Consider the following 131124-nt stretch of genomic DNA (forward strand, 5'->3'; position numbering starts at 1 on the left):
TGAAGATGGTGATGTGTCGCCTTTATCGTCCAGAAGGATAAGGAACCCATAAAATGGGCAGCACCTATGAAGGGAAGCTTGTCACTTGGATGATGATTACCGTCCCCTCGGAGCTTTAGTACTGTACTCGGCGCCGAATAACACAGAAGGTATGGGCTAGGCCGAACTACACATGACAGATGAAATTAAACCCCGCAAACTGGCCCTGGACCCTTGTTGGACAAGAACGCACCTCACTTTCGACTCTCCTTTGCGTCTGACTGCAACATCACTTAAATTCTTATGACAAAGCAGCAGATTTCCCCGATCATTGAGAGTGAACAACATCATGCGACCACATGGCTTTGTCGAAATGTGGCTTGCAGATGAACAATATTACACCTGTGCGTTTCAAGCGCCGGGACGTTCGCTCAATTCGATCAATCAAAATCGATACCACCCAGCTGAGGGGGTGGAGGAGCGTGGAGAACACCCAATTCATCGTTCGTCCGAACCACAATTCGCGCATGCAGCTACGCCGCCAGTGTCCTCCGTGCGTTTCTCATGAATTCGGATTCCTTTGAAATGGATTCACCATCGTTATCCATATCTGTTCAACAGGGCTTTTCTTCCTCCGTATTTTATCACTGAACGCCCTGCCGTGAGGCTCCTCCTTCGATTGCCTCCCTTCGTCATCGCAGCATCGAAACTCAGCCGTGAACTCGTCGTGCGTTAAGCTAACATGGCGTGGAATAAAGCTATCGGAATTGATCTTGGGACCACCTACTCTTGCGTTGGTGTCTGGCACAATGATCGTGTTGAAATCATTCCCAATGACCGTCCGTTGGGCATTCCCTTCAGAGTTGGGTCCACTAACGATCGTGATCTTTCAAACAGAGGGTGACCGTACGACACCATCCTGTGTCGCTTTCACTGGAAGCAGGCGTCTGATCGGTGATGCTGCTAAAAACCAAACATTCATGAACCCAAATAACACGTAAATCTTGCCTATGTGCTTTATACACTTTGTCCTAACTTGTGCTTTATTCTTGAGAGTTTCCAATGCCAAACGTTTGATTGGGCGGAAATTCGACGATCCTGGAGTTCAGTCTGATCTCAATGGATTCCCCTTCAAAGTCACAGACAAAGGCAACAAGCCCATCATTCAAGTCTCTTTTCGTGGGGAGCAGAAGGAATTTGTAAGTAGCGATCTTCATGTTCCTTGAGATACTTTGTTTCCAATCATCCAGAACTTGGGCTGACACATTGCTTTCTTAGACCCCCGAGGAAATTTCGTCCATGGTCCTCACCAAGATGAAAGAGGTTGCCGAAGCCTATCTTGGTCAGACCATTACCAACGCTGTTATCACTGTCCCCACCTTCTTCAACTACTCGCAGCGACAGGCCACAAAGGGTGCTGGTACTATTGCGGGTTTGAAGGTCCTTCGGATCATCCACGAACCTACCGCTGCTGCTATCGCCTACCACCTCCGCGATCCCCACGTGGTCCGGGATGGATATAATGTCCTCATTTTCGATCTTGGAGGCGGCACTGTCAGTGTGTCGCTTTTAACCATAGACGAGGGTACTACCTTCGAAGTCAAGGCAGTCGCTGGTGATCCTCACTTGGGCGGTGAAGATTTCGATAATAGTCTCGTCGGCCACTTTGTTCAGGAGTTCAAGCGCAAGCACAAGAAAGACCTCTCGACGAATGCCCTTGCTCTTCGACGACTACGCACGGCATGCGAACGCGCCAAGCGTACCCTTTCTTCTGCTGCTCGGGCTTCAATTGAAATTGACTCGCTCTACGGGGATATCGACTTCTATACTACCATAACCCGTGCTCGCTTCGAGGAACTCTGCCAAGGTCTCTTCCGTCGCACCCTCGAACCTGTCCATAGAGTTCTTCGTGATTCCCGTATCCATAAGTCCAACGTTCATGAGATTGTCTTGGCCGGTGGCTCCACTCGTATCCCTCGTATCATCAAGCTCGTCTCGGACTTCTTCGATGGCAAGGAGCCCAACAAGTTGATCAACCGTGACGAGGCCGTCGCCGTTGGTGCCGCTGTCCAGGCCGCTATCCTGTCCGGGGATACCTCGGAAAAGACTAAGGATTTTCTCCTCCTTGATGTTGCTCCTCTTTCCCTTGGTGTCGATACCTTGGAGGAGGCTCCGGATTCTCTCCCTGACGGTGCTCCTCTTTCCCTTGGCATCGAGACCGCCGGCGTCTTCACTCCCCTTATTAAGCGTAACACGACCGTGCCCACCAAGCGGTCCGAGATTTTCTCCACGTATTCCGACAATCAGCCCGGCGTATTGATCAAGGTGTACGAGGGTGAATGTCCACGCACCAAGGACAACAACCTTCTTGGAAAGTTCGAACTTTCTGGTATCCCCCCTGCACCACGTGGCGTTCCTCAGATCGAGGTCACATTCGATGTTGATGCGAATGGTATCTTGATTGTCTCGGCTACCGATAAGCGGACCGGTAAGTCGAATCGTATCACGATTACCAACGATAAAGGACATCTATCGAAAGAGGAAATCGACCGCATGGTATCTGAGGCTGAGAAGTACAAGCAAGAAGATGAAGATGAAGCCGCCCGCAGCTCAGCTAAAAACGGTCTTGAATCGTACGCTTACAATTTGCGCAATTCGATCCAAGATGAGAAGCTCGCCGACAAGTTCGGTGCTGCGGATAAGGAGAAACTTGGGAAGGCGATCAAGGAGGCGATCTCGTGGTTGGATGTTTCGCAGGAGGCCAGCACGGAGGAGTACGAGGAGAGGCAGAAGGAGCTTGAGCAGATTGCGAATCCGATCATGCGGAAGTTGTACAGTGGTGCTGGCGGCTTCTTTGGTGCTGGCGGCTTCCTAGGTGGTGCTCCAGGCGGTTTCCCTGGGCCTGGAGCCGATGATGGTCCGAGCGTTGAGGAAGTTGATTGACAGCATACTCACCTGGCTGCTTTCGTTCCTCGCATCACGAATATTCCCTATCCTCGTTGCAAACATCCATTTCTCATTCCCCCTCCCACACATCACAATAACCCCTTCATACCTGATGCTCCTTATTATACAATTGTTGGGAGAGAAAGAAAAACAATTATTTAGATTCTGGTTTATGAAGATCCCCACGTTGCGCGAAGTGAGGTGTCGGCTGGAATGAAGCGCAACAAGAAGCCCCTCCAGGCCGGGCGAAGCGCTGCTACTGAACAATGCACAATGCTGGTGTTTGCTGCTGGGCGCTGATGGCCTCCGTGCGTTCGCTTCTCATGAATTCGGATTCCACCACGGATTCCACATGCACCATGCACTTATTTCTTTGAAACGGATTCACCATCATCACTATATATGTTCAACAGGGTATCTCTCTGATCGTTGAATGCCCTGCCGTGAGGCTCTTCGTTCGATCACCTTATCACCGCAGCATCAAAACTCAACTGCCGTGAAGTCGTCATGCGTTAAGCTAACATGGTGTCGACAAAAGCTATCGGAATTGATCTTGGGGCCCGGCGTGGAAATTATTCCCAATGGTCGTCTGTTGAGAATTTCCTTCGGTTGGGTCCACTAACGATCATCATCTTTCGAACAGAGAGTAACCGTACAACACCATCCTGTGTCGCTTTCGTTGAAAACAAGCGTTTGATTGGCGATGTTGCTAAAAACCGAGCATTCATGAACTTGCACAATACGGAAGTTTTGCCAAGATGCTTCATACATCTTGCCTTAACCTGTGCTTTACCCTTTAGAGTTTCTAATGCTGATCGCCTGATTGGGCGGAAATTCAACGGCCCTGGAGTTCAGTCCGATCTCGAAGGGCTCCCCTTCAGAATCATAGACAGAGGCAACAAGCCCATCATTCGGGTCTCTTCCTGTGGGGAGCAGAATGATTTTGTAAGTGGCGATGTTTATATGCCTTGACACACCTCGTCCCCAATCGTCCTGAGCTAAAGCCGACACATTGCCTCTTTAAGACTCCCGAAGAAATTTCATCCATGGTCCTCATCAAGATGGAAACTACTGATGCCTATCTTGGTCAAACTATTACGAATGCTGTTATTACCGTCCCCGCCTCAACTGCTCGCAAAGACAGGCCACGAAAGATGCTGGTGTCATTGCGGGTTTGAACGTCCGTATCATCAGCGAACCCGGTGCTGCCACCGCTTATGTTCTTGAGAGTAAGGCTCGGAGGGAGCGTAACGTCCTTATTTTCGATCTTGGTGGAGGTTCTTGACCATTTAAGGGACTATCTTCGTCGTCAAGGCCACTGCCGGCAATTCTCACTTGGGTGGTACAACTGTCTCGTCAACCGCTTCGTCCAGGAGTTCAAGCGAACGACCTTTCGACGAATGCCCGTGCTCTTCGACGATTACGTACCGCGTGCGAACGCACCAAAGGTACCCTTTCTTCTGCCTCTCAGGCTTCGAGTCGAGCCATGAGGGTAGCACCCTCGAACTCGTCGAGAAGGTTCTTTGTGATTCCAAAACTGACAAGTCCAAGGTCCATGAGATCGTCTTGGCCGGTGGCTCCACCCGTATCCCTCGCATCAACAAACTCGTCTCGAACTTCTTCAATGAAAAGCCCACCAAGTCGATCAACCCTGACGAGGCCGTCGCTCGTGGTGCTACCGTCCAGGCAGTTATCCTTTCTGGCGATGCCTCGGAGACCTTCTTGATGTCGCTCCTCTATCTATCGGTATCGAGAATCGATGGTGTCTTCAAGTCCTCTCATCAACCACCGTGCCGATGAAGCGATTTGAGATTGTCTCTGTCGATTCCGACAACCACTCTAGTGTGTTGATCCAGGTGAGAGCGCACCCGCCAAGGACAACAATCTCCTCGGCAAGTTCGAGCTTTCTGGTATCCAACGTGGGATTGGGGTCATATTCGATATGGCATCTTGAACGTTTCGACCACTGTGACCGTATCACAAATACTAACGACAAGTCGGAGGAGGAAATCGAGCGCAAGGCCGTTGCGGCCAAGAACGATCTCAAGTTGTGCACTTAAAATTTGCTTCACATGGTTCAAGACCTTCATAAGGCGATTCAGGAGGCGATCTCGTGGTTGGATACTTCTCATGAGGTTGGAAAGGAGGAATATGAGGAGACCTTGAGTGAGCTGCGGATTGGATGCTGCGGAAGCCGTACAGAGGGCCGGATGGTCCTGACGAATCTTGTGGTAGACAGGGTGCCGATGTTGGTCTCGATGTCAGCTATCGACTCTCAACGCAGACCTGCAAATGACAGGAGAATGCACAGACGGCGAGGGCCTGAACCTAAAGCTCAGCAATCCCCTTTCTCGATGCCTAACATAAGTCCTTTGGAGTACCTGGATGGGAAAATTTTAGATCAAATTTGAAGCGAATTTACCATGAGGCTGCTTGGGTTACTTTTTCGTTTGGATGAACTAAATCCCTTCTCAATTCGCTGCCATACTGAGTCCCGGACTCGTCTCTCCATATATCTTATCTCCTTCTGCTGCCCTCCATGCACTGAGGCTAAATTTTCCGTTGCCCTTGATCCAGCTACGTACTGAAGGCCAACAGCTTAGCCGGAAAAGGCAAGAGGAAGGCAGCTCCCGAGTGTTCGTTTGCATTGGGCTCTTCTCAAAGTTTGTGTCATTGCTCCAGGTGGAAGAAATAGGTCAAAGTGACGATTCTGGTTGTAGATACAGCATTCCTTTATCCAAAATCAAACCAGGGCCTAGAGATGTACTCCGCTTACGCACACGCACAATGCGCTGCACCTACGCCCTGCATCTTGGACACCTCCCTCCAGAATCGGGATGTGTCCGCACCTGGCTCATCAAGGTTGCAGGGATATCGAACAAAACAAAAAGGCGTATTCAGAGTATCATACCGTCGCAATCGTGGCCCCAAAACCCGCGAAGAGATCAGAAACGCCATTTGCAGTCATCCCCAACCCTGCGCTCCATATCCATCACAAATCCACCCCATGAATCCAGGGCTCAACACTGGACCGGGCATTCAATCTGTCCAGTGTGGGGTCGTGCCAGTGATGCCGCCGCCAAGCGCTTGGTGGAATGGAGACATCCCTCCTCACCCAATCACCAGTATGCCATCCCCCCTAGGATATGCCGGGGATTATGGGTGGCCAGGGTGGCCACCCAACGCTGTCGGATGCGTGCAAAGCCATCACAAATCTGTGAGTTTCTCGATTCTGTACATGGATCTATTCATTGATAAGCAACTCTGTCGGTCAGGATGGTGATGATATCATGGCCGTCCACGGTCGACGATCAAACATATATGGCGCCATTGGCACGCCTGTCCCAAAGAGAGGGTGAACAATGGGCGCATTCTGCCATCAACCGCCGAGGGAACAATTTACACATCCATAGCCGAGAGGAGTTACCGCAGGTTATCAACCACTCCAAGTGCTGCTCTCCTAGGGACTGTCTGGCTGTTTGCTTGCTCAAGTTCTCCTCCAGGTATTTGTTATGTTGCGAGGCTCTTGTTCGAGGTGGTTGATTTCCTCAGTTCGAGCTGTACGTTTGAGAAAGTCCCGCGTTCCTGTTTATCGTAGCGTCAAAAACCGCACCCCTTTCTCCAATATATGCTCGTATCTGTAAACCTGGCTCACAGATCACTGTCAGGAGTTTGGATGAAGCATCGCGCGCGTGTCGGTGAAGACCATGTTATTTCATTCTGCTCTTCCCATCATAACGGTTGGTGGGCAAAAATCACTCACTGAGCGCCGCATCTGCGGGTACCGGCCACCTTCAATATTGGCGATCGACTCTACATCAGTGGTCCCTTCAGCGAAGAAAATGAATCATGCGAGTCCATGGGTGAATATCGCAACCCTTATCTGCAGCCCCGAAGATTGCAATCTAAGCTCACCGCGCACGCAAACAGATGCTGCAGCTCGTCTAGCTTGAGGGTTATTGTGAGATGTTCTGCTTAGTTTCGTGAGCGATGGATCTCGAAACTCGGAGGCTAGATGACACCACAGTTCTGGCGCTTTATCAAGCCTCCGCACAAGGCTGAAAGTCCAATTCAATCATATCCATTTGTCCGTCAGTTCCCGAACTCATTGTAACACTGATGCGCTCGTATCCGATACATCTTATCTGGTCGCATGGATTTACGATGTTCTTCGCTTCTTACATATACTGCGCTCATGCTGCTCATATTATATGCAGGGCTGCGCGACAAACGTGCTCTCCACTGATGATTGATCTCATTTCGTTAACTTGAAGCGCATGCTTTTGGTATTCTTATAGAGGCTGGTATCCTGCCTAGCTTTTGGTCTTCCCGCCTAGTTTAAGGTCCAGTTCCTCGTGAACGTGATTTGATCGCAGTTGCTACTGAGCGCTTCGTACAGGAACGTTTGAGAACCCTCGTAAGGACATCAAAGTTGGATCCTCCCTTGCGTTATGGCGGAGGTTTATTTAAAACCTAATTGACGAAGCTGGCCATCGCATCGTCAATCCCCAACAACTCAGAAATCCAACGGGAATGCGTTGCTTCTTTTGCAATAATCTGTGCTGGCAAGTCTTTGAGTCCAAACCCTGGAGCTTCGGGAACGCCGAGGGTTCCGTTGTTGGCCTGTGCCATGAAGCACTGGTGTCCACAGCGATATATAGACACGACTGTCTACAAGCTCATCGCTGCGGAGTTGCCTAGGGGATCAAATACGTCAGAAGAAACAACTGGCGGATCGATGAATTACAGTGGGTTGAACCCAGCGAGGCTTTTGGAGATCCTCTCCAGCGCAGATGCCTCATTGACTGCAGTGGTCCAACTCCCGGTACCGGCATTTAATTTTCCAAATAGCTGGTCAATGCGAGCTGAAGATTGTATATGAGCCATGTGGTCAGCACTTGACAGTTCGCCCCATTAGCTGGTTCCCGCCGCACTCAAGCAGTGGTTTATGCAAGGAGTCGTCAGATTGACTATCGGTTGAATCAGTGTTTTAGGAGCATGGTATTTTTGTCCTCACCCTGTGATCATATCCAAGCCGTGGGCTGAAGTCTTCCTGTTTCCAGAGCCTTCCAGAGAAAAAGAGTAAGCCCTATTCCAATTCTCCCGCGTGGTGGGACTATTCGGTGCGACAGCCGCAACGCGGACAGAGCCTTAGGTGAAGGGAAAATCGACAGAACCTCACGACGGGGCGAGGAACGACAACATGAATCAGGTCAGCGGTTCATTGAATTATTACCGATCACCTTCCCGCTATTCCTGCAAATTTCGTCAGGCGATTTTCATTTGGAAATGGCAGAACATGGCTGCATGTCGGATTTCCCGATAAATTTGGGCTGTCACAATCCTCCAGGCCTCCGACGTTCAATGAATCAATCGCGTTTTAAGACTGCACTGAACGCGCCCCACATTGGTTATTGTTAACACAGATGTTAGTATAATCCACCTCTTTCGCGAAGCCCTTTATTTTACATTGCCCATGTCATATCCGTAACGGTAGTCACCTATCCTTCCACACCCCCGCCAAATCAACTCTATCACACACCCATGCGCCAGTAATCCCTTGAGCGGAGGAATTGTCTTATGCGAACATATTCGTGGATATCGCGGCGCCATCAATCAACCCTTATCTGCGATCCCAAACAAAGAAATACTGCAACTTGTCCAGTTTGAGGGTTATGGTGAGATACCTCTGCTTAGTCGCTTAGTTCCATAGCATTCACTCTCAAACGTTGGAGCTCGAGAGATGAGACTACGCATGATTCTAAAGCTTCGAGTTAAAGGTCGACGATTATGACGAACGTTAATACACTCCTGCGCACCATTGGCTCTCTGCACGAAGTGAGAAAGGTATTATTACGAAGTCATAGGGGCTGGGTTCCTGCCTATGAGAAAGGTTAAAATGATCATATCAATTCATCCGAAGCAATTGCAACGTTGACCTTCTCTTGTCCGGTCGCACGGACCCACGATGTCTCTCGCTTCAAGTCTGCCTTATATACTCCACCTACTCCGCTTGCGTAGCAGGATTGCGCGACAGGCGTACTAAGTGATGATTCATCTTATTTCGTTGATTTCGATGCTTCCGATCGATCTCGCTCGCCTAGTCCCGCGCGCAGTCCCTCGTGGACTTTATTTGATCAATGAGCTGTGAAGAGCCTTTGATTGCTGCCTTGTTGCTGCTGAGCGCTCCCTACAATGGATCCGCAAGTCGCAGGATCGATTTGGACCCCTATGATAAGGCCTTCTCCTGTGTTACGACGGAGGCCTGTTCAAACCCTAACCCAGTTGTTGGACATCGCGTTCGACGTGTAGCCACGAATAACTTCTTAGCTGAACAACAAAGGGTTCAACTGTGAATAGCCTTGTTCCCGCTACTCCGTTGCGCGTCCTTTACACACAGACACCATTCAGAGTCGAGCTTTGTTCGACGGTCTGAACCCCGCACCATGTCATCTGAAGTTGTATGGCATTCCTCATACATCCTATCCTTGCGAGCGACCAGTCCACTCACTGTCTTGAATTGCATCACATCCCAGAACGTGAGTAGTGAGTACTTCGGTAGTCATTGTGTGCGTGTGTGTGCAGTGCGACAAGAACATTGGAACAGTTGAGGTCATAGGAAAATTAACAATGAGGTCGAACAAAATATGTAGATATTAACATGAACATTCCAATGGGAGCGATGGAGTGCTGTGCATGCCGGGATGCGTGCATGCGTGCGGTTCGACACTGACAGAAGAAGGTTCATGGAAAGACGGAAGCCAAAAAACAAAAAAAAAACAAAAAAACAAAAAAACAGAGCAAAACAAACAAAAACCACAGCACCTCGGGGTTTCCATGTAGTCCCATCCAGAAAGCCGCATCCATCGCTCTCTCTTGTTCACTGGAGTGAGCAGGTCCAAGACGCTGTCCGCAACTCTCGATTGGAGATGTGACGTTCCGCGTGACAATCAAGCGACCGAACGGTACATTGAAGGACTACCATGGTACTAACCAAGCGGTACCCGGCTTAACTTCGCAGATCGGACGGGATGCGGTGCTTCACGAGTCCCATGGCCGTGGATGTCCGACGATACATTCTTAAGCCCCATGATGAGTTTTCCAGTTCTTTCCGACCCTGCTCTCCTTGTTGCAGCAGTAGAGCACTATCAAAATGACCATCATAAGCAATCAGTATTTGATCTCGGCTCCAGATCCAGACACACACGTGACTCCCCTTACCACCAACTGGCCGCACAAAACCACTTTGGGCAATAACTTGCACTGCTTCGCCTGCATATCCTGTCACCTTACCGCCACAGCTGTACGTACACCATCAATTCGCCTCGGGAATAGCATGCCGATGCCGACGTCGAGACAAAAAAGTGGAGTCCTTTCTGCATCATATCTCAGGCTTCGATTGTCTTGAAATGTTCTACCTCACGGTTCGCCCCTTCCCGATCTAGCCATCTGCCAGTGTCCTAGTGACATTCAGCTACTATCGATAACCCTTGATCGCTGGTGCTCCTAGTCACTTGTCAATTTTCACTCCCACCCTATCATTCAACCCAGGGCCCCAAGCTTCGTGGCCTTTCTCTTTTTTGTCTGCCACTTCCGCTTCTTCTCTCCCCTCCATCGCCAATGGCGCTTTCAGCTACGGAATTTTTGAACATCCTTTAACGATCAACGACACACGTTTAAAGCTTGTACGACATATTGTCAATGACAACTGTTATTTCAGCCACCTGATGCTTGCAGTATTATCTGAGAATTGGTACTTACATCTTGCTGCGTAATTTCAAAGCCATATCATGCAACCCACAACCGGAACTCCTCCTTTTGCATGTGTTACGGACACTCTTTCCCCAACCTGGACATGAACTGATGTGACAGATGCCCAATCGCTCTAACCTTTACTAGTGTTTTTGCCATGCGTGGATGGTAAAGCGCTTATACACATTAACAAGTGGCTTCGCGTCACAGACGGTGCTGCAAGACAAAAGGGGGGACTACAAAGGCGAACAACATGAGGTTTCGGACCTTTGTGCGGCCCAGGTCCTTCTGCCACCCGCCACGTCGGGTTGCCACGTCAACAACAACAACCTTCCAATTGCAAATGGCTTACTTCTCCTGGAACAATCATGATCATAACCATGCTTCATGGAACCTATCACACCAAGGTCATACCGGCCAAATTTCATATTCCAGTGATTCTTCGCAGATGGAAGATAGTCACCAAAAAATCCGCGAGGAAGGGTGGCGTTTGGGGGTCTTGGACGTCCTTTGGGCACGCCTTTCCTGCGTAATAGACTGACGGGTGACCTCTCACCGTATCATGAGCGAAAGTTTTGCCGAGTCTTCGTGCAAGTGAAAGAAAACTCAGTCCGGCCCTCAGATCGATGCGTGGCCATATGTCCCTTTTCCCTGGATGGCGCAACTGTAAAGATGCGATGCCGAATGGAGTTTCGATACTGAGCTAGGATGTGCTGACGATCCTGGCCATTTGAGGCCATATATGACTTTCTCGCAAAGATCTTCCAGCAAAAATGTCCCTCCTGTGCTTAGAACCTAACCGTTGGAAAAAGTAGGAAAGTTAGATCTGAGAGAGGTCGATCCCCATATTTAAAATGGGTTTTTTTTTACGCAACTCCAATTTTCCCCGTGAGGGTTTCTATAATGCTGCAATTGTATCGCGCACAGGATCAGCCCAGATTCTGAACCGCGGGTGTTGCCCAGTATGTATTGTACAGCACGATGCTCCAGAGAAACGAAGTGAAAATACCTCATTCGAACACGGAAGAAACGGCGAACCATTGCCTTATCGTGGTCTTTGGTAATTAGTTCCCCGTCCGATACACCATCTGGTCGTTCAATAGTATTCGTATTAACTCCCCCTGGGTATCTGACTTCCTGGTATGTTCCTGCCCAATCAAAATCTAACAGATGGATAGCCAGTGTCTCGGGATCAACGAGGGTGCTCACCTCTCGAGTATCGCCATGGACGGTGTTATTGTCGTGCAACGTCTGAACGATATTTCGCATCTTAGATTTCACGAGTTCCCGCTTACCGCCCGAGAGCGCAACGCCAGAAAGTGGACGATATGGTGAAAAATCTATGACGACCATGAACCAACTTCCAGGAAGCGAAGCCACCTGTCGAAGCCGGGGCGCATGTCCCAGGTCGGCAAGTAATCGATGAGCCTCATTCGGATAGCGTCTCGCAAACTTGGTGCACAAGGTCTACCGTTTGTTTGCTGTTTCCTCGACTCGTGATCGATAGGTCAAGTCAATATCCCGATCCGTCTTAGCTTGTTGGGTAGGGAAATGTACGATCTATTTCCAGGACCAGGGAGCGAGGGAGCGACTCGTAGTACCTCTCAATCCACTCGACAGCTTTCTTGAAAGCATTCAGGCTAGACGCAATAGCACTCCTGCTAGCTTCGTCTGTCCAGTGGAACGTTAAATCATGCATGGGAGTCAAGGGTTCCACATTTATGTTCTTTCCCGTCTACAAACAACCATAAAAGCCAAGTGTAATGACCCTAACCCACTTCATTAATGTTTTGAAAATTTACAGATGGTCAACATACCTAAATCAATCATGAGAATACATGAGAAGCGGGACTGGCGGACCTCTCCAAGCGCATTATGTAGGAATTGTGCGTAACAACCGACAGCTTCGAAGAGGGCGGAGCCAGAACCAGGATCATTTTCGCATTCTCCAATAGTAGGCGGCATGATGACTTTACAGTTTTGAACTCAGTATGATGGACGGTTCCTGGCTCCATGGGAATCTCGTGGTCATCCAAAACCTTTTAAATTGCCGACCTACGAGAGGTTTGATCATCATACCATTCGCATGCAGCTGTAGTGAGCTCTTGAAGAAGCCCTTGCGCCGATGCTGTTGGCGACGCCGCACAATCATCCTTGAATTGTCTCGGTGGGGAACGGTGTAATGGTCGAATGGCCGGTTGCGGTTTTGAACCTGCTGGGCTTGGAAAGAGCGGATGGGGCCACCCTCAAGATCTTTTTGAGACGTTCTGGCTCCTCATCCCGGGGAGGGGGCCTCCGCCGTTTGGGCAAGGCTACAGCCAAATTGGGGTGATTAAACATCTGAGCCGAAGCAACGAAGCTATACCACTCACTATGCTCTACTTTGACTACCACATGAACCTGGTCCCTAAAGCCTTCTCCAAAAACGTCGCCTATTTCTTCTTCTTCATCAAGAGGATCCTTTCCGTTGATGCTAGCCATTACTCTATCAATAAGCTGCCCCTCGCCTCTTTTCGTCAAATTTTCCGGCTTATTTGGATGAGTGCAGTGGATCATCAGACAGAAGGGGCTTACTGCCTCACCTTGTACAAGAGAAGCTCGGTGGGATCGAAATTGTCATGTAGCCGTGGGTGCTTTTCGTAAATCTGATCGCGAATTTGCATGTCAAACTTAACATCATGGAGATGTAGACCAATTGGTCCGATGAGGCCGTAGTCGGGACAGGAGACGAAGTATGTTAGATATTCCGGGGAATTCGACATGGCATGGCGGTTGGCATGGCGGTCGCCCGTGACGGAAGCAAGTTGAATTCAAACTTCGCGGACCTTGGCGCGCACCATAAACTCCAAGGATCAAAGCGCAGTTATTCAATCCCAAAATTTAAGCGCGTAACTTTGCATTATTTACATATTTAATGCGCTTCGCATCGCTTGAAATTTTGCGTGTCACACAGTGTGTGTGGGGGGGGGGGACACAGGGACAACGATAAGAGAAATGATTGGCGAGACAAAGTTCCCATGTAAACGGCAATTCCCAAACCACAACCGGAGACGGTCCAGTGACGGTCTTCACAAGGACGAAGACAGAATAGGCAGTGTCACTTTTGTCCATAATTCTCGGGGCGGAGTTGAGACATACATTGCTCAAGGAACCCATAACCGACATTAGCGCCCCGCGCTTCGATGCCCAACGGTCCCCTCCTCGCTCCTCGCTCCTGACCCCAATAAGCACATACTTACGGAATAAATGTTATACGTGAAAAAGAGGCGGTAATATGATGGTCTTTTTGATATGTAAGGATGTGCGAAGGAAATTGAGTTGATATGTAGCAGCGGGGCGGCAAAGAGCGACCAAAGCGGTTCATTTGATGGAACAGAAGCGATGTAGACCCATCGATGCTTCTAGAATACGTAAACCAGCGTCGAAGATTGAACATACAACTATTTACAAGCAAATTTTCCAGAAATAGGTGGCATGTTCAACCCACAATTTATGAGCGAATAAGGTGAGGAAGCGCCCCAAATACACAAGTTCAAGCGCTTAGTTACGAATAAAGAAGTAAGAAGAACCTTGTAGACATTTATGGAACAATCGGGAATGTCCGATATAGAATTGCCTGGAAAGCGATGGAACTTCATCATCGCCTACATAAAGGCGTAAAGATTGGAGTCTCGTTCCCAGTGAACTTTTTCTCTCTGGAAAATCCTCTCCCCCACCAATTAGCATATAACATCAAAACTCACCGTACGCCAAGCTAAAAACGATGTCTACTGCTAAAGCTGTCGGTATCGATCTTGGGACGACTTACTCTTGCGTGGGTGTCTGGCAGAATGATCGGGTTGAAATCATCGCCAACGATCGTAAGTGGGGATTTTTTTTTCTTCACTCTGAGGTCGGGGATCGCTAACGATCATTGATTTTCTCCTTTGGATGATAGAGGGCAACCGCACGACACCATCCTATGTCGCTTTCACAGAAACCGAACGTCTGATCGGTGATGCCGCTAAGAACCAGGTGGCTATGAATCCACACAACACGTAAGTCTTGTGCGCTATACTTGATAAATCATATCCTCACTGATTCTCCATTCATCAGTGTGTTCGATGCCAAGCGTTTGATTGGGCGAAAGTTCGATGAACCTGAAGTCCAGTCTGATATCAAACATTTCCCCTTCAAAGTTGCTAACAAGGGCGGTAAGCCCACAATACAAGTCGAGTACCGTGGTGAACAGAAGGACTTTGTAAGTGACGATCTTCCTTGACGCGGTTTTGTGCAAGCCTGACACATTGCCATTTCTAGACTCCCGAAGAAATTTCCTCCATGGTCCTCATCAAGATGAAGGAGACTGCTGAGGCCTATCTTGGTCAAACCATCACCAATGCTGTTGTCACTGTCCCCGCATACTTCAACGACTCGCAACGACAGGCTACGAAGGATGCTGGTGTTATTGCCGGTTTGAACGTTCTTCGTATCATCAACGAGCCCACCGCTGCTGCTATCGCTTACGGTCTCGACAAGAAGGTTCAGGGCGAGCGCAACGTCCTTATTTTCGATCTTGGGGGCGGTACTTTTGATGTGTCGCTTTTGACCATTGAAGAGGGTATCTTCGAAGTCAAGGCCACCGCCGGTGATACTCACTTGGGTGGTGAAGATTTCGACAACCGTCTCGTTAACCACTTTGTTCAGGAGTTCAAGCGCAAGCACAAGAAAGACCTTTCGTCCAATGCTCGTGCCCTTCGACGATTACGTACAGCATGCGAGCGTGCCAAGCGTACTCTTTCTTCCGCTGCTCAGACTTCGATCGAAATTGACTCCCTCTATGAGGGTATCGACTTCTACACTGCCATCACTCGCGCTCGTTTCGAAGAACTTTGCCAAGACCTCTTCCGCAGCACGCTCGACCCAGTCGAGAAGGTTCTTCGCGATTCCAAGATCGACAAGTCGAACGTCCACGAGATTGTCTTGGTTGGCGGGTCGACTCGTATTCCTCGTATCATGAAGCTCGTCTCGGACTTCTTCAACGGCAAGGAGCCCAACAAGTCGATCAACCCTGACGAGGCTGTCGCCTATGGTGCCGCCGTCCAGGCTGCTATCTTGTCCGGGGATACCTCGGAAAAGACTCAGGATCTTCTCCTCCTTGATGTTGCCCCTCTTTCCCTTGGTATCGAGACCGCCGGTGGTGTCTTCACTCCTCTCATTAAGCGTAACACGACCGTGCCCACCAAGCGGTCCGAGATTTTCTCCACATATTCCGACAACCAGCCCGGCGTATTGATTCAGGTGTACGAGGGTGAGCGTGCACGCACCAAGGACAACAACCTTCTCGGCAAGTTTGAACTTTCTGGTATCCCCCCTGCACCACGTGGCGTTCCTCAGATCGAGGTCACATTCGATGTTGATGCGAATGGTATCTTGAACGTCTCGGCTGCCGATAAGACGACCGGCAAGTCGAATCGTATCACGATTACCAACGATAAAGGTCGTCTATCGAAAGAGGAAATCGACCGCATGGTATCTGAGGCTGAGAAGTACAAGCAAGAAGATGAAGATGCTGCTGCCCGTATTTCAGCTAAAAACGGTCTTGAGTCGTACGCTTACAATTTGCGCAACTCGATTCAAGATGAGAAGCTCGCCGACAAGTTCGAAGCTGCGGATAAGGAGAAACTTGAGAAGGCGATCAAGGAGGCGATCTCGTGGCTGGATGTTTCGCAGGAGGCCAGCAAGGAGGAGTACGAGGAGAGGCAGAAGGAACTTGAGCAGATTGCGAATCCCATCATGCAGAAGTTGTACGGTGGTGCTGGCGGGCCTGGTGGGCCAGGCGGCTTCCCTGGTGCCGGTGGCTTCCCTGGTGCGGGCGGCTTCCCTGGCGCTGGCTTCCCGGGTGGTGCTCCTGGTGGTTTCCCTGGTGGCCAGGGAGCCGATGATGGTCCGAGCGTTGAGGAAGTCGATTGACAGCATCCTCACCTTTTCCTCCTGCCGCTTTCGTTCCTCGCATCACGAACATTCCCTATCCTCGTTGCAGACGTGCATTTCTCATTCCCCTCCCCCCCACACACATCACAATAACCCCATCATTCTGTAACGCATCTAATGCTCATGTCGGCTCCCTTTTTTTTCTCCTGTTTGCTTCCACCGCTGTATTATGCAATTGTTGGGAGAGAAAGAAAAAATATTATTTAGATTCTGGCTTATGACCATGCCCACGTTGTGAGAACGTCCGCGAAGTGAGGTGTCGGTTGGAATGAAGCGCAACAGAAAGTAATATTTGCGGCTCCGTCGGGAACTCCGAAAAGCCTATCCTCATTCATTCTGCATATAGGACACGTGGTGGGAACTACTGAATTAAGGGGACCCTAAAATAATATTCCCCAAAATATTATTTTGTTTGCGACTCAGAAATCACACCATATCTATGGTCACACTCATAAGGCCGATACCCCTACTGCTCTGCTCTCTCCTTCCTCCCCCCTTCACTCCTTCTAGACTCGCGCTAGAACATACTAATTAGATAAAACTCCCTCTGGGGCCATGTCTCTTATCGTATCGACAGCATTCACCCGCCGCGTCGTCACTCCTACTCCACTCTCACTCTCTACTACCACTCTTCCTTCTACACCCATTCGGACGTTCGCTACGGGTGGTAGAGTCCAGCAGCAGGCTGGTGCTGTGGGTAGTAGCAGTATGGGATCCAATAGGAATGCTGCTGGTAGCAGTACCAGTACTACACTTGGGGGGTCGTATGGTAGTGGACCATTGTATGAGCGTAGAAGAGCTTTGATGACGAATGGTGTCGTTAAGAAGGTTGATGGGAGTGGTGGTGGTGGTGGTGGTGAGGTCAGTTCGATTAGGAGACCTTTGAGGATGATCATGTTTGGGAAGCCTGGGTCTGGTGAGTGCGAGAATCACTTATGTGTGGAAATGTGTCATTACTACTCGTGAATACTGACATTGATTGCATGTTGCAATGTTGCATAACTTGGCTTCCGCCCCCCGGTTGATTTTGTTACAGGTAAAGGAACGTTATCGAGTAAACTTGTAGAGAAATACGACATAGAGCCCATCTCGACGGGTGACCTTCTTCGAGCGGAAGTTCGAGCTCGGACGGAGATCGGGTTGCGAGCAGAGAGTATAATGGCTTCTGGTGGGATATTAGACGATGAGCTCGTACTTCAACTTGTATCGAACAAGCTTGGTGAACTTAGGGAACGTGGTGTACAGGTATGTCTAAACAATTTGTTATTATTTTCTTTGTCTGTCCTCTCCCGCTTCGTGTCTCTCTTCGTCCCTTCATATGTCCCTCATCTTCCGTCTTCCCCATATCCCCATTATGACGACGGATGACTACATCCAACTGCCCCCCCCCGATCCCTGACTCGATTTGTTTCCTATTCCGATGCTCTCCGACATCACGTGCAACCCGCATTCTTCCGCCTTCTCACTTCCTAGAACCCCAGATGGTGGGGCTACGTTCTCATGCTCCATTCCTTATGGATCTTCGTTTCCATCCTAGTCGACTTCCTTCGCGACATCACGCACGTTACTAAAACAACTTCCCATCACTTCTTTTGCATGGGAATGGTGTTAGAATTGGATATTAGATGGATTCCCGAGGACGTTGGGACAAGGTCGTTTGCTCGATCCGTTATTGCGGAAACTTTCGAGTCCTCTCAGTCTTATCATCAATTTGGACGTTCCGGATGAGGAGATTTTGAACCGGATAGCGGGTACGTCGGAATGTCCATTCGTCGTGGGGGGGGGGGGGAATTGTAGATCATTAATTGTTCCACTTAAGACCGATGGACACATGCAAAAAGTGGACGGGTGTATAACCTTGGGTACAATAAACCGAAGGTACCGGGGAGAGATGACGTTACGGGAGAACCATTAACAAAACGACCAGACGACAACCCTGTACGTCTAAAATCCATCCTCCTTGTCATTTTATTTTGATTCTGAAACCCACGATACGACATGTCCAGGAAGTAGCCTCCAAACGACTGAAAACGTTCTACGAAACGACATCCCCGTTACTGCATTACTATGCTACTCAATCTATTTCACCCAATACCGGAATCCCTACTTCGCCCAATGACTCGTTACAGCCTCAGATGTATTTGATGAGCATTCAAGGAAGGAGTTCAGATGAAATGTGGCCTAAGATTGAGGAATTTGTGAGGAGGTTGTTTGGCGTTAGAGGGAGGGGGATAGATGCAGCGATGGGAGGCACGCTTGGGGTTGGTGGGAAAGGAACTGCGAGAGGATTGGCGAACGTTGCAGCTCGTGATGGGAGTCAGCTCTGATCGATGGTTCCCGACTTGAATTTAATGAGTGAAGGTTTGTGTTCGCATCAACGGTGGGAGGTGTTTTAGGCATTGCCTGCATGCTTTCTGCGCTGATGGCTTGCTGCCGTGCTGGTTTTGGTGAATCGTCGGTTTTGGAAAGGGAAGGAATGAAAGGAAGTCATGATCTTTTGTTAGTTCTCATTCTTTTTTCAATTCGATTATTTGAAAATGATCTTGTTCATTACTTGAGAAATAAGTAATGAACAGCTGGCGCCTGCAGACACAACATGACGTGATTCCTTAATTTTCCATAATATTTGTAGGCCGGGCGTAGATGCTCGGCACAGCCAGTGCATGCGATCAATTGGCAGTGCTTTGACTCGATATTCGGGACGGCTCGATATGCACATTGAATAAAAAAAAGCTTCATATGCATTTCGTGCTCGATCGTGTCGATCGAGAACCAGGGTGTGTGTCCGGTAGCCTGGGAAGACAGCGCCAATAGTGGTATATCACCAGTTCGACCGTTGACCAACGTTATATAGCGCATCATCTATAGGCTTTCACGAGTTCTACTAGTACGTAGCAATTTGCGAATAGGAATAGGATGCTTGAGAGCCAGAGAGGGAGGAAAACGTCTTGTCCGAGGAATTCGAGGCGGTAGGCTATTGAGAGCCATAGAGCCTGAAAAGCGGGAGAGGTTTAGTGTAAGCTGTATGAGTCAAGGGAAGTCAGAGAGGAACGGAAAAAAGAACCTGGGCGGAGATCCATATTGCTAAGAGAGCTGTTGCGCGCAGTTTGGATAATTTCACTCGGGGTAGGATTATTGGCAAGAACCACATGTACCACATGAAATACTGGAGTAGAGATATGATAGGACGTTAAGGCAATCTCGGTTAGAACGAACGGAAGGCATTAATTTGCTTACTTGAGATGTGCACACTCGATTGAAATGGACGAAACAAACGGTTTGGATGAACCATGCCAAGGCGATATCTTTCCCCCCGAAGAGAAAACCTGATCCAATAGACAATACCATTTGGGGGATGAAGCTAAGGAGAGCGTTGCGAGGCGACAAGTAGTGAGCCATAGATGATGATCTGGGTTGGCTGTAGGTGAGGTACGTTGGATAGAAGTAGAGGGAGAAGTTGTGTCTGTGATCTTTTCGAGTGAGGTGATAGAGATAGGAATGCTCGAGAAAGGGTTGGCCCCAACTAAATTCGTCGCCTCTTAATTTTGGGTTGAGTGTTCGGAGAAAGTAATCAATATTGCTCACATAAGATACATAAAGATATTCAAGATAGCGAAAGAACCAAAACTGATCAATGTGAATCGTGCCTGTGCTAACAGAGTCCATGTATCAAAGATCGAGAGTAGAGCTCTCGTTCCGTCCTCCTTGGAGGATTTTGCTTGTTCCGCGTTGCCAAGTTTGGTTTTCGCTCTGGTGTGTATAAATGCCAGTAAACTTGCGCCATAAATAAAAGGGTATATCTTGAAATGAACTGCAAGCCCAAGTGAAATTGCAGCGGCGTCCAGTCTGCCGCTTTTGGCTAACGCAAGAGTCGAGATGACAAAAAGTCCAAGGACCGATTCTGCGGAACCTCGAGTCGAAATGTTGGCTGGCATGGGATTGAGAAGCCAGAGTGCGGCTATCCACCACACTTTATCCCTCATGGATGTGCCATTTGTAGGAAGGCAGTAGAGTATGTATCCGATGAGGATATCACAGGCCGCGAAAAGCACTTTTCCAAATGTATGATGGATGACTTCGTTCGGTATCATGAGGATGGCTAGAAGAGGTGTGTAGCGGTATGTCTCCCGATTGTAAGGGCTAGGTTGCTGAGTGGTAAGGAATCGGAGCAACAAACGCAAAATGGCTCACCGACTCTCCAATGAAGTTTCTCAATTGGGTGCTTTTCGTCAACCACCCTTTGGCTGAACCGTGCACATGGCCACTGCCCCTAGCCCCTGGAGTTACTATGAACCTCGCTGCATCGGAGAACACTCGATAGTCGACGTCGGTATACTTGAGAGCAGCATGACTGTCATGATACATCCCATAGACGATTAGGACCGCACGGAGAAGGACTCCGAGGAAGACGACATGCTTGAAGGTAACATGCTCGAGACGCATTGACAGGGGGGGCACCAAACAGGGGCACAGAAAAATCAAACGTGCAAAAATATTGCCGACGAACGGGTGTGGGAAACACTTGTGTGATCAAGTCACGCTTGCACAGCAATTCCCAGGACAACGACGGCAACGATGAGTGCCAAAGGGAAACAGCGCGCAGAGAGCAAGGTCGGAGATGGTCGATTATACGAGTATGACCAAGACCATGGAGATCCCTCAGAATCTACATCGCTTCTTGCGCCTTCATCCACTACTGTCGTGAACGAGTACGGCACGGGTTCGGCGTCAGGCAACAACAACTCTCGGTCATACTCTGGGCGTCGTCGAACCTGGGTTAGAGCACTTGTCTGGTTCCTATCGTTTCTGTCCCTCTCTCTTTTCTTTTTCATAATAATCGTTCTTTTCTTATTCTCCTCCTTTGACCGGGCTCCGGCTGCCCGGCGAGCCCCTGCAGAACTCCTCGCGCACGGTATACGTTGGGAGACCTCTTCTGTATCTTTGGACAACGTAACGGGAGGCGATGTGGATATTACTGTCCATGGGGTGCTAGGCTTCGACACGGACTGGATCCTTGGAGTGGACACCGATGCCAGTGTCTTGGCCCCTCTTAGACGCTCTTTGACTCGTTGGGCGATCGGTCATATCGGAGACCTGAAAGTTGCCCCCACCACTGCTTCCTTGTACGGTCGCCTAGGCAAAGTCGATGTGCTTATTGCGAACGTATCCACAAGAGAGGAGGCGACCATTTCAGTTGTACCTACCAAACGAGGTGGGATTGTTCATATGCAAGATGTTCATATCCCCTTGCGAATACGATCGCCGAACAATTCCATGTCGGTCCTGAAGTGGAGTAACCGTACTTGGACAGAAGGAAAGGCGAACATTCGCGTCTACCTACCTGAGGCTACGGTTTCGGCTGCAAGGTCCGCCTGGTGGCTACCGAACTTTAGCAGGAAGGAGCACGACATCAATGCTTCGGCAAAGTTCAAGCGTAAGTCTGGTTCCGTGTGACTATGAGTTCCCCACTCACTCACAAGTACGAACAACAGTGCCGCAGACTCCCGATGGTTTTCCTAGCCCTGGAGAACCGTTCGCTCTGTCCAAAGTCTTCACTCTTGTGAACTACTCAATGGGGATATTGAACAGCAAACATGGGGCCCACGAAATCGGTTTTTCTGCTCTCGCTAGCCTCTTGCTACCTCTAACACAGTCAACGTTGTTGAAGCTCAATTTGCCTTCGGATCTCCCCCAATTTCGCTTTCAAGTCTCGCTAATTAATGGTGAGGGAGGAGTAAATCGCACTGTTCCCTTCGTTCTCCTCTCCACATCGCCCGAGTTGGACAATGGCACTTCCGATTCAGAGCTCGCATCTGTCAATTTTCCCGTCAAGGGTTCGTTGTTACCCTTACTTCCATCCACTGTTCCACCGCTTTCACGACTTGTATCCAACTATCTATCTGCGCAATCATCTATCATAATCCTATCATCTGCTCCACTTGCCAAAGGCAAATCATTAATATCTCTCCCTCCCACCCCCATCACCATCCCTGGACCATCAAAGCGACCAAAGATTTTGAAAAACATAACCGTGAAGAACATGCACCTTTCTCCGTCCAAGTCGGGTGACACGCTCGTCGCTTCTGGGACGCTCTTCGCGACATATGGCCTACCGACGGCAATGCAGGACCTCACTCCTTTAATAGACATCCGGAAGGTTTGGCCCGACACGCTTATTTTCAACGGGGAAGTGCCACCTGACACCTTTCGAGACGATAATGAAGGCTCTGGAAGGATAATGACGCCCGGGGAAAACCCTCTGCCGGATCCGTTACCTGAACGGGCATTTGCGCGTATCCTGCCAGAGGACTGGATACCAGCGCACGAAGTGCCCCCAGAGAACGCGGCTGACATTTTGAACAGGAACGAAGCATCTTCGAAATGGATGGATATGCAAGGCGGAGTCGTCACGGGCGTCGTAACAGCCGAGATCGTGGATGTCCCGCTGCAGATTTTGCCTGGTCGAGACGCCGAGTTCCAAGCTTTCGTTCGGAAGGTTAGTCATCTTGTGTCGACTTAGCACAAGCCCCTGCCTGGTATGCTCAAGACGCATTGCAATCAATCCCTTAGATCATGTTGTCCCGAGGTGCGGGGGTCCCGGCCGGCGTGAAGGGAACTGCTGCCATTGGGATCCGTGTTGAAGGGCTGACATTACCACGTTCTGCCTTCTCGCGACCAGACGAAGATGACGACCAGCAGGACATTGAACTCGAGGGTTTGACATTCGAAGGCAACGTTACTGTCGGGAAGAAGAACTCATGGCGCTGAGGGAAGAGTGCGTGAATAGTTTCGTTTTTGGTATAATTCCTGTAGTATGATTTGTATCATCATGATAGCAGCAGCCATGTAGTAACCCCGCGACAAATTTACTCACCATAAATGTACTCATGTTATGGAGGGGGTGGCTGGGAAATAAGATACACCCACTCAAGGTGAAATGCTGCCATTTCAAACACAGCTGAGGTACTTATGTATCCAGACACGGAGTTCTAGAACGAGTCAATCTCCAATGACCTCTATGTAACGTGTTCCTTGTAATCCTACTTGTGAACCGATAATATCCCTACCGGATTTATCTGAATTACAGCCACACGCCGCGAGACACTCATCCGTCCGCTGTCCATTCCCCCTTCCTGTAACTTGTCTTTTATGTAATTCAGTCTTCTCAATCTAGATGCGCGCATCAGTTTTCGAGAATACCTGTTGGCTTGTGAGAAACAGAGGGCCAAGGCTACGCCAGTACATTCATCATGCACTGCTGGAAAATCCCCATGTTGGTGCATGTCGGTCTCTGTACGGTGGACTCTAATTCCTGGTGAGGGTGACGTTAATTAGGAGAGGCTATGTCCCTCATGCATTATCTTGCACTTATAAATGACGTGAAAGCCAGGCCACCCTACACATGGCCTTTATTATATATTCAGTGGCAGATGCATGTGTTTGCTGATCCAGCAGTAAGGAGGCGCCTGGTAACTTTTATACGCTGACGAATCATATATGTATATAGTTTGTCCCTAAGTCACCCCACTTTCTAGGTGCGCGAATATGTTCATACCAGATGGAGCTGCAGCCACAGGATGAAGGCCAGGTTGAGAACAAACTACACTATCTAACGGTGTGCCCCAGAGTGGCGGACACAACCTTTATGCACACATGTTTCGAACTCCGTGCAACGTCACAGGACTGGCATTCCCCCAATTAACAGCCCTTCTTGCGTCAGAAATCCCACCGTGACCAGTGTTCAGGATGCAGAACTAGCATGACCTCGAGCAGTCGTCCACTTTGTCACGTCTGGAGGATGTTTGGGTTCTCCAAGATGTAGTTCCATATATATAGTACAGCACTTTACATAGATCAGATAGCCAGGGTTCTCATGAAATGTGCTTATAAGGGGCAAGTGACGTTTGAATAAGGATCGCCGTGCATCTTCACCGTACGTTGAATGTTTGTACGGTCAAAAATGGGCTGGACACTAGTTTTGGAGAAGTAACGCCTAGGCCAGTGTGGGAGACCGCGTAATGAATTTCAACGTCGAGTGCGCGCGAATTGCTGTCGCTTTTACGACAGTGGAACGATCCGGAGACTATCGAGCCTAAAAGGTGATGATGCTTGGTGGGATATCACAGGTTGACGAAAGATGCATTCATTACCTTCTATGACCTTGAAAGGTGATTTGAGCAGAAAGATTGTTTGTTTCCAATGAGTCGGGAAACTATTGGGACCAGTTGAGAAGGAAACCACGGTGGGCATCTTTTTCGCACTAGTGGACCGCCGCCGAAGGGGCAATGGTTTAGTCGCATCCGAGGTGGACCTCGCTTTGGAGGGTCCAACCTGAAGATATTCAGCGGTGGGCACGAGGGTACCACTGGGCTCCACCAGAGTGACCTCTGCATCCGGAGGGACATCCGATCCATCTGGCATAAACCAGCTGTCAAAGTACAGGATGAATGAGCGCACCACGCCATCCTTTGTGGCGGTTAGCTTGAAGGAAGAAGTAAAATCTAGTTCCCTTGGGACAATTCTCTGCAAATGAAGATCCTGTAGAGCCGATCAAGATATCAATACGCATTGTCCCTGATGGAATGTTCATACCTTGATCACCACTAAATCACTCATGATCGCGTCTGGTTTGACATCCTCAATGAGCGCGTCAGCGTATGCCTCCTCGGCCATGGATGTCATCTTGAAACCTGCCATTCGTCATAAATTTGCCGCTAATAGAATTACTTTCGGCTCACCATATACGTCCTCCCAGAATGTTATCCTGTCTTTCACAATATCGGAGGAATCACCTAATGCCATTATCATTTGACATTGACTTGGAGCCATCACTCCGCCTATTGGATCGTCCTCCGAAGGTTTGCAAAGGAAGCGGTCACGCGCCACAAGCACGGAGTCAAGCATGGACTCATATAGCAGTGCATAACCCATCCATTCTGAGACAATGACATCGATTTTGACGGAGGGATCACTGTAAGGAGGCGGCAGTAGGATATCCTCCACTTTCCCTTGAATAACACTAGAGGCTCCATCAAAACCCGAAGCACAGACGTGACTTGTTCACATACGTGATAACGTCCTCCAGATCATTGTCCTTGACAATTTGACGTGCTTTAACCGCGATGCTACTTGCATCCACTGCGAAGACATGCTTTGCGCCTGCACGGGCCACAAACAGGGATAAGATACCGGTTCCTGCGGAATGAGGTTAAGGACCATTGGCCGCAAAGACAATTCGACAACAATCACCGCAGCCAACATCCATTACTAGCTTATCATGAAATAGCTGTGGGTTTGAGAGGATGAACTTCGCATAAGACGATGTGCGAACATGATCCTGCAACATTGTGGCGTGTATCTCTGAGAGGCATGAGTGAGGGTGATGCCCAGCCCGGCGAAGGACGATAGCAAACCTTGGTAGCTGTAGCTGTCGAAGTAGTGGGAGTCATCGTCCCTTATAGGCCGCCCCTCTACAAGTTCCAACGCTGAGGGTTTCATGGATGAACCGGGCCTGATGTCACCCTTAGATCCTACCAATTCTTGAACAAGTGATTGCAAATATGCGGTTTTTGATTGTTCCTCTCGAAGTTGAGTCCCTAAAGCCTCTACTTGGCTTTCGGTAGAGATATCAACACTGCCCCCCGTATTGCTGTTTGCGCTCCGCCGTGGATCCAGCTTCTGCGAGTCGTCGTCAGACCAGTCCCCGGTATCCAACTCTAAATGCGCAGAAGAAATGAGAGAGTGCGATTCCGTGAAATAAAATCGAAATTACGCAATAAAGGATCATTCTCGATGACAGGCTGAAGATATGAGGCTTCTGAGAAGAAATCTTCGTTTCCGTGCAGATTATCAAGATCCGACGGTTTCACTTTCTATAGGGAGTATAAATAAGGGATAAGAACAGTACCCCCCGTTGGCTGCACGCGTGAACTAACGTTTCTACGGATATAGTTAATTAATCGGATTCGGCGATACAGATCAAGGTCTGCAGTTGGCATCAGACCACTGGAATCAAAAGCTTCATTAAGGAGCTACTAACGAAGTTCAGCACTGACAGATTCGATGTTAAACCCATGCTTTTCGGTGTCATACTTGACAGCTTCAATGGCAGATCCCAGCTGAATGGGTTCAAAGAGTGAAAAACAAAGGGGGGATTCTTCGTTCCAGCCCTCGAAGTTATCATCAGAATTTTCCACAGTGCCATCGCTACTGCTATCTGAGTAACCTTTGTCCTTATCTTCGACGATTGTGGTTGAGGACGGTAATTCAAGCCTGACTTCCATAGCGCAAGAAATCGAGGTCACGAGTTGTCTGCAAAAATTGTGGGAAATTTAAACATCTCTTTCAGCATGTCTCTTGCCAATGCTCGTCTGTGGACTTCGATAACGACATCTTCCCTTATTCACGCAGTAAGATTTGTCTCCACCTCGCCATGCAGTAGGCATGCATCTCCTGCCCAGCAAGAGTCCTCAACCATCTCCCCTGCGATCTGGTCTCCACAATCTCGCAGGACTGGCCTCATTGCGCGGAAGCGGGGGATGGCTGCATTATATGACGACTATGGCGCGCGCATCCCCGTCACTGTTCTACAAGTGAGAGCTACCCACCAGTTCCGTTCCTTCGCTCCCTTTATCTATGTTGTTTTGCTAGGTGGACAACTGTCAAGTCACTGGGAACATCAAAATGCTTTGGCCGCACAAGGAGCCATACTACGGTGTTCAAGTCGCTGCAACAAACAAAGATAGAAGAAAGGTAACCCATGGAATGAAGGGCCACTTTAAAAAGGCTGGCGTGCCGCCGAAAGCTATCGTGGCCGAGTTTCGCGTTTCTCAGGATGCACTGGTCCCAATCGGTGAGCAATAGTAGGGACTGCACCATACCTGTGTGGGGGTTGAGCTGCAAATTAGGTACCACCCTTTCATCTATACACTTCGTTCCCGGACAATTCGTTGACGTCGCAGGGAAATCGTAAGTCTGTCATCTCATCGTGGACCTCGTTCGTGAACGTCAGAGTTAGGACTGGGAAAGGTTTTGCTGGTGTAATGAAGAGATGGGGATTTGGTGGTCAACCAGCCAGTCACGGAACTTCCCTTACTCACCGTTCCGCAGGAGGCACAGGCGCCCATCAGGTGAGTCGCCTCCCCTCTCTGTAGATTCCATATATTCTCTAAGTTACCTTCTCTCAGGATCCTGGTCGCGTATGGCCGGGAAAGAAGATGGCAGGTCGCATGGGAGGGAAGCGTGTCACTGTTTTGAACCTTCCAGTTGTTCGTGTGGACAGCACCCTCAATCTTATTTACGTCAAAGGTTGTATTCCTGGTGTTAATGGGGCTCATGTGTTTGTGACGGATGCGAAGCGCAAAGTGCAAGCTGCGGCACAACGGAAATTGCAGAAAGGGATGGGTATCGAGAATTGCTTGCCTCCTGGTGTTGATTCTCTGCCTCTCCCAGCAGGCACAAAAGAGATGGCCGAAACACTACCAAAGATAATAACCGCTCCTACGAGGGGACGGAATCCCTTTTCACCCATAGATTAATGATATAATTCTCCCAATTTTCATAAACACAAGAGTGTAGCTGGAGGTGTCGCCTGTAAGCAATTGCAACTACATGTACTTCAAGAACCCTCGGGTTGCTTCATTCACGTTCCGTCCAAACGTTGGGATGATACTCTTCCGCCCGCAACGCTTCCGCGGCGGCAAATTGTTCTGCATCGGTCCCGTTAAGTTGGTCCTCGTGTAATTCGGCTGTCGGAAGGGAGTCATCCTGCTTTCTTGCTTGGAGGAAGTCGGGAAGGCCCGTAGTGCGAGGTGCGTGTCCTCCCCAGTCTTTCTTCATGCCGGTCCAGCCCCCGTTCTCGTGCACGTAATCCATGAACGAGCGCCATAATGGGTCTAAGGACAGTACGACAGGGTCGCCGACTACGATCAGGAGCGCCTGCGCCCGAGTGACGGCCACTGATTGTGATGGCGAGAATGATCACTAATGGCTTTCTGTTACCTTGTGCCCGAACTCACCGTTGAACCGTGCTTGATTAGCTACGAATCCAAGCGATGCTCGCATGTCCTCCTTAACATAATTTGTGTTGCTTCGAACACAAGAGATAATGATCGCCCGCCGTTCCTAAGACGATGAGCACAAGGTCATTGGTTGGTGACTTGCCCGGGAGGGAATGTCGGGAAAGTTTGAGTCAAGATTGCCCTCACCTGTCCCTGGAAGCCCTCTACACTATCAACCCTCAACTTGCCGGTGCGGTTGCCTTTGAGCAAGGGTGAATTAATTATGGTTCGAATTTTCTGGCATTGCGCCTTGTATGGGGAGATAACTCCAATATAATCATCGCCTGAATCATAACTGAAATGAGCGACACGGACAATCATATTCCTTGGAAAGGCTTACTTCTCATCTGCTTCTCCAGCCTCAATTTCTTCACCCACCCGACAACGACGGACACCTCAGTCGGATTGAACCACGAAGGGGATCTTCCTTCACGCTTGTCTTCACCTACAGCACGATCAGCATTTTGGTGGAGAGAATACTAGCCTTTACTCGCCTTTTACAGCATGGAAGATAATCGGGAAGCCACTTTTGGGTAACTCTGACCATTGGGACAGGCATTGAGTCACTAACGGATCCCCGCATGCTTCGAGCTTCTTTCCATAAAATTGATCGCTTGGAAATTTAAGGATGGCAGGATGACTGCGATAGTTTTGTGAAAGGGTAACGATGCTATGGAAGATTCATGTGATTTTGGTTGCTGTAAAGCCGAAGGAAAAAAAAACATACGTGCGGCCGGTATATTCCTCAACATCGTACGGAGGCATCGCAATCAACCGTTCAAACAAACTCCGTTCCAAGCCAAACCTGCGACCGAGGAAAGACCTCACGATGGGTCCGAGCTGCAGGGGGTCACCCGAAAGGATAACCCGCGTATGTGATCCAGCGAGTGTTCGCAATGGCACCATCACTTCAGGTTCAAAGCCTTGGGCAGCTTCGTCAACGAATATCCACTCGAAGTGATCCTTTGTCATTCCAACAGCGTATAATCGTGAAGCAGAGATACAAGTCGAGACAATCACGCGAAACTTTTTGAGTTCCTCTAATGGGGGTACCTCGAATCTTCCTGCATTCATCTTCGAATATTCTTGGATATCGGTTCGAACCTCAAGGATGGGGCGTGCAAGCGCATTCAAACGGAACATAACCGATTTCTTGAGATGTTTTTTTAGCCGGGTAACAATTAAATCGGCAGCAGGGTTGCTTGGAGCGCAAACAAGTATCCTGGAATCCGGGCGCAACTGAAGACACTGGAGGACGCTTTCCACCACAGCAATTGTCTTTCCCGTCCCTGGCCTAATAGAGGATTTCTTGGATGAGTGGTACTTCAAAACAGATGAGGCAAGATGCGCACGGCCCATGGATCAATAAGGGTATGCTATCTCTTGGTGCATACATAACCATCAGAACTGCCCTCTGTTGAGCTAGATTGTTCTGGATGTCGCGATTGAACCACCCGGGTGATGGGAGTTCGGGAACATGCCCATAAACGTGATTGATCGCAGGATATATCAAACGGGTATCATGCACTTGAATACTCATGGCTTGATGCATGCGGCGAAGGGAAGATCTGTTGAGCTTGAAATGGACTTCGTATTGCATCCCCTCGATATGCTGCCGCCCAAAATTCTCGTGAAATTTGAGATGCACGCGCTCACGCTCCACCTCCTCCACTCTTCCTTGAAACCATGGGCCGGAAGGGTGGTTCATCTTGCGAACCTCGATCAGATCGCCAAGAATGATGGACGGGCGTTTTTCCAAAAGTCCAGGAACGATGACCCTAGCATCGCTATTAATAAATCCCTTCATGTAGCTGGTAACTTACATGTACTTGTCGCCGCGTGACTCCAAGAATTGTGAGTCCATATCGTAACGAGTAATATCGAGCCTGCGGAAAGAACGTGATATCCAGTGCCTCAGCAAGCGGGGAGAAAGGACTCACTGTAGAACTACCTCCTCAACATGAAGCAAAGATGACCAGAGTTGCGGGTACGTCGTCACATCTAATCCCCTAACTATGTCTAGATCTGGAATCACCTCTGCGGACTCCGAGCCCAATTCCAAGTCCGATGCCTCAAGCTCGAATTGTCCGACTGGCAGGAAGTCATTACGGAACGCATGACGTAACAACAACGGATTCCTTTCCATCCGGAGAAGATGTCGAAGGGCAGGAGGGACAGAAAATTGCTTAAGAGAGACTTCGGGTTTTGGCCCCTTGGGCTTTTCCTCAGGCGCAGGCATGATTACGGATCGCAGTTCTTCTGGATCCCGCACTGGTGGGGGTTTGTATTTCTCCTTCGGCGCCAGCGATTCCAGCTCTTCACGATTCCCTACCTGGGCCACGACGTCCTTTACAACATGGAATTGGACGCCGTCATCATTGATGAATTCCAGGATCGCGCGATCTTCGAATTTGCCAACAACACCATGCGAGTTGAACTGAAGTAAGAAACCATGGGACTCCCCATAATGTATCACCCCTCTCCAAGTCTCCGGCTTGAAGCTTTATTGCAATCCGAAGGTATGTATTAGTTTTCACACCAACGCCGCGCAATGCTCAACCTACTGGGTTTCCTTGGAGAAAATATGCTTCCCACTCGCGGAGTCCATCCGAAAGTCCAGAAGTCTAACGCTTCCGGGAACCGTAAGACGGAGGTGGATGGCAATGTCAGTTGTCTTCTTGGGCTCGATAATCCCATAGTCGATGGTGACATCAAAGTTGCGAGGAGCTTCCACTTCCAGCTTCTGCCTGAGAGTATAGAACTCTTCTGCACGCTGATGCGGCCTCCCCACAGAGTGTGTCTCCCAATTATCCGAGGAGATTTCCCTGTCGCACTTGATACAATATTTGGTTTTATCAGGGGTAACTGGGACTTCTTTTGCGGGAAGGACGACATTTGGTCGCATCTCGCACTCATCAAGGTGGTCCTCTGATCTGCAGTGTTGTTGGTAGACACGCTTTGTCCCATCTCCCTCGCAGTAACGCGTATCGCAGACTTTGCAAATGCCACCTTGGCCTATTCCGAGGGTATAGCATTTCGCCACATGCCCGGGACTAGCGAAGTGGACCTAAAGTTACTCTTGGAGTCCAAGATCACCTTGCATACGAAGCAGAGCTTTAGAAAATGATCAAAGTGACAAGCGCCTGTCTGAGAACGAGAGCATTTGCCCTCTCGTCGAAGCTGAACGCAGGCTTGGGGCATGGTGCGTACAAACGGGAAGAAAGTTCAGACATCTCCGTGGAGCGACCTCGTGCCTTTGCGCAGATTTTCAAATGGCAACATCTGAGTGACCGGGCCAACAAACTTGTGTCTGTACACATTTAGCTCAATTCTTTTCGGGAACTTCCACCCCAGGCGCTGGTCGAAAACCGGTGTTAGACTTATATATCCAGTGCTCTGCCATGGCGAATCGTCAATTTTACTGCGCAGGGTAGGATCCATTATGAACGAGTGAACCAAGTGGCAAACCATGGCCGGAAACAGAAGAATACAGTACACGGTTACATCAATCGGAATCTATCTCAATGATTTCCGGTTCAGCACGTCGTTTTCCGCTAAGAGTTTGTCCTGACCCTGGGCCATTGGACTTCTTTTGCGATGTCGAAGATGCCGATCTGCTGCTTTGGTGAGCGCTTGAACTTGAAGGTGCGGCGCGAGGGGCACGCCCAGAAAGCGTGTTACCAGACCCAGAGAACGAAGGTTGCTGTGCCGCAAATCAATGAATGGATAAGCAACAACAAAATACTGATTGATGTACCCACATCCGGAGAACTAGGTGCTCGTGCTGGCCCTGTGGCGGATTCACCATTTGTGCCGTCATCGGTCGGGTAAGGCACGACAGGGAATCCAAAAAAGAGCTTCCCGCGCGGCAAGCGTAAAGGTGCTGGCACGTTCTTGTTCTGGTCGACTACATCGTTCGAGGCGAAACGAGGCTTACTATTGTCAATCTGTGAGTTTGTGAAAGCAAGCGAATATACAATAAACGCACTCAGTCCTGTATATCTTACTGTCAGGATCAACATCCTCAATCTTCCGGGCACTCTTCCCTTTCCCTTTCGTCTTTCTCCCATTAAGCGTCTGCCCTGCGCCCTTGAAACTCTCCCATTCTGTCCCGGCAATCGTTCCGGAGCCGCTGCCACTTGGGCCCTGAGCATGGGATGTGTTAAGCCGACGGTTGCTCAGGGAAGAGCCAGGACGGGAAGAACCGGGGGTAGAGGAATTTACATCAATTTTTAACTTTGACGCCATGGTCTCCGGCGGGGCAGGTTCTGGGCGCTTAGGTTCCACATAACCTTTCGGTGGGGCAAAGTCAACCTTTGACAGCAACATGAATACCAAACAACCGCTATGGCAATAGTCTTCGTGCCTGCCTACCTCAAGATCCGTATCGACTACATTTATCCCTGGCCCATCAGGCTTGATCTCCATGATCAAGAGCTCAAAAACAATACTGTTATAGACTATCTCATTATATCTCCTTGCGTAAGGGTAGAGAAGTTGCGAAGAGCCTGTTCCAGGCTGCGCAATCGTGTGAGTCTGTGCTACAATAACACAAGAAAGGGGACATACACCGCCTTAGGGTCAGATATTTCCAAGAAGGTGGTTGACTGTGCTTGAAGTTTGACGAATTTGCCCTTGGGAAGTCGAGTCCCAGTGATTCGAACGGGGTCCCCTTCGTTCAAACGGAGTGCTTTCATCATCTAAAATTCCCCTTATCAGCTGGGACATCATCAGCGCTAATGCTGACGCACCCAATAGGGAAGGTGCACTACACCCTCTTGGGCGATGAACTCAAGAACACCGGCATTTGTAGACGCAGCAGGGTTGGAGGGATTACGGAGTTGGAAGTTCCAAGGAGATTCAAGATCCAGATTCGCTGTGTGCAGTGGGTAAGCACTTGTCTGTCTCGGATAGAGGGATGACCCCCTTACTCAGATTTGCTAAGGCGGATGGAGGCAAAATAACTGGCCAGGGACATTTGAAGCACGGGTATTAGTACTTATGGAACCTTGATAAGGCGAATAGAAAGATCGGCGCACTCTTTCCTCCATAACTGACATAGTCGCGTTGGGTTCCTTGGAGCATTGCGACGCTATAAGCTTTCATATATTCATCATAAGCGCGGGGTTGGGGCCAGGACCACGTCCATTCTGCCCCCAACCACCTGCACCTAAGTGTGCTGCTAAATTAGAGAGAATTCCACCAGGGGGTGGATGGAAGTTGTCATCGTCATCGAAACCGCCGAACTAACACCCAGGGTAAGGATATGCTTGGGAGTATAAAGACACCTATCCTAGCGCCCACCATGTTGTCTACAGGTTACTTGTTTGACTAGAAGGCAATCTGATCGCAGTGAGGTAGCAAAGTTGCTGCACACAAATACGGCTCGACGCGTAATTCGCAACTTGCCGCATTCAGTCACCAACTTCGATTGCGATTGATTTGAGTTCTGGGATTTCCAAGGCTCCAGACAAACCCACAGGCCACGCCAAAATGGAACAAGCCGATTTTTGTTCATTCCATCAGGTGGTAATTTGACACGCGGAAACACTTGACTGTTTGAGTACTACTCACTATTCTGGCTTGTCCACCTCGACATACATCATGTCAGCTCGAATGTTATACTTTACGCCTTCCTTCACATCCTCCCCACTGTGCTTCAGGTCTCTCTGCTCAAATATCAACACCCTTCCCATTCGCGGTTCTACATCGACATATGTTCCGTTGGACGCAAGACCATCCAGGGTGCTGCATGGCCAGAATCGAGTTGCGCCACCTTTCAAAGTTTTCGCGTCCCCATTCAGATAGAGCTGCAAGGTATAGTAGGATATTTCTTTATTTTCCGCATCGATATGGCTGCCATCTTTATGGGGCTTAAAGAACTGCCCTGAAGTGTACCGCAGGAACCGGAGGTCCTCCCGAAGCCCTTTCAGTCGTGCTGGTCTAATAGCATCGGACTCTTCCTGCTCCGTTTCGCCATGGCGAGCTGCTGCCGAGTGCCGCCTCGAATATCCCCTGTGAAGATGCGCATCTGGGATCTCCTCGATTTCTCCAATGCATGGCCGAATTTTCTCCAGTATCCACGCCGCTATTTCTGCGTCGTTCCTCACGATCCTTCCGCTGTTGCGATAGGATGGAATAACTATCGTTTCACCTATCCCTGCAACAAGCCATGCGCCCCCCACTGATTCGTCCCCCGTATTTGAGCAGGTATCGCCCTCACTGGGAACAAGAGCTAGAAGCCGTTCGCATTCCTCCCTCGTAAATAAATTATCGATTACAAGTGCATAGCGGTTGCGGTATTCCGGCAGGCCATACTCTGTGAAGTTTATATGCGTCGCTTTGACTGGAGGAGGCTGGTCCGGAGTGACCGGGGCAGGTGGTTCTGGCACACTCGTTGGGAAGGGTTTTCGAGTGAGGAACCTTAATGGGTTGAACCTGTCCATGCTGTATGGTTTCGTGAAGCGATCGACCATTCAAATGGAAGAAATGGTAATGACTCAGAGCGACACGTGGAGGACACGTTGAGGTGGGCAAGCCTGAAGCAACGCCTGTATTCTGTGGTCCCTGTTCAGCCGCACAGAGATCATCACCTGCAATCAGCGGATTATTCGCCCTCAGAAGGGTTCGATGCGCCTTCCGCTTGCTGGCTTCCTCTACACGGGCCAAGTAAACAATCAACTCATGTGCCCATTCTTCTGCCTTGCAGCTTTCATATTTGCCCCTTGGGTTATGGACGATGCACATCCCTCCGAGTTTCTTCTTCAGAATGACTTCTCCACTTGTAGAACTTGGGCTGTCAAGGACGGTGGTCATAGACTTATAATGACAGCAGTACTTTGTCGTATCAGTGAGACAATCAAAACCAAACACAAAGATAGTAACTCCTGATTTCTGTCCGAGATCTCGAAGCCAGGTGAAAAAAAAAAAAAAAAAAAACTAGGCAAGGAGTGGAGCAGTTTCGACTGCCGCACCAGCCTTACCCCCTTCAACGCCCGCTTTTTCAGGGACGGGCAGAACCCACCTCTCAGCATGCCTCCACAGTACACATCCGTCTTTCCTAACGAGAGCTGCAATGACGACAACCGTAGGAACGAAGAGGGGAACGTAGACCTGAGGAGGCATTTCGACCATGAGAACGAAGAAGAATGGTGGATGGTAGGCGGTGACGTGGCTTTCCAAAGGTACTGGAAGAATGGAGTGGCGAGGATGAGAGCGGGTACGTGGACAAGGAAATACGCAATGAGGGTCATGTGGAACAAAGGTGCTGAGAAGGAAGAGATAGCACGAGGAACGCGCACGGTAGGTCGGGCTACCTCAGCCGCAGGGGTATCCGTCTTGAGTCGCTTCTCGGGGGTTGCAACATTAGTGTTTGAATCGAGATCGGGGTTCTCCACCAGCACACGGTCAGGAGACAAAGTATATTCATAGCGAAGAATCAACGCAGCGAGAACACCTGGAACAGGATCTCAGAGGAGATGGGGGGGGAGCAGAAAGCTAGATACACGTACCAACATATCCATTCATAAGGTGCCCGACGAGACGACTGAATGGGAACGTCTTCTCAGCTATTGGAACGAACACACTTTCTTGACCAGATTCTTCCTTGGTCGTCACGCTGAATACGACCACTGCGGTGAAAGAAAGGCAGAGGAGCACTGTGGCATATATGAAAATGATCATCCCACGAATGGACATCCAGCCTCGAGGAGAGATCAAGCTAGGCTGAACGACGAAAGCATACACAACTCCGCCGACAGCAAAGCTGAGGATAGAGTGATGGAACGATACGGCTGCACATACGCCGAGAACGGCGGATAAACCCACGATGCGGCAAGCATGCCTTTTGTGCTCCTTGACCCGACGGATGACAGGGAAGATCCAGCCTGCATGAAAAAAAAAAAAAAGTGGAACTTGGTTTCCATTCGATATTTGATCATTTTGGCGGCTTACCCTTCCCAACAACGCGGTGCACTTCAGCATCAGTGAACACAGCCAAAAGAGGCTAGAGGGATGGGGGGGGGAAGAGGGGAAATAGCGAATTAGGAAACCATCCTCCGACATGACCCCCACACGAAGGTTTTTGCTTACAGCAGAAATCCCAACAGTAGCAAAAATAGCGACAGAAGCTCCAACCATCCAGACGCTAAGAGTTTCGAGGTCGGCAGCGGCAGAATACCACATTCCAAACCAAAATACGAGGCCAACTAGCGAGAAAACCAAGGGTGCCCAGAATTTGCAGCGCTTCATGGGCGTTCCAACATGATGATTGGCATCGTAAGCCTCGAAAGCTTTCCAGACCTATTTTCTCAAGTATGAAGGTGCGCTCGTCTCGTGGGTGGTGGATACATGATCGCAGACGACGTACCCTGAGTGACGCATAGGAGGCGAAGTAAATCGCGAACAAGTCAACGAAAGCGCTTGTAAGGAGATTCAGAAGATCGATCTTCAGCTCCTCGGTGCTCGTCGAAACCTCAGATCCAGCGGCAATATTGGATAAGGCCCTTCGAGAATGCTGCAACATGTTGATGTCGTTGGAAGTTGGAAGGTGAAGTACTAAAGGCGATGCGCCGCAGTAACATCAAACAAGATCAGGCGAACCTACGGCTGTGTTCTTTTTTTTCAGCTGGACCACCGTTTTCTCGCTCTCTGATTGGCTGAAGCCTCGCTCTTTAAGGTTTTAGCCTTGACCTCGAGTTATGACGGATCCGAGATGGAATTCGATTGACTTTCATCAGTGTTGGAGAGTCTCCTGTGCGTGTTCAGAACAGATCGGCTTTCTTTCGGCTAAGTGGTATGTTTTGACATCGATTTGTTCACGATGAATGCGGCCAAGTTTTTTACCTTCCATCCAACTACTATTGACACCCGTGCTCATTGACACTTTGACTTTGTTTTCTTTCATTTGACACGTCACCTAACGGCCAGGTTATACCTTGGTCGACACACTTATCCAATGATTGCGACGACACAACCCCCTGGAATCGTTCAATGTACAGAGTCTCAACAGTGCATTGAAACACGTTCTTGCTCTCTCATTGGCTGGCCGGGCACCCAGCGTCATTCCGGTTGTGTTCACTTGTCTCGCATCCGTGGTATATACCTATATCATTCCATGGCTTTAGAGCGCACTTTCAGGGCTTGACATGACCTCACATCAGATGAAAATCTCGCCCCTCAACGACGACTCAGACAGTCGTAAAAAGGTGGGTACATGGGATTTCTTTTATCATCATGTTTCACACTCCGCGAAACCTTTGAATTGTGCAGTACTCCGGGAGCGTACAACGTTAGGAAGAATGGGCACGGTTTACAAACGGATGTGGAGTGTGTTCGCCATGTTAGACTCAAGGTAGCAGTGCAGAGTGTACAACATTAGCCATGCTGGGCTTGTCGTCGTCAATCAGGATCGATAGTCGCATCATTGCGATGTCGCATTCTAGACAACAGATTAGGTGAAGAGGTTGGAGCGGCATGTGAAGAAGTGCGCATCGATGAGATAGATGACGCATGTGGGCCGGTCAGGAAACTCAAACACAACCGGAGATGAGATAAGCTAGCTGGCTGGCCCCAAACAGGCGATGACTTAAGCGACCGGATCCCAAATCGGTGATGATCTAAGCAAGCAGAACCAAAATGGGTGAGGAAGAGCCCTAAAGGGGCGATGAGCTAAGCGAGTGCATCCCAAATGGGAGCTGAAGTAAGCGCCTTCATCCAATGAGAGTGTGTGAGACCTCGCTCCAACCAATCGGCATTCGCGATTCGTGGAGCGTGTCCGCGCTCTTTATATATAGTAGATATTACCATATATGGAATTGGCACGGTCTTAGGTTGAAATTCATGCCAACCGGTTGACAGAGTTGACAGATCGTCATACCGATGTCCACTAAGACCACTTCGTAAGTACGCACTCTCGAGGAGAGTGCGGACGGAGGAGTGCATTGAAAATGTGAGATTTCTCGAAATATTTCCACTCAGAACGGTGGCGCACGCGCCAACCAGTGCGCTTGTACAAAATGTGACCAAAAAAACACTCCTAACCTAACACTCAGCGCAGCTTATAAGCGTCCCGAATAGTAATGTTTTCCACAACATATTCCGAATCGGCATATCCTAGCACCCTCGCCACATCGGAACTTCGATGACAAGGGGACAAAGGGAGGGAGAAAGATCTCATCAGAAACGGCAACCCACTCTCCAGCCTTTCGTCAAAAAAAAATCAACTAGCTCACCTCTTCTTTCCTCTTATCTTTTGAATCTCCAGAGCGTTATAGTTGGCCAACCCACGCCCAACCTCGACATCTTCCCATCCATCCTTTTCCGCTTTATTCTTCTCTTCCAACGACAACTTCGTTAAACTCGTCGTTGACGGGTTCTTATTATTATTATTATTGCTGAACGTGACCGACGACCACGACTCTTCTTCCACCATTTCAGGAATAGCGGGAGGGACATCGATGACGGGCGTAGTAGTGGCAGTGGGATGAATGTACGAATGGTGGTGGTGGTGGTGGTGGTGCCAGTGCTGCTGATGAGTGGTTGTAGATGATGATGATGATGAAATAGTAGTACTGGAGGAACCAGTGGGTGATGTGAGCGACGTCGATCGAGATAGTGGGTCTATTGAAGAAATGGAAGAGGTAAGACTCTGTGGGAGAAGGACGGGAGTGTTAGGTTGCGTAATGGGAGGAGGACTGGGGGTATTCGCGTTGCTGCTTCCCGACTCTTCTTCAATGTTGTTACGCTGATCAACGACGAGCTTAAATGGACTTTTCCTATCGACCCTCTCGCTCTCGTTCTCGTTCTCACTCTCACTCTCACTCCTACTACTCGAGGAATCCTGTTGTTGTTTCTTACGACGAACGACGATTCGCACAGCTTGACCAGATGCAAAGACCCCTTCAACTCCCACCACACCCACCGAAAGAAGTCTCCCACCAGCTTCCCTTTTAGAAAGATGTCTGTGTGCTCCTTCGTCGATGATCACCGATCCTGAGGGAGTGAGCGTGTAGGAAGTCCACTGTTTGAGATCCTTTAGCGGTAAGACGGAAGGCACGAACAAGGTATGAGGAGGCCGAGTACTGTCAGAGTTTGACTTTGACTTTGACTTTGACTTTTTTTTTGGTTGCGCGGCGTTGTTCCAAGTGGAATGCATTGATGGTGGGGTCTCAGTTCCACTTCCACCACCACCACCACCACCAGAGGAACAGGAATCAGGGGTTGACGTTCCTGAATTCGACTGACGTAGTAAAAGATGCGATGGTGACCAGTGAGTGGCGGCGGCGGCGGCGGCGGCGGCGATGTACTCGATGATTCCGAATATGTTTTCGGGATGTCTGCTCGAAGTGATCACGGTAGCGACGCCTGCTCCCGTAGCAATTTCCGCAGCGATGAGTTTAGTCTCCATACCTCCCGTCCCTAATTTCGAACCCAAGGTCGCAGTGCTAACTGGAAGTGGGAAGGGGGGGTTCAACGCCATCATCACGGGTATTGTTAGCAGGAGTATAAAAAATAAAAAATAAAAAATAATAATCACCTTGTGATCGGATTTCGTGGACAGACGATACAACATCTATGGCTCGTGCGTCTGGATCTTTGCGCGGATTTGAGGTGTACAGCGAATCGACGTCCGTCAATAGGAACAAGTAGTCGGCATGGATCATCGATGCTGCAATCGCGGACAGTGTGTCATTGTCACCAAACCGAATTTCCTATCGAATAAAGGTAGAGGGGGTGGGTGGGGGGATGGATTATTCCTTAGTCAAGATCTAACCAAACAAACAAAACAACTGGCATCTAAACTACTACTACCACTTACGCTGACGGAGATGGTGTCATTTTCGTTGATGATGGGGACGACACCCATAGTTAACAATTCCGTAAGAGTATTGACCGCGTTCAGGTAGCGAGTCCTCTGGCTCAAATTTCCCAATAAGTTTATCATAGTGAAGAGAGAGAGAAAAAAAAGAAAGAAAAACTTTTGAAAGCAACTGACATCAGATAGATCCCCTCGTGTCAATAACACCTGAGCGATCGGTTGTCCCAATTGACTGAACAGGTTATCCCATAGAGCGATAAGACGACCTTGTCCGATCGCTGCCAAAGCCTAAACGAAAACTCCCCCAAGTCGTTCAGCAACCAAACACCAAAAACAAAAACAAAAACAAAAAACAAAAAAAAGAGCCATAAGTTCAAGGTTTGGAATTCAAGTCATAACGCGCACGCTCACCTGTTTCCCCGACAAGCTTTTAGGTCGAGCTGGCAATTCCATCCGTTTTAACCCTACACCGATCGCTCCAGAAGACACGAGCACAACTTTATGACCAGCACCCCGTAGTCTTATTACCGTCTCGACTATGGAAGATAACGTAGATAACAGTGGCTGATGGGTGATTTCATGAACGATGGAAGAGGTACCTAAATTTTATTTGAAACGTTTAGTAAGAAACGCGAGAGGAGTATGAGTATGGCACACACATACCAAGCTTAATGACGACCGTCAAGACGGTCTTGCTAGAGGGTTTGGCTTTTGGTGGCATGGGTTGGCTCAAAGTAAGTGGGAGGAAATTTCTTTGGTATCATAGCCACAAGCGACAACAAGAATGTAATTTATGAAATCGATCGATCGCCATACATGCAACTAGGTCTGCGTCTGTGCCCCCGGATGGATGGAGCTTTAATTTGGGCAGGCTAAATGACTTTCAGCTTCGGCTTTGGGAGGTCTAGGCATTGCTCTGCTACCATTCGATCTCGCACTGCGGTTGACCAACCCCAGCCATAGTATAGACATGGGATAGGGATAAGAAAGACGATCAATTACGTCATGGAAGCTATATAATCACACAACAATGGATCTGACGCAGTGGTTGTGCGTACCGCGCGTGAGGAACATACAGGTTTGGGAGAGGTAGACACATCCTATAGTACTCGTTGCTAATCTCTTATTTTATTCAGACGCGAACTTGGTTATAACTCAGATGGTCGTTCGTTCCTTCCATGAACAGTTACTCATGAGAGACGAGGGCACTGGTCTGAGCTCCAAATCGGGACAATTGCTAAAGGATCATCCAGTATCTGCTAGCTAGGGAAAATAGACTCGATAAGGTGTTGATGAGCGACTTATGATCTCGGAGCTGGACTATGAGTAATGACTCAGTCTCAGCCAATATGCGTGAAGAACTAGATATATTACCTATGAGTAATGACTAGAGGTAATATACATAATATAAGTTACAATGATAAAGCAATGAGGGAATGTAACTAACTAACCTCAGTCTCAGCCAATATGCGTGAAGAACTGAGGGAAAAGGAAATGAATTCAAATGAATGAATATGTCCGTGGCCTGGCACGGATTAGTCCGAAATAATATAAAAGAGAAAAGGTGTTGTGACTAAGTAGTCACGCTACCGCGGGAATGTGGCTGTCCGGGCGAGTTCCTCACCCGGATGTGGGAATGTGGCTGTACGAAAACTCGTCCGGCCTCCCATAGCACATGGTTCCTCCAACACGCCCACTACGTGTGCGCCCACTGGAACTAGTCCAGGTGAGTTTCCCCAGCCTCCAATGGCTCCTCTGGAGTCATCGTTAGCAATGAGTCTAAATCCTGCTATCCAAAAAATGGATGCCCAGATCACACAAGTCCGATGTGAGGCGTTGTCAAAGAAACAACAATAAGCAAGATAAAAGGTAAAACGGGGTTTGAAATCGGTGAGCATCTTCATTCACCCTCAAACAGCCTTAAGCTGTTATCCCCGTGGATCGGCCTACTGATTCTGCTTTTCAGCAAATCTAATTCGGCCCTTGCGCATTCGCGCACTGATCGGTGTTTTCGATCGACATTCCGCATTGATCTCGACGATCTTTGCTCCCCGGTTTGAGGTTTCCCTCAATCTTGTCTCCCCTCGACGACTCTGAGGGTCTCCGGTTGTATGCGGTGCGGGTTTCTTGTCTCTTGTCAATCGGTGTGTCAATTTCGCTCCATCCATGATTTCTTCGCCCACTGAATGATCATCCTCTGATAGATCCTTGGCCTTCATGGCCCTTCCCTTCAAGTACGACGTCGATTTCTCTTTCGGGATTGGATAGGGGCGGATGGGCAGGCTGCCGTTGACTTGGCAAGCCAGTGTTCGCGGATCCGGCATCATCGCTGTCGATCCGGATGTTTGGAATGGTTTGGATAATGGAGTGAATGTGGGAGATCGATCCTGATCAGGGATCAGAGTATTTGTTGTGGGATGAATATGGCGATTCCACGAGGTTGGCACAGGTGCGACCTTGCCTTCATTAACCTCTAATTTCCCCCTTGAAGCGTCATCATTCTGACCATAACCCTCATCCTTAGGGCTCATTCCCGCTTCATCTTCGCCGTCGGTTCCCTCTCTTTCCTTTCCAATTCCATATCCTTCGAGAATCTCGTCAAACCAATCCGAGGCAGCAAATTGCCTCATTCTCTCGCTGTGGTCAGGCAGCGGTTCTACAGCCGATGGAATATCATCATCGCTGTCTTTCGCCGTCAAGGATGTGCCAAATAGCTCGCCATCATCGCCTTTAGCGCCCACTGAAGTTGCCATTTCGATTTCCGTTGAGGAATGACTTTGGCACTTCGCGCTTGAGTCCATTTTTGGGTTTTCACAACATCCACTTGAGGACTCCTTGGGTTTCTGGCGATAGAATCGATGGTGTCTGAGATCTATGGCGATGGGCTGTTTTGTGCACGCTCTTAGCCTCGGTTTCGGCACTTCAGATGAGTCCGATAGGCCCGCGCTTGAATCTGCCCCGCAACTTTTATCCAAAATGACAGACGAACTTGATCGCCTCTTGCGATCCAATCGACGGTGGATGGACTTGTTAGTCTCAGGCTCCATTGTACTAGCCTGTCGCGTCGAATCTAGTGTGTTTAAGTGGTCCTCTGGGCCATTTTCGCCCGATTTCGTTCTGGGACCAACATCCAAACTAGTGGATGATTTACTCGCGTCTGAGCAGCTTTGTCGATGCGAACTGGATGTTGTAGTGATGCGCTGATTCGCGCGAGCGCTTGGCATCAATTTTGATGGAATTTGGAGGTTGGATGGGCGAGTTTTCGTCGATTTGGTGATTTCCGGTGCGCTTATTTCACTCTCATGAATCTCAGCACCTTTATCCCCCTCTAAATCGCCATTCTGACGTCTTCTAACGCCCTTAGATTCTCTCTCTACTCCTTCCCATATCCATATCCCTCTCTTCCACTCATTCACATTCTCTTCCATTCGCTCAATATCATCAGGCCGCGAGTCTACAGCCGATGGCAAAACTTCATCGCTGTTCTTTGCCGTTGGGGGTGACAATAACGGCTTGTCGTCCTCATTCATATCGCCCATGGAAGGACTCATTTCGATTTCGCCCACTGAAGATGCCGTTGAAGATGTTTCGGGGAAATGTCTTGCATACTTCGGGCTTGAGTCCACTCCGGTATCTGTGTCTGACCCACTGGACATTTTTCTTTGGTTCTGGCGATTAGGACGACGGGGGGTAGAACCAGTGGTCATAGGCTGCATCATGCAAGCCTCTCGCATCAAATCCGAATGGTCCTTTGGGCTATTTCCGCCCAATTCCACTTTAGGACCAACATCCGAGGTAACGGACGATTTACTGGAGTTCGAGCGATTCAATCGATGGGGAAAGCTCTCTGAGGTGATGGGCTGCTTCGCGCAAGCCCCGGATGTCGATTGGGATGATTTGTGATGGACAGATAGGCGAGTTTTGGTCGGTTTGGTGATTTGCGGTGTGTTGTACCCAACTTTTGCACCTTTATTCCCCCTTAAATCACCACTCTGACATCCTGCGATGCCCATAGGTTTATCACCTACTCGCCATTTCCATATTCCCCCTTCCCTAGAATCGACCTTCACCTGCGCATGTTCGATATTGCCAGTTTGGGTAAACTCGGCATCGCTGTCTGAAGCTGAGTGCGCAAGTTCAGCTTTTCCGACATCCACCAATAGTGGACATATATTCCCACTTCTGCTTGCCTTTGCTAGCGGTTTTCTATATCGGATCAACGTTGCACCCTCCTTGTTGAAAATCGTGTTTATCCCCGCATCACAAAGCTTGGTGGTCGATAGCAGGGGATCCCGGAGTTCTGGTGCATATAAAACGTTGCGGAATGTTATCGATTTGTCTCTCCCATTCAGGTGGACTTTTCCAATGATATTTCCGATGCCGCTGGCCTCAATAAAACGATTATCGGCTACCCATATCAGAGTCGGGGTTTCGAGTTTATGGAAAGAGGAATAATGGGATGCATCATTTGTCATATGTGACGATGCTCCGGAGTCGATGATGAAATGGATATGTCGGGAACTCCTGCGAGTGCGGAGAGCGTCCTCATCCAAGTGTGCAGTGTAGGTTTGGTGAGTCTTAGGTTGTTTCCAATCTTGTCTTGTTGTCCAGGCTAATCCTTCGGACCTTTCACCAGTTCCCTGTCCCTTCGACTTCTTCCTCTTTGAGCTGACTCCTTCAGCTCCACCCCCTTCAGCCCAACATACTTCCACCACATGTCCGAATTTTCGACAATTTAGGCACTTCGGCCTCTCGGAAGATTTTGACGTGGAGTTGGCTGACTTCGGTTTATGACTCAGGGGCGACTTCATTGAAGTCCGTGAATTATCCTGAGATGGAATAGGGGATTGTGTGGTATGGCTGGTAGTGGAATGGGTGCGAGTTTTGAAATGGGTTGTTAATCGGCTCCAAGCTTCGGCTGCCGATGTTAGTCCCTTCAGTTGGGACTTTATTTGGTCATCAACGGACTTTGTAATTATGTGTAGAATAGTCGCGTTGGCATCATCCCATTGATCAAGCGGTGATTGAGGAGGTAAAGATGTTGAAGCAGTGTTGTCAGGGATGGTAGGGTCTGGCCGCTTCCTTTCTCCTTCCGCGAGAGTAAGCAATTTCCGCTTCTTTAGTATGAGCTCCATGCGATACTTCCAAAACTCCCAATTTGAACCATCATGTCTGAGTGATCCGGAGTTTCTAGTAATGCAATCAAAAGCGTTATAGTCCATATTGGAATCCGAAGCGGGAGTTCTTTGGTTTGAGATCTTTGAGCGCTCTGGGCTCATAACCTGTTGATGAGCGACTTATGATCTCGGAGCTGGACTATGAGTAATGACTCAGTCTCAGCCAATATGCGTGAAGAACTAGATATATTACCTATGAGTAATGACTAGAGGTAATATACATAATATAAGTTACAATGATAAAGCAATGAGGGAATGTAACTAACTAACCTCAGTCTCAGCCAATATGCGTGAAGAACTGAGGGAAAAGGAAATGAATTCAAATGAATGAATATGTCCGTGGCCTGGCACGGATTAGTCCGAAATAATATAAAAGAGAAAAGGTGTTGTGACTAAGTAGTCACGCTACCGCGGGAATGTGGCTGTCCGGGCGAGTTCCTCACCCGGATGTGGGAATGTGGCTGTACGAAAACTCGTCCGGCCTCCCATAGCACATGGTTCCTCCAACATAAGGGACTCTCCTACGTTTTGGGTGTGATACAATTAGAGGCTATGGTGGCTCGCTGGATTGTATGGAGAATGCATATGCGATACAACCTTAGGGTGGGGCCGGTTCAGACAATGTCGAGTAAGGGTTTGATTCTGAACGGGGGAAAATCGTCCGATAGTCCCGATAGTCCCGATAGTAGCGGCTGGCGGCAAATCACTCTCACGAGATTACCAACGGCGATGTGTGTGTGTGGGCGCAATGTCACCACAGAAAGTTATATTAATTCTCCGCGGCGTCACCAATTAATTAACATCTGGCACCCACAATTCTCTCACTCTTGGCAGAGGTGGCATTCCCTGCCGTCTTACTTACTTAATTGCGCAGATATACAAACATCAGCAGACCACCCAACTGGTGATCATTGGCGGAATATGGGCGAATTAATCGATGTGGTGGCTATATATATATCACCTAGTAAACGCTCTACCACGAGATTGAAAACGTCGAAGCACCGGATAAGCTAGGCACCTACTTTGAAATCCGAAAAACTATATAACGAGTTTGAGAATACACGTGTGATGCATCTTACCTCATTCATTCCATCGAAGCGCCACCCGTATGCTTCCTACGATAGTACAGCCAGGTGATAGGTTAGACCACAAAGGGGTCGTGTTTCATAGTTTTCACTTCAACAAGTGCAGCATTGCAGGGTCCCGCGTTGACCGATAAAGCCCGATATATATATTTGCGCAAAATAACTTGGCCTTTACATGGCACGACAATTCAATTAGGAGAAAATGCAAGTACTAGTATACTGTTATCACGCTGTGGACCCTTGCGGGCGAACCAAAATATTGCTGAGAGGAACCGAATATTAATAGTGGCAAGACTGAGCATTAATTGAACCTGAGGCCCTAAAAAAAAATTAAAAACCAGCAAGTTAACTCCAAGTCCTCTCTGACAACAAACACCCCTCCAGATGACGTGAATGATGCCCCTTCCCCCAGCCGCACCGAATTTTCAAAAGCCCCCCAGAGTAAACGCCCCCCCCCCCCGCCCGGGACACTTTCATTCAGGAGAACTTGAGCGCGGAGGTGTTCAGATACACCCCCACCCCCAGGTCCATGCATGCAGTGCACCAAGGTCGTACGAGCTAATCCTCTTCTGGGATGGGGGGGGACGGCGGAGGAAGAAAAGCAATATTATACATATATATACCGTAAAGAATAGTGCTCCAAAAAAAAAAGTAACCGCCTCAAACCGAATTCCGACGGCCATGCATGGGCTCTTCTGCAGAAAACACGTCCATTCCCCTCTACTCCTGCCTTACAAAAATTCAATGCAGAACAATTAATATTATCTCGAAACCAAGATGTACCCCCGTCGATTTCAAGTACTGAGAGTCTGTCTGTTGGTTCCGCATTTGGAAACAACCACCACCAGTACTACTCAACACCGCCACGATCATCTTGGTAAAATAAACGGGGATAATATCATTGATCGAGGTCACAACGTTGCACATCGAAGAAGGGTATGAAAAGTCTTTGGCGTGCATAGAAGGCCCTTTTCAGTGTGATGCCGGAAGCAGGTCTGTGAGGGGGGGTTATGGTTTTCTGCAGTCCAACCGGGAAGAAGAGAAGAGGGGGGGGGGGCGAACGAAATCTGCCTTTTCGACTTGTCCAGAGGTGCATATAAGGAGGGGGGCTGTGTTGTTCAGTCCGATAGCGGCTTGGCATATGTACGGACGCAAAAGCATTTCTTCTGGTCACAAGGTATATTATTATATTGCGGCTTGGATGTGCATTGTGGACGCAGGGTTTACTCTCTGCCACATGCAAACCAACTTTGAACGGGAATACTTACGTAACCTGGGAAAGGTGAATTCCTAGTCTAACAATCCACGAGGATAAGAGCTTCCCTCGGTGAAAATGGGAGCGCGCCTCCAAGTGCTTGTGCTGTTGTAAGTTTGGAAAAGAGCGGAAACATACAGTGTTGAGCCAATTCCGGAGTGTAGGGACACGAAGTCCGCAGAAACAAAGGTTGGGGGGGAGCGTATATATATAGTAGTAAGCATGTTTGTTGGTCGGCATGTGCATATAAGTAGCACCTGCGAGGGGTGAGTCCTGAAGTGATGAACAATATTGTGGTGATGAGGCAACTTGCTCGGATCGGATAACTTGTGTTCTTGAAGGAATAGTTTCATACTCGTCTGGACCAAGTTTCTCAATCATGCAGTCCTAGCTAGGCCCTCTACAGAAGCAAAGATCCTGATTCAGAATTTAGCTCGGTACATCGCAGGGCAACTCTATACTAGCGTTCTCCATCCGATCCACCATAGCATTCGCGGAAGGATCGGTGTAAGGTGCAAATCGGAGTGAGAGGAAAGGTGTGCTCGAGTTCAGTCAGCGTATATATATATATATAGGAGACCAAGAAGATTTCAGGAACGGTGACGAAATCGCCGCCTCCCAAGCTGTGACAGTCAGAGGCGGTTGTACAAGTACGAAGATAGCTCCCATTGCAACTGGGTAGTACTCGTGTGTGTGCAAAAAAATCTTCATCCTTCCAAGCACATTTCTCCTTCAGGGTTGTTCGAATACAAGCGATCCATCTCCTATCCTAGCAGAAACTGCAGATCCTTTGGCGAGCAGTCTCTCTCTAGTGTCCTCATAGGGTCCTTGTCGGTCTCCCTCATGTAGCGAAAGATGTAGCGAAAGACGGTGCTGATCCAGGTAAATTATAAACAAGCGATCTGCTCGTTCCAAAATTTCCTGTAGATAGTACGGAATTACCTCTGATCCAGGATTGACGGGTGAATTCCGGCATGCATGGGAGACTAGGCGTCACACGAGATAAGTAATCGGGACAGATAATCACAAACCACCAGTATTGAGCTCCTCAGAACTTGCTGAAGTACCGAGGTTGGAGATACTGCAGAAACAATAACAATGTGCTCTGCGATCCCCCGACATGCAAGCACCATTTCGATCCGTCCATCAGGTACATGAGAAAGAGAGTGGCAGCCGTCACTCAACTTTCCACCATGCATGCACCATTCGCGTGTTTCAACTCTTTTTCGTCTTTTCCTTAAGCGCTTTCAAGTTCGTTGGCCTGCTGCCGCTACCTCTCGTACAACCACTGCAACCACGACGTCCCATTCATCCTCTAGAGCAGTAACGCGGATAACAAGAAGACGAGGGATTCGGATGGAGGAACGACGTATGGTGACCCTTCCGGGACGGACGACCATTGGGATGTTGGAGATATATATGGGATCATGGTCCTTACTCGGATGACTGGTCATTGACGACGACGAAGATGAAAATGAAAATAAAGCGTGTGGACGATAGTACGGAGGACCCGAAACTGGATGACAGAGAAAATGGAGGCGTGGAGGGATGATATATTCGTCCACCAATGATCGCTTCGATGGAAGGATCGGATCAGAGGAAAGGAATGCAGGGAGGTTTGAACTGTAAGTATTGCACAGTATATACTGTATTACATAGTAGGTCCGATGCGAAGGGACAGGAGACGAAGTATATGTTAGACATTTCAGACATGGTGGCTGGGTCACAGTCGCCGCGCGTTGGCATATATCCGCAGCGAGTTTACTGAATCAAGTCCGAAACACGCGAAGCCCACCACCGTTGACGTCACCCCAACACCAATATATATTGATATCACACGCTTCGGACTTGGTGCTCCACTCGAACACATGTGGCGACGATTCGACACGTGTACATACTGCTTATCAAGACAATAGTGCCAAGTCAAAGCTTGATGTCGGTCGCTCTTCTGTATTGGAGTTGAACATCCCCAAGCTGTCACTGCACACCGTTATCCTTTCACTCCCCTGACCCGATGCACCGGATAGTGTCGACCTGCTGATTTCGTCTTTCCATTGTGTCAACTTGCATCATCCATCCAGACATCAACGTCATCGCTTATGGTACCGTGGTGTGCAGACAAACGGACCGGTACATCAGCAATGAGCGACAGGAGGAGGAATGTGTTAGGCGAAGAAATGGGCATCTTCGAGGTGAAATTGTAATTGTAAGATCATGATGCGTCTGTGATCCGTTATGAGAGTATTGGCATGTAGATATTTTATCCGTAGTTTGCAATCAAAGAAATTGACGTTGGATTTGTTGGTGTTCCCGAGCCGAATATATATCCATGCCCATCATGTGCAGGCAGCAATGTGAAGGATGCAGTGACGAGGAGAACATGCTCAAATGTGGACCATTTGTGCCTCGGAATGACGTCCGAGATTGGTAAGAGCTTTACGTAGATTGTTGACTGATATGGCCAATGCTCGGGTGTACGCTCCTGGGTTAATAGTGACTAGCTGGCGCCAGAGTTTAACACTTTCTTCAATGAATGGGAGCGCCTCCGAGTGTTGTCCGAGATCCGAAAGAGCATTATATAGATTGTTGAGTGACATGGCCAATTTTGGGGTGTATGATCCTGGGTTAATGGCAACTAACTGGCGGTGGAGTATGTTGGAATTTGCACGTGGTCTTTTTAGGGAAACCTAAAAGTTGGACATACTGGGAATCGAACTCCAGTCTTCTGGATCGCGAACTCAGTGTGCACAGCCATTACACCATACGCCCCGTTAGGCTGAGGTGGTTATTTCAACACACCCCCTTCACATTGGATCGACCATGTGATCCACATGTGACCCAAACCACCGGGGTTCCAACAACCCGTGAGCCGTCACCCCCTGAATTCATATTCAGGCCGGACTTACTGCTAATCTCCTACATGTCCATGTCATGTGGTCTGAAGCAGCCGGATTTGGGTCCTTAGTGCTCTGAGCTACACCCCCTGAAACTTTGTCAGGCCGGCTAATTTAATGCTTGGCTTCACGTGCCCAGCTCACGTGGCAGCAACCGGATTTGGGTGTGCTCGGTGTATTCCGCAGAATGTCCACCATGTTGGAATTTGCACGTGGTCTTTTTAGGGAAACCTAAAAGTTGGACATACTGGGAATCGAACTCCAGTCTTCTGGATCGCGAACTCAGTGTGCACAGCCATTACACCATACGCCCCGTTAGGCTGAGGTGGTTATTTCAACAGAGTATGACGCTTTCTTCGATGAATGGGAGCGCCTCCGAGTGTCGTCCGAGATTTGAAAGAGCATTATATAGATTGTTGAGTGATATGGCCAAATTCGGGGTGTATGATCCTGGGTTAACGGCAACTAACTGGCGGTAGAGTTTGACGCTTTCTTCGATGATTGGGAGTGCCTCCGAGTGTCGTCCAAGATCCGAAAGAGCATTATATAGATTGTTGAATGACATGGCCAAATCCGGGGTGTATGATCCTGGGTTAATGGCAACTAGCTGGCGGCGGAGTATGACGCTTTCTTCGATGAATGGGAGCGCCTCCGAGTGTCGTCCGAGATCCGAAAGAGCATTATATAGATTGTTGAGTGACACAGCCAAATATGGGGTGTATGATCCTGGGTTAATGGCAACTAACTGGCGGTAGAGTTTGACGCTTTCTTCAATGAATGGGAGCGCCTCCGAGTGTCGTCCAAGATCCGAAAGAGCATTATATAGATTGTTGAGTGACATGGCCAAATCCGGGGTGTATGATCCTGGGTTAATGGCAACTAACTGGCGGTAGAGTTTGACGCTTTCTTCGATGAATGGGAGCGCCTCTGAGTGTCGTCCGAGATATGAAAGAGCATTACGTAGATTGTTGAGTGACATGGCCAAATCCGGGGTGTATGATCCTGGGTTAATGGCAACTAACTGGCGGTAGAGTTTGACGCTTTCTTCGATGAATGGGAGCGCCTCCGAGTGTCGTCCAAGATCCGAAAGAGCATTATATAGATTGTTGAGTGACATTGCCAAATCCGGGGTGTATGATCCTGGGTTAATGACAACTAGCTCACGCCGAAGTTTGACGCTTTCTTCAATGAATGGGAGCGCCTCCAAGTGCCGTCCAAGATTGGAAAGTGCATTACGTAGATTGTGAAGTGACATGGCCAAATCCGGTGTGTATGACCCTGGGTTAATGGCAACTAACTGGCGGTCGAGTATGACGCTTTCTTCGATGAATGGAAGTGCCTCCGAGTGCCGTCCAAGATTGGAAAGAGCATTATATAGATTGTTGAGTGACATTGCCAAATTCGGGGTGTAGGAACTCGAGTCCACAGAAAAAAGGTAACGGCAGAGTGCAACAGAATCATTTGCTGCCTCATATGCCTCCTGGAATCTGGAAAAAAATCCCAAATTGAGGTGAAGCCGGGTAAGCACATTAGCCAGTGTGCTGACAGCATCTTTCGACCTGTGGACAACAGCCAACTGGATAAGATCATGAGCTAGTTTCATTAACATAATTTGTCGATAACCCATACCTTAGCCCACTCAGGGAGTAACGAGATCCTGATGTAGCTTTCCATTCTCACACAGACTTCCACCCACCGAGTTGCTTGCTGACCCAGAAACATACTAACCAGCCCAACAAGCTCCTCAGAGGGTTCCTCGACTCCACTGAGGTGATGGACAATGTGTCGACATGCATAACGAAAGTGCTCAGATAGCTCCTTTTGAGGAATATGCGGCATTTCATCTTTTTCGTACAAGTTTTCAATCAGGCCTAAGCCCTCTACAGAGCAGAGACCCTCGTTCAAAATCTCAGTGCATCGCAGGGCAACCCTGGCATTATCTGCCCCAACAGCTATGGGAGCGCAACGAGAGCTGACTGTTTGGGGATTGATCCGATCGACAATAAAATCGCGGAAAGATTGGTGTAAGATGCGAACCGGAATCAGGGAATCCTCAACTCCTGAGAGCAGAGGAGCGAGTTCGGCCAATGCATATCGAACAGAAGACTTGAGGAAAGGCAACAAAATTGAGTCCCAGGCTGTGATGGACAGAGGCTGCTGAGCAACGAAGATTGCTCCCATCACAATTGGGTAATCGTGCGCAAAATCTTCATCCGCCCAAGCACACTTCTTCAAAATGCTTGTATACAAGTTTTCCATCATCTTCTCAGCAGGGACCTCTCGTCGTTTGGCACCAGTGTCGAGCAGAGTTTTTAGTGTCCTCATAGGATTCTGGTTGGTCGTCTTCATGTAGCGAAAGATGGTGCTGATCCAGATAAACAACCCATTTGCTCGTTCCGAGATCTCCTGTACCATTTTATCCTCATCCTGAAGATTATGCTGTAAATCCCGATGTAACATCTTTAGCTTTCGCAGCTGGAAGCGTATGAATCTAGCACAATCCTGCGCATTTGCTTCATCCGAGAGATCAATAGTGAGGCGATCAATAGGGTAATTGGGGGAAAGGTAGCGATTCACGAGATCGAATTGTCTCGATGTGATGAAGAATTTTATTGAAGATGGTAGCCTGGGCACTTCCTCCCCAAGAATTTCGGCAAGAGACTCGAACGCCTCTTTGTCACATTCATCTAAAGCATCAATGATGATCACCATAGGACGATTGGAAGGTGGAGGTTTATGGAGGAGAGACGGGGCGACCAATTTCTTGAACTGCGTCATGAATGAAGCTGTTGCAAGACTAGGGTCGTTTCGAAGAGCAGAGGTAATGAAAGTGCGGTAAGCGGGGTCATGGTCTGCCAAAGCTCGAGCCATGCCGCTGAATAGAAAATCAGGCCGCGACCGTTCGCCCGCTTTAAAGAAGAACTGCAGTAACAGGGTAACATCCCCTTCGCTGGCACATCGTTCTGCTATTGTGAGTGCAATCGAAGTCTTGCCAGCGCCAGCCACGGCAGTCAACAGCATTAGCCGGTTCTCACTATCCCCAGTGTTGCGGCACCATGCCATGATACGCTCAATGAGATCAACCCTAGTGTCTTTCAGGCACACCTGAGTGGAATCATCATGGGCAAGATGAAAGTATCGGAGATTATCGAGAATCTTGTCATCGTGTAGACGGCGTTCTATGGCCGCTAATTTGGAGCCAGTTATTAAGTTCGTGCTAAGCTGCATCGGCCGAAAATCAGAATGTTATGGAACGATACTGTAAGGAAAGCTACCTGAAACGATGCCAATGCTTTGTCAAAATCTTTCTTTAGGCCGTCAATTCTTCCCGGGTCTCTCAAGTAGGAGAATGTTTTTCTGATAGCCGATCGTTTTTCTACGTTTTCCCGTCTTTCAATTTCGGACGTAATCTTCTGTAGCGCGCTAGGACTTGATGTAAGTACGATATCGAAGACCACCAAAACGGATGCAGACTTACCCATCAAGCTCTGTGGCGCTTTCCACCCATGGCTTTGCCTCTTCCGCTGACACATCATCGGACTTTATGGCTGAAGATACCTTGGCCATGGCGCTCGCTACGTATTCACCGAAATCAGTCCATTCCTTTGCGTTCTCCTTGAACTTCTACATGGTGCAAACCAGCATGAGCTTTCATCCGTGGACAAGCATAAATCATTACCAACTTTAACTTCGTCGAAGATGAAAAGCGCAGCACTAGTCGCATTCTTTAGGGGTGGACACCAATCAGCCGTGGCATTCACGCCTCTGAGAGTTAAAACCGCCAGGTTACCCCCCGCTGCGAAGAGATCATTGATCTTTTGCCTCGGAGTTTCAGCCTCTTGTTGCAGCGACATGCTCGATAACGAACAAGGGGACGGATGGGAAAGCTTTGGGCACGCAACACACCTGTGAGCTCAAAAGCTAGAGCCACGAGGCTTCCGTCTGATTATGGAAGGTTGAGGAAGAATATGATATACGCATTTGGTCGACACTAGAATCCAACGAATTCCATGACCCGGACTAGTAATTGGCATGGATCATGACATTAATTCCTCGCTTCTCTAATGCACGAGAGCCCGCGTCATGCCGCCCAGAACGATGAGCATGATTAGGAGCGAGCAAGGACTATATATATGTGATGATAAATCTCAATACCCTCGTGGTGTCGTGGCAGTGCGGCTGTCCCGTCAATACATCGTAGCGTACATGACTTTCTATAGATGATATGTGGGTAATCTGGTTGGTATCGTCTGGTGTCAAGGACTATGAGACGTCACACTGAGGCACCGGCTGCAGCGCGCGGTGGGGCACGTGTACGCGATGTGCATCAGCGGAAGCTGGGATCCAGTCTAGCCTTTCATCACGGTCTTGGAGTGCAACCAGCCTTCATACGAACTTTACTAGTAGGATCCCGGTAAGTGGCCGAGCGCCGGCTTTGTGCTCGTTAATGCCCAAAAAAATGGGCCTCGGACAAGTATAGAGGCTTTTTTCAAGTCGGATTAAAATCGTTCTCTGCCGTTGTCGCAAGTGAGTTAATCGCCTCATCCCGAGGGGGTAGGATTTAAGTTCGGACCCAGTTCGGTTAGCTCCCTAATTTGTGTCTTGCCTGTGGATGGCCATGCGTTTGGGGTATTTAACTTGCGCGTAGTGTAGGTAAGTACTCGGTGAACTGGTTCAGGTGAGCAAACGGGATTGACCACATACAGGAAGCGCAATCGGGCCAATTGTGGCTAGTAATGATGTACATGCCTTATCACTTTACTTACTCTCCCCTTGTCATAGATTGGCGGTCAGGTACGCATCAACTCTCAGAACCTTCTTCGGGTTGTTGGCGCTGACAGTGGCTGTACATAATTGCTTGACGTTTCGGCGTCTCCCGCGCGCTGACAAAAAGAACTGCTCATACGTTTGATCGCTGTGTGATTGCATCTCTATGCCAGAGTTACCTGAGGTTCATCGTATCGCTGGTATCGTACGGAGAGCAGCCCTTGGAAGACGAATTCGTGCTATCCAGTCTACCGAAGACCCTCTTGTGTTTGCAGATGGAATAACAAATGAGGTCTTTGTACGTTGAATCAGGATTCCGCTTTCCGTTTAATATGATCTATGTGTTCACCGTAACTTTGGGAATGTCAGGAGGAGGAGCTAGTAGGCCGTACAGTCACGAATGTAGGGCGTTATGGCAAGGTTTTCTACGCTGAACTTGATGGCCACGAACGGCATCCTGTCATGCATCTCGGCATGACTGGGAATATGTACGTTAGGGGCACGAATCCTGACTTTTATAGGAGCTCTCCAAAGAAGGTGGACACACAATGGCCACCCCGGTTCTGGAAAGTATGTATCAGGTCTCGCTCGCTTTAGGGGAGATTAAAGCCAAAATCTTAATACAAAAAATATGAAATGACATCGTCGCAACTCGCAAGTTCATCTGGAAGATGGAAAGCACACTGACTGAGCCGGAGACTGAACTTGTGTTCGTGGATACACGTCGACTGGGACGAATACGATTGTGCAAAGATGTCCTGGACGAACCTCCCATTTCGATGCTGGGTTTCGACCCAATACTCTCCTTTCCAACCCTGGAAGAATTCTCATCGAAAGTTCTTAAGCGAGGCCTCCCCATCGAGTCCCTGCTTTTGGACCAGACGTTTAGCGCGGGAGTCGGCAATTGGGTTGCCGATGAGATTCTGTTTCATGCTTGAATCCATCCCGAACAGAGATCTAATAATTTTGGGGAGAACCAGGTCAAGGAATTGTATGACAAGATGTAATACGTCTGCCAAACCGTTGTAGGAGTCGATGCTGATTCGTCACAGTTCCCTGAAAACTAGCTATTAATTCAGGCACCGTTGGGCGAGCATAAACTCATAAACTCGTCTTGGGTCCACACAGTCTTACTGATTTTCCATTAGGGGAAAGGGAAAGGGAATTCTTCCGACCTGAAATTGGTGGGTTCACCGCTTTGGGGTGTTGTCCCACCTCACCGACAATAATCCTGCGAACTCAGCCATCTGGCGAGCCAGCGTTGATCAAGTGGATCACTGTCGGCTCTCGCACGTCCGCATTCGTGCCCAAGGTCCAAGTATTGATGGGAACTAGAGGAGGGAAAGAAGGGACGCACAAAATAGTCAGAAGTCTGCCAATTATACCGGAAAGACGTCATCCGAGTTTACGATAGGAAGGAGATGAAGGAGTCCATTCTTCAGGGGATTCTTCTTTATCCGAGCTGGAAGACCCGGAAGAACCAGAGTCTATCAAAACAGTGCGCCCCTTGACACCACGTCGCGTCTAACTGATCCCAAAGCGGCAACTAGACTAAGAAAAGAAAGTCATCGGCTTCAGCGGACCAACCTTCAAAAGAAACCCGCCATGCTCGAAAGGGGCAAACATTATTGAAGTACCTTGCCTCTAATGTGCTGTGGAATCTGCACGATTGACTTACGGACGTACTTGCAGGAATTGGCGAATGAAGAGATCCAAAGTGAACCGACGACGAAGCTCTCGTCTGTCAGCCAAAACGTAATAGTCATCACTTTATCCCCTGTCCCACACGGTTGTATTATAATGTTTCCGAATGTCGAGAACTTCGTTTTGGTATCAGAGTGCGTAAATGAAAGCAAGCAACAATATGAGTATCAACTGTAGTTGATCAACTTCGTCTTTACCGTCGTCCCGCTTGACAATACCTTATTAATCATCTTCAACCTCATCCATCAATTCGTCCCCATCATCCTCTTGATCGTCTCCTCCGCCCTCGTCCTCTTCTCCGTCCTCGTCGTCCTCGTCCTCGTCCTCATCCTCATCTTCATCCTCGTCGTTCCCTTCATCATCTGAACCTGACTCTCCTGCACTCCTCACCGAGCTGAACATCTTCGATGCTTCCTTCGTTCTCATCCATCTCAACATCCATGTCCTCTTCAGCCTCTTCATCACTCTCGCCTCCAACATACTTGGAAACCGCAACTTCTCTCCGAGCACGTTGAGCTTCGCCTTCCTGGGCCCATCTTTCCCTTTGCTCGTCTACCACTTTCTTGGTGAGTGCAGCGGCGGAAACGAGTGCGGACTCGCTATTTCGTGAGCGCATTTCGATCTGCGCGAGAAGGAGGTCAAGACGGCCATGTAATGCCAGCAGGCGATCTTGGAAAGCAATACGGGATGCAATTGTAGTGTGAAGTTTGGCTAGCCGTTTCACAAGTTGTGGGTCCTACGAAAAATGCTATGTGAGCCCTGATCGAATGACTGACGAGGGCTAGTAAACTCACAGTTAGGAGGTATGATGCGTGTACTATGAGGGTTGCACGCAACCACTTTATCAGCACACCGCCTCTCTCTGCATCTATTCCTGATCCTTTTGAGAACTTGAAGCCCACCGAACCTATACCACGATTTAGACGGGATACAGATTCCTGAATCAATGGCGCCACAAATCTGGCTGGCAACTTCCGTATAGTCCTTGTAACGACCGAGTCTTCGCTGGTATTGAGCACTGTTTCGAGGAGCTCCGAGTCGCTGTGCCAAATTTCAACAAAAGAGAAGTCCGTTATTATCAGACGAATTGAAATTGGGCAGTTTGGGTACACATGCAGTATACAGGATAAAATTATTGGTCTCATGCGAACGCGCCTCCGCAACTGAGAGGGAAAAAAATGACTAGGGAGCACCCGGGTAGCTGAATGTCACAGGACAAATAGCGAGATTGAGAGAAGGGCGAGCCGTGAGGCAGAACGTTTCAAGACAATCGAAGCCCGAGATATGTGTGATGCAGAAAGGCAACGCCATGCTATTCCCGAGGCGAATTGGTGGTGTGCGGCTGTGTGGCAGTAAGGTTCCAGGATATGTATTAGGAGAGTGATCCCAACCGAGTTGGTAGGGACACAATTCAAGTAAGCCAACCGTTCCAGGGGAGTCGCGTGTGTGTCTGGATTTGAATGTGTTTGAGCCGAGATCGAATGCTTATAATGGTCAGGGCTTTTTGATGGACACAGTCATGCTGCAACAAGGAAGGGCAAGGTCGAAAAGGGAATTTGGATCCGATGTTGTGGCGGAGCGGCACACAGCCACCGGATAACTCATCATGGGACCCGAGAATGTACAGCCCAGTTATCCACGGCCATAGGACTCGGGAAGCACCGCGTCCTGTTCGATCTGCGAAGTTAAGCCGAGTGCTACCATGTCAGTACTATGGTAGATTCCACATGGGAATCCTGAGTGCCGTGGTTTTTTTTTTTTTTTTCTTCTTCTTCTTCTTGCTTTCGTCCGGTTCAGACTATGTCGAGTAGGGTTTGATTCTGAACGGGGGCAATCGTCCGATAGTCCCGATAGTCCCGATAGGAGCTGGCGGCGAACCATTCTCAACACCGATTGTGGCCGCGCGGGGAGTTGGCCAGATTCATTTGTCTATTTGTCTATGTGGCGCAACGTCACGCAGAGGGTTATTACATGTAATATATTCTCCGCGGCGTCACTGACACTGCCTTGGCACTGAACATTAATTCTCACTCTTGGCAGGTGGCATTCCCTGCCGTCTAACGCTTCTGGGCCTCAGGTGATAGCCGGCCTCCGTCAGAACCGAATAGCTTAGACCCCGCGCGTTGACCGATACTTACATAGCCTTACAACGAATTAATGGCAACGACAATTCAATTAGGAGACAATAATGCTAGTGCTAGTCTTATCATGCTGTGGACCATTGCAGTAACGAACAAAATATTGCTGAGAGAAACCGAATAGTACTAGTAGCAAGACTGAGCGTTAATTGAACTGTAACTGGGCATGAGGCCCCAAAAAATTAAAAACCAGGAAGTTAACTCCAAGTCCTCTCTGACAAAAAAACACCCCTCCATATGTGAATGCTGCCCCCCAAACAACCCCCCCCAGCCTTACCGCAGTTCCAACTCAGCCCCCTGGAGTAAACGCCCCCGCCCGCCCGGGACACTTTCATTCAGGGGAACTTGAGCACAGAGGAGTTCAAATATACCCCCACCCCCAGGTCCATGCATGCAGTGCACCAAGGTCATACGAGCTAATCCTCTGCTGGGTTGGGGGACGGCGGAGGAGGGTATGATGAAAAGGCAATTTACATATATACCGTAAAGAATAGTGCTCCAAAAAAAAAAAGTAACCGCCTCAAACCGAATTCCGACGGCGATGGGCTTTCTGCAGAAAACGTCCATTCCCCTGTTCTCGTGCCTGCAAAGGTTCCACCCAGAACAATTAATATCTCGAAACCTAGATGTACCTCCGTCGATTTCAAGTACTGAGAGTCTGTTGGTCCGCATTTGGAACAACCACCACCAGTACTTAACACCGCACAATCGTCTGGTAAACGGGATGATATCATTGATCAAGCTGGCCACAACGTTGCACATCGAAGAAGAGCATGAAAGTTATCGACATGCATAGAAAGTCCTTTTCAGTGTGATGCCGGAAGCAGGTCTGTGAGGGGGGGTTATCGTTTTCTGCAGTCCAACCGGGAAGAAGAGAAGAGGGGGGGGCGAACGAAATCTGCCTTTTCGACTTGTCCAGAGGTGCATATAAATATTGCCAGGAGGGGGGAGGGGGGCAGTGTTGTTCAGTCCGATAGCGGCTTGGCATAATGTACGGATGTAAAAGCATTCCTTCTGGTCACAAGGTAGTAAGGGTACATTATTGTATTGCGGCTTGCATCATGTGCATGTGGCCGCAGGGTTTTACATGCAACCAACTTCGTGAACGGGACCTGGGAAAGATGAATTCCTAGTCCAACATCTGTGAGCTTCCCTCGGTGAAATGAGAGCGCTTCCAAGTGCTGTGTAAGTTTGGAAAGAGCGGAACATACAGTGTTGAATGAGTTGGCGCAAAAAATCCGGGGTTGGAGGACATGGAGTTCGCAGAAACGAGGTGGGGGAGCGTAGTCAGCATGTCGGTCGGCATGTGCATAGCACCTTTATAACTTCCACCCAGCGAGTTGCTTGCTGAAATATGCGAACTGGCAGGGGTCCTGAAGTGATAAACAATGTGGCGACATGCGCGATGCAATTGCTCGGATAACTTGCTCTTGAAGGAATACGCGGTAGTTCATCAAGTTTTTCAATTAGTCGTAGGCCCTCTACGGAGCAAAGACCCTCATTCAGAACCTCGGTACAATCGCAGGGCAACTCTAGCGTTCTCCATCCGATTCACGATAGAGTCGCGGAAGGATTGGTGTAAAGACGGCAAATCGGAGTAAGAAGGAAAAAAGGTGCAAGTTCAGTCAGCGTATATATATTATAGTAAGAGACCAAGAAGACTCCATGCAGGAACGGGGCGACATGAAAAAATCGCCTCCCAAGCAGCGCTAGCTGTGACGTGACAGTCAGAGGCGGTTGTACAACGAAGATTGCTCTCCCATTACAACTGGGTAAATCGTGTGTGCAAAAAAATCTTCATCTTCAGGATGTTCGAATACAAGCGACTCATCCTATCCTAAGAGCAGAAACTGCAGATCCTTTGCCGCCCGTACCGAGTAGTCTCTCTAGTGTCCATATAGTGTCCTTGTTGGTCTCCCTCAGGTAGCGAAAGATGTAGCGAAAGACCGTGCTGATACAGATAAACAAGCGACCTGCTCGTTCCAAAATCTCCTATAGATAGTACGGAATTATCTCTGATCCAGGCAGGATTGACGGGTAAACTCCGGCACGCATGGGAGAGGCGTCACACGAGATAATCGAGACGGATAATCACAACCACCAGTGTTGAGCTCCTCAGAACTTGCCGAGTACCGAGATTAATTGGAGATACTGGAGATATTGAACTCCAACCCTATCGAATGGGTTTGCTTTTCATGTGCAAAGAGAAGTCTGTTATTAGACCAATTGAAAATTTCAGCTTAGGTATATACATATACGTGTGTCATGAGGATTAGATTATTGGTCTCATGAGAACGCGCCTCCGCAACTGAGAGGAAAAAGTGACTAGGAGCCAACCCGGGTTATCAATTAGTAACTATATGTCACAGGACATAGCTAGATTGAGAGAAGGGCGAGCCGTGAGGTGGAACGTCGTTTCAAGACAATCATCGAAACCCGAGATATGATGCAGAAAGGACGTCATGCTATAATTCCCGAGGTGAATTGATGGTGTGTGCGGCTGTGGAAGTAGGGTTGCAGAGTGATCCCAACCGAGTTGGTAAGGACACAATTCAAGAGTTTTTGTTGCCCAAGTACTTAAGCCAACCGTTCCAGGGAGTCGCGTGTGTGTCTGGATCTGGATCTGGATCTGGATGTGTTTGAGCGGAGATCAAATACGAACGAATGCGAATGCTTATGATGGTCAGGTACTTTCGACGGACACAGTAATGCTGTAAACAAGGTCGAAAGGGAATTTAGATCCGATGTTGCGGGCGGAGAGACACACAGCCACCGGATAACTCATCATGGGACTTAAGAATGTGTAGTCGGGTATCCACGGCCATAGGACTCGGGAAGCACCGCATCCCGTCCGATCTGCGAAGTTAAGCCGAGTACCGCTTAGTTAGTACCATGGTAGGGGACTACATGGGAATCCTGAGTGCCGTGGTTTTTTTTCTTTTTCTTTTTCCTTGCTTGCTTGCAAACCTTCTGTGCCGACTGCACCGCACGCCCGCATCGGGTGTCTGTATGTACAAGCACTTCATCACTCCCATTGGAACGATGTACATATATATATTTTGTTCAACCTCATTGTTCACTTTCCTATAACCTCAACTAGCTGTCTTGTCGCACTGCATACAAGTGATTACTACTGAAGTCCTCGCATTCTGGGATATGATGCAATTCGAGACAGTGAGTGGACTGGGCGCTCGCTGGGATAGGATGAGTGAAGAGTGCCGTGGAGCTTGACTCTGAATGGTGACTGTGTGTAAAGATGTGCAAAGGAAATGACTAGGGAAAGGAGAATTTCATTACAGGATGCGCAACGGAATGGCGGGAACAAGGGTGTTCACAGTTATACATCGCTGGCACGGCTAACAATTAAGTTAGGTTTCGAATTGACCTCAACAGGAGAAGGCCTTGTCGTAGATCGATCCCGCGACCAGGGGTTCCATTTTACGGAGTGCTCCAGCAACAAAAGGCTCTTCATTCCTCACTGATCAAATAAAGTCCATGAGGGACTGTTGCGCGGGATAGGCGAGGGAGATCGATCGATCGGAAGCATCGAAATCGACGAAATGAGATGAATAATTACTCAGCACGTTTGTCACGCAATCCTGCTGCGCATATAAATATACATAAGCGGAGTGGGTGGAGTGTAAGGCAGACTTGAAAGCGAGATCGTAAATCCATGCGACCAAACAAGAAAAGGTCAGCGTTGCAATTGCTTCGGAAACTGACAGATGATCATGAATTGATATTATCATTTCAACAGCGTTCATCGTGCAAAGAGTCTATGGTAGGGGTGTGTATTAGCACTCGCCATAGTCGTCGATCTCTTTAACTCAAAGCTTTAGAATCATGCGTCGTCTAATCTCTCGAGCTCCAAGGTCTGAGAGTGAATGCTAAGCAACTAAGCAGAGGCATCCCTCAGCTAGACAAGTTGTAGTATATCTTTGTTTGGATCGCAGAGAAGAGTTGATTAATGGTGTCGCGATATCTTCGCGTAAAACGATTTCTCCGTTAACGGAATTGCTGGTGCGTGGGTGTGTGATAGAGTTGATTTTGGCGAAGGGCATGGGACTACCGTCACGGATCGGTAAACGATATGAATGTGGTGGGTACCCACGGATGATGCGATCAGTGAGCGATTTTTGGTCATTGACCGTAACAAAGGGAAGAGCAGGGAATTCTCGACACTACGCAAGCAGAAACGCAGAACTCTCTCAAAAGTACGGGAGATCAACAACTCTGTGAGTACATAGAGATGGATCTGCGGGGGCGAACGACCGGACGTGGACAGTCTCTCGAAGGGCAGCATTTGGAATGATCAACAATTCCTTGGCCATGGATGCGCAGAGTGTTCCCTCTGTGATCGACGGCAGAACGCGCTCATCGCTCACACTCTCTTTGGGACAGGTGTGCCAATAGCGCCATATATGTTGTGTTGTCGACCGCGGACGGCCGGAATATAATCACCATCCTGGCCGACGGTGTTTCTTATCAATGAATAGGCCCGTGAATACAGAAGTGAAACTTACAGATTCGTGATGGGTTCGAGTGGGCACGCCCCCGACAGCATCGGGTGGGCATGCTAGGCCCCTCTGTTGCGCCACTGAACGCACATAGTCACCAGTATGTGCTAGTGGCGGCGGCACGTTGGGTATGGGTTGAGGAGCTATGTTCCCATCCCACCAAGTGATTGGCCCCGGTCCCACTGGGCACGCCGGCGCGACCCTACACTGCCAATGTAGTGAGGGCCAGGGTGGATAGTGGCCCACACTTCCGTGGTTTGGGGCTTGCTGGTGTGTGTAGACACCAGGTGGTCGGCAAACGGGGCCAGCGTGGAGCCTTGAATCCATGAGGTACGCCTGTGATCGATATGGACCATGGGAACGGGGATAGTCGCAAATAGCGTCCCTGATCTCCTCGCGAGTTCGGGGACCTTGGCTTCGGCGATACGATACTCTAAAAATACCTTTTTTCTTTGTTCGATGGCCCTGATGAGTTGACCGTGACCTTGACGGGCCAGGTGCTGGCCCGTCTCGGTCTAGAACGCTGGACACACGCATGCTGCGTTGCACATGTGCAGGATACGTTTCCTGGTGCTGACGCTGGATGCTGCTGTCCTCGGTCCCGGGTGTATTCAGCGTTCTGTCCATGGTTCGTTTCGTTTCGGATATGGATAGCTCGGGGGATGTTGTGTATTTTCGCGGCCCTGTAGTCAGAATTGTCTCAGAGACCTATTTCTTCCGCCTGAGGAGAGCTGTAGTTGATGGGAATGCAATCGAACACTCGGCATCTGCCTTCCTCGAGCTCTTGACTTTTCTGGCATCTATGTTAATTGATAACTGACCGCTCACGGTCGGTTCAACTTACAAATCTGCAGAAGATGTGTCTGAGCTAATACGCCGACTTCTTTCTCTTCCTTCCATAGCCAGAATCATCATCGTTTTCGTTCTGATTCACTTTGACGTTCTTCAGCGATTTGCATGGACACTGATTCACTTGAGACCTCGATGTCGATGTTTATGCTGATCGTCGAGGTCACTAGGAATCGGTGTATACAGCCCATCGGGAATGATTCCACATCTTGAAAACTTGTTGGGGCTAGCGTTCTCCTTTGGACTGATTGGCAGCTAGCTGGACCGCCAAGTTCAGCTTGAATCTCACCCGGTCGGATGCAGCTGCCGAGCTGAAGCATCATTGATACTAGACCCGACTCTGGATAGCTAGCTCGGGGCCTGGGTTTGGGCTGACACGAACTCTCTTCAGATTATTTGCGGGTACAGCAAGCTAGCGGGACACGAATGGAATCATAGCGCAGACACTATACGTGCGGCAGGGAACCGAAACAGTGGTCTCGCAGCAGTGGTCGGTCGGGTGGTTCGAGATATAGGTGTGACTTTGGTTTGGCGAGGATACGAACACGAGGCCAGATCCCTGAACGAGGCGTGAAGACGCTCTTAATAACAACCGTTTAGGATAATTGGGCCGCAAGCTCATCCATCCATTGAACGAAGGTCTGGACACATAGTCATGTTGTTCAGGTCGTTCGCATTCGCATAAGTTATTCCTGACTTTAGCCCTTCTTTGTTGTTCTTGAAATTGGAGGGGTCAAGTACTTCATATACACATTCCCAAACCTTGGCACGGACATAGAATGAGCAAAGGGTCGGGTTTTCGGTATTCGCAAGGAATCATACCCGTGGGACGACGCCGAAGAATCAGCAGAATAACGTGAGCCTTTGACACAGACACCTCATGCACAAAAAACCACAATAGCTAGTAGATGCGAGAGAGAAATAACATTCATTCGTCTAGTTTTAGTGCCAATTTTTGTCCCCATAATTTTCCGGCGTGAGTTCCATAAATCTCCCCATCCTCAATACCACCATTTCGATGACTATCCATCCGCTGCTCGTGAGGTAGCTAGGGCACCGAGGGAATGAAGTCGGTTGCTCAGATCCAAGAGGATATAGGACAGGCATCCTTGCAGCGGAACAAGTTTCGAAATCCAGTACGATGGAGGCTGATGCCGTCAATTCGGCCCAGTAGAAATCAGGTGTTTCGCAGAACTCTAACCATTCAAAGGTTGCTCATACTTGTTTGTCACGGAGTCTGGGGTCCTGCCTATGCCCATACGCAGGAGGATAGTGAGATCGAGATAATCCTGATACTCTGCATTCAGGTACAATGTGTAGCGGTGCTCCCCGTGAGGCAGGTACGCACGTAACTCGGAGACGATCAATTTCACCAAACGGGGGGTGATGGCGCCTCTGTAGGCCGGAGCCTCTATGACTAGAGCGCCTTTGCAGATCGAAGGCGCCAAGAGGCAACGACCCCGTGACTCACCAACAAACACATGACGCGTTACTGGATCCCGTGCTTAATGATGGTCCTCGTGACTGGGCGCGACTCATCTTTTATTCGGCTCTTCATTGCTCATCCTGTACAGCATATTATTATAGCGATCCATCAATCTGTTGCGTTCTCTAGAGATACTGGAAGTCGATATGGCTAGGTTACAAACAGCGTCATCCGGAAGGGCACCAGGATGCTCCTTGGTTGGATGCGGCCAGTCGCGGGGAGAGTAAAGATCTTCAATTCGTCTACCAGCCTGTCGCAGCGGTCATGGCGAAGCGACACACTTCCCCAAGGATACTGGCTCCCATTATTTAATGTAATCCGAAGTTGTGGTCCTCGAACGTCTAGTGTCGAAGGATGTTGCCTCAATATAGAGACGAAGGTACATGTAACTATGACATATCTCGGTTATCGGAGGGCAAGGGCTTCGTGGATTATACTGACATCTGTGGGGTCTGTGGGAGTACGGCTTGGATATGATCACATAGTGAGGATAAAAATACGATCCTCCATTCAACCGATAGTCAACGGATATCATTCTGGCGACTCCTTGCATAAACCACTGCTTGAGTGCGGCGGGGACCAGCTAGTGGGGCGAACTGTCAAGTACTGACCACATAGCTCATATACAATCTTCAGCTTGCGTTGACCAGCTATCTAGAAAATTAAATGCCGGTATCGGGACGATCAAACCACTATAATCAATGGGGTATTTGCGCTGGAGAGATCCCCCAAAAGCCTCGCTGGGTTCAGCCCACTGTAATTCATCGATCCGCCAGTTGTTCTCACTTCTGACGCATTTGATCCCCGAGGCAAGCTACATAGCGATAAGCCTGTAGACAGCCCTGTCTATATATCGCTGTGGACACCTATACTTCACCATGGCATAGGCCAATAACGGAATGTCCGGCATTCCCGAAGCCCCAGAGTTTGCACTCAAAGATTTGCTAGCAGATTATTACCAAAGAACGCATTCCCATTGGATTTCTGAATTGCGATGACCAACTTCGTCAATTAGGCTCTAAGTAAGCCTCCGCCAGGGAGGAGGAACTTTCTTGTCGTAAGTGTATGAAGCAAAGGGTCTCAAACGTTCCGTCCCTAATTTGTTCAAATACGAAGTGCTCAGTAGCAACTGCACGGTTGCAATTAAAGCTTTTCCATAGTTCATTGACGGGGGACTGGAACTAAAACTAGGCGAGGAGGACCAAAGGCATGCACTTCAAGTTAACGAATGAGATCAATCATCACTGGGGAAGCACGTTTGTCGTGCAGCCCTGCATATAATACAAGCAGCATGAGTGGAGTATAAGGCAGACTTGAAGCGAAGGACATCGTAAATCCATGCGACCGGATAAGAGATGAGTCGGATACGAGCGCATCAGTGTTGCAATGAGTTCGGGAACTGACGGACAAATGGATATGATTGAATTGGACTTCTAGCCTTGTGTGGAGGCTTGATAAAGCGCTCTCATAGGCTCCGAGTTTCGAGATCCATCGCAAACGAAACTTCTCACAATAATCCTCAAGCTAGGCGAGCTGCAGCATCTCTTTGTGTGGTGAGTTTAGATTGCGATCTTTCAGGCTGCAGATAAGGGTTGCGACATTCACGCATCTATAATGCATTTTCTCCGCTGAAGGGACCACTGATGTGGATGTGATAGAGTCGATCGTCAATATTGAAGGTGGCCGGTACCCGCAGATGCAGCGATCAGTGAGTGATTTTTGCTCACAACCGTTATAATGAGAAGAGCAGAATGAAATAACGTGTTCTTTACCGACACGCGCGCGATGCTTCATCCAAACTCCTGGCAGTGATCTGTGAGCTGGGTTTGCAGATACGAGCGGTTTTTGACGCTATGATACACAGGAACGCGGAACTTTCTCAAACGCACAGCTCGAACTAAGGAAATCAACAATCTCGAACAAGAGCCTCGTAAAATGCCAGCGTGACAAACACCCGGAGGGGAACCTGAACAAGCCAATAACTGGACAGTCCTTAGGAGAGCCATTGGAGTGGTTGATAGCCTGCGGTAACTCGGCCATGGATGTGCAAAGTGTTCTCTCTGCGGTCGATGGCAGAACGCGCCCATTGTTCACCCTCTCTTTGGGACAGGCGTGCCAATGGCGCCATAAGTGTTGGGTCTTCGACCGTGGACGGTCATGATGTTATCACCATCCTGACCGACAGAGTTGCCTATCAGTGAATAGATCCATGCACAGAGCAGAGAAACTCACAGATTTGCGATGGCTTTGGGTGGGCAAGCATCCGACAGCGTTGGGCGGCCATCCTGGGCGGCCATAATCCCCGGCATGTCCTAGCGGGGGCGGCATACTGGCAATTGGATGAGGCGTGTCTCCATTCCACCAACCGCTTGGCTGCGGTATCCCTGGCGCGACCCCACTCTGCCGATGTCGTGGGTCGATGGCTCCGTGGTCCAGGGCGCGCAGGTGTGTGTGTGGTGCGCAGACAGGGCCAAGGACGGATTGAACGCCCGGTCCAGAGTTGAACCCAGAATTCATTGGGTGAACTTGTGATCGGTATGGAGCGCAGGGTTGGGTGTAATTGCAAATGCTGTCCCTGATCTCCTCACGGGTTTTTGGGCCATGATTGCGATGGTATGACACTTTGAATATGCCCTTCTGCTTTGTTCGACTTCGGTAGGTTGCCTGCGACCTTGATGGACCAGGTGTGGGATTCTGGAGGGAGGGGGAAGTGCCTGACACGCAGGCCGATATAGGTGCAGCGTGTAATTGTGCATGTGCACGAGTGGAGTGCATCTCTGGGCACTGGCACTGAAAGCGGCTACCTTCAATCCCAAGCACGTTGAACATTCTGTCCATTAATGTCGGTTCGGTTTTGGATAGAGATGACTCAGGGATGTTGTGTATCTGCAATCAGAATCGTCACTTGGCTTATTCTGGCCGGAGCAATGACACAAACTTTGAGGAGAACTGGAATGAGCCCAACGCAAACGAACACCCGGGATCTGCCTTCCTCGAGCTCTTGCCTTTTCCGGCAAAGTGTTGGCCTCTTACGCTCTTCAGCATTGTACCTTCACGAACGCTCTACGTGGTCGATCTAACTCAATTCCCTGTACCCGCAACTAATAGTGTCACAACACCAGCAAGTATCATCTGTAGTACTGTCATGCATGACTGGGGTCGAATTCGCCACTGGATTAAGAGCAACGAACAATTTAGCCAACATGGTCTGGCGACTCTGTCTTCATGACTTCAGCTTGCAAATCTGAATATCTTCGAAACCGCGTCTGAGCACAATATCTGTACCGACTTTCTTCCATAGCCGGAATCACAACTTCGTTCTGTGTTTCCACCTTGACGTTCTTATTGGAACTTCAATGATTTGCACGGTTGCTAACCCACTTGAGACCTCGGTGTCGATGCGTCCTACGATTATACTGATCGCCAAGGACACGAAGATCGGTGTACAGTAGATCAAGAGTGATCAGTGGGGCCGGCGTTCTCTTTCGTATCGGGCAAGTGTTACGTTTCCCAGCTAGACCGCAGTCACTGACGCGGGGTGTTGCCTTCGATTCACGGGTGAGTGGCGAGAAAAGCTCAAGACCTAAGCCGAGCGCGCAATCACGATCACTGCCAGAACAGGCACGCATGACATTAATAGCGAATGGACGACGAACGCGCGCATGACTAAGACACGCCATCGTGTTGTTTGCTGCATGTACACTTTGTAGAACTTGTACAGTGCGATGAATTGGATATCGACATTTGGATATGAACCCAGGATTGATTCGGGGACTGGCGGATGAATTGATACGATCCCAGTCGCGCGATCTTAGTTCAGAGCCCTATGATGCGTGGTCCCTCTCCTCTTTCTAGCCTCAAGCCTTAGGCATGAGCGCTGAAGAAGCGGTGCAGAAGAAACCTTACAACAGCCACGCTATCATTTGACAGGTCTAAGTAGCTGGTGTACTTTGCCGTCGTGAGTGATGGTAATGGGGATATCATGAGTTGGTGGTCAATGTAGCGATTGAACTTTTTCTCAAGCTCAAATCACTGACGTATGGATGCCGAAAGCGAGACGGCGATAAGCCAGACAAGCCAAAACCTTAGTTCGTGCTCACGAAAACCGCCGTCACCGGTGGCAGCTGACACAGGGACAACAAGATCAATAAGATATATGCGATAGTAACTACAGATGATGCGATCAGTGAGTGATTTTCTGGCCCTAACCACCATAACGGGAAGAGCAGGAGGATTGATAGTTCTAATTTGTTAGTCTGCGATTACAAACGGAGCGCGAACAGAAAGAAGCATAGAACTTTCCCAAACATACAGCTCGAACCCAGGGCCACTCATCCGGGCATCAACGGGACATCATCGTTACTTAAGAGAGAGGATAAGTGTACGCGAACACCCAGACAGTCCGGCGTTTGCTATGCGGCTGCTTGAAGTCGCTGAACCGAGTAACTCAGCCATGGACGAGCGAGTATTCCCCTCAGTGATCGATGACAGGACGCGCTCATTGCTCACCCTCTCTTGGGGATGGGTGTGCCAATGGCGCCATATTTGTTGTGTGGTCGACCGCGGACGGTCGGGACTGGCTCATCATCCTGGCAAATGGAGTTACTCATTAATCGGGAATTTGGCGCGTATCATAATGAGACTTACAGGTTGGTGATGAGCGTGATCCGGCATACCTCCAACTCCAACAACATTGGGTGGCAATTCTGGAGGGCCTCGTTGTCGTGTCGGCCAATACACATAGTCTCCACGATGTTCCATTGGCGGGGACCATCCGCTATGGATGGTGTGAGCGACCATGGGCCTACTCCAAGCACTTCCCCCTGTTGGCTCCATTGGGGTGTCCCGTTGTTGAGGGTATGGTGGGAGCCTGGGCAAGTTGGGGTTCGTGATCCCACAGCCCGGCGCAAGGGCAGGTGCACAAATTAGTAGTGCAGGGCTGTGAGCGGTAATGGGTGGAATGAGCGGTCCAGAGTGGAATTGGGGTTGTGGTTGGACTTGGTGCACTATGGTATGGGATTGGGGTACACCGCAAATAGCGGCCATAATTTCCTCACGGGACTTGGGTCCGCGACGTCGATGGTGCGACACCTTGAAGATCTTCCCTTTCGGCCGACCCTGGGGAGCTTGTGATCCTAGTGGTGGGTGGGGCGCGGATTCTGGGACAAGGCTTCTAGGCGCATTGCGCCGCTGACGCGGAGTATGAGCAGCATACATTTGTCGTACTGGAGCAGTTGAGCAGATCAATTTGTATTGTGTCCTTTGAGTGAATTGTATAGAGCACCCGGGCAAGTGTTAGCGGGTAATGTTGGAGCTACGAAACCTGTATTTACATCTATTTGTGTCGATACTATTCAAGAGCTTGCCATCACGTTGTCTGCCGTCTCCTTCATTTCAACAGGTAAGTCTCACTAGTGGGACATTCCGGTGGCGGCCAGGGTCGACTCCGTCACTAGATCGTGCGAGTCGCAATTTGGGAAACGCCCGTGGCCCTCATAGAAGTCGATTTAACTTGGGAATCTCTGGACTTATCTGGGATGGTACATCCCTTTCCATTCAGAACATTAAACATGTCGGAATCCCTTGGTCGCCTTCGATTCGCCGCAAGTCACCAATTCTCCCGGCGGGTAACATTCACGCTTTGACCACGAAGTCCATCGATCTGCTACACTCCACTTACCCTCAACTAGTGGCCTCTCATTTTTGTTGTCGTTTTTAGGGAACGACTTTGCAACCAATTTAGTCGCATGGAAGCGAATCCTTGGCCATACCCCAGGATCCCAGCCTCTACTAAATTCCCCAGGCGTCCTGAGCTGCATCCGGAAATAAAATCATGTATTATCCGATCTCAAGTTCTTGGGGCATCCTGTGTTACCTGATGACTCCATATTGACGACCGCTGTGGCTGGGCCAACGGCAAAGAATGTTCTTCGCTTGCGACTCGTCGGGCATGTCTGCGCGTCTGAGTTGGATGACGCCAGGCGTACGTCTCCTCTGACAGGTTGGGTGACGGGGGATTCGCTGGTATCGACCAGTCCTACCGCCCCAATAAGCCAGTGCCATACTTGATATAATCGAAACAGACTTAGGTGGAAAATGCGGACCATTGACATTCAACTTGCCTCTGGGAGGCAAGCCCCCCTGGGGTTCCTAGATTTGTCGTTGAGTGCGTGCTTAGACATGGACGAAAGGTCGAGGCCTTTGGTCCCGGGACTAGGGGGTACCTTCGAAGAAATGCGCGAGCTTTTGTACTCCCACAGAATATGAACAAAATAGGACGAGTCACAGATTATCATGCATGCCACAACTGCAAAGCAGAGGCCGGGCACTAGTTTAACGCAACAGTCAATACAAGATGTGGCTTCAGTGTCAGTATACGGTAGAGGATCACGGGTACGGAAAAAAAAAACATGAAGAGGCTGATCGAAAGGGCGGCGATTCACGAACTGCAACAGCTGTGCATCCCAATTTTTAAAAAATTATTATTATTATTATTTATTTTTTTGCGGACTGGTTGCGCCACCATGTCGTCCAGGTTTCATGTTGTACGCGTGTGTGTGTGTGTTTTTTTTTCCAAGATGATTGGACCTAGCTTTTGCCATGATTGTTCTCATAATCTGAAAGGGTCAGTTTATAGATACGTGCCCTCCGTGCTGTAGTACCGGGATGTCCTCTCAAAACTAGGAAGGAACGACACGAGGTCGATCGACGGCATGCACTGACAGATAATGACTCGAGACAAACGGGGTGCGCGCGGGAACCGCGGCCCATGGGCCAGCAAGCCATCAGGATCAGTGGATACAAGTAAAGACCCATGTATTATAATGGTCAGACAAGGCACACGGAAGACACTACCATACAGGAACGTAGAGGAAATGAATGAAGTTCATACAGAGCTAGGACCATGAAGCTCGGGAGAGGGATGAGTGATGCGAAACATATAGGAACAAAGATGCACATGGGGACAAAGAATAATAATTAACCGACCGTAGAATCAAGAAAGGGCTTAATCGAAGATGGGTAAGAAAAGAAGGACGTTATCTATTCTTCATCAGAAAAGACCTCCTCGCCACGCTTGCGGCGAGCTATCCGCTCCTTCTTAGCCTTGCGAGCATCAGACGACGCTAGCTTCTTCTTCGCCTTCGCTTTCTCAATCTTGTTACCCATAGCATCATATTGATCATCCTCCTCACCCTGCTTCTTGTCAATTCGTGGTCCAGAACCCTGGCCTTCGACCCAGTTGTGACCAGAAGCCTCGAGATGGCCATCACGCATGGCCCAAACTTCGGAACAAATTGACTCCGAGAAATCACGGTTGTGCGTGATGATAAGCACACCACCTTGGAAGTCTTTTAGGGCTTCGATAAGGGCAGCCAAGGACTCGCGATCAAGATAGTTGGTAGGCTAATAAAAATGCTGATAAGCAACCCGTAGATGGAACCAATATTAGCGGTACCACACACCTCATCCAAGCAGATAACGTGCGGTCGGCGCCAGGTCGCAGCACCCAGCACAATCTTGACCTTTTGACCACCAGAGAGACCTCTCATGGTGTTGTGGCTGACAAACTCGGCCTCCAATCCAAAATCAGCGAAGTGCTTCTCAATTTCACGACGAACAAGGGGACGAAGGAGACCAAGGCGCTGAGCCTCACGAGTGTCGAGCTCGACAACTTTCTTCTCGAACCCACGCTGGATCAGTTCGTCGCGAGAAATCCAGATGTTCTCCGTGCTCGACAAACCCTTGAACGAGACTTCGTACTCGTACGACTGCTTCAACTTCTTGCGTGCAACGATCTCTTCGATAGTACGCTTCTGTCCTTCGACAACAACAACACCACCCTCCTTCATCTTCGCCTCCTCTTCCGCGCTAATCACTCGGTTAGCTTTGCTCAGCTCCTCGCGATCTTCGCCGGTCTGGTAACGCCACAACATATACTCAAGAGGAGTTTTGTCAAGGTGATGATCGATATGGTGGAACGCATGCTGAGCCACGTAGCCGATAACCAAGTTCGGGTGCTTCCAAACCTCGCCGCCCTTGTTGGGTTCAAGGTCACCAATGAGGAGCTTAACTAGAGTTGACTTGCCAGAACCGTTCGGACCCAGTATGGCAACTCGAGAAGACAAGGAAACTTGGAGAGTTATGTCGTAGAGCTGCTGAACAGCCTGCGTAGGGTATTGGAAGCCAACTTTACGCATCTTGAGCAGACTCTTTTCCTTTGTCTTCACACCCTCGAGGAGTGGGGGGTCGGGGAGCTTGAACTTGTAGTCCTCCGCAGCCTGGAGAGTGAAGTACGACTTGGCCTCTGGGACTGCCTTGACGAACGACTCAAGGTTGCCTCTGTAGCGCTTGACCTTGAAGCGGTTAAGGTGCAGGACATCGGTGATGGTCTTGTTTAGGAAGCCGGAATCGTGCGAGACAATGATAGAGGTGCAAGTTTTGAGACCGGTGAGGTAGCTCTCCAACCAGGCAATGTTGACAACATCGAGGTGGTTAGTAGGCTCATCGAGGAGTAGGATGTCAGCTTTGAACAACATGGCACGGGCCAAGGCGAGCTTCATCTTCCAGCCACCAGAAAGCGACCCGATGGCAGAAGCCTGGCGCTCGGCGTTGAAACCAACGTTACCAAGAGCCTCAATGACTTCGTCTTCGCTGGCTTGAATGCGCTTGTCATCAAGGATGAACTGGAGGACGGATGTGGTTTCTTCGGAACCGTCGATGTCATGCTCAACGTAAAATGTGCGAACTTCATCGGGCGACGGGAAGCCCTCGACCTGACCGTTGGTGATGGCCCGCATGAGTGTGGACTGGTTGATGTGGAATTAGCATTGAGTAAAACCCCAACAATTGGTACGAACCTTCCCGGTACCATTGCGACCACAGAGACCGTAGCGGTGGCCACGCTTGAGGCGGAGAGTCGCAGTGTTCAGCAGAATCTTGGCACCGTATGCCAATGAGAATGTACAGTTGCAGAGGTCCTCACCCTCCTCCTCATCGTCGGGGACTTCGTCGTCATCGCTCGTGGCCGCGACAGACTTGAGTAACCATTGGCGGGCAACCTCCTTTGGATCAGGCGACGTGGTAACGTATTCAAGGTAGGGCGCCAAAGCGGCCTCCCAATCGGCAACTTCGAAGATACGAAGATTGACCAGGTTTGCAGCAAGCCTCGCAGCGTAGCCCAAAGAAGCATTAGAAGCATCGGGTGATGCGCTGAGCTTCTGGTACACTTCCAGGGCAATCTGGGTTTGCGAAGCGGCATCTGCAACCTTCAACGGAGGGAGATTAGAACCATCACCCTCAGGGACTTTGGCAACTTCGCGAAGGGTGTTGATAGCCTTCACGACAACACCGCGAGCTTCAGGGTCTGCGACAGTTTCTTGGATCTGAATCAACCCAGGAAGAAGCCTGGGGACGAAGGGACGGACTGTGAACTCGTTGTCCACGAGTTTGGACATGTTGTCGATGATGACGGCAACTTTACGTTTAGTAGCGGTAGGTCGTTCATTAAGGCCGCGCTGGAGGAGCGGAGCCATCAGTGATAGTGTAGGAGCGTCAACCTCGGAAACGAATGTTGTAGAGCCAAGGAGTTGAATGGTGCCAGGCACCTCCTCGACTGGATTAATTAAAGATGAAATCAAAGCAGGAATGAATCGTTCCACGTCCTTGTTGGAGATCAGAGCCGTGGACTTTGTGAGAGTCTCGCGTGCGACCTTCTTGACTTCATTCTTGGTGTCCCAGATCGCCTCTGCAAGGACAGGAATGATATCAGGGGTGAGCCTCGCCACGGCGACAGGGGCATTCTGGATGAACTGATCGAGAGCCGAAAGTGAGCCGGTCTTCACCTGCCACTTACTCGCACTCTTAATTTGTTTGAGAAGGATCGGAAGGAGTGTTCCAACAGCCCAAATGGATACATTCGAGGCGATCGCAAGAACGGCCTCCAACGCGGCATTGCGAGGCGCAGGCATCTTGTCCCCGAGAGTCTCTAGGAGTTGGTTGAAGATACCATCCTCGTTGGAAGAGACGATGAATGGTTCAAGGGCTTTGATTGCATCGCCTTTGATCAATGCAGTGATAGCCTGGGAAGCACCTTCACGGGCAGCTGGGGACTTCTTGTCGGCAAGGGCCTTGAGAATGGCGTCGGTGAATCCTGTGGACTCGAAAACGGAAATGCCATCATTTTTGACACGGGAGGCGAGCGCCTCGGCGGAGGTTCTGCGTGCCGCCTTAGCAGCAACGAAGAGTGATGCGAGCTGGGAGTTGGCGTCGTTGGCAGCCTTAAGGTCGGCAGTATTAACGGGGGCAGGGGTAGCAGCGGCAGCAATAGGGGCCATTGCAGAAGATATCTAAACGGTGGGAGGGAGGGGAGGTGCACAAACACGAGGCGCGCAGCGGTTAATAAACCTGTGCAGAAAGGCGCCCAAGGCAGCAAACACGCACCTCGTATAATGGATTTAGAGTAAAAGATCTAAGTCTATTCAGGCAGTTAGGCTCTCAACAAGGACAGGAGACGTCTAGGTCGTCGTCTAAGTCGACGAAGAAGAGAAAACTTGTGAGGGTGAAAAGTGGGGGAGCGGTGAAAACTTTTTGGGTCCGGTTCTTATAGAAGGGCTGTAGACTCCGGTATCAACACCCCCCAACACCTGGAGTCACCATCGCCACAGCAAATTTGTTGCGCGCAAACCAAATCAGGTAAATTTGATTCAAAGCTTTGACGTACAGCCATGCAGTTTCGCAACGGACGGAAAAAGGGAAAAGGGAAAAAGCGTGTCTTCCGAACAAGATCCTGCACCACACCATGCGCCTGACCCCATTCTATGTTCCTTCTTCTCTTCACACCTCGTCGGTGGGAGTAGTGAAAGTCAAGGGTGTAAAAGCCTGCCAGGAAAACGTGCGACCAAAATCAATCAGAAGATTCACGGAAATCGTACGACTGAAACTCACGTATCCTTCCGCAGCGTAGTGCTTCCCGTTCGCTTCCACCCTAAAAAAGCGTCAGTGAGTTGCAGCCCATAACCCTCCCCAGCAAAACAGCTGACCAGTGCAATCTAAGAGCATGGAGAAACGCGGAGAGACCCTAGATAACAAATAGATTGCAAAAATTGATATTTAGTAATTTCCGGGGTAAGGGCCACAAAGCGATCAAGAGGTGCCGCTCGGACGACGCCGCGCGGGGTAGTTCAAAGCGGTGTAGACATAACTCTTTTTTGTGATGAAACGGAAGCTTGTCACGCACCTCCATGACACAAAGGATAAAAATAGTTAGCACAAACCACATCCCGAATGTGATGACCAGGAATATAACGCCGGACACTCCTTCTCCTTCGAATGCTCCTTCAATTGTCATTTCCCACAACACCTCGGAGAGTTGCGCGTGCGCTAATGACAGGGCCCATAGCCGGAGGTAAGAGGCCGTATTAGAAATGCAGCCTAGACAGAACTCGATAGTGTGAATGACTTGGTGAATGACTACTTCGCCGAATTCCTCATGCTCTCCACTCTGCTTATGGTTCCACAGCACCATGACCAAGCAAACAGAAACCGTACACAGGTTTGCATCGTGCCAAATGTGGCACCAGGGAAATTCTCGGTCAGCAAATTCGTCCATCCACGCGGCAAACCAGTGGGAACTCACATGCTCATCATGATCAGCACTGCCATGACCATCAGCCGGATTTGCGGCTTCCTCCGTACCCAAATCTAAAGAACTCCGACCATTGGTCCGTAGCTCGTCATCACCATCATTGACGGCCCGGTAGCCCTCCGCCTCTAATCGCTTCAACTCTTTCCACTCCCGGTAAGGTTTGACGCAAAGCATCCATGGAATGCATATGAGCGCTAACAGTACCAACACTACTTGAACGCCTGATTGACTGGGGAAGAGTTGTTCGGACGGCTCCACCGTGCCAGGTGAAAGAAACATTGCAATAAGCATGTTGAGCAGGTTGGGTGGCCGCGTGGTTGCCTTCTCCCAATCAGTGCACCATTTCAGAATTATGCAAAAGACAAGGTAGCCGAAAATGGAATGCAAGAACAGGATTTGGGGCACGAAGTCGGTCCATATGTTCGATCGCTTCTTGAAGTGTATATGATTTGGTACCTGAAGACAGATCGCAAAGGTCATCTGCAGTCAAACGCAGGACGCAAGTTCGATCAGCAAAATCCTTGGCGAAATGGGCTTCAGCATGCCTTACATGAATGACACCGAGGATAATGGACATCTTCATCTTGTAGGAGTTGGTGAAGATTAACGAATTTTCCGAACCGTTCCAAGCGGGGTCCAAGCCAATAGGATATGTTCCACCAATGGCTTTTGCTGTACCATTGCCAGTAAATTCCCATGCAGACCCAAATATGTTCAATGACTTGGAAAAGATGTCGTTGTAGATGAACCCAGTGTACATGGATAAAAGGCCCATGAGGAGGACCAGATACCGGCCACTAGAAACGGAGAGCGATGATTAACAGAAGGAGGCAGTATGTCTAGGAGGGTAGACTCAACTAGAAAAACATTTCGAGAATCTGCACCGGTGATACGGGATGGGATCAGAAAATTGAGTGATGGTCAAGAACGGCTCGAAACGAACGGACCTCATGAATCTGTGTCTTCGCGATCTGCTTCTCGAACAAGATCATACCAATCGCGGTAATCGTTGCAATAAACCCGTGTCCAAGATCGCCAAACATGACTGCGAACAGAAAGGGAAATGTAACCACAGCGAACAAACCCGGATTAACTTCCTGGTATGAAGCAACGCCATACGCATCAATTATTGCCTGGAAGCCTTCGGTAAACTTGTTCGTGCGGTGGAATGTGGGGGGTTGGCCGTGCGTGCGGATCTCCTGGAGGATGGGGGGTATGTTTGTTCCCGCGGTCTCCTATATGCAAGGATTTACGCCAGCACAGAACACAGCCACAATACAACTTACAGTTGCTCGTCTGAGAGCCTGTTGAATGATAGTAATGTCCCGTGATGGAATCCAAGCCTCAGCGACTTGAACTTTTTGCCGCGGATCATAACGGAAGAGATTGAGAGTGGACCAGATGATCTTCTCTTTATGCACAGCGTCCCGCCAGCCAGCGATTGTCTCAGCAATACGCGAAAGCTCTGAGTGGCGCGTAAATCCGGTGCTGTACAGAACTGCGTTGATGTCTTCCAGACGGGCGGTCACATCCCTCAATGCTTGAGAGCGTTTATCCACATTCGAGTCAATCGGATACAGTGTCCCACCCATTGACTCCGCCACCTTACGAATCTTGGCAAGAATCTGTTCTCCGTGAGCGAAAATAATGAAGACATTCTTGCGAATCTCGTCTCCGGTGGAGGGATCCACGAACACCTCCTCAATGTCGGTGTGGTTCATGTACAAATTGCCACGAAGGACTCGCCAGAGGACTCGCTCCAAAGTAGAGATGCGAGAGCGATCAATAGTCCCAGCAACAAATCTGGGATAAAATCAGCAATTAATACGAGTGGACCGTAATTTATGTCCGACGCACTCCAAGTCGAAGGACACATCACGCGTGCCTTGAAAGTCAGCATCTTGGTCAGCGAGAAGAGGCTGTGTCCCATCGTCAAGTGATCTTCTGATCCCCTCGTCCGAAACATGAGCCTTGTCCCAATAATCAGCAACCAGGCGAGAGAAACGCAACTCGACGCACTCTATCGAAAAACTGGGCTGTTTCCCGCAAAACGTGTCTGGCCTCGGCTAGTTCCCTGGCACGGGTGCTCAGGGTTTGGTAGCTCTCATTCATCTGCTGCAATCGACTCTCGTGCTCCTCGAGCTTGACTTCGAGCTCATCGATAGTAGCGGGAGCACTGGGTCCAACAGTGAGGAGTGGCACAGAGTCTTCCAAGGGCCGAACATGGATGTTGGGCTCTTTCTCAATTTGTGAACTCAAAAAACGAACGCGGCGCGCCATCTCGTCAATCCTTCGAATTTCACCAACAAATGAGCGTTGGAAAGGATTCACGTCCGGGTTGAGCTGTCAAAGCACGTCAATAAGTAGCTTACGCATGGGGGTGCAGGGACGATTCCTCACATCTCTAAATTGAACATCACCGAGCTCCCCTAACTCCGCAACAGTGTCATGAGCTACTTCCCTCGGAATGAAAAGGTGAACCAAGCTCATCTGCTCCGAGCCTACCAAATATGCATTTACGTCATCATTGCTTGCACGTTCCAAAACACCCACCACTTACGGAGCAGGCTTGGGAAGTCGTTCATCCCTGACGGCAGACACCAGGGGATATGTCGAGATTAATTGTTGCGAACGGCCGCGGATGCGGCACGACCCGTAACCACGTGATGACAATCACTCGGTCTCTAGGCAACTACGAAGCCACACCCCCCTATGAGCCAAGGACAATATTGCTAGTACTAGTAGAGGCTGGGTCCTTCCTAGGAAATTTCAAGCGTCTCAAATAGGCATGGAAGATTCTATTGCCCGATGCATCAGCCACTTATTATTCGAGAACCGAGAGCTGCGGCTTTTGAGACTAGTTGTTGCAACTTGCAATCTCACTTTCTACCAGCGAGAGGAATTTTGTCCTCCCTATTAGCCACCTCTGCGAATGGGATTGCATATATTTTTTACGGTGTCTCAGCCTAAAACTACCTGGAGCTTTCTGCCTACAAGTACATCTGCATAATGTTGAGCGACCCATAAAAGTATTCTAACTATCTGTCTTGTTCAACTCATGAGCCAGCTTCACAACGTTGTTCTGTACAATCGGTCTGAGTTGGTTCAATCTCTATGCTATTCGCTTATGATATACTCACTCCTTTGCGCTCAATTTTGACGGCTGGGTCACCGTCCTTAGCATGTCTAGTAACAGTATTACCCTGAATGCAACCATCAGTTCTGTACACTGATTTATCTAAGAGCTCTCTTATTTACCTTGTTGCTCGTTACTTGTGCTTTGCCTTCCTCGACAATTTCCGCAACTGTTCCGGTTGCATTGCCCCTGCCCCATTTCCACCTGTCACCGAATATGCTCAGGATCACCAGATGCGGAATGAATGAAGGACTTACGAGACGTCGTCGCCTTTCTTGATTTGATCAGACATGATGATGATAGCACAGTTTGATGGGGGAATTTTACCATTGCATCGGTGCCCTTGTTAAATACCGGCACCGATTCTGATGACGTTGATCTGAAACATCCGTGCCATCAATGGATGGGGCTCCGACACCTAGACTGCTTCACCAGAGTCGTGCGCCGCTCCGGAAGCAAATTCTTGGGCCAACTATGCTCATGACTTATCTGGATGGCCACTGCCAGCGCTTCTTCCACGCCACCATAACGACACTAATCTCCCAATGCCCACTGTTCCAGAACACCAAGGCGATCAGTCTTCAACTAACATCTTGGATCATCTCGTTCACTTCGCGTCCCCTGGCCAATTGAACCGAGCCATTGGGGAATTCGAGTCATCAGGATTCAAGTTGAGCCGTGAGATTTAACGATCGATCCAACAATTCGGTCTGATATACATATACTCTTCCGCTCGATTCAACTCTCCACCTATCACAGTGTCTTGCCAGGCGGCACTCATGCGGATGGTTGCACTCACAACGCACTTGTCGTATTTGCAGATGGAGTCTACTTGGAACTCATCTCCTTTACGCACGAGGTTTCTGACTATCCAGAAGGCTCCCCCGAACGGTCGAAACGTGAATCCCATTGGTGGGCAGACCAGAATCCCGGTGGACAACCTGTGCCAACCAAGCTTTCGACACATCCGTCTGGAAATGGATCAATTCAAGAGCGGGAGAAAAACTCTTCTCGGCCCCCCAATCAGGTGGAAGACGTAACCCCAACGGCGTGGAGCTAAAATGGAACGTTACGTTCCCAATCCCTAACCTAGGACATGGAGTGATTCCATTTTTCTGTCAAGACGTCACGGATCGATCACTACGAGTACGTATCAGTTTCACAAATTTCATATCATAAGAGCAAGCTTCAAACCTCATGACAAATTCACTTTCCTCCTACCTGCTAGGTCCCACTCGCACCACCTTCAAACACCAGTCATCCGAACGGTGCTCTCGGCATCGCCCAAATCATCATCCTTGTTCCCTCATCAGACTTCACACTCACAAGCAACCGACTGTCCGCCACCCTCGGCGTTTCCACCACCGAATCAGCGACACAAAATTCGTGGCCTCTCAAAACCCCCCGCAAAACTGACCATCCTTCCAAGTTAGTCCTCAAAGCGACTGACTCTAATCAGTTTGCCATCACAGAAGTCAAATTCTGGGTGGTACAAGGATCCACACCACCACCCTCAAGAACAGCGGCGCCATCGGTTGGGTAGAAGTCAAATAAGTCAAAAGTTGTATATCATCTTATTCCATGAATACAGAATTGCAATCTAGAAAGTCTTGTATATAAAGTGAAACATCAGCTTTGGGTGTTGCGCAAGTAGTGTATTAAAGAAGGAAACCAATCCAGAGAGGAATTGAGGAGTGGGGTATAAGCTACAACAGATTTTCGCAAATCGTTCAAAAAAAGAAAGAAAAAATGTAAGAACGATCTCCGGATGTCAGAAAGGGGATGCCCTTGGGCTTTTTGCTTGGGTAAGGAATTATAAGATCAAAAGGGTAAACGTGTAGGGAGGAGTCATACACTGTCGTCATCAGTATAACTTATGAGCTAAGCAACAAAGGATCACAGACTCATCACATCATTACACTGCCGACTTGCTTTCATTTCTCGCTATCTTGCATCCAACTTAATATGCTTCCTGACGAGCGACGTTCGGGATACTATCCCCTCCAACCAATCGTCCCGAAACGCTATTATTCCGGCGAAGCGAAGCCGCCTCACCTAAACTTCTCAAACTCATGCTCTCCACCATCTCCTCGTCACCGCCGTCACATTTCTCCAAACACGTCCCTGGGACAGTTCCCCCCAGGCTAGCCATTATGCGATGACGATATGCACGAGGTGCCTCAGGAGGCGGGAACGGTGCGCCAGGCCCAGCCATCCATTCGTCTTCCCATAAGTCGATGATGCGTGCACGTTTCGTGGGTTCACGCACCAGAAGTTTACCCACGACGCGACGAACGCCCTCTGTGGCAAGCCGAATCTCAGGAGGGTGAACTGAGGGATCGACCGACCGAGTGATGCAGCAGAGAGTGGTGATCTAGGCCCCGAGGCAGTTTCGGGTAGCAAAGCGGAAGGAGAAACAGGGCGGGATCGACCTATCCATGATGTAGTAGAGCGATGATACGAGTAAGAGGAAGCATAACTACTGCTAGTTTCACTGCTCGACGTGGCTGACGAGGATGAAGGATGCAACCCGGGCACAGATTCGGGAGGAGAAAGTGTCGGATCGTACACTGGGAGTAAACCTGGCCAATGATATTCCCCCTTAGCAATGCGACCAAGATAGGCCCGTTTCGTCTCTCTGGGCGGAGTTGAGCGAATCGAGTCTGTGGGGCTGGATATCAGATCCGAAGTGCCCCTTCTACAGAAGTAGGCGCAGGATATATTGTCGGCACATTCCTATCGAAGGGGAGGAATCGTGTTGCTAGTGCATAGAGGACGATCCCTGTCGCCCAAGCATCTGTTTTTCGACCGTCGTATGGTTTTCCAAGAATGATTTCAGGCGCAGCGTAGTATTCTGAGCCGCAGCGGGTCGTAAGAAGTGGGCTTGCGGGATCGATGAACCGCGAGAGCCCAAAGTCGGTAATTTTCAGTAAAGGGGAAGGAAGCATGTCAACGGCAGTAGGCGATGCAAGGTCCAGGATGAATGGATTCATTGTCAGGAGAATGTCTGCAATCTAGGTCAGAGACCACTTTCATGCTGGAACAAGCGCAGAACGCACTCTCAAGCTTGATATCCCTATGGACGAGCGCCACTTCATGCATCCATCCTACTGCAAGAGCCAACTCCCCCCATAGGCGCCGCAACAGCTCCTCAGTCATTCGAGCGTAGTTGTCGTCTACATTAAGAAGTTCAAATAACTCGCCCCCTTCAAGGAATTCTAAAACCAAGCAGTGATGCGTTGCTGTAGTGAATGAATGCAGATACGAAACTATATTAGGATGTGAAATATGCTGTAATGACCGATCATCAAGCTGGCATTCAGAACGGCGATCTAACTGACTGCTCACTCTAAGAACCTCAACCTCCCGGACAAACGATATACGCATTCTATCATTCGCATCACACACCCTCATTTCCATCATCTTGACAGCCACCAGCCCCGCTTCATTGGTGCTAGATGTAGCTCCAGAGCCACGGAACAACGATGAGCCTTCTGGCGGTATCCCATGACTGCTTGCGGTTTCCGCACTCGCATCGCCGGTATCCACTGGAGAAAACAGTTGTACTGACTCCATAGCTGACGTGGGGCGAAGGCCGTCTACATTCCTATCTCTTCTACGTCGAGCAGCCCCAATTTCACTGGGACGACGTTCGTGCGGGAGATCGTCATGCGCTTGGGTAAGCGCGCCATACTCGTCACGAGCCAGCCAAACGCCACTAAATGCACCTTTTCCCAACAAGCGAACGAGCGATATTCGCAGGTCATCCACTTCGAGAATCGTCCCTGAAAGAAATTCATCTTTCCCATCAGGAGGTAGACTTTCTCGCGGTATAGGTTTGGACCGCAACGTTGAATGCAGGGGCTTGTAGGGGGTATGAACGTGCGAAATAATCGGCTGCTGATCGTCACCGTTTGTGACAGGAGATTGTGGCCAAGATAAGGAATGGTCGGTGAGAGGAAGAAGATCGGCAACGTGTGAACTTGTGCTCGTTGTTGTCGAAGGAGGATTTACGGTCAGAATGGGCTTGTCGTCCAAAGAAAAATCGTGCGAATTTCGCCGATGTCGCGACGGAAAGAACCGAGAAAGCGGAGGCAGTTTGGGTTTTGGCGGAGCAGAAGTGGGCTGCAGTGCTGGGGGCGGGGATGGTGGCCGAGCAACTCTGGCAAAGAAAAATTCGCCACTTGAGTGTGGAGCCGATTGTGGAGGGCGTGAATCCGAAGCGGATCTGAACAGAGTTACTGTCCGGTCAGATTCGCGATGAGGGAGCGTAGCACTCCTGTGAGGAGGGGTTGGGAGCTTGTATGTCGTTGATGACGCACTGAAGAATGCATTCGTCCGATCCGAAGACGGAGCTGTGAGACTAATCTCATGGCTGGATGTGCTGGCTAGAGCATCTGTGGTTGATGAGGTGGAGTCACGGTGAGAGATATACGCGCTGTTATTGGAGACATTGCTGGGTGAATGGTGGAGCCTGCGATGGGATGAGCGGGGAGACACATTTCTAGAGGTGTCAGACGGGGTCGGAGTAGGAAGGCGATTCTGAGGTTTGAAACGGTTGGCAAGCAAGACTCCAGCGTGAACGCATACCGTCAAACAGAAGAGTGCTTACATGCGACCTCCAAGTAAAGTCGCTGCCAATGGAGGAGACACTACTCTTGCCGCGAGAGTGCTTCATGAAAATGGCTCACAAATGGATGGCCTCGGCGACTAGACCGACCTGTTGGCAGGATGGAGTGTGAGGGAACCGGTGCTATCGTCAAGTCACACCTTGAGTTGATGGGCGCTAAAAATATGGAAAGAGGAGAGCTAGCTTTTGATCCAGAGTCAAGTCATTACAGGGAGCCTAACCAGGACCAAGTCTATAATTAAAAGAACACGTTTGAAACTTTGGTATTTGCGCTGTAGCCGAAAGTCACACAGACAATTTGATTCCGAAACTAACATGGGAAAAAGTAAAACAGTTTCGATCCTCCATGGTTGGAAATGCAAGCAAGTACAGCCGGTTGTACGCTGCAAAACATGCGTGCATCGTGTCTCGAAAGGATACAGTCCTCAAATGACCCTGTAGTCGGACTTAATCTCACACATTGAACCCATACCCACGCATACAGGCGATGTGCTTCTGGACAAGTTCCATGCAAGCTTTACTTGCTGTATCTGAGTCGTGCTTCATGAAGCATTCGTCTCGCGCAGCCTTGGTCTCCGGGCAGGCGCAGCATCTTGAGACAATATCAGCACCTGGGCATCAGAAGAGCGACAGGAGAGGGTGCTGTGCAAATACTCACGGCTTAATCCCCTCAGGGTTGAGAGGATTAGGAGCTGGTTTTTGTGGTGTACATGCCACTTCCGTATTGCTTTTGAGTAACCCTGGCATGGCTTGTGAGGAGACTTCGAGAGGCTGGATAAAAGCCACCGTTCTTGACTGAGAAATTTCACTTACGTAATGAGGATGTGGGAACGCCACGGGAAATGCCGTTAATCACTTCCCGACCTTGACCGCCAATAAAATGTCACGCCCACAGGATGACAGAAATCAAGAGGCTACGGTCTACCTGGTAATGATGTTGGTGCTATTGTAGAAGCCAACTAATTTATGTTTCTTTCGTATAGGGGAACCTCGATGAGAGATGCACGGACGCCTTAGTTTGGGAGCTAATGCTGCAGGCTGGTCCAGTTGGTGAATGGGCGCGTGTGGGCGTGTTATAACCTTTGACATATGATTTTATGCTCCTAGTAAATGTTCACCTCCCTAAGGATCGAATCTCCATGGCCCATCAAGGCTATGGTTTCTGTGAGTTCCTCACCGAGGCGGACGCAGAGTACGCTTGCAAAATCATGAACCAGATCAAGCTGTGGGGTAAACCCATTCGCGTAAATAAGGTAATCCGCCCTTGGTGGGAAGCTTGAACCAGGATTCAAATTTACCGCGCTCTTAGGCCTCATCGGATAAGAAGCAGCTGGACATTGGCGCAAACCTCTTCGTTGGCAACTTGGATGAGAACTTAGACGAGCGCATCCTTTATGACACGTTCAGCGCGTTCGGCATTATCTCCACAACAGCTAAAGTAAGCGTACACAAATACGACCCTCGATCCACATGTTCGCAGATGACCTCACCAATTCCCCATTTACCGTAGATCGCGCGAGACCCGCAAACCGGACAATCGAAAGGCTATGGCTTCATTTCCTACAACGACTTTGACTCCTCCGACGCCGCCATCGAGGCCATGAACGGTCAATACCTTAACAACAAACCCATCACTGTCCAATATTCCTTCAAAAAGGACGGAAAGGGAGAACGACACGGTACCCCGGCCGAACGGCTCCTTGCCGCCCAGGCACGCAAAAACAACACCCTCCCATTCGGTTCTCGTCCGCCCGCTCCAATTGCCTTCACTGACCGCCCCCCGTCGTCAATCCCTGGCGTCCCAGTGGCACCTGGTCTTCCCTACGCACCATCAGGCTACCAAGGTCAATTCGCTGGCGTTCTCGCCGCGCCCCCACCACCACCTATGGGCTTCACACCCCAACAGACTATGATGGCCCCTGCGCCACAATTCATGGGCGGCGCACCCCCTCCTGGCGTTGGAGTTCCAGCTCCGCCACCGACCGGCATGTTCAATCCCAGCGTTCCAGGCGGTGTGCCACAACCGAACGGCATGATGGGCATGCCTCCCCCGCTTCCCCCTGGATTCCAAGGAATGATGATGGGCGTTCCTCCCCAACAACCTAGTATGCCCGGGTTCATGGGCGCGCCTCCGCCACAACCTAAATAACGTTTCAGCACCTTTTTTTGAGGCGTTGCATTGCCGCTCAATAAAAAATGGGGTGCTTGAACTTGAATCTTTGTTCTCTCCTAACCTCATATATATACACACCACCAAAACAACAATAATTTTGTTCGGCGCATCAGTTGCCTGCGCGGGGGGCGTAAGTAGTGCCTTCTCACGTGTGGACCTATAGCGGCCTTGTGTGAAAGAACTTCTGAATGATAATTTGCCAAATGGAAAATAGGAGAACGAATGCACTCCTCAGAATGTAAACTTGTATCCAGGTAGTTACGAGATCTCCTCAACTAAACCGAATCGACACATGCGGAAAGCAAATCCCAGGGTCGGGAAAGGTCCGCCGTCTAGAAGGGGAACATAAAACAAAACACTAATTATATTCGAAACAACGCCCCCTTTTCATCGTCGACGTTAGCGATGTGAGGAGGCGTAAATGGTAATGAGCAGTTCATCAGATGCAAGATATTTGTGTTGTGCAGTTATGCAGCGGTTGATGGTTATCCGAAAGCAAAACAATTGAAAACAGTGGATAGCCAAGATCCTGATATAGGGGTCAAGAAAGAAAATTGTAACCAAAAAAAATAACGCGATCTTCCAGGACCCTTCTCCATCTTTTACATACTATACATTCACCCGATATTATTTTCAAACGCAGCAAAAAGGAAAGAAAGAATAAGAGATGAAGCTATCGCGGGCGACGTCCGCGAACTGACAATGTCCGTGTTCCATATTCTAAACAGAACCTCACACGATTATCGCTCCGTCTATCGGTCCGGACCCACCGCCCCAAGCTGCAGGCGGTTTTTGCCATTTTCCATCCGACCAAGCAGTATAGCTTGTCCCACTCCGAGTTGTCCGAGTAGACGCGAGTAACTGAGGGCTATCAAGGTTCACTAGCTTGTCTTTGGGGAGCTCTTCTCCGTCCTTAGCCTCCACCCAACCCTTCCAGCCCTTCTTCGTCCTCGTCCTGGTGGGCGCTTCATGAGCTGGCGACACCTGCGACTCGGGCGTGGTGGGAGGTATCTCCGCGGGTGGTGTGGGGTTTTGGGTGGAAAGTGAGACGGTGGACGTCTCCCTCACAGGCGTGGCTTTTTGGTGAGTGGTCACCTTTTGATTGGAAGTGGAAGCGGATTTGGGGGACGAGTCATTCGGCGGGTTGGTAATGGTGAGGCGCAATTTCTTAGGCGCCGGACCATCAGACGCAGCGCCTGATGTGGACGGACGTTTGCTGCCACTCTTCTGTTTCGTGGCGCCGGAGGGTTGAGGAATTGGAGCGGGGATCGAGGGCGCCGCACTGGGCTGCGTGGTAGGGGGCTGCGCAGCCTTCGACTTGGAAGCCACAGCATTCTTGGTAGACGTCGACTTGCGTGCGGGGGCTGTGGCGGACGAGTCGGAAGATGGGGTGATGTGTTTTGATGAGGAAGGTGGGTGGACGCGGTCAGCTGCACGCTTCCCGGACTGTCTGGCGCTACTCTCAGCCGTTTCATCTACGTGTGGCCTATCAGCGGGATACGAGTCATCTGGAACACTAAACCCACCATCAGCCGGAAGATCGGTGCCAAAGTCGTTGGTTATCCCGTTGGGATAAATCCCAAGGATTGTTTGGTCCCGTTCTTCGAACGGAGGAGGTGGAGGGTAGGAATGGATGAGCGGCCGCAGATCAAACGCGCCAGCTAGAACGCGAGTAGCATCTCGTCTTCGTCGTATTTGAGGTCGAGCTGGGTAGTACCACGGTCGGGAAGTCGAGTGGCTCATGTTGAAGGACAAGGGGAGGTGATGGTAAGATGATAGGACTTGAATGGTTGGAGCTTATACGTCGGATTGGTTTGCTTCCGGGAGCGCTGCCAATTCAGGCCTTCCTCGTCATAAACAAAATAACAAACAAGCTTTCTTCGACTCGGGTTCACTTTTCTTGCGCAAGGCTCAGGAATGAGTGGTCTAGGCACGCTCGAGGACACTCGCTGCGACACTCGTCACTTTTCGCACACGGCTCAAGGCGAGGTGACCAGGTGGGCACTCCCAGAAAAATCATATGACACAAAAGGAAATTACAATTATTATTCAATAAATGGGTGTCCTTTGTTCCCATGTAAAATGAGGGCTCCTATCACTGATGGTCTTCCTTAAAGATATCCTACACACCTACAATTGTCGTCTGAATGGGTTTCGATCAGAAGAGGACGGCATTCCGTTCAACGCGGAGATCCATTGCGAACCAGCGCTTGTTTGACCGGCGGTGTTGGCTGGCATCACAGGAACGTCAACCAGGGGTTGCGTGCTGGGAGGATTGTAGTATTGAACGTTGGGTGCCACACCATGAGATGAATCTGTTGTTCCAGTAACATCCGGCTCTAAATCTATAAGAATATTGTTACCGGTAAAGGAATTTGAGTATCGAGCGGTGGATGTGTCCTTGATCGGCTGACGTGGACGAGGAATCTGCAACAAGTCACTATTCGGACGGTTGTATTCAGGTATGGGAGGCGGCGGGCTCGATCGCTTGGCGGGTTGAGCATATTTACCCCCGCCCCGCTCGGTCGGCTGTGAATAGACCGAAGGCTCGGTCCAGATGTTCGATGACGGCCTTTTCCTCTCTCTCGGCGATGTAGGGGAGGTGAATGACGAGACGGACGATAAAGCAGAAATAATAGATGGAGCTCTTCTAGACCGAACATCTGAACCGAAGTGCTGATTCATCGGACTCCTGATGACACTTGCTCGCCGGCCAGTGTAGCCACCTTCCATCCTCTCCATCTCATATCTCCATGACTCAGACTCGCGCAAACGCTCGGAAACATTGAGTGCACGACTTTTCGAGGATGACCCAAACCCAAACCAACCCCGCCACCCAGATGTATTATCGAGTTTCTGTTGCTTGAATGCCATCGTCTCGTCCTGCCTGGCCTTCCGGGCTCTCTGCCTCCATAGGATAAGACACAATGCAATGATCGCCACCGTTCCAAATGACACAAGTAAGATTTGCCACCAAGCGAATCTGAGCGAACCGGATCTTGGCGCATCGGATATGGTGGGGGCGGAACTCAGTCTAGTAGGCGTAGGAACAGATGTGGTTGGGGCAACAGGAGTAAGTGGTAACCCGGGAGCCACGGTTACCAGGCTAGAGAGACAAATCCCCCCCAACGAATTCACAATACCAATAGCATTGCCACCAGTACAAAGGGCATCAACGCACTGCCCTTGACGCAGAATTTTCCCTGAAGGGCAAGTCAAACAATTGGAAGGCCCGGCTGACGTGCAGGTGGAACACGAGCTATCACACGACTTGCAGCCACCGGAACCCCCGCTGGATGAATCATAATACTCGTTCTTTCCGCACGTCAAGAGGCAGCGACCACCAGATGACAGGACTGGCCGCGTTGAGGAACACGACGTACACTTGTCGAAACCGCTGCCAGAGCACGTCCCACAATCAGGGTGACAGGGAAGGCAAGAACTTCCCGACGCGAAGGAGTTGCTAGGGCACGATGAGACGCAGGTTCCATTGAGGGCAAAAGATGAAGATTTTGAGCATGAAAGACAGAAGGTCTTGGAACCAGCACATGTGCTGCATGACGAATCGCAGGCTACAGAATAGGTGTGTCAAGGCGCAAATCTCTGCAAAAAAGGAATAAACCCTTACGAACCTACGCAAGTGAAGCCATCTCCCTTTGGATCGATAAATCGGCCATCGGGACACTTGGTTAGACACTTTCCTCCCGATAACACATATCCCGGAAGGCACGCAGTGCATTGCACTTGATCAATAGAGCTGACAACTGAAAAACCGGGTATCTGGCACGCCGTGCACGTAGACGGACATGTATCGCACTCGTTCTTCGCATTGTTGACGACGTACGTTCCATTTGAAGGGTTTGGATTTGAACAAACGCCATTGCTGCTTACGGAAACACATTGCCCACCAAGTGAAGACATGCCGGCTCCACAAACTAAGCAATCCGTGGATGAAGGCCCTTTACACGTCTTACAAAGCGACGAACACCTGTTACGAGCAATTTTGGTGAGAAGAGACCGGGGGAAAATATTTCGCAAGCAACGTACGCAGCGCATGACCCCCCATTATTAAACTGGCCATCCGGACACGAAGGTGTGGAAGCAGGTACGATACACTTAGATGGCGTACTTGTGTCCTGCACGAGGCCACTCTCGCAACTAGTGCATGTCCCAGAATTCCCAGTACACGACTGGCATCCAAGTTCGCAGGTCCGACATTCGCCATCCCCATTATTGAAGAAGCCATTAGCGCAGGTCGAGCACTGGGTCGAGTTGCCATTGCTGGATGCCCATCCAGAACTGCATGTACATGAGCCATCGGAGTTACAAGTCCCGTGCAAGCAGTTACATGATGAGGACGGATTAGTTGCGGTCGACGACAGACACCTTCCAGTCCCAGAAGGGCCATCATCACAGGTGAGGCAACCAGATGGGCATGCTGACGAAGATAATCAGTTTAAAGTAGTTCCAAGGCTGATATAAGGGCCCACATTGACACTCGGGACCAAAGAATCCCGGGGCGCAGGTCTCACAAGCTGACCCGGAGAAACTTGGGGAACACGAACAGGAACCGGATGCGTTGCACGTGCCTGATGAAGAGCATGGAGAAGGACAGGATGATGACTGCAAAGCAACTAAACTCGACTCTGAATTGATCTCGAAGTTGGACGAGCTGGATATTTGGCTCAAGTCCGACACAGATTCCCATACTACCATTCTAGCACCTGTCGAGTTCTGAAGCAATACTCCCCAAACCCCGTCCTGAACCAAGAACGATTCAGCCTTGAGAACGGCAGTCGAGAACGTGGCGTTTGCTGTCCCCAGATCGTGAGCGACACCGGTTCCAGTGAAATTGGAGTTAAGGAAAGAAAGGAACGAAGAGGATTGCCTTATCGAAAGCGGTAACGAAATTGACCCAGATATACCAGATGATGCATTAAGCAAGGAGGATTGTAACGAAAGAGTCGATAACGGGGATTGAAGAGCGGAGACCAGCAAGGACGGCAAAGACGACGATGAATCATATGTGCCTGGTAGTAGTATTATGGAAGAGGATATTGACGGGGATGATAATGTAGCGCCAACTATGTCGTCCGCAAAGTTCAGTATTCAAAGACGCTCGGTCGGGCGAATCAACACATACGAGGTGTTTGTGCAGTATTCCCCTGCAAGCATAGCTTGGAAGAGCATATTGTGACTGCAGAGGACGAAGCACATAGCGCAGGAACTGCGGGACGCGTATTAGACTAAGACTCTCCTATGTGCTCATTGTACCCACCAACAAAGGCAGTGAATAGAGCGATGGACAGCATCAGAAATTAAGCAAGCAAGCAAGCAGGTTCTACTTTCTCAGAATACGGCCAGCCGTATCAAAGGGCAATACTGGGTCCAAGATACGTCTGCTGGCCCAAAAATGGCGTTCACAAGAAGGTTGCGAGAACGTTGTACAGTTGCACAAAAGCGTAGTTAAGTCATTCAATTCATTTTCAACACAATTCAATTGATCGGAAACAACCGCGCCGTCGGTGGCTAATTTCCAATTTCTCCCTCAATTCTGTGCCGATTACTTAAGTAGTCACAGCTGTCAATGGTGCTGATCCAGGGACTGTTTGGTCAAGTCATGCCAGCCACTTCTTCCTTGTGTACATTGGTCGATTCTGTGTCGCACAGGCTTTAAAACTCAACTCCTGACACTAGATCGCTCATCACAGGGCATGATTGAATGTAGGATCCAAGTGCAAGCGCATTATCGTTCCACCGCAATGAAGATGCTATTTTATACTAGCTGATCAATAGTGCTGGCTTGATATAGGCCGGCTTGTGTATGAGACGCGGAATCCGATGTGAGTGGCCCTCCTTACCTAGGATGACAAGCACTTCACATTCCATCACCCTTAGCTGTAGCTCCCCACGGGCACTCCCTTGCATTATGCTCCATGCAAATTCCAAGAGCACATAATCACCCACCTGAGTGCCCTTATGCTTCATTCCCCGGTACTGCGAAGAATTCAGGGTTGGGTAAGCCAAAGACTGGCATGGCGTTTAATTCCCCGATCATTCATTTCACGACTATCTAGAATGTGGAGAATCGGAGAATCTCTGCCGCCGTGGCCCTGAACGGATATCAGGCCGATCATCGCGGCCGTATGCATGTGCGTAGTCATGCAATTATATCTTGACAGCTTCATTGTCAGCAGGGATCAAAACCTGCGTGAAAAGGGCACTGGCGTGTGGGTGTGGGTTCACCTGACGCAATACCTCGTCCAGCTCATTCCTTCCACTACCCATCGATGGTTTGGCTTATGACCTTACTGCCAGTGACCATATTCTGATCCGCTACGCGTTCATGAGCTCAGCCATTTATCTCAAGCCTTGGCCTTCCATGGCCCCATTTTCTTTGCGCTCTATGTCTTTGGATTCATCGTGATTTAGTACGTGGTATGTGTATGGCGCCAAATCCTGCATCAAGTGCAGCGTCTCAAATCTCCCGCTTCCCTTGATCTCACGCTATGCAATGGGGGGTGGGGGTTTAACAATGATAGCATTGTGCTGATTAATAAACCCGATGTCACATTTGCGCGACCTGCATATTCCCTAAAGCCTCTAAGTCCCCAGGCCCTCAGACCCGCGCAACGGCAGAGTTTTCCTTGAACCAACCATACTATCTCATGCAACCTCCAGGGCTGATTAACGCAACGTCGCGAGGTCGTTCCTGCGCACCTTGCGAGTCTGCCCTACCCAACATTCCTCCAATTTACGTTGTCTCCGCACTTTCATTAAATGGAAGAAGCGAGCGGTTCAAGGATGGGTCAAGGGAATATTCCTGGGGATTCTTATCACAGCGCAGTACTGAGCAGCGCGGTGTATCCATGGGCAAAAATGTTACAAACCAATGAAATGCCCTTCGATGCAACATTAGCACTTCCCGATGAATTGCTCATGTCCGCTTCGTCCAAGCCGCCAGGTAGGTTGTCACTGCAACCAACCTGCTTTGTATGTCTGGTCTCGGCTTCGAAATAAGGCCTAATCACACGAGTAGTACCCTCATTGGCGCGACCCGCGCGAGCGGTAAGGGAAATCATGGAAATCCCCAGCCCATATCCGACGGGATATCATAGCCTAGCAGCCTTGTCATCCTCGCCTCATGGCCGCTCAAAAGTTCGCCGATTGCTCTGGCGGTAGACGAAAACAAATCACATTACAAGCAAGATAAGTACACAAAACAAGTACACAGTCCATCGAGACCCAAAAATACAAACACAAGTAGGGATATCACACGCATTCAAGTTACCGCGGTGGAAGTGAAGGAAAAGTAGGTGCTGTAGAACTTGACGATGGTGATAGGTACCCGGAACGATACGCAGAACGCAAAGGGGACGTAGGAGGGAGTGCAGGTGGCTCAACAAGCGTATCACCGAATACGACAGTTTTGTCCCGCCCAAATTGGGCCTTCAGAACGCCCTTACCCATTCTCTTGAGCAGAGCACGACGGCCAACACCACGAGCATCGACATAAACGAGCGAGACATTCTGTGCCGTTTCCCCTATTTGTTCCACTGCTTTCCCTGCGTCTGGGCCATACCTGATATTAACGGAGTCATTGAATTTCTGTGTTTGGTAGGGCGGAGGTCATATAAGGTCATATAATGGATGCTCACATGTGGCCGACACCAGCAGACAGTGAAGTAGTGCCAGATTTAAGAACGGTCGATACAGACTGCTCAGCGGCTGTCAGGATCATGTCCGTTGAGGCGAGCACCCTATTTTTCAACCCGGGCTTCCTCGCGGGGCGAGAACTTTGATTCGGACCCCCAGGTGGTCCTGGTGAAGGAGACGGCGACCTCCTGCCCCACCTGATCGCTAGCCTGTCGATTGCGCCGTGAATAAGATTGACGGTCTTCGATGAGGCTTGAACGGCATGGCCACTAAGCATATGAACGCGATTGACATTCCGCTTCGCCCTATCGGAGAAGGTGATGGGGGATTGCGTCGGAGCAGTTCGATTCACAAACTGAGTGGATGCGTAGTTGAGACCACTTGCGATAGCGTCGCCAAGGAGGACGATTCCTCGACTAGATGTCAAGTCAGCATACACCTGGAAATGTACAAGAATAAGCCCTCACCTTAAATAATCCGCAGAGCGCAAAAGCCAATCTTGTTCCTGCGGAGTCACGGAATGAACGTAGAGGGTTTGCGCGTTTTCATCATACTCTGCGACCACAGGGTTTTTCCCGCTCGTTTCCAAATTGGGGTGCTCTTGGACTTGAATATTCTCCCTTAATGTTCCGACGTAACCACCATCATTCTGATCCACCAGAACCAAGCGGCCCTAGATGAATCAAGAAGTCAAAAACCAGCATGGATGGAATCATCGAGCAAGCTCGCCTTTAGATCTCCGTCGGGCTCATAGGGATCAGGATCAATCTGTTGCACGATCCCATACTGCGACAGCACTATATTGAATGTCTCGATATCTTCTCCCTCTGCTGGTGATGAGGGTGGTGGAAAAGCCACGGTAATGCGGGGCGACCCTTCCAAAGCGGCCGCGACAAAAGTATAGGTTCGACTCATTCGAGAATATAAGATCGTTTCGGTAGGCGATATCGGGATCTCGATCGAACCGATTCGCAGAAGTAACCAGACATCACGGGCATCCTCATTGGATCCTTGGGACCATCCTGAAAACGAGTCGATATCCAAGGTCACGCATACTATTCCGAGTGTCCCTTGCGTGTCTGGGGGACTACTTGTCGAACTAACGAGGCGGCAATCAGGAATGGTCACTAGCAGGAAGGCTTGTGGAGGAGGAGGCGTATCTCTGGTCATAGTCAAAAATATCAGTCTGAGGAGATTCAATAGCCCTTATATGCGTTCCGTGACGGCCGATATAAAAAGTACGCAGTTCGACTGCGCTGAGGCTGTGAGATGCGAAGCCAGGACACAAAGGAGGCGATGGCTGTGCATGTTCTTGGCGTTCCCACTTATCAAAATCAAAAGAATTGCTATGGCGGGCCAACACAAGCCACACCCCACTGAGAGCACATCAGTGCCTCAGTTCCCTTGCTCGGCTTGACGCCAGCAGATTCTTGAATCCCTCCAGTCTTGAGGGGTGTGTATGTGTATCATTTTAGACTCCGCATCTGTGCCAGTCGGCACATGACAGAGCGTACACTGTACACAATCAGTACAAGGTATCTGCCAGTGCGTTCTCTACCCATGTCACGTCCCGTTGAGCAGATCTCACCACGTTAAGCTTGTCAAGTCTGAATGGCCTCCTCATTGTCATTGCAGTTCGTTTCCCAGTCGGAAGCTTCAGCCTTGTCTTTCCTAACCGTGCTACTATCTCATTCCATTGTCTCCTCACACACACCCCGCGCTGCGTGGCCCAATAGCCATAATTTTCCACAACATCCTCGACTTCCGAACTCAGTGTTACTAGGTATATGCCTGTGGCTCCTGCGGATCAAGGAAGACGCGAGTCACGGTATGTTAACTAATGGGTTCACTCTCATGTCTTTTCTGTCAACAATCTTGACTTCCTCAGTCTTTGGTGACATATTACGCGAAATTCAGGTTCAGAATCTCAATCCTGAGCCTGAGCTTGGCAGCACAGCAATTGTGAGAAACTGGATCCTTACAAGTGCAATTTACGCGGAAGAAATACAAGTACTGATGGAAAAAGAGAGTGGGCTTCACATGAATGCTGCCCACCTTCACCTGGCACATCAATGAACACGTTGTTCATCCACAGAGGTCTAAGCAGATTTCCTTGCAGTAAGTCAGGCCCTAGAACGACAAACCGATATTTCCCATTTCTGATCTCCTGCTTGACGAGTAACATAACATAACCATAGATGCATAACCAATCATTTATCGATAAATACGTGCCTTGATGGTTTCCTTGTTTATCGTCATCGCTTCCAGTGCTATTGCAGTGAGCCCTAAATCCTTGGCACTTTCTACATGCTGATCCACCAGTTTTTTCAGTGGTACAATGATGAAAGAGACTCCTAGGTTATTTTTTTCAAAGAGGGCTGGGAGGAATAAAGTGTAGGTTTTCCCTGTCCCTGTTGCAGCTGTTGATACTAAATTCTGCTTTGGCTTGCGAAGCAGAAACTCGGCAATCTCAGCTTGGAACCAGCAAGCACATTGGTTCCAAGTCACTTCACTCTGAACCCTTATATGCTCAGCAGAAGGTGTCCTAGTGTCTGTTGCATGATCTGTGGATGAGTCCATGGTGTAAAAGACAGTGAAGGAGCGGGGGGTGGGTTTGGCGCTTCTAGGAGATTCCTTTTTGAGACCCAAGAGTTGTTTCGGGGTTTGCCGGTGGGCACCGCCACTGCCATAGTGAACCAGTCGAAGTGTCGCGCGCTGGTTTTCGGAGTAGATGATCGGACATGAACTCTTTAACCCCGTTACATGTGACTTATTATTTGTATTAATAACTGTATTGGGGTGGTCTGTATTGATTGCAGATTTGTCCAGATAACGTGATTTCTGAATTGTAATACAAAGGGGTACTTAATTATTTTCTAACATTGTGTAGTGCGCGTCCACGAAGCGGAGACGGCTGGGTTCGAGTCTGCACCAAACCCTGAATTTGGGCTTACCAACCCACTTTCGCTATCTTAAACTTTATACCCCCAGTCAATACATTCCAGCATTCACCGATGGAGCATTTGTCGGTGTCAATGAACGAAAGCAATATCAGTGTAGTCGCCAATCTCCTACGCAATGTTGAACGTTTGAAGACTCTGGAGTTCGAGCTTGTGGCTTCCCCAAACCTAGACATTTCAGGCATCTTCCCTCGTTCATTCCCCCGGCTTGAGAATCTCGTGGAAGGGTTTCCTCCACGCGTCTCAAACACCTATATTGCCAAGCACCACAAAGTTTGGGCCCCTCTTCACTCGATGACACAATAAAGAAGGATATTCTGAAGGGCCTCATCTCCTTAGGGGCTAGAACGTCATCTAGCCTGCTGCAGGATTGCCTCGTTCACTGTCACGCGCCTGAATGCCTAGGAGTTTACGTCGCCAGCGGACGAGAGTATCAGATAATCAGGATGCTGGAGTCCCTACTTCCAACTGCGAAACCGCCAGGTTCATTTCTCCTACATCTCTCGGCATACCACTGTCCCAATCTCCAGAGAATAATGTTCGCGATCTATCTGAGACCTGATCTTCAAGCAATCAAATGTAGTTCTAATCACATCCTTGAACTCCTTGCCCTCCGACTGCGTCTCTCAAATGTTGAAATCAGGATCCGCATAGAAACCCAGGACCCCCGCGAGTTGGATCTATCTCCCCTTATTAGGGATCTTCCGGAAGCCTTCCCAGCCAGGGTGGTTGTTTGGGGCCCATTTCGCCGCTCCGACCAACCTTTTTAAGCCACATGAATACAACCCTCCGGTTTAGCGTTGAGCGCGTCGTTTCATCTGTTGAAAATCTTGGTTTTTCTTGGGAGTTATAGTGCGCTGTGGCCGACTCACAATGTGATGTTGAGCTTGCGGCGCTGTATTTCCTTTCTTGGTATTCCCGCTACCAAAGTCAGTGCGCCATTGAGGCGACTGCTTATAAAAGCAGTGAACAATTTTTCCCTTTCGTCTCCCTCAGTTCAACTACGATTGACTGAGCGTAACACGCTAGCGTAAATCGCTAATATCCTAATATCATCTTGCGCGAGATGTTCAATGCCCACTTGTCCTGCTTCACAAGTTGCCTCACAACGCCTAATGATTGCAAACGGCTGATCGCCTACTGTAGTTATGCTTATACATGAAGTTGAAAGAGATATTTCATCCAAGTTAAAAGCCATTCCCAGCAGCAGAGGTTCCCATCTCGGGGGTCCCCCTACATTTCGGCATGGACAGAATCTCCTGTCTTTGCTTTCCCCTCAAATCAGCTTTGCTGTTCCATGTCGACGCACGCTCGCCACGGAGCTAGCACAGTGCGATCGCTGCAATTCCATCCCTTGTATTAAGTACAACTGGTGGGCACCGCCTGACACGGCCAAACCTCCCACTCTTCTCACCGCCACCTCGAACCATCGTTTGAGCGGAAAGGAATATGCAGAAACGAGGTGTGTACACTGGAATATTTCCTCTGATGACTCGTCATTCAATCGTATCGGATCAATCATCGAGCCAACAACTTCAGCTCCTAGGCCGGGTCTTTCGTTCTCGTTGGGGATTTTTAGATGTACTTGTAACCACCGGGCAGATTCGAAGATTCGGGTGATATATCAGTTTGCAAAAACCAGGATTTAGTGGAGAGCGTGCAGTTCTGCCAGTAGAATGATTCCCCCTCCTGGCGTTCTTGCGTCCAGAAAACAGATTTGAGATCATGGCACGAGGACGACCCCCCAATGATGTCAGCTCCGATGTTAGGAATGGAGCGATGATGGTCCGATGGGTAGGGGAGAAGCCAGCTCCAGCCCCAATTGCGAAGTCAAAATCAATCAGAGATATGCCTTGTATTGAAAAATTCTGGGTTAGTTGCAACTCACCATCAACCAAAGCACGATATGCCACTGAAGTCTTCAAATGGAATGGACGTGATCGGAGGCCGTCGTGGGCCCAAGACCATTGCGCGGAGGATGCGATTATTAAATCAGCGGTTCCCCATTTACAAGAGGTTGGACTCAACCATGGGTTCCAGCAGCGAGCGAATCAAGATTATTATGGTTGAACATTTCAGACATTAGCACTTAACGCCTTTTTGCCTCATGAATTTCAGCAGCTCAACCTCCGCGATTAGCTGCCAGAGAGCTTTACAACCTCGACTGTGGCAGCTTCGCGCTGTTTGACCTCTCCGATGGCCCAAACCATCGTTCCTGGCAGAATCAAGTGAAGTACCTCTGGGCGACCGAAATGCGCTTACCACGCCCCTTTATGCTTCTTCCTCTTTTGTTTTTCTCTCCTCTTGTGACACGGGTCTTCCCCTTGACCAAGAAGTAAGCCCTGTCCGCAGACCGCAGACCTTCTCCCGGCCCTAGTCCCCGTGTGGCTCGTCACATCATTCACCGGATGGCGGATGGATGAACGGCTCGAATCTGAGCTGGGCAGGAGTAGCATTCGCCAGTATTAACATTCCTGAAGTTCTCTCCAAATGGTATAGGAATGCTCCTGTAGAGACCTGAACGGTTGAAGTACCGAGGCTCAAAGTTCGTGCCTTGTATAAAATGTCCAAGTAAGTGCCGCCTGAGACCGCTTGCGGAAAAGAGTTCTACGGCATATCCTGCAAGCTGAGCTCGATCTGGGGACGTTTCCCCAGTAGTATGCATTGACGTTGTGCACGAGATGCCATAGTTCGAAAACCCTTCGGGCGTGCTCACTTGGGTCGAACACATCCACCACATCGATGTGGCCTCTGTCCTTAGAGAGCCTCGACAAGGCTCCCAAAGTCAATGTTTTCACACCGATTACCGAAGTCTTCAGATTTAGGCTGCAAGCATGTGTAAGTCGCATCATTGAGATCAGAATGGGAGGAAATGTTGAGCATCCCGATATTGAAACTCGAGATCTAGAGCTAGTTCAACCGAAGAATCACAGCTGATACTAGCTACTTGCGACAGAGAACTGTGCGGGGGGGGGCGAAAAGGACCTGGGCTGAGTTTCCGTGCACGGACTCACGAAGACGCTTTCATCCTATCCAGCTCATTGCATATGGAATGATGACCAGCAACAAGCTACTCAGAATTTAGCAAATTACAGATGAGGTATCCCTGCCACCATGACCACAAGGGGACAGCGCGCGGATGATACTGGCCCAGGGCATCGTGCGGAGGGGGTGGAGTTAAGAAATGAGTTCGAGACTCGTATCCGGCCCATGGATCTATGTACTAGGCACTGAGACGAAATCATCGCCGGAAGCCCGCAAACATGAACGCAGAGCAACCAGATGAAATAGTCTGTGGCTCCTTGCTGCGCGATGAAAGGCTTCTAGACGGTAGCAGGGTGAAATTTTTTAACCTTACTGAACCTGGTTTAGTCTAATATCTTACAAACGGGTAAATTGTAGTCACGATCGTCAACTTTTCAACCAAAACATTTCTCCTGGAACTTGGAATCATACCAAGATTGTCAGCAAGTATACGATAAACTTGCCCCAATAATTCTTGATTTGAGGGTTCTTCATATAAATCCTGGTTCGGCTTTTTGCTAGACTTGGGCAACACATGCTCTGGAAAGAGTCTGTGTGTGTCCTCCTTGAAGGGATCATTGAACATGGCTCTTTCCTCAGCTGCCATTTGACGATTGAACCGCCCAACCCAGTGCCTGCATAGCGCTTCAGCAAAATTCCTGTACTGTCTGTGAAGGGGAGCCCTCGCGAGAAGGGTTGCCGTTTCTGTTACAGCCTTGGAAGCACGACAATTACCTGGGTCCTTGAACCATGAAGACAAAAGACGGGGACTGATGGTGAGAATTTCATCATCATCTCCTTTGTCCATGCAGATGCAGATGTAAATGAGACACCAGGCAAAAGACTCCGAATCGTGTCGGTACAGACGTAAAACCGAGCCAATAATTGCTTTTTCACTGAGGAGATCTAGGGCCATGAACGGCATAGTTCCAGTGTTGTCCTTCCCGCTCAGTTCCTTCTGTTTGCCCAATCGAGCTAGGTCGAAGTCGACAAGAACCCCGCATTTCGTATCGGGCTTGTACATCAAGTTTCGTGCGCTGTCCCCATGGCAGATATTCCTTTCCCACAATGCCCAATGACCTGCTGCAAATGAATGCTGAGGGATAACACAAAAAACGAAAACACGACGTACAGAAGAAACAGTCCAAATATGCGATTAGCATGTGTTCCCCATCTAGACGCTTGAGCTCCCCCAGACGGTCAAGTATGACGAAACGAAGCGCTCACACCCTGGTCGTGTCCAGATCCAGAAACTTCCGGATGAACCTCATCGAACACGTTACATAGGGAAGGTCTGTGTTCATCAGCAAACTTGGTAGGGAGCTCTCAGAGCTCTGTGAGCAAATTGAGTCTTTTTGCTGTGCACCCTCTACACATTGGGTGGAGAAAATTAAATGTTTGAATGATTTTATTCTCCTAAGGATGCAGAAGTGCAAAGATAATATGTATATACATTTTTGGAAATGCATATTCCATGGCCAGCATCATTACTTGAAACACTCTATGAGCTCATAGAGCTTTTTGTTTTTAAATCATGGATGGTCTTCATATCTCCATGAAATCTGCTTAGTTATTTTGGCACCAGTAGTGCAAAGATAATATGGATATATATGTGTGTAAAATGGCCATTGTCATTGCTCTGAAAGCTCTATGAGCTCTATGAACTCAGTGGGCTCATAGAGCTCATATACCTTTTGTGTTTACTAAAATCAGCACCTTATTTTTTATTGCTATTTACAAAATTTGAGGAAAACTCTGAAATTCAAAAATTTGCACTTTATCTTTCATCTCATTTCTTGCTCAAAACTCAACCAATTTTGATGATTCTATGTGAATTGGAAAGCACCAAAGTGTGGCAATGTAACCATGCATGTTATGTAGGGTATAAATCAGTTTTAACAAAGTGTTCCAAATGAAGTAAATTGAAAATAAAGCAAACAAAAAGCTGATGTATTCTTCAGATATCATCCAAGCCTTTGACACCAAATTTCCCATGGTCAAAAAGCCATGGTTATTTGGCTCACTGTCAGGGCCCAGCCCTTGTTCTGTGACGGGCCCAGGGGGATCCTCCTAGTCGCTGGGGTATCTAGTCCCAGTCCGAGATCCTCAAACTCACTGAGGGGGCTAAACCTTCTCAACCTCCTCTACAAATGGGAGCCAGGAACTATACAGTTTTCAGCTCTTTGTTGACTCCCCATAAATGGCACCCCCCCGTGGGAACGAGCTGCTCACCCAGAAAGTTCCCACAGTTGTGGCTGTGATGGTTTCTGGGTGAGTAACTTACCCAGAACTTTCCCATGGGTCTGCATGCATGTGGGATTGTGGAATAGTGAGGGGCTGTGCCCTGACACTCACCAAAACATGGTGGGAGACTTTTCTAACACTGAAACATACATTGCTACATTGCCCCACTTTGGCACTTTCCAATGCACATTGAATTATCAAAAAAGTGAATTAATTTTTTTTCCAATTATTCCTAATTTCCTGGACTCTAAGTGGCTATGCCAAAAACTCCGGTACCTGGTAAAGTATACAGGCTGGCCACACTCAGAAAACCAATGGCTCACGTGCAACCACCTAACCCATGCCTCAGACCTAGTCGAGGAGTTCCACTGGACGCACCCACATGCCCCAGGGAGAGAAAGAGAGAACTGCCCAGCTGCTTCGAGGCAAAGCAGCTTAAGAGGGGGGTGATGTCAGGGCACACCCCACCTGACCCTGCACCGCGCTGCCCTACTCCGCTCCCCCGCTATCACTCCCTGTTTCTTCTTTCCCCTTTCCTTCTTTCTTTCTATTTCCATTTCATGGTTGACTTCCCCTTCTCTATGTATTACTACACACCTAACCCCGCTCCCCGATCGCTGTGCCCGCCACACGCATTCCTGCTCACAGAGCGGCACACCTCTGGGATCTCCTGCGGAGATACCCAGGGGAGTGCGGCTGTGTGCGGGAATGATGTGGCTCCCCCCATGTGACCCCAACTGCATGTATATAATAGCACCTGGGGTGGGAACAGAAGAAGCAGCCTTCTTCTCAACTTCCCACTTCAGGTAAGTACTGTAGCTTCTCCCCTTTAATGATAATACCAACTTCCCACTTCAGACTAAGTGGTCAGGGATGCTCACCCTGCAATGGGACCGCCGCTACACATAGCCGACACCTGTCCCATCGAGTCCCTCGCGCCGGGACCTTGCCACTTTTGGAGGTGTCCCTGACAAGTATATACAACCTGCTTTCTTACTATCATGAGTTCCTGTATCATTTCCTGCATTGCCTCGGCTGGGATTTGGCAATGTCCCCAATATTCTTTCACTGCCCATGCTGCTTCTCGCCCATCAAGACCCTTTCGATAGGTGTCCATATAGCGGAGTGAGCGGTTTGCAAACCTGAGAATAATCAGCAATTTTAATCCTGAAATTCCACTGAGTACATACCTCCGGATTGAGGGTAAAGGCACCGAGTCCAACGCATTTTTGGCATTAATCTCCACATCTCCAATCTTTGATGATGGGGAAGATTCATGATAAACCCGCTTTGCATATCCCCAGACTTGTTCAATAAAATTCAGTTCACAGTGGAACTTAGGGAGAAAAAGCACATCAAAACCAGCTGCTTCGCAATGGGTTTCAAGAAGGGTTTTGATGTTGATGAAATCATCGGAGTGAAAAAGAATATTGCGGCAGCAGCATTGGCTTGCACTGGCTTGGCACTTGAATTTCTCCCATTGGGCATGCAAGTGAGTTGTGTCATAGCCCTGCTCAGTAAGAATCTGGGCCATGCCTTTGAAATACCCAGGATACTGTGGGTGGTCATCAGGGTAATAAAGTTGCTGTGATTGCCCATTGAACATCGTATCAGCCATGTGCTTGGTAGTCATGCAGGGCTTCCATCTGGACCATAAATGATTGAGCCACTATCGTTGTGCAAGGCAACAGGAACTCCCCATGGTTTGGGATTTCTTGGGATTTTGACAGCTGATAAATTAGAATGAGTCTGAGCATTGTCAAAGACAAAAACATGTTTGTCATTTGGGTAGCTGTCATATCCATCCCTGGCCATCAACTTCTGATCCCTCCGATCCCTCTGGTCCACCTCCACTCCTTCTTCACTAACCTCAGAGCTCCCATATTCCGCAATCCCCTCGGTACCCCTCGATGATCACCACCCCCTCCTTTCAATTTATTACCTACGCCTCCCTAAGTACAGAGCCCTGAAGGCTTCCAGACAGCTCCAATGTCCGCTAGCGCACCCCTGCCTCCACTGGGCAATACACTCGCTTGCCCTGCAAAGCCCACCTTCAGGCCTATCCCTCCTTTCCGTTTCTGGGTTATCGCCTGCCTTTCCATTAACCCCATAACCTGACTCATCGGTAATATTCAATCGGCTAATGTCTAACCCCGTTAGCTCCGCTCCACTCGGCTCTGCCAATTGCGGACCTGCCCTCATTGTAACTATATATATACTCAACTTGTACATAGGTTACACCTCAGTAATAAAATCGACTAGAGTTTACCCCCTTCAGTCCTGGTTGCCAGTTTAGTAAGTTAGGGCACGGATGTGTTACTTGGCACAGCGCTCCTGTCATATCCGTGCATACCCGACCCCGACCCGACTTCCGGACCTCCACCCTCTTCACCTCCGGAGTCATAACCTACCGCTGCCGTTCCGATACTCACCTTCGGTCCTGGCAACACACCTCCTCCTTACCTCTCCGACCCTATCTCCATCCGCTCCGATACTCATCTCGGACCGAACACCGCCCCACTCGCCACCCTCCTACTACTCCGCTCCCCCTTCACAACACCTCCACCCTCCCGTCATCCTCCTACGCTTCCCCTGTCCGCTCCGATACTCACCTTCGGACCTGACTACTCTCCTTTCCGCCACTCCTTCTCCCTTACCTTTCCCCTCTCTCCTCCCTCTGTTACTCCTCCACCACCCTTCCGCCAAGTTACGACCTTCCACTGCTGTTCCGTACTTCGCACTTGGACACCACTCGTACCTTGCTCCGAGCCTCCGTCATAGTCCCTACCTCGGACTTTGACTCCACCTTGGTCTTAGTCCATTGCATTGGTGACCTCATACTACGTAAACACCATTGCCAATATCCCTCGGACTTTCAACCCTGCCTCCGTAACCTCCGTAAGCTCTGCAACCCCTGAGCTTCGCGGATCGCCTTCGGCACTCTCGCCGCTTGTAATGTATTTCTCGCATTTTCCCCTCATCCCTATTTGGACTACTGCTTCTTCCTATTCTAGCCAGTTAGTCATCATCCCCACTTCCCCTCATCCTCCTGCCCCTCTGGGCCTCGCCCTCCCTACCTCCTTTCAGACGTATCACAGGTCCTGCCTTATGACCTTCGGTACCGCTCCGCTCCTTCTACCCTTTGTTCCCGTTCGGACATCTTCGTTCTGATTTGGTTACCCTTTGTTCTCCTTGTGCTTTTGCCCCTTCCATTATATATATCGGCACTTGTACATACTCGTTTTGGTTTAGTCCGAAATCGACCTGAAATGCCCCCTAGAGACTTCCTGCTCACCTACTGTGAAATTAAGGACCAAATGGACAAACAGCAATGGCACAGTGCTCCGCTTGAGTCGCTGAGGCCAAGGTCCCTCCACGCTAAGTCTCCGATTCCACTCCGGAGTCGTCTGTTTCTGCCCTGTTCTAGCAGACCCTCCTCCTGCTGATCCTCCCATCCCCACTGTCCCAGCCGCCAACGATGCTGAACCCATCCCCAACGTGGCTATTGCACAATTAGCCCAAGCCATTGCCAGCTTGGCTCATCACACCGGTCATCCACCACCTCCACCATCCTCTGCTCTCCGGACCAAGGTCCGTGAGCCTGAACAGTTTGATGGGAAAGATCCCCGAGAACTCCGAGTATTTCTGGTCCAATGCGAACTCAATTTCCAGGACTGTCCCCTGGCTTTTGCTAGCAACCACACTAAGGTCATCTTTGCGCAGTCCTACCTCAAAGGAATGGCCCTTGATTGGTTCGAGCCGGATCTATTATTCGATCAAAATTCTACACTTCATCCGCGATGGATGAATAACTATCAAGAGTTTGTCAACGAACTTCAAACGAACTTCGGTCCTCACAATCCTGTGGGCGACGCCGAAGTTCAACTAATGACCCTGGACATGAAGGACAGGCACCACATCAATAAATACGTTGTTGAGTTCAACCAACATGCCTCTCAACTTCATGGTTACGGAGAAGCCGCGCTTCGTCGTTTTTTCTATAACGGATTGCCGGAACGTATCAAGGACGATATTGCCAGAGTAGGTAAACCTTCTACTCTTTCGGAACTTTGCACCTTGTCACAAACTCTCGATGTGTGCTATTGGGAGCGTAAATCTGAAGTTACACATCATGCGAAACCCTCCTCCTCTAACGTTTTCGACGTCCCTTCCTCCTCCTCTTTCAACTCTGCTTCCGGTAGCAAGCCTCCGAAGGACAATAAGAAGTCCAAGGCCAGCTCCGCTAAACCGGACCTTTCGTCTAAACTCAGAGACAATGGCAAGCTCACGGCACAAGAGCATAAGCGTCATCTCAATGAGAAACTTTGTATGTTCTGCAGTCAGTCCAGCCACATGGTCAAGGACTGTCCCAAATCTTCTTCTCGCGCGTCTAAGGCCCATTCGGCCCAGACTGAGGAGCAAGGATCCACTTCCGCAGAAGCAAAAAATTAGTCCGCACCCCCATGGACTCCGCATGGACCGGGGGTTGCGATTCTTCCCTCCGTGCGCTCAAAGAAGTGTGTTTAAATGCATCTTCCATCTCCGACTTATCCTCCCTCCATATTCCCGTTTCTTTTTCCCTTTCAAATGGTCTATTTTCTCCTCTCAATGTTGACCCTTCAGTTAATGTTCTACCCATTGTAGATAGTGTTGCTGATGTACCACTCTCTCCTCCACCCCCTCCGACTACTTCCGTAGATCGATCCACCTCTCTCCGTTTCTCTTCTTTCTCTTCTCCTGTTCCTTCTCCTCCATCTAATGATAGGACACACAATAAACTTTTCCGCTCCTATGAGAATGTACCTGCACTCATAGACTCTGGGTCTTCGGACTGCTTCATCGATGACACATTCGTAAAGAAGCTGAGTTGGCAAGGAGAAGGTGGTGGGAAGGAAGTAGGGCTCCGGAGTCAGTTTTGGAGTTCTGGGAGCCCGGAGTGGAGGTCGGGATTGTATGGATATGACACCACAAGAACAGACTGAAATAGTGACACAGTGTCAGAGATTGGATGTGGGATGAAGGAAACATCCCCATGACAGAGGGCTTTGGCCTCAGTGACTTAGACCAGGAGCGCTGTGCCTAGTTGCATGTCTGTGCCCTAATTTACTAACTGGCAATGAGAACTTAGAAGAGGGAAACACTAGTCGATTTTATCACTAGGGTGTAACCTATCTACAAGTTATGTATATATAGTTACATAGAGGGTGGGCCCATGAATGGTGGGGCTGAGTGGAGCGGAGCTAACAGAGTTACATGTTAGCCAACTGAATATTACCGATGAGTCAGGTTACAGGGTTAATGGAGTGGCAGACTATAACCCAGAAATGGGAAGGAGGGATCAGCCTGAAGGTAGGCTTGCAGGGCAAGCAAGTGAATTGCCCAGCAGAGGCAGGGGTGCACTAGTGGATGTTGGAGCTGTCCAGAGGCCTTTGGGACTCCATACTTAGGGAGGCATAGGTAATATATTGGATTGAGGGGGTGGTGACCTTCAAGAGAGTCGGAGGTGATTGCAGAATATGGAGGCTCCAAGGTTAGTGACAAAGGAGCAGAGGTAATCCAGAAGGACCAGAGGTAGTGGGAGGATGATGGCCATGGATGAATATGACACACAGGCTTCCTGTAGTTGCACTTGGGCCTGGTACTGACAAGCAGTTTTGGCAGGGGGCATGGTGTTAACTGAGTCCTTGCACATGATGCTAACTCCTATTGCCAATACTGAGATTTCATGGGTATCTTAGACATCTAAACCTTCTCATGTGTGTGGTTTTATGTACTTTAGCCACAGGAACCCAGTAGGCGCCTCTCATCGGTGTCATTGGTATGATTTCCTAATCGGGAAGATGAGGTGGCCAATATGCTGGCAGGTTTTTTCTTAAAACTTAAAAGAACAAAAATCCATCCTGGTACATTGAAAGGGTGTCCAAATGCAATCATTTTGCACTAGGTTATGTGATGTTTAGATGTGATATGACAGGGCTGAAAAGAAAGTTTGTCAGAAGCAAATTGAAGTGCCAAAATTTAGTGTCCCACCCTATAGTTATATTCCTGCTTCTATCTTACATCTGTGCTATGAGTGAGCCACTGGAAACTGGGTTGCCTTATCTGGAACTGTTATAGAGTGCACAATTGTCTGGAAGCAGAGAAGGGACCCAGTAAGGAGGCGCCTTGGCCTCAGCAACTCAAGTGGAGCACTGTGCCACTGCTTTGTTGTCTAAGGTGGTCCTTAATTCCAGGTTAGCAAGGGGGAGTCTCTTGAGGGGACAATCCAGTCGATTCTGGTTCTCTAGTCATCAACTCCAGTTGTCGATTTCAGACTAGGGGTACAGGAAACTAAGTACAGAGTGTATATACATATAATAATACAGGAGTGGAGTCAGAAACCCAAAGGGAACAAAGGGAATGGAAGGAGACAAAGGGGGACTGGATGAGGGAACAACCCCAAGGGTCAAGGGTTGGAACTCTATGGTGCTGTCAGGGCATACACCCTGACCTAGCCCATACCTGCATCCACACCCACACTTGCACCCACACCCAGCTGTTGCACTTCCTGTGCACACCCTGTGCCAGATGCTCAGTGTGGCTGGATGGCCTGGAGCTCGGGTCTTGGGTCTCATGTGACTTCCAGATATCTCTGGAAGTTTTTGATCTATTGTGGCCACTGTGGGAAGATGAGAGGTTAACTTCCTTCTCATCTCTGACCCACAGTAGGATTGTGCCCTGGATAGGGCTGGCCTAGGGGAGGGTCATGGGGACCTGGGAGTCGTCCCCTGACAGGTGCTTCCCAAAAGGGCAGGGCCAAGAGGGGAAGGAGTGGAGTGGGTTGTGGGGAATGACAGCTGACTAATATGGAAAGGAAGTAACCATCTAAATAAGGAAGAAGATTAAATGACACCATACAGTAGAGACTGCAGGGTCCAGAGTCAGAAGTCAAAGTCTGGAATATTGGCTAGATGTGATAAATGAAATGCAATAAGGAATACAAGGAGATAAGACAGAGGAGGTCAAAGTCTGGAGGCAGAGATGTGACTGGAGTTCTGGAGGTGGAGGTGCAATGGGGTTCTGGTACAGGAGTCCGGAGCCGGAGGTGTGGAGCATCACAAGCTTGTCAGAGTCCGCGCGTCAGTTCGCGCGTAAGAATCTCCCCGGGAAACTAGTCGTTGTAAAAGCTGGGGGGCCAACCCAGCTGGCGATAAGGCCTTATATACATGAGTTCCGCAACTCATAAGAGCGCGGCTACACTGGGAACACATGGTAGCCGATAGAGAAGCGACATGAAATAGGAGAATAGATCATGCGGATAAGGGGGCGATAACGGGTGAGGGATGACGCGATAGCGGAAATAGCGCATTGAATACAGCCTGCGTTCTAACTATGGCAAATCACACGCAGATATCGGCTTACGGGTACTCAACCTATCCGGATAGAGGTCCGGGCTGGCCGGATAACCGTCCGTGCCCTGACAAAGCTCTGGTCTGGAAGGTATGAGGTTGGGATTGGACCTGGAGTCGGACCGGAGGTAGTGTTGGACGTTGTGTTGGAGCCAGAGGTAGAGTGGGCTCTCAACAATCAACAGGGGGAGGTGGTGGTGGAGGGTGTGGAGTTCTGGAGGAGGAGATGGAGGTCCAGAATCAGGAGCAGAGGTCCGGAGTTGTATGGATATGACAGGAATGCCATTTACAACACTTCTGACTGGTCACCTCCACAGCCAGGTGGGCAGCCATCATGGTACCCATCACATGCGATACCTTGCCTGAGTAATGCCTCTCTATTTCTGGACCATCAGATTTGTACAGTGTAACAGGTCAATTGCCTTGATTCGAGACAGAGAAGAGGGGGAGGGTTGCAGTGTGTGCAGGTACAGGTGAGGTATCTGTCAGGGCACGCTGCTGCCATCTCCATCTCCTTTTCCTCTCTGGCACCCTTTCTTTCTTTCTCTCTTTTCTCCCTTCTTCTCTATCTTTATATGGACAACCTCTCTGTTTCTCCTACACCTGTAGCACAGACATGCCTGATGCCAAGCACCCTGCATGGGCACCCCGATGCCGGACGCGCTGCACATTCCTACTTGTATTTCCCTTCTCTGACACTCAGGATCGACTGTGGAGCCACCCACAATAACCTGGCTCCACCCAGGGCTGATGTGGCACCTCCATGTGACCCATTCTCCCATGTATATAAACTAAGCTGAAGCAGGACCGAAGAAGCAACCTTCTTCTCATTTCCTGCTTCAGGCAAGTACTTTAGTTTAGTCTAGCTTTTCATTCTAATAACAATACATTTCCTGCTTCAGCCTAAGTGAGGGCTGCCTGCTATACAGTCTCACCACCCTGCCATCGTCCGGGCTGCTACCTCTGCCTCCCTCAAGCCATCCCTGACAGTATCTTACATGTTGGTAGCTAGCTCAGAAAGGCATTTGGGGTTGTGGATGGCATCTTTGCCACTTGGATGTAACTAGTTTTTCACTCCTTCACGGGTCTATTCAGTACTAACTCATGTACAAGGTTTTCTATTTTATATGGACTGGAAATGAAATGAATGGAATGGGGAAATGCAAACAGGCCAATAGGCAACTGTAAATAAAGAATGTCCAATCAGGGACAGAGAAACAATAAAAGATATATGAATATGAATGAATGGGGGAGTTGTGACAATGGATCACCTTGGACAACCACTATGTGTGTCATATCCATGCATACCCGACCCCGACCCGACTTCTGGACCTCCACCCTCTTCACCTCCGGAGTCATAACCTACCGCTGCCGTTCCAATACTCACCTTCGGTCCTGGCAACACACCTCCTTCTACCCCCCCACGCCACCTCTACTCCTCCTTACCTCTCTGACCCTATCTCCATCCACTCCAATACTCACCTCAGACCGAACACTGCCCCTCTCACCACCCTCCTACTACTCCTCCTCCTCCTACGCTTCCCCCATCCACTCCGATACTCACCTTCGGACCTGACAACTCTCCTTTCCGCCACTCCTCCTCCCTTACCTTTCCCCTCTCTCCTCCCTCTGTTACTCCTCCGCCACCCTTCCACCAAGTTACGACCTTCCACCGCTGTCCCGTACTTCGTACTCGGACACCGCTCATACCTTTGCTCCGAGCCTCCGTCATAGTCCCTACCTCGGACTTTGACTCCACCTCAGTCTTAGTCCATTGCATTGGTGACCTCATACTACGTAAACACCATTGCCAATATCCCTCGGACTTTCAACCCCGCCTCCGTAACCTCCGTAACCTCTGTAACCTCCGTAACCTCCGTAACCTCCGTAACCCCCAAGCTTCACGGACCGCCTTCGGCACTCTCGCTGCTTGTAATGTATTTCTCGCGTTTTCCCCTCATCCCTATTTGGACTACTGCTTCTTCCCATTCTAGCCAGTTAGTCATCATCCCCACTTCTCCTCATCCTCCTGCCCCTCTGGGCCTTGCCCTCCCTACCTCCTTTCGGACGTATCACAGGTCCTGCCTTATGACCTTCAGTACCGCTCCGCTCCTTCTTCCCTTTGTTCCCGTTCAGACGTCTTCGTTCCGATTCGGTTCCCCTTTGTTTCCTTGTGCTTTTGCCCCCTCCATTATATATATCGGCGCTTGTACATACTTGTTTTGGTTCAGTCCGAAATTGACCTGAAATGCCCCCTAGAGACTTCCTGCTCACCTACTGTGAAATTAAGGACCAAATGGACAAACAGCAATGGCACAGCGCTCCGCTTGAGTCGCTGAGGCCAAGGTCCCTCCACGCTAAGTCTCCGATTCCACTCCGGAGTCATCTGTATCAGCCCCGTTCTAACAATGTGGGCCTTTACAGGGGGGACCTCAGGACATTTGCATGGGGCCTAAAAGGCCTTTTTCACTATAAACATCCTAGGACATCCTGGCCATTCATTTATTGCAAACATCCTCAGATGTCCTAATTCAGTTTGATTCAATGGTTGCAAATTGTCCTGGAATGCCATACTCATCCATCCCATGGTCTGTGCACATGCTGACCACTGTCTAGAGGGATGTCAAGACTGTTTCCCACGGTCTTGACACACTTAACATATCAAATAGCTTCCAGAATATATATTTTGAGACTGAATTGACCAATAAATTATTGAGAAAAATGCAAAATACTTTTTTGGATTGATGGTGGCTGTCCAACTTAATGTCTGTGCACAATGCTGACCACTGTCTAGAGGGATGTCAAGACTGTTTCCCACGGTCTGAACACACTTTACATAGTTGAATTGACCAATAAATTATGAGAAAAAAACAAAATACTTTTTTGGATGTGAGTCTTTGGGTTAGTGTGGCTGCCCAATTCAATGTCTGTGCACAATGCTGGCCACTGTCTGAAGGGGTGTCAGCACTGTTTCCCATGGTCTCAATGCACTTTACACAGATGGATAGCCCCTTTGAATAGCTTCCATATTTTGAGACTGAATTGACCAATAAATCATTGAGAAAAACACAAAATACTTTTTTGGATGCAAGTCTTTTGGGTTAGTGTGGCTGTCCACCTCATGTCTGTGCACAGTGCTGGCCACGGTCCAGAGGGGTGTCCAGACTGTTTCCCACAGTGTCAACACACTTTGTGTAGTTGGATAGCCCCTTCAAATAGCTTCCAGAATATATAATTTGAGACTAAATTGATAAGGAAGTTATTGAGAAAAATGCAAAATACTTTTTTGGACATAAGTCTTTGGAGTGGGGGTTGGCAAATGAAGGGAGAGGTCTGAGAAAATAAAAATAGCATGTGATTTAAAAATATGGCCACTGCACCCACCTGAAAGCCACTCCATTTAACCACACAACTTCTACTCAGTGTTATATGATTATTGCCTGATAATAATATTAAAATGCATATGTGGTATGTGTCATATCCATACAACTCCGGACCTCCGCTCCTGTTTCTGGACCTCCATCTCCTCCTCCAGAACTCCACCTCCACCACCTCCTCCCCCTGTTGGTTGTTGAGAGCCCACTCTACCTCTGGCTCCAACACAATGTCCAACATGACCTCCAGTCCGACTCCAGTTTACTCCGGGTCCGATCCCAACCTCATACCTTCCAGACCAGAGCTTGTGATGCTCCACACCTCCGGCTCCAGACTCCTGTACCAGAACCCCATCACCCCTCCACCTCCAGAACTCCAGTCACATCTCTGCTTCCGGACTTTGACCTCCTCTGTCTTATCTCCTTGTTGTCAGGGACTTGCCTGGGGTCGAGGAAGCCTGGGTGTAGCGTCCGGGGCTGAGAGCCTGGTGGGGGGGCAGATTGGGCATGCATACTGACAGGCCTGATGTGGGGCAATGGTCCCTGGCCACTTAGACTGAAGTGGAAAGTTGAGAAGAAGGCTACTTCTTCGGTTCCCACTTCAGGTTTGTTTATATACATGCAGCTTGGGTCACATGACAGGTGCCACATCACCCTTGCACACAGCCATAACCACCTGGGTGTCTCTGTGGGAGATCCCGAGGGCATCCAGTGCAAGCACGTGTGCTGGGCACAGTGGGAAGTCGCCAGGTGGGGTGTGTTGTGGGCATGCTGCAGATGGGTCAATGGTACATCAATACAGAGGAAGGTTGTCCATGTAGAATAAAGAGAAAATAAAGAGGAAGTAAAATAGGAAGAAAGTGAGGAAGCAGGAAAGAGGAGGGAGGGAGGAAAAGAGGGAGGAGGTGAGGAGGGGTGGACAGCAGGGTACTGGGTCAGGTTGGGCCAGGTGGAGCCGGGTCAGGTGGATGTGCCCTTGTCAGGGCAATAGCCCCGAACCCCGAGTCACATGTAAATTAGATACATATAGTCACATGGGCAAGCAGGAACCTCCGGGTAACTGCTTACACACCACCGTAAAATACACTATCTTGTATCACTTACGGCCTTGTGTGCTGAGCCACCCTAAGACCTCACACTTTTTTAAGTGCTTGAGGTGTGTTTTACAACACAACCCACATCTCTATAATCTTAACATCTGACTCGGAAGCGCCTATGGCACCTAAACACGCCCGCAAGGGCAAGGTCGCATCTGCAGCGACACTAAAAAGAAACGAGCGGTTTATTAAGAAACCGCAATCTCCCATCATGGGAGATTCAAACAAAAAGCCGTCGTCAGACGACAACAAGGATCAACATGATCCGGCATTAGCAACCACTTCAGGGCTGGTCCCTGAAGGTTTTAGAAACTTTCGTGGAGTAAGTGCAGGGCAAAATACCCCCAGAACTCCACAACAAACCGATCTAACCCAAGCTGGGGAAGATCCCTCACCTCCTCACGAGGTGATCGACTTGCGCGAAAAACGTGTAAGCGCCGAACGATCAGCCCAAAAAGCTGATCGGATAGAGTCGCAGGAAACTCCAGGGCCCCACTATCCCCTGGAGTCCCCCCTCACGTCCCCAAGTCAAGCCCCAAAGGCAGACAAAGGGAAACAAAGGGAAGAGCCCCCGCGTCGGCTATCCGAAAAACTACTGGACTTGTTCCAGGTTCCGTCTGAATGGAGGACGGAAAGTGAAGATCAACTTCTTCTCAGGCTGAAAGCCCGAGAAGGCGTGAAAATACGCCCTGAGAGCAGGATCTCCCAGAGCGCGGAAGCTCCAAAAGAACTTCCGCTGTTTACACTCCCACACACCATGCCAGACGAGGCAAGGTCGCCAACTTCGGAGGAGGTCTCTGAGATAATGAAGAGGAGGCAAACGGAAATGAGGGAGTTCGCTGAGGAAGCCTTACGTAAAAGTAAGGGGAAACCAGCAAACAGATGTCAGGGCACATACCCTGACTTAGCCTGGACCCGGACCCGCGTCCGGACCCGCTCCACTTCCCATGCACTTCCTGCGCCGCACGCTCCGCGCACCGCATGATCCCACCTCATGTGACTTCCGGGTATCCCCGGAAGTTTTCGCCATATTGGGGCCACTGTGGGAAAGTGAGAAGTTAACCTTCTTCTCACTTTCTTACCCACAGTAGGCAAGTGTAGCCTACTCTTCATTTATCTATACACTTTCTTACCCACAGTAGTTATGCCCTGAGATGGGCTGTGTTTACAGGCTAGACTGTGGACTGTAGAGAGGGGTCATGGGGACCCGGGGTCCGTCCCCTGACAACAGACCCCTCTATGAAAGGGAAGCACCCTCCGCAATGGCCTCGCCTAAACAAAGCGAGCATGGAGTGTTCACTCCAAGAACCCATTCTGGAACCCCCAGAAGCGGAAATGTCAACTGGGGAGAGTCACTGCTCGCCCAACCAAACTTCCTCCTGGAAAACCAGGAATCGTGCATAATAAACGTGATAAACTCGATCCAAAAAAAGATTGAGGAAACGAACCATAATAGCATGGCTCGTCTAGAGATAACTCTAGAAAGAATGGCCAACGCAATCGACGCGTTGACTGAAAAAATCAGCGAACAAACAGATTTGCTGAAGGAAATAAATTTCTCACAAAAAAGTGAGGAAACAAATAAACACCCCTGGACCATGGTCCAGGACATAAATAGAACTTGTGAAAAATTCACGAAAAGAACCACCAGCGAAAGCACACTGGAATATCATCAGCGACTCGACAGAGACGCTAAGGAGATCCTTCTCCCAAGGATAGGAGAAGACGATGCCGAAAGAAGGCATTGTTCAGAGATTAGGAGGAGAATTGGCACGTACCAACAGTTTGGCCAAACGTCCACTTATGACGGACCTCTCAAACAGAGAGGTAACTCATTCACACCCTCTCAAAACAATGAGAGAATACAAATACAACTTCAGGCGAATTTGCCTGAAACCAAAGAAACACTGCGAGGAAGATTTCCCCCAGCAAAAACCCCCCCAAAGGAGAGATCTCCATTGGATAGCGACCCCACGAAGGCAGGGGAGCAAGAAGAGTACCTGGAGAAATGGTACGAAAAGGCCATAAGAATGGCCGAAGTGAGAATACCCACCCCACACCCAGAAGGAGTGAAACCAGAAGCCCTAAAGAATGGGCCGGCATTCCCTGACAAGAAATGGTCAGGGGAGAACGACATGGAATCGTTCTGGCAGTGGTTCACAGAACTACTGGGATTCCTTGCCTCATGAGGATGCAAAGGTCCCCAATTTGACGAAGTCCACCTGGACTGCTTGATTCATGGATTAGGGGGACCCACGTTTGACCTCGGAATTAGACTCCGAGACGAAACTCTCCTCAGAGGAGACGAGGGCATGTTCCTCGAAGTTCTCAACATATTGATGAGAACCTTCATCAAAGCCTCCGCCGCGTTGAATGCAACAAAGAAATACCGCAACATCAAATACGAAGCGGAAAAAGGCCTAAAACAGTTCTACTCAGAACTGTCAAAAGCAGCGTCCCAGATGGTGACGCCGCCAGACTAGGCGTCCTTCAACGCCAGGTTCCTAAACTACATTCCCCTCAAATGGAAGAGGGAAATGATTGCTCATGATAGAATCAGAGCAGACTTCTCCTCAAACGAGGAGATGTTAAAAGCAATATCTCGTGTAGACGAGATAATTGACGGGCTGAAGATGTCTTCAGCCTACAAATCAGGTTACTATACCAGAACAACTACCACGGCTGTTATGGAAATGGAGAATCTTATGGTCCGTGACAGGCAACCAGACCTTGAGGCCCTTTGCTATGGAAATGGGCCTAGACTCCTATAGACCAGGCACACAGGTAAGATGTTTCTTACTTCTTCTCACTTCATTCTCTGCCAAACCCCATGCCAAGCTTTCCCACTGGGTTTTGGTGCTGGCTGGGGGATTTGTTGATTTCCAAAGGACTTCCTTTGGCCATTATAACATTTGTATTAGATAGATACAAGTCATATGACATGTATGGTAATTGCCGAGATGTTTTCTCATTATCGAATACATAACCCACAAACCTTGTACCGCAGTTGTAACATCCTCACCATTGTGCCACCACTGCAAACTCAACCTGTAACCTCAGAACCATGTCCACCTCCCTATTCATCCTCTCCATGACAAAACCGCAACGAGGAGGGCATTCCCATGCCCAACCTCCTGCTGCCCACTCCCACCAGTCCACTGGGTGGTTGAGCAGTCACTCCCCTCCAACCAGAAGTTCCCTATCAGGAACTGTAGCCTATCCCACCTCCTTAGGAGAGGGATATGGTCCAGGCAGCTCCAGGATGCCTGGCCACACACCCATGGGCCCCACTTCCCACGGTCACCCACTACCGTGCACTGGTCCACCAGCCCGCTTTCCCCAACAACTCCTGCTACCGGTACACTCACATGAGCGCCAAGTCACTGATAGCGACCCACTGGGTGACTCCCTTTGGGAGTCCCAGTATCCCACGCTACCGGTACACTCCATTGAGCGCCAAGTCACCACTAGCCAACCACTCCCAGCACACCCGCTACCGGTATGCTCCCAGGAGCGCCAAGTCCCCGTTAGCAGACAGCCAGGTGGCTCCCTCAAGGAGCCCACATCATACTCGCTACTGGTACACTCCCAGGAGCGCCAAGTTACTGTTGGCCAACCCGCAAGTTGTACTTCCAAATACTCATCCCATTCCGCTCTCCCTCCTCTGGCTACGCAGCCACCTCCATTAGTGAGCCGAACGGTTCAGGTTGGGTTCCCCGGAACCCATTCCTGTAACAATGGCAACCACGAGCCGCAGCAGAGCCCTCCCATCAGGAAAGAAGGCGGAAGAGCTGAAACCCAGATGGAAAGAGGATACATCCTCGAAAAACTCGAGGAAAACTGACCAAAAGTCAGTTCCAATTTGCGGCAAATGCGGCAAAATAGGGCAAACAAAAGATTGCCCAAGACACAATATAACGAGCGATGAAGGACCAAGGCACATAGCTGCCATGGAGATCGCGAACTCAACGGATGAAGAGTCGAAAGGCTCATCAGATGAGAAACCAGAGAACAACTCTGGTAACTCCGAAGCATCAAGCTTCGAAGTCGAGGACCCATATGAAGGACCTCAATACTCACCCGACTCAGAGGGTGAGGGAGTCAATGTCGGGACCATAAGAATGGGCCCAATGTCAGTCATCAACCATGATGACATAAATTATTAAATCAAACTGGCTGTAGCACACCAGTTAGAAAACACGGCAGACGAAAAAGTTGCCGAAGCCTTGGTGGAAGCACCAAGAAAAGATGCCTTGGGGAAATACACCAAAGTACCCAAGGAAAACAAGGACAAAGGGAAGAAGGACCAAAAGTCCATCGAAACCCAGTCTCCCTTGTTTGATGTGAAATTCTGCATCTCAAAAGACACGGGAAAATACCCCGCAAACAGACCGCTCTCAACGAAGAGAACGCTAACGGCTCACATAAAAATAGCAGGCATAAAAGCCTATGCGCTATTCGATAGTGGAGCCGAAATGGATGCTTTATTGCCGGACTTTGTCCGCGCGGTCCACATCCCAATTCTCCAATTGGAGAACCCAGTCATCCTTCAAATGGGGACGAAAGGAACAAGATCACAGATCCTGTTCGGAACCAACGTGGATGTTGAGATCAACGGCCACGTAGAAAAACACTACTTCAATGTAATTAACATCGACAGATACGACGCCATCTTTGGCGCCCCCTGGTTAAACAAAAACCAGGTAAGCTTAGACTTCCAGTCCCACAAAGTGAGAACGGTGAACAAGGGCAACATAGACACCCTTGGAATAAGCGAAGACCATGTGACGAGATCACACGGATGGAAAACTCGAGCAAGAGCCCGAGAACAACCAAGGAAGAAGCCCCCCTGACAGGGAGGCAGGATTGAAACACACCTCAGGGTAATCACAAGAAAATACCCTGAAGGTTGGCCCAATCCTAGTCCGGAAGGACTAGAACTTCCAGACGTACCACACCTGGAAGGTCTCTCCATGAACAACCCTGAGTTCGAAATACTCAGGGTGTCAGAGACCAGATTCGAGACGAAGAAATGTCTCCGTAGCGGAGGGCTTCGGCCTCAGCGACTTCTGCCAAGAGCGCTGTGCCTAGTGACACGTCCGTGCCCTAACTTACTGACTGGCAATTAGAACCTAGGGGGGTAACTCTAGTTGATTTTACTACTGGGGTGTAACCTATGTACAAGTGGGATATATATATGGTTACAGCGGGGACGGGTCCGCAATTGGCAGAGCCGAACGGAGCGGAGCTAACGGGGTTTAAACATTAGCCGACTGAATATTACCGACGAGTTGGTTTGCGGGGTTAGCGGAAAGGCAGGCGATAACCCAGAAACGGAAAGGAGGGATAGGCCCGAAGGTGGGCTCTGCAGGGCAGGCGAGTGTATTGCCCAGCAGAGGTGGGGGTGCGCTAGCGGACGTCGGAGCTGTCCGGAAGTCTTCGGGGCTCCGTACTTAGGGAGGCGTAGGTAATAAATTGAAATGAGGGGGTGGTGACCATCGAGGGGTACTGAGAGGATTGCGGAATACGGGGGCTCTGAGGTTAGTGAGGGAGGAGCGGAGTTAGAACGGAGGGATTGGAGGGACCGGAAGTCGATGGCCGGGGATGGATATGACACAGGGAGTGGTGGAGAGAAAAATTTGAAACCGTAATGGCGCCAGTGCCATTAGAAATGCCTCCCTTGAGGGAGGTGAACCATCGAATCCCATTGAAGGATCCGAACAAGAAATTTCGGGAAAATACCCCAAGATGTCCTGCAGCACTGCAGGAAGCACTAGCGACCAAAATAGATCGCTATGTAAAAGCAGGATGGTGGTATCCTGCAAACAGCGAGCGAGCATGCCCGCTACTGTGCATCCACAAAGCAGATGGATCTTTGCACATGGTAATAGATGCGAGGAACCGTAACTCAAACACGATCCTCGATGTCACACCAATGCCAGACATGCGACTGATCCAAGAATCAGTCGCCAGAGCAACATACCGATCCAAGATCGATATGTCGGACGCGTATGAACAAATACGTGTGGATCCAGACGACGTCCATAGGACGACATTCTCCACACCCCATGGGATGTACAACTCGAACACGATGCAGCAAGGAGACTGCAACGCTCCCTGCACCTTCCAGCGCGCACTGACCTGGGAACTACGAGGAGAAGTAGGCAGACGCCTACACGTCTGGTTCAACGACATATTCACCAGCACAAGCTCGGTGGAAAACCACAATAAAGCACTATTGTGGTTATTCACTCACCTGAAAGGGGCGAAATTCTACATAAGCCGGAAAAAATTCCAGCCATTTGCCCCAATCCTAGATGTTCTAGGAAGCCGAGTGGACGAACAGGGCATCCATGCTCAAGCGGATAAAATGGAAAAAATCCACAACTGGCGAGAGCCAGTAGACCACACAGGAGTCCTAAGATTCCTGGGAATGGTAGAATATCTGTCGATATTCATGCCAAACGTCAGCGGTTACACAGGACCACTGCAAACAATCTGCTCAAACAAGCAGACATTCAGGTGGACACCACTCCACCAGAAATGCTTTGATGAAATCAAACGTCTAGCATGCAGGGCTCCGATCCTGAAGCCCGTCCAGTGGAACCCACTGGAAAGCCTCTCAGAAGAAGAGAGGACAAAACTCCACATCTGGGTCATAACAGACGCATGCCCAGCGGGCATCGGTGCATTAATTGGACAAGGCGAAAGGTGGCAGACTTGCCGCCCGGCCGCATTCATGTCCAAAAAGTTCACCAACACACAACGTAGGTACTTCGCCTATGAGCTCGAGGCACTGGGTGTCCTCAAAGCACTCATGAGATGGCAAGATGACCTCATGGGAGGCTGTGAATTCACAGTAATCACGGACCACAAAGCTTTGGAATATTTCAAAGCGAAAAACCACAACTCAGGGAGACACCTGAGATGGCAAGCCTTTTTCGCAAGCTTCAATTGCGAAATAAAATATGTGGAAGGCCACAAAAACAAAGTGGCAGATGCACTCTCACGATACTACGACTCGTCAACGGACGAGGATCTGCATTTCGATGATTACGTGTCGGCAGACATCCACCTGGACAAAAATGCAGAAGACATTATCCCCGACAGAATCGAGGAATACGAAGAACTGCTACTAAGCAGTACCCTGAGTAAAAACTCAGAGAGAAAGAGACTCGCAGCGATACGCGCAAAAAACACCCTAGAGGAAGCTCTAGGGGGGAGCGATAACCTAGAGGAAACTCTAGGGGGGAGCGCCCAAAATCTGGAAGAAATCATAACTCCAGAAGAGAACCTTCGAAAACAACTCGAAGAAAAAGACGTCATTGAGGCAATAAAATCTGGATACTTGAAAAGCCAGATCCACCGGGAAATCCTAGAGAACCCGGGGAATTTCAAAAACTTCTCCATAAAAGATGGGCTGATAACCCAACTTGGAGAAGGAGGAACGACCCAAATAGTAGTCCCGAAAGGAAACTACGAAAGGAAGTCCATTCGGGGAATAATCCTCGAGAACATCCACGAAACACTTGGACACCTAGGATCCAAGAAAACAGTGGAAACCCTCCATCGACACTTCTGGTGGAAGTCGATGAGAAAGGATACCCACAAGTTCTGCAGGTCTTGCGGAACTTGTCAAACGACAAAGAAAAGCACCAGGAGAAATCCCGGAATGCTTCACCCACTCCCGACCCTGGAGACACCATGGTCATCAATAGCCATGGACTTCACAGGTCCATTCCCAACAAGCTTGGGATATGATTACCTCTGGGTAATCATCTGTAGGTTGACGTCCAACATCCACCTAATTCCAATAAAGACAACAACGAACACACTAGAACTAGCATTCGTATTTCTTCGTGAAGTTGTAAGACCACACTCGATCATATCAGATTGAGACTCAAAATTCACGTCAAAATTTTGGCGCGAACTACACTGAATACTCGGTGTACAGTTGAAATTCACAACTGCATTCCACCCGCAAGGCGACGGCCAAGCGGAAAGAATGATACAAAAAGTAGTACAAATACTACGCATGATGGTTAGACCAGACCAACATGACTGGGCAGCGAAACTGTTGATGGCGGAATTCACAATCAATGCGAGCTCGAACACATCGACAGGATTTGCCCTGTTCGAATTAATCTACGGCCATATGCCAAAGATGTGCCTAACAGCACCACTCTCGGACTATCCGGGAGTAAATGACTTCGCTCAAAAAGCGAAGGAAAACCTCATGGCAGCACACGACGCGATAATACATAACCGCACTGCTCAAACAATCCAGGCAAATAAGAAAAGACGCCCGGACCCACCTTTGAGAAAAGGCAAGCTCGCATACTTATCCACAGATAAGCTGAACCTACCCAAAGGCAGGGCAGGAAAACTAAAGCCCTTATACATAGGGCCTTACGAAATTCTGGAAACATTTCCAGAAATGTCAAACTATGTCCTCAAGTTGCCACCACAACTTGAACAATACAGAATCCACCCAAGATTCCATGTATCCCGGCTCGCACCTCACGAGCCAAATGACCAGGAAATCTTCCCAAATAGGGAAGTAAACATATTCTACAATTTTGGGGAAGACCCTGATCGCGAAGCAGTAGTTCGCGAAATCCTAAACCACATGTGGGTTCACAACGAACTCTGGTTTAAGGTTAAATGGGAACTAGGGGACACCACATGGGAACCCCTAGGAAATTGCAACGACCTCGCCCACCTGGACGAGTACCTCACCTTACAAAATGTAAGGGAACCAGAAAAACTCCCTATCAAAGAAGACAGGGAACTCTCGGCATCACTATGCCCCCAAAACCGGAGGCGGAGGAAGTAAAGCTGAGGGACGATGGCCCACAGCCAAGAGCGTGGGAAAGTTCTGGGCGAGTAACTCGCCTGGACAGCCACACCATGTACTAGAGATCACATGGGCTAGGCGAGTAACTCGCCTAGACCACGTGAACCACAGGCTCACGTGCAAAAGAACACACAACTGCGGCGAATCCCAGGCATGCAAGAACGAAAACCCCTCCCACCACCACGAGTAACATAATGACAAAATGTCGTTCTCTGGGGGAGGCAACCCTCGGTTCGATCCAAACAAACCACCGGATATCGAAATACGACAACCCGGGGAGCAAGGCTCCCCGGAACAACAACAACACCAGGTGCAGATAAGCGCCATGGATTACACGATGCACACAGCACAAATGAGTGCTGCGAACCAACAACCATCCGCATTGCTAACAGGCACTGCATACCCCCAGCCTCCCCAAAGAGACTTCCAACCATACGCGGTGCAAACTGCACTGATGGCGCAACAAGTGCCATTCCAGGGGCAGCACTTGCTGCTGCAGCCCCAGGCATACTCCCCAAGGAACTTCCCTGGCCAGATCAACCCCTGGATTAGCCAATTTGGCCCAGGTCCAACAACACCCCAGCCAAATGCAGGCTGGGAATCAGCCATCGCGTCAGCGGTAGCTGCTCAGACAGGTCAGCTCCGTGAGGAGCTGAAAGAGATGAAGTCCCTTGTAGGAGGGAGACGAGGGAGCGACAGCGGCTCCTCATCCAGACCGTCCAAATGGGCATGGTCTGATAACTCGAGGGCGTCAGAAGATGCCTGCAACCATTGCGCCCACTGGAGGTGCAAATACAACAGAGCACGAAGAGATGCTGAGGGCATCTTTGACTCTCTGAAAGACACAGAGAGAGAAGTCGATCTCCAAAAAAGGGAGATCAAATTACTGAAACGCAAGCTCAGAGAGGCACACGCACTGGCAGACCTCGCTGCCAAACCCATCATGATGGGGGCCTCCCAGGTCAGGGGGAGGGGATACGGTTCTGGGCCTCATGAGGCGCGACCCCACATGGGGACTAGCGCATCAAGGGGTGGGGCACCAACTATCCTGCCACCCCGTGGGCAGGCGACCCTGTCCAGGTTGCATAAGGGCCCGCCCTCAGAGGGGCAAACCCATGTCGAGGGGAAGAGGGAGAGCGGTAGGCAACCGACGGCAGACCCTAAAACGGGGACCACTGCCAGAGGCAGCGGGCCGCTGAGTACCTCAGCACCCTATGGGCAAGCTACCCTGCAGGGAAGTGTCCACATGCTATATGAGACCACCGAACTCAACGAGTTCGGCAAAGTCGAAGCTCCAGTCGACATAACAATCGACCCCAACTTCCCCATGAGGAGAATAGCGGGGTCAGAAGCGGCGCATGACGCCGCATACGCTTGGTGGACAAGCGTGAGTGGGAAAGAATTCGTACACTGGTACGAACAGGCCGAAGCCGCCTTCAAAAGCGGCAAGGTACATAGAACCCTTCGCAAAAAAGCGAATCAAACCGAGAAATACTTCTTGGGACTCCCAAGTATCGCAAGACTCACGGAGGAATATAATTCCCCAGAGAATAAGGGGAAAATCTCCTGGGAAAGTCTAGGCAAAGCTGCCTACTTAAAGTCCCAGTTCAAACCACTCAGGACTCCTGAGGAACGTGCCGCAAGAACTGCAGAACGGGAAGTGAAAGCTTCCAAATACTGGGAAAGAGATGCAAGTCTCTGTGCTGGACAACCAGCCCAACGACCATCCTTCCCCACGGGAAGAATGGTAGACCTACCATACTCTACACCTGAGCCAAGCAGCTCAGGAACACAACAACCCGCTCCCACCCAGGGAGCACCCACTTCGTTGAGCCCACAGCCCGACAATGTAGCCCAGGCTACGTCATCGCATCCGACACAGCAATCGGATGTCCAGATGAACAACCTGGAGGAAAACCCTCCTCCGGGGCAATGAATCCACCCTTGAGAGAAGGGAAAGTGACACGGTAATATGCCATCGAGGCGCCCGTGAAAACACCTTCCCCGAACTCGAGGCCCTGCACACAATACTGTATGCAAGGAACCACAAGTAACAATTGCGGAAATCTCCACTCCGTCAAAAGACCCATCCACCACTGCTCGTGTGTAAACACCACTTACACACGAACCCTCACAGAACAAGTGAGGAACACCAAAGACATACAACCTTTGGGTTGAAATCCATTTTCGACAAACTCCACCATTTCTTTCTTCTCTCCCTGCGATACCAATGTATCGCTGTTCACTTCAAAGTAACGGCCCACACTCATTCATTCCTTAAATCCCCTCTCTTTCTTTCACCGACATGTACAAAATCGCCCACTTTAAAGTGGCAACAACAAAACACTCATTGATAATTCCAAACTCAATGTAAATCAACTATTAAAACTCTGTTTTATTCACTATCAACCTTGTATGCATCGCAAATGCAATGCAAGGGGGGAGAATGTCAGGGCAATAGCCCCGAACCCCGAGTCACATGTAAATTAGATACATATAGTCACGTGGGCAAGCGGGAACCTCCGGGTAACTGCTTACACACCACCGTAAAATACACTATCTTGTATCACTTACGGCCTTGTGTGCTGAGCCACCCTAAGACCTCACAGAACTTGAGGTCACAAGTCGAAGACTCTCGACATATGTATCATCCTATGGAATCTGTACCCTACAGGACTTCACCATTCCGCTCTCCCCCCAGTGCTCGACAGATGATGTCACCTCACAATCTTGGAGATCGTGAATACTCCGAGGTCCACTTTCCCATGATGCCAGCACGTTTGCTATGCGAATGCCAAGTAGCTGCCCATCCACCGTCTGTTCCCTCCTTCGTCAGTCATCATATTCCCCCACCAACAGTACGTTCCCTTTGGGAATGCCAAGTCACCGAAGGCCCCGCTAGTCAATCCTCATTGCGCACTCATGATATCAACATGCTACCGGTACGTTCGCACTGCGAACGCCAAGTACCCGATAGCAGTTATATGAAGATCTCACCCACCTCACGAGTCACGACCTCGCACACAGTACACTCCATTGAGGAGCGCCAAGTGCCCGTGGCTGACCTGTCCGTCCTGACATCTCCGACTACCTACCATCAATCCCTTAATAGCTCACTACATCACCAATCATGATCGATGGGAATTCAATCGTCCACTCCCATACAAGACTGGGATCACTCATTGATTACATATCCCATTATGGTACAGACTAGATACGACGTTTGTCATCCTGCTATAAGAACGGATCGAGGAATGGGGGTTTTCCCCCATCCCCACAACATTGGTGCCCCAACCCCGGTGCGAGAAATTTGCACCATGCCACCAAAGATGGTGTCCCTGCTGGGAGACGAACCAGTCACCCCGGTCCAAGTGACACACGAATTGTATCCTCCTTCCCACCCCATGAGGATCAGTCAGTCAGATTGTAGATACAACTCAAGAGACACCTCGCCAGTAGGCGAAGATGTGCATTCCTCGCCTGGCGCATTCCTAAGGCAACAAGCTCTCAGGCAAGTCATCGAAGCTCTTGGAGAGTTTGAAGGTGGAATTTTTGAGGATTCGAATAACTACATGAAACGTATACGAAATTGGCATCGTCTTGCTCCTACTGATCTCGAGAAAGAGTCTGTTGGAGCCGGTCTCGAAGGAGAGCCTTTGAGATATCAACTAGGGACTGTCTGGCGGGTCGAGCTAACCGACCTGCTCATGAAAATTACCGAGTTCACCCAGCTAGCCACCAAGGCCAACTTAGCTGCAGGTGATTTCGTAGTGGATCCCCGAGGCGACCTTGCCCTGATATTCACCATAAGAGGATGGTCGTCGCCCAAGGAGTTCAGCATTGCTTGGAACTTCCTAGACCAACGTTTCAACTCCTTCAAAAAACATTTCGACGCCATCAAGAAAGCTGCTCGTCCTTCACAGGAATTTGACGAGTCACGCATGAGTGGACTCAGGTTGGCAAATGTCTCGCCCACCAAGTTTATGGATCCTGGGCAAGTCGAGGAGGTGTGGTCGACCAAAATGCGACCCACTCGTCAACCTGAAGCCCTCCTGTTGGGATGGACCACATTTGAGGATCTCATACCTCCTGCTGAAGAGACCACTTTTGTTCGTAAACGCACCCAACCGTCCAGGGCCTTCCCAGTGCCTAGACCAAGTATTAATGTCGCTGCAGGGATGCTACCCAGAGACGAACCCTTGATGCCGTTCATCACAATTCGTCGAGAGACCAACGCTTTCAAGAACCCCAAGGAGAACGTGGGTTACACAGAATTTGTGAGAGGTTTGAAGGTCGGAAGGAAGACAGAGCTGGGACCTGTTGAGGAGAGACTCAATCCCAACAATCATGGACCCAAACCCCCTCGTGTTCCTCACCATCCGGCGAATGAAGGACCCATTGGATCCAGAGATCCAGATCATGATCCAAGACAACCGCCTCTCGACCCCTGGCAGCTGCCACCACGAGGTGCGGGTCCACCACCCCCATCAGGACCACCACCTCCACCTGGACCACCTCCTCTGCCCAGTGGGGCCCCATACCTGGGGCACATTCTACCCATCAGATACGCTGGGGCACTGCCCCCTCCCCTGCCTCCCGGACCTGGAGTGTTGGCAGCGCCTCAGCAGAATCCTGGATACAGACCTCCTCCTCTCGACCGCACGCAACCTTACGTGGATCGCAAATATACTACGTCAGACTTCCCGGAGTTCGATGGTTCGATCAACAGCTATATAACGTGGTGCAGCATATGTCGGAACCTGGCCAGGCACTCGCCTGCTTTTGCCCAACAAATGACCCACGTACTTTCTGATCGTTTCAAGGGTGCTCTGGCAGATTGGTGGTTGACTGTACCGGACGCCGACAAGTTATATTTTACCACCAATTGGGAAGATCTACACGGATATGTGCTACATTTCTTCTTAACACCTGCCTTCCTCGACAAGATTCAAGATCGATTCCATGCTTGCAGGTACTGTAAGGGTGAAAGGTACTCTAAAGAGTCCCCACATGACTTTGCGACACGCAAACTACGACTCTTGCACATCCTATATCCACTTGCCGATGTTCCCGGACCAGAGGTCCTGAGGGGCGAGGCCCAAAGACTTCTAGAAGACATCCTGAAAGGATGGTGGGCCCATCTCAACATCGATCAGGTCGACACAGCCGAAGAACTCTTACGGCTGACCAAACTTAAGCATGACAAATTAGTAGCTAGCGACAAGTTCAGTATCGATGCTTTAGCAAACCGAGTCACCCACATAAATTTGGAGAGGAATAAACATGGAGGAGACCATGTTGAGACCAGAAGCATCGCCATCGCATCTGGGAGCCAGACCTACCCTATGAGCGACTTTAAGTCGTGGAAGAAACTGCCCAGACCGTGTCGACACTGTGGAAGTCCGAACCATTGGGACAACGACTGTCCCCCTAGGAAGGCTGATTGAGCCAGGAACGACCATAAGGAGCATGACAACTCATCCAAGTTGGAAAGTACCTACCGACAGGCTTATGCTGCCTTAATGGAAGGTCAGGAAGCAGAATTCGCAGTGGCCTACACAGAGTTTTGTACCCTGTCCGATTCCGAATCATCGGATGTACCTGACATAGATAATGCCGAAGATTCTTCCTTTTCTTACATTGCGGCCTGTACATGGAAGGAGATCCTGCCTGACAAGAGACTCATTGGGGCTGCCCTGGTCCTGGGTGAGATATATGAAGCCCGTAAGATATTCGAGCAACCCCCAGGTCAGCAGTCCTTAGGATCTGATGCTTGTCGGGTCCGTTGTCGCATCAACACAATAGATGGGATCGAGATAGAAGTGTTGGCTGACTCTGGGGCAGCGTGCATGCTAATATCAACCAACCTGTACGACCATATTAAAGGAGAAGGCACCTGCATAAGGCAAGGATTGAAATTGAATTTGGTTCAGCTAACAGGGAAGGCTAAATGCCAAGGCTACATGATGATTGACTTATGCCTGCCCTCACAACGAGGTCACGTCCTGTTGCGGGGTGTGGAAGTTTACGTACTCAAAGGGATGACCATCCCTCTGTTGATAGCCGAAGACGTGCAGACAGCGTTCCAGCTGCATACTATGCGTCCACCTGAACGAGAATTCTGGCAGGTGGCAGACTCTGGCCACCAGGTTCCCCTCAAGAGCCAGATTCATCATGCGCCCACCTATCCAGTTATAGCCAGTCCTTCTCATTCTCGAGAACCTAAACAAGTGAACGTCTTGGGTACAGGTCGACTAAAAATCACGGAGGATGTGACCTTAGAACCGCACACAGTCCACCTGGTTGGGGTCACTGGTAACTTCGACCATAACTCAGGAGTACACCTCGTCGAAGGACGGAGGACGGGATGGAAGCAGGGTGACTGTTGCCACCTCCAACCATGCTCATAAACACTGCCCATCCCCTTAGGCTGCCCTTGACCAATCCGAACCCATACCTGATCAAGGTCCAGAGCGGGACAATGATAGCATCCATGTGCAATCCCAACGAGGATCTAGATGGTGCCGAACAACTAAGCGAGC

At 49.6% G+C, this 131124-nt stretch overlaps 40 protein-coding genes and 2 non-coding genes across 42 annotated transcripts, besides 8 other annotated features; 12 read left to right on the top strand and 30 right to left on the bottom strand.

Annotated features, from left to right (window-relative positions):
* Nucleotides 1-402: 402 nt before the first annotated feature.
* EI90DRAFT_3027752 (heat shock protein 70) lies at nt 403-1033 on the top strand. Its single transcript, XM_039058014.1, is given in 5 exon segments — nt 403-528; nt 553-585; nt 601-651; nt 666-821; nt 877-1033. The coding sequence occupies 2 exon segments, from the start codon at nt 722-724 to the stop codon at nt 978-980; spliced, it is 204 nt and encodes a 67-aa protein (XP_038923866.1). The 5' UTR covers nt 403-528; nt 553-585; nt 601-651; nt 666-721; the 3' UTR covers nt 981-1033.
* Nucleotides 897-3112, top strand: EI90DRAFT_34549 (heat shock protein SSA1). The gene is made up of 2 exons (XM_039067507.1): nt 897-1178; nt 1258-3112. The coding sequence occupies exons 1-2, from the start codon at nt 990-992 to the stop codon at nt 2920-2922; spliced, it is 1854 nt and encodes a 617-aa protein (XP_038923867.1). The 5' UTR covers nt 897-989; the 3' UTR covers nt 2923-3112.
* Nucleotides 3113-3117: 5 nt separating this feature from the next.
* EI90DRAFT_3027757 (uncharacterized protein) lies at nt 3118-4391 on the top strand. The gene has a single exon (XM_039058015.1). The coding sequence runs from the start codon at nt 3448-3450 to the stop codon at nt 3895-3897; it is 450 nt and encodes a 149-aa protein (XP_038923868.1). The 5' UTR covers nt 3118-3447; the 3' UTR covers nt 3898-4391.
* A 1-nt stretch (nt 4392) lies between these two features.
* EI90DRAFT_3284500 (uncharacterized protein) lies at nt 4393-5144 on the bottom strand (the record flags this gene model as incomplete). The annotated part of the gene is made up of 3 exons (XM_039066929.1): nt 4917-5144; nt 4715-4891; nt 4393-4665 (listed from the first exon to the last, which is right to left on the bottom strand). The coding sequence occupies exons 1-3, from the start codon at nt 5055-5057 to the stop codon at nt 4393-4395; spliced, it is 591 nt and encodes a 196-aa protein (XP_038923869.1). The 5' UTR covers nt 5058-5144.
* Nucleotides 5145-5654: 510 nt separating this feature from the next.
* EI90DRAFT_3027762 (uncharacterized protein) lies at nt 5655-6124 on the bottom strand. Its single transcript, XM_039058016.1, has one exon. The coding sequence runs from the start codon at nt 5881-5883 to the stop codon at nt 5698-5700; it is 186 nt and encodes a 61-aa protein (XP_038923870.1). The 5' UTR covers nt 5884-6124; the 3' UTR covers nt 5655-5697.
* Nucleotides 6125-8961: 2837 nt separating this feature from the next.
* Nucleotides 8962-9536, top strand: EI90DRAFT_3027778 (uncharacterized protein). The gene is made up of 2 exons (XM_039058017.1): nt 8962-9313; nt 9371-9536. Exon 1 carries the CDS (start codon nt 9066-9068, stop codon nt 9279-9281), a length of 216 nt encoding a protein of 71 aa, XP_038923871.1. The 5' UTR covers nt 8962-9065; the 3' UTR covers nt 9282-9313; nt 9371-9536.
* Nucleotides 9537-9914: 378 nt separating this feature from the next.
* Nucleotides 9915-10070: a sequence feature (Protein overlapping with rRNA (EI90DRAFT_3010814, KAF8343984.1) was converted to a misc_feature.).
* Nucleotides 10071-10132: 62 nt separating this feature from the next.
* Nucleotides 10133-10226: a sequence feature (Protein overlapping with rRNA (EI90DRAFT_3010814, KAF8343984.1) was converted to a misc_feature.).
* A 213-nt stretch (nt 10227-10439) lies between these two features.
* Nucleotides 10440-10558: a sequence feature (Protein overlapping with rRNA (EI90DRAFT_3010814, KAF8343984.1) was converted to a misc_feature.).
* Nucleotides 10559-10686: 128 nt separating this feature from the next.
* Nucleotides 10687-10692: a sequence feature (Protein overlapping with rRNA (EI90DRAFT_3010814, KAF8343984.1) was converted to a misc_feature.).
* Nucleotides 10693-11029: 337 nt separating this feature from the next.
* Nucleotides 11030-11059: a sequence feature (Protein overlapping with rRNA (EI90DRAFT_3010814, KAF8343984.1) was converted to a misc_feature.).
* A 484-nt stretch (nt 11060-11543) lies between these two features.
* On the bottom strand, nt 11544-12642 carry EI90DRAFT_3010815 (uncharacterized protein; the record flags this gene model as incomplete). The annotated part of the gene is given in 4 exon segments (XM_039056406.1): nt 11544-11583; nt 11603-12017; nt 12235-12348; nt 12495-12642. 4 exon segments carry the CDS (start codon nt 12640-12642, stop codon nt 11544-11546), a joined length of 717 nt encoding a protein of 238 aa, XP_038923872.1.
* Nucleotides 12643-12825: 183 nt separating this feature from the next.
* EI90DRAFT_3010816 (uncharacterized protein) lies at nt 12826-13439 on the bottom strand (the record flags this gene model as incomplete). The annotated part of the gene is made up of 3 exons (XM_039056407.1): nt 12826-12989; nt 13050-13206; nt 13260-13439. 3 exons carry the CDS (start codon nt 13437-13439, stop codon nt 12826-12828), a joined length of 501 nt encoding a protein of 166 aa, XP_038923873.1.
* Nucleotides 13440-14440: 1001 nt separating this feature from the next.
* EI90DRAFT_2963884 (heat shock protein 70 family) lies at nt 14441-16629 on the top strand (the record flags this gene model as incomplete). Its single annotated transcript, XM_039055472.1, has 4 exons — nt 14441-14537; nt 14615-14714; nt 14773-14917; nt 14977-16629. 4 exons carry the CDS (start codon nt 14441-14443, stop codon nt 16627-16629), a joined length of 1995 nt encoding a protein of 664 aa, XP_038923874.1.
* Nucleotides 16630-17454: 825 nt separating this feature from the next.
* Nucleotides 17455-18977, top strand: EI90DRAFT_2900906 (adenylate kinase-domain-containing protein; the record flags this gene model as incomplete). The annotated part of the gene is made up of 5 exons (XM_039054054.1): nt 17455-17566; nt 17687-17889; nt 18263-18401; nt 18470-18588; nt 18657-18977. The coding sequence occupies 5 exons, from the start codon at nt 17455-17457 to the stop codon at nt 18975-18977; spliced, it is 894 nt and encodes a 297-aa protein (XP_038923875.1).
* A 531-nt stretch (nt 18978-19508) lies between these two features.
* EI90DRAFT_2901131 (glycosyltransferase family 50 protein) lies at nt 19509-21093 on the bottom strand (the record flags this gene model as incomplete). Its single annotated transcript, XM_039054059.1, has 5 exons — nt 19509-19643; nt 19715-19816; nt 19888-20173; nt 20236-20790; nt 20885-21093. The coding sequence occupies 5 exons, from the start codon at nt 21091-21093 to the stop codon at nt 19509-19511; spliced, it is 1287 nt and encodes a 428-aa protein (XP_038923876.1).
* Nucleotides 20939-23538, top strand: EI90DRAFT_3027798 (uncharacterized protein). Its single transcript, XM_039058018.1, has 3 exons — nt 20939-22084; nt 22143-23146; nt 23221-23538. Exons 1-3 carry the CDS (start codon nt 21226-21228, stop codon nt 23416-23418), a joined length of 2061 nt encoding a protein of 686 aa, XP_038923877.1. The 5' UTR covers nt 20939-21225; the 3' UTR covers nt 23419-23538.
* Nucleotides 23539-24187: 649 nt separating this feature from the next.
* Nucleotides 24188-26784, bottom strand: EI90DRAFT_3027799 (S-adenosyl-L-methionine-dependent methyltransferase). The gene is made up of 9 exons (XM_039058019.1): nt 26586-26784; nt 26423-26522; nt 26064-26366; nt 25900-26010; nt 25719-25845; nt 25389-25669; nt 25243-25340; nt 24801-25188; nt 24188-24742 (listed from the first exon to the last, which is right to left on the bottom strand). The coding sequence occupies exons 1-9, from the start codon at nt 26646-26648 to the stop codon at nt 24579-24581; spliced, it is 1635 nt and encodes a 544-aa protein (XP_038923878.1). The 5' UTR covers nt 26649-26784; the 3' UTR covers nt 24188-24578.
* Nucleotides 26785-26999: 215 nt separating this feature from the next.
* On the top strand, nt 27000-28300 carry EI90DRAFT_3278514 (mitochondrial 50S ribosomal protein L3; the record flags this gene model as incomplete). Its single annotated transcript, XM_039066616.1, has 6 exons — nt 27000-27059; nt 27111-27242; nt 27301-27502; nt 27558-27618; nt 27668-27779; nt 27837-28300. The coding sequence occupies 6 exons, from the start codon at nt 27000-27002 to the stop codon at nt 28185-28187; spliced, it is 918 nt and encodes a 305-aa protein (XP_038923879.1). The 3' UTR covers nt 28188-28300.
* Nucleotides 28137-31774, bottom strand: EI90DRAFT_36030 (P-loop containing nucleoside triphosphate hydrolase protein). The gene is made up of 10 exons (XM_039067518.1): nt 31274-31774; nt 30650-31210; nt 30533-30595; nt 30062-30487; nt 29437-30003; nt 29204-29379; nt 29050-29154; nt 28857-28993; nt 28668-28773; nt 28137-28607 (listed from the first exon to the last, which is right to left on the bottom strand). Exons 1-10 carry the CDS (start codon nt 31612-31614, stop codon nt 28288-28290), a joined length of 2802 nt encoding a protein of 933 aa, XP_038923880.1. The 5' UTR covers nt 31615-31774; the 3' UTR covers nt 28137-28287.
* A 440-nt stretch (nt 31775-32214) lies between these two features.
* EI90DRAFT_3143260 (ubiquitin fusion degradation protein UFD1-domain-containing protein) lies at nt 32215-33815 on the bottom strand (the record flags this gene model as incomplete). Its single annotated transcript, XM_039065000.1, has 8 exons — nt 32215-32412; nt 32471-32645; nt 32698-33023; nt 33084-33186; nt 33279-33409; nt 33461-33585; nt 33641-33673; nt 33749-33815. 8 exons carry the CDS (start codon nt 33813-33815, stop codon nt 32215-32217), a joined length of 1158 nt encoding a protein of 385 aa, XP_038923881.1.
* A 467-nt stretch (nt 33816-34282) lies between these two features.
* Nucleotides 34283-35041, bottom strand: EI90DRAFT_2889645 (uncharacterized protein; the record flags this gene model as incomplete). The annotated part of the gene is made up of 1 exon (XM_039053983.1): nt 34283-35041. A coding segment is annotated over one exon (759 nt), but the record flags the coding sequence as incomplete, so codon positions are not given.
* Nucleotides 35042-35353: 312 nt separating this feature from the next.
* On the bottom strand, nt 35354-37362 carry EI90DRAFT_35922 (uncharacterized protein). The gene is made up of 6 exons (XM_039067517.1): nt 37315-37362; nt 37078-37265; nt 36801-37010; nt 36663-36714; nt 36221-36595; nt 35354-36165 (listed from the first exon to the last, which is right to left on the bottom strand). The coding sequence occupies exons 2-6, from the start codon at nt 37231-37233 to the stop codon at nt 35522-35524; spliced, it is 1437 nt and encodes a 478-aa protein (XP_038923883.1). The 5' UTR covers nt 37234-37265; nt 37315-37362; the 3' UTR covers nt 35354-35521.
* A 1395-nt stretch (nt 37363-38757) lies between these two features.
* Nucleotides 38758-41248, bottom strand: EI90DRAFT_3010825 (Aspartate/glutamate/uridylate kinase; the record flags this gene model as incomplete). The annotated part of the gene is made up of 7 exons (XM_039056408.1): nt 38758-38845; nt 38942-40157; nt 40246-40420; nt 40528-40623; nt 40705-40815; nt 40939-41126; nt 41191-41248. The coding sequence occupies 7 exons, from the start codon at nt 41246-41248 to the stop codon at nt 38758-38760; spliced, it is 1932 nt and encodes a 643-aa protein (XP_038923884.1).
* A 9180-nt stretch (nt 41249-50428) lies between these two features.
* Nucleotides 50429-50799, bottom strand: EI90DRAFT_3114634 (uncharacterized protein; the record flags this gene model as incomplete). The annotated part of the gene is made up of 2 exons (XM_039062688.1): nt 50429-50683; nt 50749-50799. The coding sequence occupies 2 exons, from the start codon at nt 50797-50799 to the stop codon at nt 50429-50431; spliced, it is 306 nt and encodes a 101-aa protein (XP_038923885.1).
* On the bottom strand, nt 50740-50813 carry EI90DRAFT_t11. The gene has a single exon. It is a non-coding gene; the product is annotated as a tRNA-Ala (tRNA).
* A 364-nt stretch (nt 50814-51177) lies between these two features.
* EI90DRAFT_t10 lies at nt 51178-51251 on the bottom strand. Its single transcript has one exon. It is a non-coding gene; the product is annotated as a tRNA-Ala (tRNA).
* A 21-nt stretch (nt 51252-51272) lies between these two features.
* On the bottom strand, nt 51273-54792 carry EI90DRAFT_3114635 (uncharacterized protein; the record flags this gene model as incomplete). The annotated part of the gene is made up of 5 exons (XM_039062689.1): nt 51273-52514; nt 52568-54160; nt 54214-54361; nt 54417-54562; nt 54622-54792. 5 exons carry the CDS (start codon nt 54790-54792, stop codon nt 51273-51275), a joined length of 3300 nt encoding a protein of 1099 aa, XP_038923886.1.
* Nucleotides 54793-55830: 1038 nt separating this feature from the next.
* On the top strand, nt 55831-57147 carry EI90DRAFT_3027863 (Formamidopyrimidine-DNA glycosylase N-terminal domain-containing protein). The gene is given in 8 exon segments (XM_039058020.1): nt 55831-56003; nt 56075-56275; nt 56365-56630; nt 56661-56708; nt 56758-56831; nt 56843-56889; nt 56949-57063; nt 57118-57147. The coding sequence occupies 5 exon segments, from the start codon at nt 55872-55874 to the stop codon at nt 56777-56779; spliced, it is 669 nt and encodes a 222-aa protein (XP_038923887.1). The 5' UTR covers nt 55831-55871; the 3' UTR covers nt 56780-56831; nt 56843-56889; nt 56949-57063; nt 57118-57147.
* Nucleotides 57148-57453: 306 nt separating this feature from the next.
* Nucleotides 57454-58980, bottom strand: EI90DRAFT_3027872 (uncharacterized protein; the record flags this gene model as incomplete). The annotated part of the gene is made up of 2 exons (XM_039058021.1): nt 58204-58980; nt 57454-58145 (listed from the first exon to the last, which is right to left on the bottom strand). Coding segments are annotated over exons 1-2 (720 nt in total), but the record flags the coding sequence as incomplete, so codon positions are not given.
* Nucleotides 58981-62439: 3459 nt separating this feature from the next.
* Nucleotides 62440-62554: a sequence feature (Protein overlapping with rRNA (EI90DRAFT_3010829, KAF8344002.1) was converted to a misc_feature.).
* A 93-nt stretch (nt 62555-62647) lies between these two features.
* Nucleotides 62648-62721: a sequence feature (Protein overlapping with rRNA (EI90DRAFT_3010829, KAF8344002.1) was converted to a misc_feature.).
* Nucleotides 62722-62846: 125 nt separating this feature from the next.
* Nucleotides 62847-63029: a sequence feature (Protein overlapping with rRNA (EI90DRAFT_3010829, KAF8344002.1) was converted to a misc_feature.).
* An 899-nt stretch (nt 63030-63928) lies between these two features.
* EI90DRAFT_3010830 (uncharacterized protein) lies at nt 63929-64979 on the bottom strand (the record flags this gene model as incomplete). The annotated part of the gene is made up of 6 exons (XM_039056409.1): nt 63929-64012; nt 64071-64144; nt 64225-64497; nt 64598-64747; nt 64773-64864; nt 64909-64979. The coding sequence occupies 6 exons, from the start codon at nt 64977-64979 to the stop codon at nt 63929-63931; spliced, it is 744 nt and encodes a 247-aa protein (XP_038923889.1).
* Nucleotides 64980-68092: 3113 nt separating this feature from the next.
* On the bottom strand, nt 68093-69064 carry EI90DRAFT_3027885 (uncharacterized protein). Its single transcript, XM_039058022.1, has one exon. It carries the CDS (start codon nt 68914-68916, stop codon nt 68566-68568), a length of 351 nt encoding a protein of 116 aa, XP_038923890.1. The 5' UTR covers nt 68917-69064; the 3' UTR covers nt 68093-68565.
* Nucleotides 69065-70428: 1364 nt separating this feature from the next.
* Nucleotides 70429-71616, bottom strand: EI90DRAFT_3114638 (uncharacterized protein; the record flags this gene model as incomplete). The annotated part of the gene is made up of 3 exons (XM_039062690.1): nt 70429-70567; nt 70909-70988; nt 71047-71616. The coding sequence occupies 3 exons, from the start codon at nt 71614-71616 to the stop codon at nt 70429-70431; spliced, it is 789 nt and encodes a 262-aa protein (XP_038923891.1).
* A 623-nt stretch (nt 71617-72239) lies between these two features.
* On the bottom strand, nt 72240-72644 carry EI90DRAFT_3027901 (uncharacterized protein; the record flags this gene model as incomplete). The annotated part of the gene is made up of 1 exon (XM_039058023.1): nt 72240-72644. A coding segment is annotated over exon 1 (265 nt), but the record flags the coding sequence as incomplete, so codon positions are not given.
* A 554-nt stretch (nt 72645-73198) lies between these two features.
* Nucleotides 73199-76733, bottom strand: EI90DRAFT_2963914 (polyketide synthetase; the record flags this gene model as incomplete). Its single annotated transcript, XM_039055473.1, has 3 exons — nt 73199-73803; nt 73863-75206; nt 75258-76733. The coding sequence occupies 3 exons, from the start codon at nt 76731-76733 to the stop codon at nt 73441-73443; spliced, it is 3183 nt and encodes a 1060-aa protein (XP_038923893.1). The 3' UTR covers nt 73199-73440.
* A 499-nt stretch (nt 76734-77232) lies between these two features.
* EI90DRAFT_3278521 (V-type ATPase, V0 complex, 116kDa subunit family) lies at nt 77233-80717 on the bottom strand (the record flags this gene model as incomplete). The annotated part of the gene is made up of 13 exons (XM_039066617.1): nt 80604-80717; nt 80444-80544; nt 80063-80386; nt 79901-80013; nt 79330-79846; nt 78991-79278; nt 78902-78921; nt 78594-78840; nt 78035-78523; nt 77636-77899; nt 77439-77476; nt 77344-77383; nt 77233-77277 (listed from the first exon to the last, which is right to left on the bottom strand). Exons 1-13 carry the CDS (start codon nt 80626-80628, stop codon nt 77233-77235), a joined length of 2511 nt encoding a protein of 836 aa, XP_038923894.1. The 5' UTR covers nt 80629-80717.
* Nucleotides 80718-81077: 360 nt separating this feature from the next.
* On the bottom strand, nt 81078-81471 carry EI90DRAFT_2902046 (uncharacterized protein; the record flags this gene model as incomplete). Its single annotated transcript, XM_039054081.1, has 4 exons — nt 81078-81125; nt 81184-81246; nt 81302-81383; nt 81437-81471. 4 exons carry the CDS (start codon nt 81469-81471, stop codon nt 81078-81080), a joined length of 228 nt encoding a protein of 75 aa, XP_038923895.1.
* A 253-nt stretch (nt 81472-81724) lies between these two features.
* EI90DRAFT_3114642 (uncharacterized protein) lies at nt 81725-82722 on the top strand (the record flags this gene model as incomplete). The annotated part of the gene is made up of 3 exons (XM_039062691.1): nt 81725-81857; nt 81950-82215; nt 82408-82722. 3 exons carry the CDS (start codon nt 81725-81727, stop codon nt 82720-82722), a joined length of 714 nt encoding a protein of 237 aa, XP_038923896.1.
* Nucleotides 82723-82729: 7 nt separating this feature from the next.
* Nucleotides 82730-86211, bottom strand: EI90DRAFT_3027914 (kinase-like domain-containing protein; the record flags this gene model as incomplete). Its single annotated transcript, XM_039058024.1, has 7 exons — nt 82730-83553; nt 83598-83780; nt 83882-84186; nt 84239-84470; nt 84528-85721; nt 85792-85851; nt 86206-86211. 7 exons carry the CDS (start codon nt 86209-86211, stop codon nt 83140-83142), a joined length of 2394 nt encoding a protein of 797 aa, XP_038923897.1. The 3' UTR covers nt 82730-83139.
* EI90DRAFT_3027916 (cytochrome C oxidase copper chaperone-domain-containing protein) lies at nt 85988-86570 on the bottom strand. The gene is made up of 2 exons (XM_039058025.1): nt 86468-86570; nt 85988-86401 (listed from the first exon to the last, which is right to left on the bottom strand). Exons 1-2 carry the CDS (start codon nt 86554-86556, stop codon nt 86263-86265), a joined length of 228 nt encoding a protein of 75 aa, XP_038923898.1. The 5' UTR covers nt 86557-86570; the 3' UTR covers nt 85988-86262.
* Nucleotides 86571-86645: 75 nt separating this feature from the next.
* On the top strand, nt 86646-88265 carry EI90DRAFT_2963928 (uncharacterized protein). Its single transcript, XM_039055474.1, has 5 exons — nt 86646-86737; nt 86793-86859; nt 86917-87062; nt 87119-87247; nt 87320-88265. Exons 1-5 carry the CDS (start codon nt 86690-86692, stop codon nt 87956-87958), a joined length of 1029 nt encoding a protein of 342 aa, XP_038923899.1. The 5' UTR covers nt 86646-86689; the 3' UTR covers nt 87959-88265.
* A 449-nt stretch (nt 88266-88714) lies between these two features.
* On the bottom strand, nt 88715-89725 carry EI90DRAFT_3114645 (uncharacterized protein; the record flags this gene model as incomplete). The annotated part of the gene is made up of 1 exon (XM_039062692.1): nt 88715-89725. One exon carries the CDS (start codon nt 89723-89725, stop codon nt 88715-88717), a length of 1011 nt encoding a protein of 336 aa, XP_038923900.1.
* A 193-nt stretch (nt 89726-89918) lies between these two features.
* Nucleotides 89919-93459, bottom strand: EI90DRAFT_38640 (insulin-like growth factor binding protein). Its single transcript, XM_039067557.1, has 6 exons — nt 93261-93459; nt 93126-93209; nt 92473-93066; nt 92030-92420; nt 91615-91970; nt 89919-91554 (listed from the first exon to the last, which is right to left on the bottom strand). The coding sequence occupies exons 1-6, from the start codon at nt 93292-93294 to the stop codon at nt 90113-90115; spliced, it is 2901 nt and encodes a 966-aa protein (XP_038923901.1). The 5' UTR covers nt 93295-93459; the 3' UTR covers nt 89919-90112.
* A 1355-nt stretch (nt 93460-94814) lies between these two features.
* EI90DRAFT_3027922 (uncharacterized protein) lies at nt 94815-95191 on the top strand. Its single transcript, XM_039058026.1, has 2 exons — nt 94815-94946; nt 95022-95191. The coding sequence occupies exons 1-2, from the start codon at nt 94862-94864 to the stop codon at nt 95162-95164; spliced, it is 228 nt and encodes a 75-aa protein (XP_038923902.1). The 5' UTR covers nt 94815-94861; the 3' UTR covers nt 95165-95191.
* Nucleotides 95167-96950, bottom strand: EI90DRAFT_38037 (senescence-associated protein-domain-containing protein). The gene is made up of 4 exons (XM_039067551.1): nt 96368-96950; nt 96106-96311; nt 95641-96054; nt 95167-95564 (listed from the first exon to the last, which is right to left on the bottom strand). Exons 1-4 carry the CDS (start codon nt 96806-96808, stop codon nt 95270-95272), a joined length of 1356 nt encoding a protein of 451 aa, XP_038923903.1. The 5' UTR covers nt 96809-96950; the 3' UTR covers nt 95167-95269.
* A 3711-nt stretch (nt 96951-100661) lies between these two features.
* On the bottom strand, nt 100662-101757 carry EI90DRAFT_3164606 (uncharacterized protein; the record flags this gene model as incomplete). The annotated part of the gene is made up of 7 exons (XM_039066290.1): nt 100662-100813; nt 100861-100971; nt 101004-101037; nt 101069-101235; nt 101315-101424; nt 101613-101668; nt 101692-101757. 7 exons carry the CDS (start codon nt 101755-101757, stop codon nt 100734-100736), a joined length of 624 nt encoding a protein of 207 aa, XP_038923904.1. The 3' UTR covers nt 100662-100733.
* Nucleotides 101758-101950: 193 nt separating this feature from the next.
* Nucleotides 101951-102923, bottom strand: EI90DRAFT_3027933 (uncharacterized protein). The gene is made up of 5 exons (XM_039058027.1): nt 102852-102923; nt 102755-102809; nt 102358-102702; nt 102049-102257; nt 101951-101978 (listed from the first exon to the last, which is right to left on the bottom strand). The coding sequence occupies exons 1-4, from the start codon at nt 102891-102893 to the stop codon at nt 102049-102051; spliced, it is 651 nt and encodes a 216-aa protein (XP_038923905.1). The 5' UTR covers nt 102894-102923; the 3' UTR covers nt 101951-101978.
* Between the last annotated feature and the right edge of the window lie 28201 nt (nt 102924-131124).

Source organism: Cantharellus anzutake, assembly GCF_015039405.1.
Source record: "Cantharellus anzutake strain C23 chromosome Unknown EI90scaffold_1, whole genome shotgun sequence".
NCBI classification, from domain to species: domain Eukaryota; kingdom Fungi; phylum Basidiomycota; class Agaricomycetes; order Cantharellales; family Hydnaceae; genus Cantharellus; species Cantharellus anzutake.

Coding starts and splice junctions, on each gene's coding strand:
- EI90DRAFT_3027752 (XM_039058014.1), top strand. CDS start 722: ATGGCGTGGAATAAAGCTATCGGAATTGATCTTGGGACCACCTACTCT. Junction 822..876: donor AATCATTCCCAATGACCGTC/CGTTGGGCATTC, acceptor TCTTTCAAACAG/AGGGTGACCGTACGACACCA.
- EI90DRAFT_34549 (XM_039067507.1), top strand. CDS start 990: ATGTGCTTTATACACTTTGTCCTAACTTGTGCTTTATTCTTGAGAGTT. Junction 1,179..1,257: donor GTGGGGAGCAGAAGGAATTT/GTAAGTAGCGAT, acceptor TTGCTTTCTTAG/ACCCCCGAGGAAATTTCGTC.
- EI90DRAFT_3027757 (XM_039058015.1), top strand. CDS start 3,448: ATGGTGTCGACAAAAGCTATCGGAATTGATCTTGGGGCCCGGCGTGGA.
- EI90DRAFT_3027762 (XM_039058016.1), bottom strand. CDS start 5,883: ATGGCGTTTCTGATCTCTTCGCGGGTTTTGGGGCCACGATTGCGACGG.
- EI90DRAFT_3027778 (XM_039058017.1), top strand. CDS start 9,066: ATGAGCTGTGAAGAGCCTTTGATTGCTGCCTTGTTGCTGCTGAGCGCT.
- EI90DRAFT_3027798 (XM_039058018.1), top strand. CDS start 21,226: ATGAGTGCCAAAGGGAAACAGCGCGCAGAGAGCAAGGTCGGAGATGGT. Junction 22,085..22,142: donor TGCTTCGGCAAAGTTCAAGC/GTAAGTCTGGTT, acceptor TACGAACAACAG/TGCCGCAGACTCCCGATGGT. Junction 23,147..23,220: donor TCCAAGCTTTCGTTCGGAAG/GTTAGTCATCTT, acceptor TCAATCCCTTAG/ATCATGTTGTCCCGAGGTGC.
- EI90DRAFT_3027799 (XM_039058019.1), bottom strand. CDS start 26,648: ATGCCAACTGCAGACCTTGATCTGTATCGCCGAATCCGATTAATTAAC. Junction 26,367..26,422: donor CGAGAATGATCCTTTATTGC/GTAATTTCGATT, acceptor CTGCGCATTTAG/AGTTGGATACCGGGGACTGG. Junction 26,011..26,063: donor CGACAGCTACAGCTACCAAG/GTTTGCTATCGT, acceptor CATGCCTCTCAG/AGATACACGCCACAATGTTG.
- EI90DRAFT_36030 (XM_039067518.1), bottom strand. CDS start 31,614: ATGCGACCAAATGTCGTCCTTCCCGCAAAAGAAGTCCCAGTTACCCCT. Junction 29,155..29,203: donor TATCTTCCATGCTGTAAAAG/GCGAGTAAAGGC, acceptor ATCGTGCTGTAG/GTGAAGACAAGCGTGAAGGA. Junction 28,994..29,049: donor GCTGGAGAAGCAGATGAGAA/GTAAGCCTTTCC, acceptor GTTATGATTCAG/GCGATGATTATATTGGAGTT.
- EI90DRAFT_35922 (XM_039067517.1), bottom strand. CDS start 37,233: ATGTTGCAGCATTCTCGAAGGGCCTTATCCAATATTGCCGCTGGATCT. Junction 37,011..37,077: donor CCTCCTATGCGTCACTCAGG/GTACGTCGTCTG, acceptor TTGAGAAAATAG/GTCTGGAAAGCTTTCGAGGC. Junction 36,715..36,800: donor CTACTGTTGGGATTTCTGCT/GTAAGCAAAAAC, acceptor CCATCCCTCTAG/CCTCTTTTGGCTGTGTTCAC.
- EI90DRAFT_3027863 (XM_039058020.1), top strand. CDS start 55,872: ATGCCAGAGTTACCTGAGGTTCATCGTATCGCTGGTATCGTACGGAGA. Junction 56,004..56,074: donor GAATAACAAATGAGGTCTTT/GTACGTTGAATC, acceptor TGGGAATGTCAG/GAGGAGGAGCTAGTAGGCCG. Junction 56,709..56,757: donor AAGGAATTGTATGACAAGAT/GTAATACGTCTG, acceptor GATTCGTCACAG/TTCCCTGAAAACTAGCTATT.
- EI90DRAFT_3027885 (XM_039058022.1), bottom strand. CDS start 68,916: ATGAATTCTGGGTTCAACTCTGGACCGGGCGTTCAATCCGTCCTTGGC.
- EI90DRAFT_3027916 (XM_039058025.1), bottom strand. CDS start 86,556: ATGCCAGGGTTACTCAAAAGCAATACGGAAGTGGCATGTACACCACAA. Junction 86,402..86,467: donor AACCCTGAGGGGATTAAGCC/GTGAGTATTTGC, acceptor TATTGTCTCAAG/ATGCTGCGCCTGCCCGGAGA.
- EI90DRAFT_2963928 (XM_039055474.1), top strand. CDS start 86,690: ATGTCACGCCCACAGGATGACAGAAATCAAGAGGCTACGGTCTACCTG. Junction 86,860..86,916: donor GCTGCAGGCTGGTCCAGTTG/GTGAATGGGCGC, acceptor TTATGCTCCTAG/TAAATGTTCACCTCCCTAAG. Junction 87,063..87,118: donor AACCCATTCGCGTAAATAAG/GTAATCCGCCCT, acceptor CCGCGCTCTTAG/GCCTCATCGGATAAGAAGCA.
- EI90DRAFT_38640 (XM_039067557.1), bottom strand. CDS start 93,294: ATGCTGTCCATCGCTCTATTCACTGCCTTTGTTG. Junction 93,210..93,260: donor TCTATTCACTGCCTTTGTTG/GTGGGTACAATG, acceptor CGCGTCCCGCAG/TTCCTGCGCTATGTGCTTCG. Junction 91,555..91,614: donor AGATGGCTTCACTTGCGTAG/GTTCGTAAGGGT, acceptor CCTATTCTGTAG/CCTGCGATTCGTCATGCAGC.
- EI90DRAFT_3027922 (XM_039058026.1), top strand. CDS start 94,862: ATGTTACAAACCAATGAAATGCCCTTCGATGCAACATTAGCACTTCCC. Junction 94,947..95,021: donor CGCTTCGTCCAAGCCGCCAG/GTAGGTTGTCAC, acceptor TCACACGAGTAG/TACCCTCATTGGCGCGACCC.
- EI90DRAFT_38037 (XM_039067551.1), bottom strand. CDS start 96,808: ATGACCAGAGATACGCCTCCTCCTCCACAAGCCTTCCTGCTAGTGACC. Junction 96,312..96,367: donor AGCCCGACGGAGATCTAAAG/GCGAGCTTGCTC, acceptor TGATTCATCTAG/GGCCGCTTGGTTCTGGTGGA. Junction 96,055..96,105: donor CGCTCTGCGGATTATTTAAG/GTGAGGGCTTAT, acceptor CTTGACATCTAG/TCGAGGAATCGTCCTCCTTG.
- EI90DRAFT_3027933 (XM_039058027.1), bottom strand. CDS start 102,893: ATGAGGTTCATCCGGAAGTTTCTGGATCTGGACACGACCAGG. Junction 102,703..102,754: donor ATATTTGGACTGTTTCTTCT/GTACGTCGTGTT, acceptor CATTTGCAGCAG/GTCATTGGGCATTGTGGGAA. Junction 102,258..102,357: donor TTCATGGTTCAAGGACCCAG/GTAATTGTCGTG, acceptor AGCGCTATGCAG/GCACTGGGTTGGGCGGTTCA.